Source organism: Equus quagga, chromosome 17 (genome assembly GCF_021613505.1).
Source record: "Equus quagga isolate Etosha38 chromosome 17, UCLA_HA_Equagga_1.0, whole genome shotgun sequence".
NCBI lineage: Eukaryota > Metazoa > Chordata > Mammalia > Perissodactyla > Equidae > Equus > Equus quagga.
The window spans coordinates 27475614-27606399 of NC_060283.1; the positions used below are offsets into that span (position 1 = coordinate 27475614).

Genomic DNA, 130786 nt, shown 5'->3' on the forward strand with positions numbered 1-130786 from the left:
CAATCCCCTCCAGGCTTAAAATCAAGAGGAACTTTGGCATGCGCTCCAAGAGACACGGACAAGAACGTTCAAAGCTGCACCGTTCTTCATAGCAAAGATCTAGAAGTAACCCAAATGCCCAGTGAGAAGAGAATGGGTAAATGAATTACAGTGGATGCGCTCACAACAGTGGCCCATCATTCAGCAGTGCACGCAGGTGAACCTGTTTCACACAATATCCTGAATGAACCTTAGTACCATATTGCTGAGTGAAAAATCCAGGCCCAGAAGATGAATACTTACCCTTCCTGTGAAGTTCAAAACGAAGTCAAACCAAATCTCTACAAATAACAATGTTGGGTCCTTCCTTCTAATACTTTTGTTATTAAGAGATGACATGATTTCCCACCCCAGAGACTTTAAAAGTATACTCAAGACTCAAGAGTAATACTGAGGGGGCTGGCCTCGTGGCCGAGGGGTTGAGTTAGCGCGCTCCGCTTCGGCAGACCAGGGTTTTGCCGTTCGGATCCTGGGCATGGACATGGCACCGTTCATCAGGCCATGCCGAGACGGTGTGCCACATAGCAGAGCCAGAAGAACCTACAACTAGAATATACAACTATGTACTGGGGGGCTTTGGGGAGAAGAAGAAGAAAAAAAAAGATTGGCAACAGATGTTAGCTCAGGTGCCAATCTTTAAAAACAAAAAGAGTAATCCTGAGAAATTATGAGAACCAGTGAAAAAAGGTAGTTGGATTACCAGGTATCAAAGGAATACATAAAAACTATTTGCTGGAGGCCAGCCCAGTGGCATAGTGGTTAAGTTTGCGTGCTCTACCTCAGTGACCCAGGGTTCACGGGTTCGGATCTTGGGTGGGGACATACACACCAGTCTCCAAGCCATGCTGTGGCAGAGTCCCACATACAAAGTGGAGAAGGATTGGCACAGATGTTAGCTCAGGGCCAGTCTTCCTCACAAAAATAAAATAAAATAAAAATTATTTGCCTTCCTGCACACTATCAATAGGTCATTCAAAATGTAATGGGAAATATCCTGTTCAAAATATTCACAAAAATATGAAATACCTAGAAGTAAACTTATTAACTGTTATGCAGGGCCTATATGAAAACAATTGTAAAAATCACTGAATAATGTAAAAAAACCTGTAAACAGCTTTTTTCCCCTTATTTAAAAAAAAAGCCAAATCAAACAGACTATTGTCCAGGCATACTTATATATATGAGAAAACTCTTTCTTTTTTGAGGAAAATTAGCCCTGAGCTAACATCTGCTGCCAATCCTCCTCTTTATGCTGAGGAAAACTGGCCCTGAGCTCACATCCATGCCCATCTTCCTCTACTTTATATGTGGGACGCCTACCACAGCATGGCTTGCCAAGCAGTGCCATGTCCGCACCCGGGATCCGAACCAGCGAACCCTGGGCCTCCAAAGTGGAACGTGTGAACTTAACCTCTGCACCACCGGGCCAGCCCCAGAAAACTCTTTATTTGAAAAAAAAAAAAAAATGAAAAGGACTGATCATCGCAAAATTCAGGTTTCCCCAAGAAGGAGGCAGGGAAATGGGATGGGGGAGGGGTGACAAGTAAGCACATATATCATTAAACACATAAATTAAATAAAAAAGGGTCCTGCAGAGGCTCAGATGACAGTGCCTAATACACAAGGATTTCACCCTAATTTGCGCTTCTGAGGTAGGAGGGGGGAAAGAGAGACACTAAACTCATTTGGACAAACTTTTCTTCAGGGTACAGGCAAGAGCTGGAAGCCCACATTGGGTGGAGAGAGGCCTGTGTACACGGCAGACAGAGCTAAGGGTCCCAAAGACACACAATACCGAGGGCCTTCAGGCTGGACAAACCCAGAAGGCTTCAGGGAAGAGGGGGCCTTGTAAACGGGCTGGATTTCAATTGACAGAGATGGTGGAAGGGGAAGGCCATGCCGGGCCTGCCAGGGCTGGGGTGAGGGTTACAAACAGGGTTGGAAAGGCAGAGAGGCCAGACAGAAAGTAGTGAGGCTTGGGAGAAAGCACCCCAGAATCTCTGGAGGGAGCTAAGGCTGCTCTGGGAGGAACAACTGGAGAGAGGGTTAGGGGCAGAGGTCCGGAGGGCAGGGCTGGTTTGGAGGGGACCCTGAGGCCTCTCTGCAGCTGTGACCTTGGGCAAGTTGCTCCCCGCCCTGGGCCTCAGATGCCTTTCTACGGTTGCTGCCTGCCTGCAGACCCCCACAGCAAGCCCCGAGAATAAGGAGGCCCACTCTCTCGAAGGCCACGCTCTGGAAGCAGAAGCAGCGCATATCCACCCCCAGCCCCCGTCTCTAGCCCTGCCCTGCCGGAGAAGGGGAACATCAGAGCACTGGCCACGCCAGGCTTGCCGCCACCGCCCAGTCAGCAGGCCCAGGGGCAGTCCCACCTTCTGGAAATAAAAGGCTGAGGCCTGGTTGCTGAGGCCCCCAGTAAAAGTACCAGAGCCGGGAACAAAGTGTCAAAGTCAGACCCTGGGTAACCCAGTGAAGTCAGAGAAATGGGTCTGCCCTCTGGTCCCAGACCCCTCCCAGCCACTCAGAGCCAAGCAGTGTCCAGGCCCAGCCTGCCCTGCTTAAGCCTGTCTGCCCAGCATGGATAGCCAGGAGGTCCCTGAGGCCTCCAAACCGACTGATAAATGTGATGGAAAACACTCCTCTGTGCTCAGCAAGGAGAGGAGAAAGGACGGCCCCCACCCTGTGTCTTGAATTTATCTAGTCTTTTCACGGTTGTAACATTTTCTTTCTTTATTTTTTTGAGGAAGATTAGCCCTGAGCTAACATCTGCTGCCAATCCTCCTCTTTTTGCTGAGGAAGACTGTCCCTGAGCTAACATCTGTGCCCATCTTCCTCTATTTTATATGTGGGACACCTACCACAGCATGGCTTGCCAAGTGATGCCGTGTCCACACCCGGGATCCGAACCAGCGAACCCCAGGCTGCCGAAGTGGAACTGCGAACTTAACCGCTGCGCCACTGGGCCGACCTGCGACATTTTCTTTATGCCCATGCATTCACATAATAAATAATAATAATATCTAACCCTTAAGCAGAACTTCCCATGTGCCAGGCATAGTTCTACGTGCTTTGTGTGTATTCGTTCCTTTAATCCTCAGAACAATCCAGTATAGTCATCCATTTTATAGGTGAGGAAACTGAGGCATAGAGAGTTAACTAATTTGCCCCAGGAAGTCTGGTACCAGAATCTGGCGGTCTTAACCATCAAGCTAGGAGGCCATCCTATATATATAAATTTTTACATAATTGCACAAATGTGATCATATATATGTTGAAACGTCTTTTTAAATTTTTCTTTTATATTTGTCCTCCCCCCACCATGGAGTCCACGTCCTCACCCTAATGTGTAATCTTCTGTATTTTTTATTTGCTCACAATTACACATGGACTTATATATATGGGCATCTATAATCACATGTACATATACAAGGTTCCTTTTTGTCAATATTTTAAAATAGTGAATCATCTTAAATATTATCCTATCTCTGTTTTCTCATTCGTCTATACCTGGAAGCCCCTGGCAGATCTAATTCACTGTTTTTAACAGCCGTATGTGGTACCTTGCGTGGAACACACCCACCGCGTCTTTCCACCTGGCCCTCCCTGCTGATGGTCATCTTCTCAAGTCCCATCACACCCGCAATGCGCTTGTTGCTTTAAACCCTTGGGGAGTCTGACCGTGAAAATTCTAGGCCACGTGAGAGGAAAGGGCAGTGAGAAGGCAGCGAGTGGCATTTTTGACTGAGTCTTGCCTACCCCCTTGCTGGTGGCCAGCAGCCCTCAGTCCCCAGAGGCAGGAATGCTGACTGTGTTATTGTGAAATCATTTGTATATTGTGAAGTGCTTTGCATATGATGAGTGATTTGCATATAGCAGGGGGAGGGGCATCTTAGAGATCCCAGAGCAGCATCCCTGAGTGCTGAGTGTCTTCCTCCCTTTGCAAAGAAACCAACCCCAGGTCTTCCACTTCAGAACTCAGGATGGGGCACTGGAAGGCGTCCTGGCAGACCTATGGCTCTGGTGGAGCGAGGCAGACAAGGGCCTTTCAGAGGAAAGCTGATCCCACCTGGAAGGAGCTGGGGCTCTAGCAAGGGCAGACACTGGAGCGTGAAGTGGAACAGGGCACCGGGTGCAGCATGAGAACCGAGCGTGCCCTCAGAGGCCCCAGTGCTGGAGGGCAAGACAGGACAGATGAAGGGAGCTACCAGGGAGGCAGGTGCGGGTCAGGGGCTTGGAGACCCCCACTCCTTCACAATCTCTGCCCATGTGAATACCCATGTGCCCCTTCCTGAATATCGTACTGTTCTGGCTGATTCCTAGAGAAGGATGCAAAGTGGACACGAGAGCCAGACTCCCACTGCCCTATTAGTGAGGGGCTATCACATGCTCTGGGTTCAGGGACATCCAGGTTTGAATCCCGGCTCTGCCATCGGTGCCACTGTGTGATTGCGGGCTAACAGTACCCACCTCAATGGGACAGACTGAGGACTCAGTGCGATAATGCCAGCAGAGTGAATGGCACGTGATAGGCGTTCAGTAAATTGCCGTGATAATAATAATGCTGTTGTTTGCTGCCCTGGTCTGAGGTGAGGGAAGCACAGAGCCCTTCCTCCTCCAGGTCTGGAGTTCTGAGCAGCACTGTCACCCATGCATTGGACCCCAAAGGGTTACAAGTCCTGGAGACAAAGGCCTGAGGTTCCCAGTGAAAAACCAAAGCATAAAAATAATTCGATGAGTAAGAATAAAATTCCCTCTTCTGAGGTTCCCGGGGCTAGGCCCCTCCCTGCGGCAGGCACTTCCCCTTTCCCTTGTTCATGGAGGAGCCAGGCACGGCTGACTCAGAGCAGGAGCGCCGCAGCCATGCTCCACCCGAACCCCGACCCGGCTCGGCCCAGGGCGGCGCTGTCCGGCAGCCGAGCGCGCCCCCGCGCGGCCGCGGGCGGCACTGCAGCCCGAGACGGGAAGCGGCGGCCGGACCCGCAGGCCCAGCCACCCGGCCGCTAGCGGTCCCTGCGCGGCCGCCGCCTCCGCCCTGCCCAGCCCGGCTGAGCGCGGTGCCCGCCGGGCTCCCACTTCCGCCCGGCCCTCCGCGCCGCCCCGAGGCCGGCCCGAGCGGAAGTGCGCCCGCCGCCCGGGTCCCCCATGGCCGGGAGGCGGAAGCGCGCCCCGACCGCCGCTCCGCCAGGCCCCGCGACGCGCGGCGTCGAGGGTTCCGGGCAGGTCCCCGTGTGACGTGGCCGCGCGCCGGGGGCGGCTCCGGGCCGGGGGCCGGCGGCCGAGCCGGGCGGGGCCGAGCCGGGGCGGGGCGGCGCAGCAGCTGGATGGCCGGGGCCGCCCGGAGCGTCGCCGCTGCCGCCGCACGGTGAGTGACCGCCGACCCTCGGGGCCGATCCCCCAGCCCCGGCCCGGCTTGTCCCAATAGGACCTGGGCCTCTCGCCCCAGCCCCGAGTTCAACTTCCCCGGGCGGTCCTTCCCTCCTGTCGCCCCCCGTCCGTCCCCATCTCCCCCTCGCGCTCACCCTCCGCGGCCGGCTCGCTCTAGCTTTCCTTCTTCCCTCTGACTCCCTCGGTCCCCTCTTCCCCTATCCCAGACCTGTGGTCCCCTCCCCTCTGCGTGACCCCCCTCGGCCCCCAAGTCCGGCCCGGCCCACTCCTGCTGTTGGTCCCCAGTAAGCCTAGCTGGTTCATCGGGGTCTCCCGTGAAGGCCTGGAGAGCCGAGACGTGAGCATCCTTTCCAGTCCCGCCCACCTCCATGCACAGATGAGGAAACTGAGGCAGGGACGTCCCTGCTCAAGGTCACAGCCAGCGTGAGGCAGGGCAGACCACATTTCAACCTCATGCCAGAGTTTCCAGATTGAACTTCTCTCTGGGTTGATTCACATCCTGGTCCTGTGCTCTGCCATCTGCGTTCATCCCTGCTGCCTGGAGCTCCAGGCCTCCCCCAGCAGAAGGAGGGTCCTCTGCGCCTCTTCCCTGCCAGGCTGGTTCACCAGCTCTAGCAAGCTCCTCATCTTCCTAGCCGTGTGAGGGAGGCAAGAGTTGTCTTCATCCTCCAGAGGAGGAAACCGAGGCTCAGAGAGGGGGCTTCAGGGACTGGCCCTCAGTCAAACAGCTGTCAGTGCAGGGCACCAAGTTAATGGCAGAGCTCCAAGCCTGTGCGCTGCGCATCTGTTATGAGGCAGCTCCTAAGGAGGGGTCCTTTCTCTTCAGTACCATGGCCTGTCCATGCCCCAGGGACATTGGGTTCATTTCCTAGGAAGAAGCCCTGATGACCCCATCCTAGCTCAGCGACTTGATTTCCACACCTGCACCTCCTAATGTCACCCCATCAAGCTAGACAGGGCCGGCCTGAGTCCCTGGGGTGTCCTCACAGGGGCACATCTTGGCAGCAAAGCCTCCCCTGGCAGCCAGAGACACCCGGCTGGGCTGGGCCTGCCGGTGGCTTAGGGGAACCCAGCCAGCGCCTCATCCTGTCATTAAGGAAAGTTTAGCCTCTGGCGGACATGCTGACACACAGTCTGGAGCCGTCTCAGAAGGAAAAAATGTGTGGTCCTTGGGAGTAGGATGTGGAGGAAGAGAGCCCCTTTGGTCTGTGTACCCGCCGTTCAGATTCTCAGAGGCCCTGGGCAAGGCAAGCAGGGGGGCAGATGCCGTGGCCAGTTGTCGGGGGAGAGCTAAATGCCACGTTTCCTAAGCAGGTGTGCGGCCAAGGGTGGCAGCTCACGTAAGTGGCCTTTGTTTTTCAGCACGTGGTATGTCTGGATGTCCCTGTCCTGGTTGTGGCATGGCGGGCCAAAGGCTCCTCTTCCTCACTGCCCTTGCCCTGGAGCTCCTGGGGGGTGCTGGGGGTTCCCAGCAGGCCCTCCGGAATCGGGGGGCTGCAGCAGCCTGTCGCCTGGATAACAAGGAAAGCGAGTCCTGGGGGGCCCTGCTGAGCGGGGAGAGGCTGGACACTTGGATCTGCTCCCTTCTGGGCTCACTCATGGTGGGGCTCAGTGGGGTCTTCCCACTGCTCGTCATTCCCCTGGAAATGGGGACCACGCTGCGCTCAGAAGGTGGGTGACCCTCCACTGGCGCCCAGGGGCAGCCAGCAGGGCTGGAGATGTGGTCCTGCTCTTCCCAGGAGAGCTGGCTCTCACGTCCCGGATTCCAGAGTGTCTGAGGTGGCAGGCGGGCATGAAATACAATTTCTCCCCTGGGGCCTGTGAGACCAGGATGCGCCACGATTATTTGTTTGTTCATTCATTCATGCGTTCGTTCATTTATCCTGAAAGAATAAAAGTCAGCCAGTGTTCCCCGAGAAGCAGTATAGATACTGCTTGGAAATAGGGATATTGGAAATAGGGAAATAGGAAATACTGGTTGGAAATAGGGAGGCTAGGCCACCTGGGTTCTGCCACTTACCAGCTAGTGGCATTGGGCAAGTTGCTTCCCGCTGCCTCAGGCTCCCCATCTTAAAAATGGGGTAATAATAGGATCTGCCTCACAGCTATAATTGTGAAGATTAAATGAACTGATATCAGTAGAGCATTTGGAAGACAGCCTGGTGCAGGAGAAAGGCAGCCTGCTCGCGGCCCGTGGGCTGGGTGCCGGGCTGCGTACCGGGATGCAGCAGCGAGCAAAGCAGTGCATCTCCCTTCAGTCTTTGCTCAGAGTGCAAAAGAGCTCTCAAACCAAGAGCTCTGGGTCAGCCTTATCTGGGATACACGAGAGGCTGGGGCAGGCCTGCCTCCGGGGAGGGGCTCAGGGAGGGGGCGCTGGCGTGGGCACAGCTTTTCCTTGGCTCCTCTTTGGATCAGGCGCATGTGCTGTCTATCCACAAATGACATGTTGTAATGAAAAATACAAGATCAGATGGGGAGCTGCTAAAAACGCAGGTGCCTGTCCCCCGCCCGCCCGAGAGGATGACATAGTGGGTCTGGACCGGGGCCCCAGGAATCTTTGCAATGAGTGCGGCAGGGGCTTGTCCTGCCCTCCAGGCTCAGGAACTGTTCATTCAGCAGATGGTTATGCACACAGCCGTGCCAGGCCCTGGGCTGAGGGCTGGCACCGCAGCTGTGAACACAGCCCTCGTGGGGCCCCGCTGTCATGCCTGTGCATCGGCTCAGCCCCTCGAATAGCGTCCCTTCAAGGTCAACATAGGGAGGACTTGGATTCCAGGCATCCCTCGCTTTATTGCGCTTCCCAGGTACTGCATTTTTCACAATACGCTCCACCAGCAGAAAGATGATGACTCGCTGAAGGCTTAGAGGATGGTTAGCATTTTTTAGCCATAGTGTATATTTTAATTAAAGTATGTACATTGCTTTTTAGATATAATGTTATTGCACACCTAATAGCATAGCGTAGATATCTTTTATATGCACTGGGAAACTAAGAAATTCATGTGAGTCACTTTATTGAGACGTTTGCTTTGTTGCGGTGGTCTGGAACCGAACCCGCAATATCTCCGAGGTATGCCTGTATTAGCCCCATTTTAAAAATGAGGAAGCACAAGCACAGAGAGGTTCTTTGACCAGCCCAAAGTCACATAGTCTGGAAACAGTAGCTTCTCCTGGAATCCCATCCCACCACTAGGCTGCCACTGTCCCCTGGGCCTCAGTTTCTCTATGAAACCAAGGGTCTGGGCATAGCCCCCTGAGGGCACTTCCAACTCTGGATGCTGCGAGTCTTCAAAAGTCCCCCGATCTCTGCCACTTTTGTGAGAGTAACAGTGGCTGAGAAGAGAAAAATTCCCATTTAATGAGCACTTGCTGTGCGTATTGTGGCTCAATCCCCTCAAGATCCCTGTCAGATAGATCCAGTTATCCCCGGTTCACAGCTGGGGAACAGTCCCAGAAGCCATATGCCCACGGTCTCCAGCTGGTGGGTTGGGAAGCTGGGGCCTGTCCGGCTCCCAAGCCCAGTCTCTTAACCATGAAGCCATCGTGGCCTCCCCAGTTGTCCAGCAGGTCATGGGGCGTCCCTGCCAAGCACCCGGCCCTTGCTGGGCCTGGGAGTGGGGGACCCAGGAAGGGCAGCAGCCGAGGTCCCGCCTTCTGGAGGCTGGGAGTCTGGTTGGGACAATACGAAGAGCCCAGTCAGCTGGGTGGGGCGGAGGTCAGGCCGGGGCCTTTGGTGGGTCCGCCCCCAGGCCCCGCTTCTCTGCCTTGCAGCGGGGGCCCGGCGCCTGAAGCAGCTGCTCAGCTTTGCCTTGGGAGGCCTCTTGGGCAATGTGTTTCTCCACCTGCTGCCTGAGGCGTGGGCCTACACGTGCAGCGCCAGCCCTGGTGAGTGAGGCCGCAGGCTGAGGGCAGGAGGGAGGGGGTGGGCTCCCATGCCCCGTGTTGGCCTAGGCCCTGCCACAGTGACTGGAGAGGGGTTCTGGGCATCTGGCCGGGAACTTGTCCTGGTCCCAGCACCGTAGCCCTTCTGGGAGTCTCTGGGGCCCAGCTGTTTCCCCAGCCAGTTCTGGACCCCTGCCGTGTCACTGGCCTGGATTAGGTTCCCCCTTCCATGGTCCTGGCTTGGCCTGGCCTGTCAGTGCTGCCCCCTGCAGGTGGTGAGGGGCAGAGCCTGCAGCAGCAACAGCAACTGGGGCTGTGGGTCATTGCTGGCTTCCTGACCTTCCTGGTATTGGAGAAGATGTTCTTGGACAGCAAGGAGAAGGAGGGGACCAGCCAGGTGAGCCCCAAACCCCAGGGCCTGGACCCATCAGCCTCTGTTTTGTGGTAACACCAGGGCTTGGAGACCCAGGTTCTGACTTGAGCTCTGAAAAGAGGGTCTCTTGGCCCTTTCCTGGGAGCTCTGGGAGGCTGGGCCAACTTATTTGGAAGGATCTGGAGAGTGACAGCATCAGCTCCTGCCGCGGCTTGTTCTCATAGACTGAGGGGGACAGCAGTGTCGGGGGAGGAGGAGGGCTTGTTGAGTCTGGGGGCACCTGGCTGATTGAGCGGCAGAGAAGTCAAGCCAGATGAAAGGGGTGTTCCCTGTCTCTTGTTTCTCCATCTCCCGGTCCCCTTCGGTGTCACCCTGGCTGAGTCGGGAGTGTCTAATGTCACCTCTCCCTCCTCCTGGCCCTAGGCCCCCAGCAAAGACCCCGCTGCTGCTGCTGCTGCTCTCAATGGAGGCCGCTACCTGGCCCAGCCGGCTGCAGAGCCTGGCCTGAGCGCCATGGTCCGAAGCATCAAAGTGAGTGGCCCGCTCAGCGTCCCCTCCTGTAGCCACCCTAGCCCGAGCGGCCAGCCTGGCTCAGCCCTGCAGCCTGGCTCAGCCCGCCTTTCTCGCCCCCCTCCCAGGTCAGTGGCTATCTCAATTTGCTGGCCAACACCATAGATAACTTCACTCACGGGCTGGCTGTGGCTGCCAGCTTCCTAGTGAGCAAGAAGGTGAGTAGGGGTGGGGCAGGTGGGCCCCAGGCACTGCTGATGGGAATGATGGTGCCTGTGTTGACCAGTTGGCTCTACCTCCAAAATAGGTCTCCAGTCTATCTCCTTCTCGCTCCCTCCACCACCAACACTCTCCTCCAAGCCCCCAGGACTCCCTGCTGCTCTCCTGGATGCAGCCTTCTTTTGTCCTGAGCCCGTGGTCTGATCTCCTTGCTGCAAACACTCCTTGTTGGGATCACATGCCTCTGCCAGGCTCCTAGGCTTAGCCGCTGTCTGCTTCTAGATGCTTCCCCCCTCCTCCCCTTTGCGCTCTGGCCTCAGTGGTCTGGCCCAGCTCTTTCCCCTCCCGGCCTCCACCGCACACCATTCCATCTGCCTGGAATTTCTTCCTCCCATTCTGAACCACTGGCTCCTCGTCCTGCAGGCCTCGGCTCCCTGCAATTCCTCAGAGAGGCCTTTGCTTGCTGACCCCTCCTCTAAATTAGGGCCCCATTACTCAGGTCCTGCGGCACCCAGTTCATCCTTTCGCCCAGCACCTGTCACTGTGTGCTCACACAGTTCTCTGTGTGTTTATTCCATCCTTGCCTCTCCCCTCCAGACTGTTAGCTTCATGAAGGCAGGTTCCTTGTCTGTTTTATTCGCTGCTGTATTTCTAGTCGCCAAACGGTGTCCAGCCAGAGCACTCAGAGCAGAGTAAATTTTTGTAGAATGAGCGGACAAGTGGGTGCCCTGGCCCTCGGCACAGACCCCACCGACTCCCCTCCCTGCAGATCGGGCTCCTGACCACCATGGCCATCCTCCTGCATGAGATCCCCCATGAGGTTAGTGCCAGAGGTTTCCATGATCGGTAAGGTGGGCACGGAGCCGGGGGGAGGGCTTTGGGGTGGGACTGCCCACCAGTGGCAGGCTCAGGGGCTGGACTTTGGGGGCCTGGAGCTGCTCAGCCCACCAGGCTGTAGCCAGCCTCTCAGCTGTGCTCCAGCTTCCTCGGGACTGGGGTCCCAGCCAAGGGGATGCGGGCTGGGGGTCCCAGCGGCAGGGCTGGTGCCGGGGCTTGGTGTCCATACCTGAGACACTCAGGGGTCTGGCCCCACTGGGACCCAGAGTGATTGTCTGGACCTCCCCTCAGGTGGGCGACTTTGCCATCCTGCTCCGGGCCGGCTTTGACCGATGGAGCGCAGCCAAGCTGCAGCTCTCGACGGCACTGGGGGGCCTGCTGGGTGCCTGCTTCGCCATCTGTACGCAGTCCCCCAAGGGAGTAGGTACGGGCGTGGTGGGTGGTGGAGGCAGGTGGCGGTCAGCAGAGGGGCCCAGCACCAGAGGGCACAGCCGCCCTGCCCTGGTATCCAGGCCGGGTTCCGCCCTGTCTACCCTGTGGGAGGGGGTGCAGTTCACATGGCTCCCCTGGGCTCCCAGCCAGTCGGACCTCCTCCCCCCACCGCAGAGGAGACCGTGGCCTGGATCCTGCCCTTCACCTCTGGTGGCTTTCTCTACATCGCCCTGGTGAACGTGCTACCTGACCTCTTGGAGGAAGACGACCCGTGGTGAGAGGCCCACTGGGACTGTCACTCGCAGAACCCTTAGGGGCTCATGGGGGAGGAGCTTTTGGCCTCTGCCCTCTCCCCCTCAGGCATTGCCACCCGCTGAGCCCCCACCCCTCCCACAGGCGCTCCCTGCAGCAGGTGCTTCTGCTCTGCACGGGCATCGTGGTGATGGTGCTGTTCTCCATCTTCATTGAGTAACCATTCCTGACGCCCCACCCCCCGCAGCAATAAGAGACTTGGATTCACTCTGTGATGGTGTGTGAGGCAGAGAGGGCGCGTGCCCGTGAGTGAGCCAGCCTCCGACCAGAGGATGATGTGCGTGTGTGTGTGTGTGTGTGTGTGTGTGTGTGTGTGTGTGTGTGTGGTGTGCCCATGTGACCAGAGGTGTGTGCGAGACCGACACTGTGATCCCTTGGGCGTTGGGCCCAGGACCCCAGGCCCGCGCCTACCCCCAGCCATGCGGTGGTCTTCTCTCCTCCCACCCTGTCATCTTGCACCTCCCCGAGTGAGCAGTGAGGAACAGCATTGGTCCCGAGCAGAGGTCTCTTCCCACCGGGACCCCAAGAGGAGTGAGAGCAGTCCAGGGAGCCCAGGGCTGCGGGGAGCCTGCTGGGGCCTCATGCTCCCTGGCCTGAGGGAGCAACCCCCTCTGCGCGTGCTCCCAGCCCTGGGCAGCCAGGGACCGAGGCTGGGGTGCCTTCTCTGCCCTTCCTTCACCAGCTCTAAGGCCAAAGAAAGGACAGGCAGGTGCTTGTGGAGCCCCCTGCCCCGCTCAGCACTGACAGCCCTACCCCTCCAGCCTGGAGCCGGGAGATGCTTCCAAAGACCTTTTCTTCAGGGCTGCCTGCCCGGGGCCAGCTCCTGTTCCCCCAGTGAATGCTCCCTGGCAGCGCCAGCAACTCTTGCCACCTCCAGCTGCCAAACAGCAGCCTGCAGGGCAGCAAGCAGCCCCGGAGCCAGAGAGGCCTCCCAGTCCAGCTCAGGGATGCGCGTACCAGCACAGGGCCCAGGCAGCTGCTCTGGGGGTAGGGAGAGCAAGCCCTGGCTGCCTCCCCCTGCTTGGGCCCCTTTTCCTGTCCCACTGTGGTGGGGGTAAGGTGGGGGTGGTGAGGGCTCCACGTTGTCAGCACTCAGGAATGTGCTCTGGGAGAATGCTGAAGCCATAATCCCCAGCTATTTCCCTTGGCTGACGCCCAGGTACTCAGCTGGCCCACTCCACGGCCAGACTCCAGCCCTGCTGCTTGGCCGTGGGCGTTGAGAAGTGGCCATCAACGGGGTCTGAATGGTTTTACAGCAGTTTTGCTGTGGTTCCATTTGTATCTGTAAATACCTGTTCTGTAGATGAGATGCAAATAAATATTATATGCAAACTGGCTGGCTCTGTACTGCACACCAGAGGCCACGGTCTAAGTGGGGCTTTCCTCGGCACCCCACGCCCCAGCCAGGCCGGCTGCTGTGTGGGCCAGCTCCTGCTGGCCACCCTGTGCATCTGCACGGGCATCCCCTCCTTCCAGCCCTTCTGCTTCACACTCCTCTCTGAAGTTACCTGGCGGTGCTTCTCGGAACTATGGCATTTTGTTTCTCCCGCCTGTTCTGTCGTTAGCTTTCTCTCCCCCTAAAACAAGCCTGGCACCATGCCATCACAGCCCACGTCACCCCAAGGGTGGGGTCCCGATTTTATAGACCTGTGAGCCAAGGGATTTTTCCTGGCCTGCCCCGCCCCCCGAGTAATTTAACCAAGGAAGGGAGCGCCATCCCTAAAGTCATCTCCAGGTTTGGCCTCAATGAAATTATTTTTCATTAAAAAGAAAAAAATACGAGATCCTTATTCTGCACCACACCCCCTCCCCTCCCCTCTGAAGGCGCTGTGTAAAGACAGCCTCAGGCACCAGGGGCGCTGCCATCCTGCAGTGCTATTAGGAAAAAGCGGAAGGGGCCGTGGAGTCGCACTGCTCTCCAAGCCAGCAAGGACAACTCTCAGTGGCCTGTTGGCAGAGAGCAGCACGCCTGCCCCCCTCACGGAGTCTGGTGCCCGGGCTGTGAGGCCCAAATCAGTGGCATCCTCAGCTGGGGCTGCCTGGCTCTCAGTATCTTACCAGCAAAAAGGGATCTGCTTCCCTCGTCGTGACATACGCAGGACCTGGGGGTCCAGGCCTCTAAGAACACGGAAGGGACCCTGGGCTGTCTCGCCAGCTCCTGGCTGAGCCCCTGCTGGGTAGCACACGTGGTCGTGGTACTCAGCCCTCTGAGGGAGGGGCTGGGGCCCACTTAGGAGGAAGCCAGGGTGGGAAGTGAAGGTGGTGCCTGCAGGTTCACTCAGGTGCCCTGACCAGGGGAATGCCCGAACTGGTTAGAAGAGGGAACCGGAATGCAGGAGGCAAGCTGGCTGAGCCCGGGGCAGGGGACAGAACCAGGGCCCTTCAGAGGCTGTGCTGGGGGTTCCTTCGGCAGAGACTGGGGAGTCAACGGGATCACCAAGGAGAGCACGATGGGGGCACACCTTGGACGGCCAGCCTGGAAGTGGTGGGACTAGCGGAGGGAATCAGAGGAGACGGAGCTGAGCCCTCCAGACAGGCCACCTTGGGGACAAAGAGGGTGTAGGGCCTTTTGCCAGAAGGCAAGTGAGAGCTGAAGGTGAGTCCCCGGGCTGGTTCCTGGAAAGGCCATTCAGGGGCAGCAGCACGCGGAGGGCAGACAGGCTTTCCTCTCAGCCTTGGGTTTGAATCCCAGCTACACACCAAAGGTGGTGCAATCATGGCCCAGGTGCTTAAACACATCTACAAAGTGAGGCTGCCCCACTGGCGGTTACTGAGCTAACCAGATAACATCGTGCACAAGACCCACAGAGCACATGGCCCAGAGAAGGCCCTCAATAAGTGGTGAACCACACTCAGTGGGCTGCAACTAGGAAGGCTAGACAGGAGGGCCAGTGAGATGAGATCCTGACAGAAACCGTGACAGGATTATCGGCCCGCCAGGGAGGGGGCTGATGGCAGAATACGGGAGTGGGAGAGAATACAGCACGGCCAAGGGTTAGGCCCAGAAGGGCTCTCAGAGGGGATCTTGCTCCAGGTTCATTTTTCAGCTAAAGGAAATGGGCCAAAAGAGCTAACAGGGACATGTGGAGAAGCAGGAGATTAGGGGGCGAGGAAACGGGGAGGAGTTTCAGGGAGCAAAGCCCCGGAGCCTGGCTTCACCAGGGAGCAGGCTGAGGACCAGAGCACCAAAATGCAGAGAAGGGAAAGGCTGGCTTCTGTTCAGGCCCTTCATTCTCGAGCCACAGCGCCACAACCTCTAATGCTCAGAGGTGGGGCAGGGGGATGGGGAGAGGGGTCTGGAGGGATGTGTCGGGGAGGCCAGAAGACCCAGGCAACAGCTGCAGCACGCGCCCATCGCTCCCAGAGGGCCTCACCCTGACAACTGGTTCCCGTTCTGGGTTTCCAGGCAGCAGCACCTGGGGAGGGGCCGCCCGCACACGCCCCAACTCATCCCCCCAGAGCCCAGGCAAGGCGAGACAGACAGATACCAGGGACCTGAAACCATCTTTATTACGAGTTTTCACCAGCCAGAGTCCGGGGGCAGGCTGGGCCGGTGAGCCCCTAGGCGTAGTACTGCAGGTTGGCCTTCTTCTTGGCCTGCACCTCCAGGATGCCCTCCATGTAGTCCTCGTGGGTGAGCTCCGTGGCGCCCCTGCGCAGCGCGATCATGCCCTGCACCCGGGACAGACAGGCTCGAGGGCGCCTCCCGCACCCCTGGCCCGGCTCCCACAGGCCTCGGCTTCTCCGCTGTTCCCCTGAGCACTCTCCACCAGACAGATACTCCTGTCCTGTCCGGGGAAGGGGGCAGGAAGGCACAAAGCAGCCCCCCACCTCACCCCACCACTCACCGCCTCCACACACACGGCCTTGCACTGGGCCCCGTTGAAGTCATCCGTGCAGCGGGCCAGCTCCTCATAGTTCACATCAGGACTGGGGGGGACACACACCACGGGGCTCAGCCACTCGTGGGGGTGGCGGGGGCTCGGGAGGCGCAGGTGTCCTCCCGCACTCCCCATCAAGCCCGAGCGCAACTCGCCCTGTGACCACAGGCAAGTCCCTTCCCCACGGTGCCTTGTTCTCTTCTTGTACCAGGTGGGGAGAGGAAAGGAGGGAGGTCAAAGCTGGCTAGGCCAGGTTAGTTCTAGGGTCTCTTGAGCTCCAGCCTTCGAGAAATCCGCACCTGGGACTCCAGGGACTGAGTCAGCCTGAAGCAGGGGAGCTGGAGGTTGTGGACACAAAAGATGGCTGTCTCGCCATCTCCTGAGTGGCACGGGCCACGTGTCAGCACAGCACAGCTACTGCCACACTGGTGTCACGTGCAAGCACTGTGCTGACACTGCCACAACCCCGTGAGGTTGGTGCCGTCATCCCCACATCCCAGACAAGAAAATTAGGCTTAGCGAGATTACGCCACCTGCTGAAGGTCACAGATCTGAACCCAGGTCCAGCTGGCCCCTGCTGGATCTCCCTGGGCCATGTTGGACTGCATTGATCTGCTGAGGTGGGGGAGGCCAGGAAACTGAGGGCCTCCAGCCTGTGTGCCTTCCAATCATGGGGAGGCGCGGGTGGGGGGTGGATTCCAAGGAGCAGAGCCCCAGAATCAGAGCCTGGGCCCCAGCAAGATTCTAGCTCAGGCCCCTGGAGAGAAACGGAGGCCGGCGCTTGGAACGGCATGTGTGAACGGCACGTGGAAGGGAGGCCTGGGGAAGCGCAGCACCAAGAGGAGAGCCAGAGACGGCTCTGCTGCTGCCCCTTTGGGGCTCAGCGCCTTGCTCGTGGCCTTGCTCACCTGACGTTCATCTTCCGCGAGTGGATCTGCATGATTCTGGCCCGGGCCTCCTCGTTGGGCATCGGGAACTCAATCTTGCGGTCCAGGCGGCCTGAGCGGAGCAGGGCGGGGTCCAGGATATCCACTCTGTTAGTGGCTGCAATTACCTAAGCAAGGGGAGAGGCAGCACCTTGAACTGCGGAGGATGCGGCTCACAGATGAGCCACAGTCACAGCCAAGACAGGCAGAGAGGCAGCCAGGGTCCAGGTGAAACGGCAGGGGATATTCTAGACAGACCCCGATTCTAAGTGTAACTGCACTAGCTAGGTGACAGAGAAGGTCCCCTGACCTCTAAGCCCAGGGGTTCCTCATCTGTGAAGCGACAATACTGACCTTTACTTGGGTGTTGGGCTGGAACCCATCCAGCTGGTTCAGAAGCTCCAGCATCGTCCTCTGCACCTCCCGGTCCCCAGCCTTCTCACTGTCAAAGCTGGCGCACACAGGAGGCCCAGGACACTGATAAGGCCACCACTCAGGCAGAGCCCTCCCCTCCTCCACCACCAGAAGCCCAACGCAACCCGAGCAGGGAGGGAAAAGTCTTGCTCAACTTGGGGCCCCCGGCCCAGATACCGGCACAGAGAAGGTGTCAGAGACTGGAGAGGCTCCTGGGATCAGGTGCCGGGCTGAGGCTAAAACAGCAAAACCAGCCACTGCCTGGGCTATGCCCCTGATGAAGGTGCCATTAAAAACTGAGCTAAAGCTTAAAACCACAGGGATCTGGCCTAGCCTCGGTGCATAAGGGGGAGCCCGGGCAGGCCTCCCTGAGGAAGTGTCCCTTAGGCTGAGATCTGCAGGCTGAAAACACACTGGCTGGACAACCAACCAATGGAGAAAAAGAGAGAAGAAAAACCACACTCCAGAGGGAAGAGCAGGTACAAAATCTCTCCCACCACAGAACCAGAGTGGGCCTGCAAGCCGAGGGGACACGGTGGAGGAGGGAGTCGAGAGTGGGGGGGAAGCAGGGGCAGGATGGGATGAGACTGCAGGGGAGCAGGGACAGGGACAGAGAGGGCCTTGCAGGCCATGGCATGCCTAGCATTTATCCCAAGGAGCAATGGGAAGGCCCAGGATTGTGTAAGGGACTGCGGGTGCATGTGAGCGAAGCGACCAGGTTTCTGTTTTCAAAGAAGCATGCTGGCAGGCGTGAGGAGAACGGATGGTCAGAGGAAAAGAGAAGCAGCAGGGAGGCTAGTTAGAAGAGAATTTACGAAGAACCACAAGACTAGAGCTGCCACCGTCCTGGGGAAGGAGGGCACAGGGTGGGCGAGCTGGAATTGAGAACAATCCCCTGGGCACCCAGCTCCCCTCACCGCTTGGTGCCAATGGCATCCAGCTCATCGATGAAGATGATGGACGGAGCTTTCTCCTTGGCCAGGGCAAAGGCATCCCGGACCAGCTTGGCACCATCGCCGATGAACATCTGCACCAGCTGGGGGCCAGCCAGCTTCAGGAAGGTGGCCTGGGGTCGGGAGGACGGGAAACAGTCAGGCCAAAGGCACCACCAGAAGCCTCCAGAGGCCCCTCTGAGCTCGTGAAGCTCGGCTCCCACGCATTTCTGCCTCATCCCTCCCAAAGCACTCACCTTGGTCTGTGCAGCACAGGCCCGAGCCAGCAGCGTCTTCCCTGTCCCCGGGGGCCCGTACATCAGCACCCCCTTTGGAGGCTGGATCCCCAAATTCTCAAACTTCTCCTTGTGGTTCATTGGCAAGACAATGGCCTCCACCAGCTGCCAGGAAGAAATCCTGGGTGAGGAGAGTGAAGCCCTGCAGGTTCCTACAGCCCAACCTTTAATGGCTCCAACCCCTACCTGCAACCTTCCTCCTCCAATTCAGGGACAGCAACCTCTCCCTTTCCCACGTCAAGAAGACAGAACACGCACTCCCACCAAGACTGGCTATATGGTCTCTCCAGAAACAGCAGGATATGGTGAAAAGACACTGGGCCCAGAACCAGGAGCCTGAGTTCCAGTCCTGGCTCTGACCCTAAACTTCTGTGACTCTGGGCAAGTCATTCAATCTTTTGGGATCTCAGTTCCCTAAACTGTTTCACGGCACCCCCACTGCCTCCCTAGAATGCTGTGAGGATGAGAGGTACACTGGGGAGAAGTGCGCTGGTCAATGAAGCAGAGGGGCACAAAGGGCTGGCAAGGCTGCTGGTGGCTCCCATGCCTCCCTCACCTCCTGAATCTGCTTGTCCAGGCCCCCGATGTCACTGTATTGCTCTGTGGGCCTCTCGTCCACCTCCATGGCCTTCACCCGCGAGTCGTATTCTGTGGGCAGGGTCTCCAGGATCAGATAAGAGTCTTTATTCACACCCTGGGGACAGAGCATGAAGCCTTCAGATCTGTCCCAGCTCAAGACCTACCTAACTGGCTGGGTGATGAGCGGCTGCAGAGTGAAAGGGCAAATACTGGGACTGGGCAACACAAGCTTCAAGAGCAGGTCGGCAGGATCAGACACGGCTGCTCTGCCGAGATTAAGGGACAAGAGGACCTGGGCCGGGGGCAGCGGCTGAGCAAGTCAGTGGGAGAAACCTCAGTGGCAAAGCCCGGCCTGGGCTCAGGGCCACCACTCACCACCAAGTCTCCCGGCTTCAGCTTTTCAGCATCCACCAACCCAATCACAGGCAGGAAGTAGGTCTGCAGGGAAGATTCCAGGGGCAGCATCAGTTACTGCCCTCAGCAAGGCTCCCGAGTCCTGTCGCACACCCATGCCTCACCCTCTTCAGCTCTTCCATGGTCTGAGCTGCCTCACCTGTCGTGTGGAGGTTTTGATCACTGCACACTTGCCCTTCCTTTGGGAGTCCAGGTCAATGTTGGCACCATCTTCCTCTTGGTCATTGGGATCAACATCCAGAAGCTGGGAAGGGAAAAAGCTCAGATTAAGAGGCCCTGCTTGGCCCACTGACCTCCCCAGAGCCCAGTGCTTCCTCGGCCAACAAGACCCCAACCCTTGCAGGGCTGGCCATTCCTACCTCACTCCTCAGCCCAGCCCTCTGCCCAGCAAAGCTGCGGGTGACAAGCCAGCGGACTGACAAAATCTCTGTTTAGGTGTTGCTTCTCCGCACAGAAATCACCCACCCCCGAGGAAGAATAACCAGCAGAAAAGGAGAAATGTGAGACCTCGGAGGCCCTTTCAGGCTCTCTAGAGTCCCCTGGAAATGCACACTTAGAGAGGAGGCCCTCGGAGGTGTAGCTCCAACATGCAACTTGGGCCTCCAAACCTCCACCCGCTCTCTCCCCAGTGGCCCCACCGCAGGCTGTCTCCGGGCCCTGCCGACCCCCTCTTCCCCTCCACATACACACACACCTCGATGACGTTGGAGACAAGGTACGGCAGGGTCTTGTTCACTTTGATTTTCTCACTGTTCTCTTTGATCTTGTCCTTCATGGCCTGGAGTTCGTGGGTGACTCGCAACACTTCACTCTTCATGATCTGGGGGGAGGGTGCGTGGCAGCAACTTCTCAGTCTGGGCTCAGCTCCTCCCAGGGCCTGTGACTGGTGCGGCCGGCTGCCCAGGGGACCCTCCCTCCTGCATCAGTGTACTCAGCTCTAAGGCTCTCTGAAGGCTGGGCCTGACTGTGTCCACATCGAGCAGAGGTCAAAACAGGAGGCCGGTCTGGGGACCTCCAGGTGAAGCAGTTGTAGTAAAGGGAAAAGAGCGGGACTTTGAGTCAAGCAAAGTAAGTTTTAGGTCCTTAATAGAGAACTGGGTCCTTGCCCACAGTAGAATCCTCTCTGGGCCTCAGTTTCCCCATCTATAAGATGAGGATTTCCTAAAAAAAGGATTCTCAGAAGGAACACTTAAAGGCTGCATTGGGAAAGGCCGTCTAATGAGTTTTCTTTCCTCTTTTCCAGGTCCCAGGAGGAAACTGCAGTCCCCATGCCTATCCTAGGGCCGCTGGGCTTGCCGGGCCTGCCCTTGGGGGCTTCACTGCCCGCCACAGGGGCTGCGCGCCCACCTTGATCTCACTGTCCAGCAGCCGCGTGCGCTGGATGATCTCTTCCGTGGACATCTTGAGCACCTCCTCCCCGATGCCATCTTGCTGTTAAAAATTAAAAAACATTAACTCAGGGCAGGCAGCCCGCGTTCTCCGAGCCCACTCACAGCCTCAGTCTCCCCGCCCATTAAGCCAGAATGAAGGAGTCGGGACCCCTGCCCACATCCCAAGCGGCCCCGACGCCAGAACCAGGCCAGACTTTGACCTCCAGCCATCTCCTCCCCTCCCGCCAAGGGCGTCTCCCCGCTGTCCCGGCTCCAGGACCCCCTACTCTCCCAGCGCGGACCTCAGCTTCATCCCACACGGTCGCCATCTTCTCCTGCCGAGTCACTGGACTCTACAGTGTCCGCAGCAGATTCATTTCCTGGAGGAAAAGGCGGAAGATCGGACTGAGCAGGAGCCGTGGCGGCAGATTAATGCTGTCCTTCTTAATAGCTGCTCTTAACTAATGGCAGACCTCTTTCTCCAAATCCTGACTCCTGACCGAATTAGCTGCTGCCGCCTTGCCACAGCGAATCTGCTTCTCCGAGTTAAAAGACGAAGCTCGGGCCACAGGCCCCGCCCCCACGGCTCCTGAAACGCTCCCGCCCTCGTCTTGAACACGCCGGGCGCCAGAGGTGGGTGCGCTATTGGAGGGCGCGCGCAGCGGGGCGGGGCCTGGGCGTATAACCGGAAGGGGAGGGAGAAACAACGGGAGCCGCCCGGGCGCTTGGGAATGTAGTCTTAGTCTGGCGGGAACCTGAAAGGGCCCTCTCGGAGTGATTCAACCTCAGAATCTGGCCCAGTTAGGAATCAGGGGATTTGCGCAACGGCTCTGCCTCCCGTAAACAGTAAACAAAATACACCAGTCGTGTGCAAAGGGCATGACACCTCAGGCTGTATTTTTATAGTTATTATTTATTAAAGTACAAACTGGGCCACCCAGGGTCACTGGAGAGAACCATTAACCAGTTTCAAAGAGAGAAATCGCTGCTGCTGCTAACTTCAGAGCAGGCGCCCCAGAACTGCGCACGTGGGAAGAACTCAATGGACAGTCAGCCTCTACAACTGAAAACATTGTGTCTCACGTCTGTAATCGTTTCTTTTCATCTCACCGAGCAGGGCAGATCTGTGGACCCTATGAGACTCATTGGTTGTACCTGTGTCCCCTGCTCTGGAGGGTCTCTGCTTATCACTGTTGAGGCGAGGCCTAGGGCCCTCCCGAAAATGAACTTCATGTAAGCCACATAGCTTATATTTTAAGTCAAACTATCCCACATACCCTGTAAACTTGGTGAAAATCTGTCCAGTTGAAATTGAGGATGGAGGAGTTAAAACTTGCCTGGATTAGGGTGAAACCCTGCCTTGTACCCACAAGGTTAATGTGGGAAACAAAGTAAGGACAGTTTCGGAGCTTGGTTTGCAGCACTACGGCTGATATGAGAGGAGCTTGCTGACAGCCCTCTGCCTAAGCATCGCAAAAGCATTGAGAAGCAAAAATGACCAACCGTAAACTTGAGACAGCACAGACTAAAAATCCCCCATAGGCAACACATAGAAGCCCCCCGAATTTGCACATGCCACCCATGAAAAACTATGAAAGACAGTTGTGCCTGTGCAGAGGACTCTTACAACTTCAGCCCCCAAGGCCACATGCTCCCCTTATCCTACCACATAAAATAAAACCTCTTGCTTGTAGTTTTGGAGGAGCTCGGAATTACAGTGTTAGCTGCCTGTTCTCCTTGCTCAGCACTTTGCAATTAAATTCCTGCTTTCTTCTGCTATACCCAGTGTCAGAGAAGGACCTGCTGCGCACTGGGTGAACGGGTGAGCGAACCTACCTCAGGTTCAGTAACACGGTGTTTTTCTTGGAATGCAGGTGAAGGCATTTCATCTGCAGCTGCTCCCTTAGGCTGACAAACCACCCCAGTGAGTAAAGCATTTATTCCATCCTCTCAACAGTCTGCCCTGTGGACAGACTCAATTATCATTCTCAATGTTGGATAAGGATGCGGAGGCTCAGAGAGGTTAAATGACTTGCCCAAGGTTATTCAGTGAGTCAGTGTCAGTACTTGGGCTGCTGACCCCAGATTCACTTCTCAGGGTTGCCGGACGGGAGTAAAGAAGCCCAGCTGAGGAAGGAGCTGTCCTATCTGTGCTGGTCCCACCACATCCGGGCCAAGGGGGTCCTGTTCTGGGACCTACATTTGGAGATCCCAACAAATAGTAGTATGTGTAGAAAACCTCCAGCCTGGGCCTGTAATGAGTGGTGGCGGTCTCTCCTTGACCAAACCTTAGACAGGCTCCTCTGAGCCCCCTTTTCCTCTAGTTCTTGTCCTTGGGCCCTGTCCTCTGCCTGCCTACTCCAGATTTAGCAAGAATCCTGTTAGCTCGGTTTATCACTTCGCTTGATATCTGATGACCCTTGATATCCGATGACGTTCTTCATCCCCAACCTTTGATATATATATCCTTGGCCTGTCTTTCACAAGAATCCTGTTAGGCTAGTTTAGCAAGAATCCCCCTCCCCTGATGTCTCCTCTTAGTAATTTTCCATCTACTGACCCCCTCACTCTGCTCGTTGGGTATAAACCTCCAGCTGTCTTTGCTCTATTCAGAATAGAATTCAGTTCTATCCTGGATTCTCGTTCCTCTGTTGCAATACTACTGAATAAAATCTGTTTTTACTGCCTTGAACTAGTGTAGGGCTCTATTTCTTTTTAATCGTGTTATCAAACCTGAAGTGCATTCGCTCAACAATCGCGCGGCAAGCCAATCTCTGACACTGGGTGCGGTGGAAGAAAGTAGGAATGTTATTGCAAGGCGCTGAGCAAGGAGAACCGGCAGCTAATGCTGTAATCCCGAACTCCGCGAAAATCTACAAGCAAGGGTTTTAATTTGGGGTTTTAGATAGGGGAGGGGGAGCATGTGGCCTTGGGCACCGAAATTCTGAGTCCTCTGCGCAGGCGCGACTGTCTGTTCTGTGTTGCATGCAGTGGATCTTTAGTCTGTGATGTCTGAAATTTACCATCAGTCCTTTCAGCTTCTCATGCTCCTGCGAGATGCTTAGTCAGGTGGGGGGCTGCCAGCCAGTTCCTCTCCTATCAGTGGTCCACCTGCTGTTCTGCAAGGCAAGCTCAGAAACTGGCTATTTTGTTTCCCACGTTAACCTTTTGGGTACAGGCACAGTTTCACCCTAATCCAGGGAAATTTTAACTCCTTCATCCTCAGTTGCAATAGCAGATTCTGACAAGAGTAGTCTGGTGCTCAGACTCAGCAGACCAGATGGAAGCTTCCTTCACGTCCAAAAGGGGTTAAGGAAGAGGGCCAGATTCAGCCTCAGTGCATCCAAAACATAGAAGAACTAGGACTCTAGCAGCAGAGATTTCAAGAAGACTGTTTCCGGCCAATTCTTGAGCCCAAATTCTCTGTGAAATGGAAGAGGCTGCCCCAGGAGGTAGCGAGCTCTCTATCATTGGAAAAGGGAAGGCAGCTGTGGGACCACCCCCTGGAGAAATGTTAGAGGAGACTCCTGAAAGGGATGGAGAAGAAAGATTAGCCCAGGAGGCATTTTGAGGGCTTTTCTAGGCTTAGAAAACGAATGACAGACCACAATGACACAGACTGATTATTCTGGGAGCCTACTCCTTTAAGGAATAGGGATGTCTTAGGGGAGATAGCAGAAAAAGGAGAACAGTTAATGAAAGTTCAGGCTGCTCAACAAATCAAGAAAGTACAGTCACAGAGGGGGAAAGGAGAGCCTGAGGCAGAGTGTGTCCTCAGGGAGAATCAGCTTGACCCAGCTCGGGGCCTCTGGTCCCTCTGGGCCCCTAGAGAGGAGGTGAGACATAGACCAGGCCTATAGCAGGGTGAGGCAGCGGGTTGTGGGAGCCAGGACGCTTCATGAGGAGAGGCTGGAGCTAGGAACGAGTCAGGAAGGACTGAGCAACCCCCTTAGAAGCCTGGGCTCCTGGGGGAGGGGCTGAGTGCAGAGATGGCAGAGCCCAGCTCTGCCACATGACCTTGGGCAGGTCTGGTCTCCTCCCTGAACCTCAGTTTCTCCATGTGGGAAATGCAGAGGCCCTCATGCCCACCACGTGGAGTTGTGGTGTGGATTAAGCAGGATGATGGATGTGAAAGCGCTTTGAGAATTGCAGAAGACTAGATGTTTCTCTGTCTTGGCACCTGTTCTCAACTGTGTAGCCAGAGAATTCTTTCCAGAACCAGATCTGGTCATGCTACCCCATTTCCTCGAAAAACAAACCAATAAGCAAAGCCCTCTTGAAGGTTTCCCAGTGCTCTTAGGATGGAGACGAAAGTCCTTGTGGCCTGGCCCCTGACAGTGGCTACAGCACACTCTGCACACAGGCTCCCTCACTGTGCTGGGTTGCTCTAACCCACCAATACCCCCCTGCCTCTGGGCCTTCGCTTCTGCTCTTCCCAGAACCCCGTGCCCTAACTGTAAATTAGCGAGCTCCTTCACAGCCTTCAAATCTCAGTTCTGAAGCCCCCCTGCCCGGAAAAGACCAGGTCAAGTCCTCTTGCTGCTTGTCCCATGGCTCCCAGTGCTTGTCCCCCAGGACACCAGCTGGACACATCTGCTGTGATGGTGTCTCTCTCACCCTTCCCTGGATGATAAACTCCACGAGCACACATATTTGATTTGTTTACCACGAGTCCCCAAGGGCCTAGGAAAGTGCCTGGCCCATAAAAAATATTTTCAAATGAAAAATTACTTAAATCCCAAGTCACAAGCTGGAGGATTTCCTCTCTGAAGCTCCACCCACTCGTCCCTGAGCAGTCCCTCCAGCCAGGCCCAGCAGGTCTCTGTCCTGGAGGGGAGAGAAACGAATCACCAAACGGCTTTACTCTGGGTTCTTCCGGTTGCTCCGATCAAAACCTTGGAGTTGATGAAAATATTAAGAATAATAAGTTTTCACATATTGAGGTATACAGGGAAGCCATTCTGGTTTAAATCTGATTCGGCCTAAAACTTGTTTTTCCCCGAGCAGCCAGACTTATGGTCCACCAAACACGCATCGTACATCTGCTTCAAACGTTTTCCCAAAGCAAAGAAGGCACTCTTTAAAGATGGGGTAGAGGCAGCCCTGATGGTTTAGTGGTTAAAATTTGGCGCTCTCACAGCTTGGTGCCCCAGGTTAGATTTCCGGTTGTGGAACCACACCACCCGTCCGTCAGTAGCCATGCTGTGGTGGTGGCTCACATAGAAGAACTAGAAGGACTTACAACTAGAATATACAACCACAGACTGGGCCTGGGGGGGTAGAAAAAGAGGAAGACTGGCCACAGATGTTAGCTCAGGGCAAGTCCTTCCCTGAAAAAAAAAAAAGATAGGGATGAATGGCTCCTTTCTCTGACACCAGTACCAGTACTTCTTTGGAGATAAGCTTAGGACCTGCTGTGTATGTGCTAAACTGCAGCAAAACGTCTTGTGACTTCAGGGAAAAAAATTGTCTTCCTGTCACTTGATGTATGTTCTTTGTTCTTTTTTTTGTTGTTGAGGAAGATTAGCCCTGAGCTAAAATCTGCTGCCAATCCTCCTCTTTTTGCTGAGGAAGACTGGCCCTGAGCTAGCATCCGTGCCCATCTTCCTTTACTTTATATGTGGGACGCCTGTCACAGCAGGGCTTGATAAGTGGTGCATAGGTTCATGCGTGGGATCTGAACCAGCAAACCCTGGGCTGCAGAAGTGGAACGTGTGAACTTAACCACTGCGCCACTGGGCCGGCCCTTGTTCTTTGTTCTGAAGTGGTATAAAACCATGCTGTAAACCACGCTTTCTTTCCTGATGGGGATTGTACTTCTGGGCTAGTCCTCAGCTGGGCTCAATAAATATCATGGTACCTTTCTTATCTATACATTGATTCTTGATTATTTGTGTCAACAAAGTCATCGTTTACTTCTCTCTCCATGCACCACATCCAATCCACCATAAAATCCCACTGATTCTACCTTGAACAAATATCCGGAATTCTGAATGATAAGATCTGAATCAAAATAACCCAGAGGAAGTGCGGAGCTGGGGGTCGGGAGGTATAAATGAAACAAAATTGTCCAGGTGCTTAATATGAATATTGTTAAGGCTGAGAAGGAGATTCATTGTACTAGTCTCTCTATTTTGCATATATTTGAAATTTTCCAAAATAATGTATTTTTGAAGATATAAAAGGTATACATTATATATATATATATTTACAGATACATAAAATATATATCCTCAGGGGCCAGCCCGGTGGTGCAGTGGTTAAGTTCGCATGTACTGCTTCAGCGGCCCGGGGTTTGCCAGTTGGGATTCTGGGTGTGGACATGGCACCGCTTGGCACGCCATGCTGTAGTAAGCGTCCCACATATAAAGTAGAGGAAGATGGACACAGATGTTAGCTCAGGGCCAGTCTTCCTCAGCAAAAAGAGGAGGACTGGCAGCAGATGTTAGCTCAGGGCTAATCTTCCTCAAAAAAAAAAAAAATATATATATATATATATATCTCCTCAGAATATGACACTTCTCACCATTCCCAGGGTCTATCACCCTGGTTCGAACTAGCATCACGTCTCACCTAGTTCACTGTAGGAGTGTCTTCTACCCTAAACCTCTTGTGATGGTTCATTTTTTGTGTCAATTTGACTGGGCCATGGGGTACCCAGATATTTCATCAAACATTATTCTGGGTGCCTTTCTGTGAGGGCATTTTTAGATGAGATTCACATTTAAGTCAGTAGACTGAGTAAAGCAGACCACCTCCCCAATATGGGTGGGCCTCATCCAATCAGTTGAAGGCCTGAATAGAACAAAAAGGCTCACCCTCCCCTGAGGCAGAGGGAACTCCTCATGCCTGACTGCCTTGAGCTGGGACATCGATCTTTTCCTGACTTTGGACTTGAACTGAAATATGGGCTCTTCTTGGGTCTCGAGCCTGCCAGCTTTTGGACTAGAAGTTACATCATTAGCTCTCCTGGTCCTCAGGCCTTCTGACTCGGACTAGAACTAAACCATCAGTATTCCTGGGTTTCTAGCCTGCTGACTCACCTTACAGATCTTGGGACTTGCCCATCTCCATAACTGCATGAGCCAATTCCTTATAAGAAATCTCTTTACATATATGCATATATATACATATATATGTGGTTCCTACTGGTTCTGTTCCTCTGCAGAACCCTGCCTAATATACTTCCTACAGTTGATAATTTGAAAAATATTAAATATATAAAAAAGTTGAAAGAATAGACAATGAATACCTGTATAGCTTTCACTTAGATTCATCAATTGATCACATTTTGCCACATTTCCTTTTGTTCTGTGCGCATGTGTTTTTCTGAACCATTTCAAAGTAAGTTACAGACATCACGACACTTCACCTGTCAAAGTTTCAGCGGTGTGTCCTAAGAACAAAGACATTCTCATATGTAACTACAGTACATTATGGTATGATATATTGTCATACTCAAGGAACTTAAGATTGATGTAGTAATATCTAATATGCAGTCCGTATGAAAATTTTTTCAGTATCCCCCAAACATCCCTTCTAGCCTTTAAAAAAAAAATCCAGTATCAAGTCAACGATCACACATCACGATCCATTGTCATGTCTCTTTAGCATCCCTTAATCTAGAATAATCTCCCAGTCTTTTTTTGGTCTTTCACGACACTGACATTTTTGAAGCATCCAGGCCAGTTGTCTCGTGTAGTCTCTTCTCAACACAGCAGCCAAAGGAATTCTTTTAAAACCTAGTCATGTCATGTCACTCCTCTGCTTGCAACCGTGCAGCAGCTGCCCAGCTCACTCACAGCACGAGTCCTCGCAACGGCCCGCGGGGCCCTGTGTGTTCTCCCTGCCCTGAGAATTCCTCCAGCACCTCGGCTCCCACCCCTTTCCTCCCTGCTCACAGTTACAGGCCCCCTTGCTGCTCCGTGACCAGGCCAGTCTAGGACTCCGTTCCTTTCTCCTACAATGCTCTTTCCAGGATACTTGCTTGGTTCACCCCCTCACCTCCTTCAAGTCTTTGCTCAAATGCCTCCTCTCATCCAGGCCTACCCTTATAGCCTTTTAAAGCTGCAGCCTAGGGGTGGCCAAGTGGTTAAGTTCACGGGCTCTGGTTCAGCAGCCCAGGGTTCCACCGGTTCGGATCCTGGGCACGGACATGGCACCGCTCATCAAGCCATGCTGAAGTGGCGTCCCACATAGCACAACCAGAAGGACCCACAACTAGATTAGACAACTATGTACTGGGGGTCTTTGGTGAGAAGAAGGAAAAGGAAAAAACAGATCTTTAAAGCTGCAGCCTGCCTCTCCCTGCCCCAGCCCTCGCTTCCTTACCCTACTCTACTCTTTTTTTAATTGTACATTTTTATTTTGAAAACAATCTTAAACCCGGAGAAAAGTTGCAAATACAACACAAATAACATTTTTCATTGCACCATTTGAGAGCAAACTGCTGACCAGATATCACATCATCTCAAATACTCAGGTGGGAATTTCCTACAACCAAGTCATTCTCCTACTTAACCACAACACGACCTTCATGGCAGGAAGTTAACGTCGACGTGTTTCGACCGTCTAATCCTCAGACCCCATTCAAGTGTCACCTATTGTCCCAATAATGTCCTTTACAGCAAAGGGATCCAGCCCAGACTCAAGACCGGAATCAAGCATTGTAGTTAGTTACAGTCTCTTCCAATCTGGAATCCTGTCTCAGTCTTTCCTTGCCTTCATGACCTTGACACTTTTGAAGATTAGTTACTTTGTACATTATTTGTCAATTTGTGTTTATCCGGTGTTTCCTCGTGATTTTACATTCCGGTGGTTCACATTTGGCAGGAATAGCACAGAAGAGATGGTGAGGGTCTCATTGTACTCGTTCAGGTAGCCACTGACTTCACTGGTCCCATTACTCTGACTTCTTCCACATGATCAATCTGATGTCTGGCTCATCCTCTCTACTGTGAAGGCACTCTCTCTTCCTCTTGAAACCAATAAGTATTTTGGGGGGAAGTACTTTGGAACTATGTACATATTCCATTCTTCATCAAATTTTTAATTAATTCATTTACATCAGTATGGATTCTTGGTTTTTTTTTTTTTTTGAGGAAGATCAGTCTTGATCTAACATCTGCCAATCCTCCTCTCTTTGCTGAGGAAGACTGGCCTTGAGCTAACATCAGTGCCCATCTTCCTCTGTGGATTCTTGTTTTATCCAACAAAATCTGTTAGTATCATTGCTGCGGACTGAGTTTGTGTCCCACCCCCGGCCCCAAATTCCTATGTCGAAGCCCTAATGAGATAGTCTTTGGAGATGGGACCTTTAGGAGGCAATTAGGGTTAGACGAGGTCATGAGGGTGGGGCCCTCATGATGCGATCAGTGGCCTTATAAGAAGAGGAAGAGATCTCTCTCTTTTTCTCTCTCTCCACATAAAAGAACAGAGGAAAGGCCACGTGAGGACACAGTGAGAAGGCAGCCGTCTGCAACCCAAGGAGAGAGGCCTCACCAGACACCAACCCTGCTGGTGTCTCGATCTTGCACTTTCAGTCTCCAAAGCTGTGAGAAAATAAATCTCAGCTGTTTAAGCCCTGCAGTCTGTCGTATGGTGTTATGGCAGCCTGAGCTGGTGAGGACAGTCATTCTTAATCATTATTAATGAGTGAATGGGAGTCCGTTCGAGCCGGCTCCTGTGTCCTTTTGTGTTATTCTCATCATTCTTTCAGTTTTCTTTGCTTTCTGACACAGGATATTCCAGGTTCATCTTGTACTTTCCTTGGTCCAGGGCTAGAATCAGCCATTTCTCTAAAGAACCTTGGTTCCTTTTAGTGGATCATGGTATTTAGAAGCCACAATCTGAGTGTTAGACGTACTCATTGCTACTGGCATGTCACTCCCAGGCCACTGCACACGCAGGCACACACACACACACATCTGTAACTATATTTATTTCTCTATTTAGTTTTTTACTTTGAAATCCATGAATCCACACTGATCCCTACAATTCCAATTCAACACCACAAAGTCCCTTCTTCTTTTGTTTTTTTTTTGAGGAAGATTAGCCCTGAGCTATCTACTGCCAATCCTCCTCTTTTTGCTGAGGAAGACTGGCCCTGAGCTAACATCCATGCCCATCATCCTCTACTTTATACGTGGGACACCTACCACAGCATGGCTTGTTGCCAAGTGGTGCCACGTCAGCACCCGGGATCCGAACTGGCAAACCCCGAGCCACCAAGAAGCAGAATATGCGAACTTAACTGCTGCACCACTGGGCCGGCCCCGGAGTCCCTTCTGATTTTCTCCCTGTCCTTATTTGTAACTCTCTTCTTCAATAGTGACCTGGCTCCCATTACCCTTCACATATTTACTCATTTGCTCAATCTTCTCTACAAAACCAATTTCTCATTGCCACTCCCTCTCACCCACAGATCCTTCTTTACTCCATCTTTGTTCCTCTATGTCCTGTTCACTCTACTCAAGCTCTGACACCACACACCTGACCTTCCCCAACTTGCATACCTCCTCATCCTGCTTAGGCCCAAAGACCCATGCCAGGCTGCCCTCCTTGCTCGATTTGGTCTCTGACACTCTGCACTGGGCTGAGCCACGCCCACCACCACGATGTGGATGCCTGCCTCACTTTGCTCAGGCCCCACCTCCGCATGCTAGGCCTTTCTCCTCCAGGGTGTCCTCAGCACCCTGCTCTGGCCCTGACACACGGCACCAGGCTGCCCTGTTCATGTTCCAGCTCCCAGACCGCTCATCTGCATGGATATCCTCTTCACCTTGCTTGGCTCCAACACGCAGCACCAAGCCTCACCCTCATATGAACTCCTTTCTCACCCTACTTGGTCCCTGACACTCCAGGATGAGACACCCATATGTGAGGACGCCTTTCTCTCTCCACGCAACCTCTACCTCCCCGCACTGGGGCTTCCCCTGTGTGGACAGATCCCACCTGCTTGGGCTCCAACACCCCACAGCAGGCCAACCCTCCCCATGGATGTCTGTCCTGCTTTGTCCCACCTGATGGTCTCAGGACTGAAGAGAAGGGAAGGGGATGAAGATGAGGAAGAGGGACGCTGCTCTATTCTTTATTGTTCCAAAGCACTTATTGCTTTTGTGTCAGTCTGCTGGTTTTTGCCATAAAAAATACCATAGTCTGGGGGCTTAAACAACAGAAATTTATTTCCTCTCAGTTCTGGTGGCTGGGAAGTCCAAGATCAAGGTGCCAGAAAATTTGGTTTCTGGTGAGGCCTCTCTTCCCGGCTTGCGGGTGGCTGCCCTCTTGCTGTGTCCTCACACAATCTGTTCTCTGTGCAGCGCGGAGAGAGAGAGAAAGCTCTCTGGTGTCTCTTCCTCTTCTTATAGGGACACCAGTCCTAACGGATGAGGGCCCCACCCTAATGACCTCCTTCAGTCTTAATTACCTCCCTAAGGGCCCCATCTCCTAACTTAGTTACATGGGGGGGCCAGGGCTCCAACATATGAATTTGGGGGACCAATTCAGTCCATCGCATCTTTCTAACTTCCCACGTTGCTTGTTTATCACGTTTACTGTTTATCGCATCCTTCTCCCCACTCCTGCACGTCAGCAGCTCCTCACAGGCGGGGATGTTTGTCTCTGGCTCACTGTGGCACCCCACGAACCTGGAAGGGCAGCTGGAGACACTCAGACATATGTGCAGAGGGACGTGTGTGTCTGAGGAAGCTCACGCGAGGAGCCTTGCTCCCACACTCCCCCCATCCTCAGACCTTGGGAGGGAAAGTCAGAATCATTGGGACCAGGTACAAACGGTTTATTTCCCTATAAAGAGCAAAGTACGAAGAGGCGAGAGAGGGCAACTGGGCCTCGAGGGGCGCCAGCGGGGAGTCCCTGGCAGCTGCCCCAGGAGTAAACGGTCGTCGAGGCAGGGAGGGCAGGGGTCTCCAGGGTGACGGTGGAGAAGGAGCAGGGAGGCGAGGCCGAAGCCCAAGACTGCTGAGGGCGTCACACAAAGCCAGGCTTCATGGACGAGCGGCGGCAGTTGGGGCAGCTCCGTGTCCCGTTGTTCTGCAGGCACCTTAGGAGGCAAAGGGCCCTGTCCACTCACAGAGCCCGTCCTGCCCCCCTGGGCCCTCTCTCCTCCCCTCCCCTCCCCTCTGTGGGGGCTGGGAAGGCGTCAAGGGAGGGGGTCAGGCCCCTGCTGGCCCCTCGCACTCTGCCCAGGGGGCTTCCAGGGCAGAGCCTGGGCGGGGAGTCAGGAGGTGGGGATGGAGGCAGGCCTGGCCCTGGGCGTCTGAACCCCAAGACCCTTGAGAGGCCTCTCTGAACTCTCTTTGGGGAGAAGAAGAAGACTGGCTTCCTCTACACGGGAAGCTCTTAGGATGCGCTTGGGACGCACAAAGCGCCAAGTGTCTGCTGTTAGCGTGACTAGTGTGATTGGGCCCTAGGGTGCCCCCAAGAGGCCCCGTGTGCTCCCTGCCCGCAGCGGGGAGCCCCCTCACCGGAGGTGGAAGATGTGGGAGCAGGGCAGGGCCTGCAGCCGGCTATTCCTCTCGCCTATGGACTCGCCGCACAGGCCGCAGTAGAGCTCGCTCTCCTCCACGCACTCGTGGAAGCGCACGACGTGCGCACGCAGCTCCCGCTGCAGCCCCTTGCTGCGGTAGATGCTCTCGCTCAGGCAGTGCAGCTTGAGCTGGCTCAGCTGGGCCCGTGGGGACAGACCAAGTCAGTGCTGTGAGCAGCTGTCCCACTTCCCTCCTGTCTCCGCAGGGCCACCGGGCAATCAGCACACATGGGGTCCAGGGCTGGCCGTGTTCCTGCCTTGCTGGTGGACCTAGGAAAAACATCCTGCCCTCTCTGGGCCTTGGTTTCCCTCCATGCAAAATGAGGGGGTGGGGGAGGCAAGTGGTCCTTACCCCTAGAACCAGCTGGGGACCCCACGATTTTGAGGAATTTTATTGACCAAACTTGCTGTGTTGACTCCCTAAGAATTAATTTGCTTTCCTGTTTTTGGTAATTAAATGCACACAACCGCTTAGCATTTCTGATCAGCCCAAGATACTTGGTGAACCCAAGCGGTCCCTGGAGAGCCCTGTGGTGCCCAGCTCTCAGGGAGTGGAGGCCACTGTTGGGAGCATTCATGAAGCCCCTGAGGAACTCTGATATCCTTTGAGCTATGGATCTCTTGCCCTGCCCTCCGAAGTGCTCTGTGGGTGGGAGAGAAACAGCTGTGTGCTGGGGATGGCTGGGGCGGCTCCTGGAGATCACGAGGGCTCAGGGCCTGAGCGGGCCCAGTGGGGCTGTCTCCCCAACCCGAGACCCCACCCTTGGATCTTGACTCCAGACTCACAAGACAGAATCAGGTCTGACCTTGTTCCCCACCTCCTCGGCCAGGTCCTGGGCTCTCTCGATGGCATCCAGAGCCTGGAAGGCGAGCACAGGGCAGAGCTGTCTGATAGAGGCCTTGGCTCATAGGAAAGGAAGGGGTGGGGAGTGGGGGCGGGTCTGGGGAGGGTGACGGGGCTGGGCAGCTGCCCTGTGAGTAAAGGTAGCAGGGAGACTGGGGCACAGTCCCAAGAGCTGTGAGGGCAAGTTACCTCCTGCCTCAGTTTACTCAGATACAGACTGGGAAGACTATTCTTGTGTCGCGGGGTGTTGTGAAATCCCAGGAAGCAGTTAGAGCATCCTGAGTTCAAACCCCAGCTCTGGTCCTTTACTAGCTGTGTGACTGGGCAAGTCCTGGGCCTTCTCTGAGCCTGGAAAATGACTTGGAATGTTCTGGTCTCACAGGATTGGGATGAGGCTGATGTTAGACAAAGGTCTGACAGAGTTCTCACCCACAGATTGTTGGCTGAACTCCAGGCCCCACATGGGAGCCCTGGGGAGAGCTGGGGCTGTAGGCAAGGGCCCCCCTCACCTTGTCCAGTGCCTTCCTGGCCACCCAGCATTTGGCCACACCCAGCAGCACCTGCACCTGCCCCAGGCGGTTTCCGATCTCGGTCATGATGCTCATGGCGGAGTCGTACCTGGGGAAGGCCGTCTGCACAGCCAGGTCGGGGGTGGAGTCAGGCTGGGCCCGGCCTGCACACACCCCCACCCCGCCTCTCAGTGACCTCACCTCCAGGTCCCCACGGCTCCGGTGGATGTCAGCAAAGCAGAGCAGGCAGAGGGCCTGTAGTGGCCGGTCCCCGTGCTGCAGTGCAATCTTCATAGACTCCTGCGAGGGAGGCCGGTCACGCAGGCCCGCTCATCTGCCCCCACCACTGAGGCGCCCTCCCCCAGTGGGCCCCTCTGACGGGCAGGCCTGGGATCACCAACAGCCTCAGAGCCCGATACGCTTCTCATGGTGCTTGGGCCCCAGGCACTGAAGCACTGAGGCCTCACAGTGCCCAATGAAGTGGAAACTGAAGCTCAGAGAGCAGAAGTGACTTGGTCAAGGTCGCCTGGCTCGTATGTGGCAAAGCTGGGATTTGAACCCTGGTCAGTGGAACTCCAGAGAGTTGCTCTCTTCCTATTAAAGTGCCCCACAGATGGTGCAAGGGGGTGCAGAGGGAAGCCCCCTCCCCTGAGAATGGACTGGAAGGGAGTGAGGTTTGGTGCAGTGGGGAGGGCAGAACAGATGCAGCCGTCAGAGGCTCAGCTATAGAGGGGCTGGGCCGGGGCAAGCCTTGGGGCCCTCAGTGGGCTGACTGGGAAGAGGAGCCCCTGCTGCCCCAGGTCCCAGAGCCTGGCCCACACCGCCACCTTCCACCTGCCCCCTTCCCTGCTGCCCCACCTCGCAACACTCCATGGCACTGCCCAGGTGGCCCAGCAGGCGATAGGCCACGGCCATGTGGTACTGGCTCATGGCCCGGTACTTGAGGCTCCAGCCTTTGCCGTAGTCATTGACGAGCTCCGCGGCCTTGCAGGGGAAGAAGAGAGCTTTCTCGTAGTCCTGCAGGGGACACAGGGAGGGGGCGGGATGGGAGGGCACTGTGAGTGGCAGAAGCTGCCCCTAAGTCGAGGGCTCCAGGGCCTGCCTTCTCCGGCAGCCAGGGGCCCACAGTCCCCCTCTGGGTATCCAGGGAGAGAGTGATCCAGGCAGCGGGAACAGCCAGTGCAACAGTGTGGGCTCCGTGGACACGGGGATTTTCATCTGGTTTGCCGAGTATCCCAAGAGCCTAGTACAGTGCTGGCACTTAGTAGATACACAGTAAATATCTGTTGAATGAATGAATGAGAAAGCAAGACAGCTGGCGTCTCTTCTCAGTCAGTCCCAGTGGGGCCCCTCAGCTTCAGAGACACACAGAGAGGCGGGATGTCAGTGCACCCCGCAAACTAGAGTTTGCCCCCTGGCCCCCAGCAGCAGCTGCTTAGTGAAGGCTCAGGAACTGATTGCCGGTACAGTCAGCTCAGAACATCAGGGCAGACTCTGAGGCAATTAAATCATTCTCTCAGCCTTTCTATCTCCTCAAACCTCCAAATGCCTTCTCTACCTGCCCATGATGAGCCGACGACCTCGTCTTCCACGCCATTGCGGAGACAGAAGAAGATCAGAGAGGAGCTTCTTTATCCATCTCACCCATCGGTCCCGCAGATCTGTCCCCACCCCACCTCCCGCTGATACTCTGGCGGAGGGCTCCCTGCTCCTCTCAAATGTGAGCCCTCCACGGGGGCTCTGAACAAATCTCCCCACTCCCAATTCCCCGTCTCTGTCTCCTGAATCAGTCCCCTCCACATTTCTCACCTCGTTTAAAAAATAAAAACAAAAATCAAAAACCTTTAGATCACATACGCCCTTCAGCTACAGTCCCATTTCTCTGTTCTTTCTCATAGAAAACCTATCTGATCTTCCACTTCATATCTAACAAGCATCCCTGAGCTAATATGACCAAAAGAGAACTCTCAGTAACCCCAGAAAACACGGTTTGTAACATACTTTGTTATGTAATTTTTTTTTTTTTTTTTTGGTGAGGAAGATTGGCTCTGAGCTAACACCTCTATTTTTGAATGTGGGACGCTGCCACAGCATGGCTTGATGAGCAGTGTGTAGATTCACACCCAGGATCTGAACTCTCGAACCCTAGGCTGCCAAAGCAGAGTGTGCAAACTTAACCACTGTGCCACCAGGCTGGCCCATTTGTTATGTATTTTTTAATTTGAAGCCATGTAAACATTTTACAGGTTTAAAAATTTAAATTAAAATTTAAAAACTTTAAAAATAGAAAATGGTGGGGCCGGCCCCATGGCCAAGTGGTTAAGTTCACACACTCCACTTCTGTGGCCCAGGGTTTCGCCGGTTCAAATCCTGGGCACGGACATGGCACTGCTCATCAAGCCATGCTGAGGTGGTGTCCCACATGCCACAACTAGAAGGACCCACAACCAAAAATATACAACTGTGTACCAGCGGGCTTTGGGGAGAAAAAGGAAAAATAAAATCTTAAAAAAAAAAAAAAGGAAATAAGTGACCCTAACTGCATATCATTATATTAATATTATATTGTAATTAATTATAACAATTATTTATTATATATTTATTATATATTATAATAAACTATGTTATATTATAATATATTGTTATATGTAATATTATAATATAATGTAAATTAATATAATATATTGTGTTCATATAATCACACAGAAAAAAATAATTATTTCAAATGACCCTAGAGCATATACTTGGACAGTTTATCCATAGTGGAATACATTATAAAGACAAAGAATGGCAAAAATATCTTAAACTTCCTTCAGAAGTCTCTTTGAGAAATATTGGTGTTGTCTTTTGAAAGTATTTTATTTTGTAGGATAAAGTAAATATTTAATTATGTTGTTAGAAACCAAGATTTTCAGTCTAAGAGAAAAGAGAATCAGGTTTAAAATAAATTAAGGAAAATCCTGACACATTCTATTTGAATTGGAAATAGCAATAGAAACTTCAGTTGTCCTGGTAACTGAAAAGATTTGGAAGCAATGACAGGGGCTGGCCCCATGGCCGAGTGGTCAAGCCATGCTGAGGCGGCATCCCACATGCCACAAGTAGAAGGACCCACAACTAAAAATATACAGCTATGTACCAGGGGGCTTTGAGGAGAAGAAGAAGAAGAAGAAAAAAAAAGATTGGCAACAGATGTTAGCACAGGTGCCAATCTTAAAAATAAAAAAATAAAAAAAAAAGAAGCAATGACAACCCAGTGGCCATGAGCACCCTGAGAGCTGGCATTTGGTCTTTATTTTTTTATTTTTTATTTTTTTTTAAAGATTGGCACCTGAGCTAACAACTGTTGCCAATCTTCTTTTTTTCCTGCTTTTTTTTTTTTTTCTCCTCAAAGCCCCCCAGTACATAGTTGTATATTTTAATTGTGGGTCCTTCTAGCTGTGGGATGTGGGACGCTGCCTCAACATGGCCTAACCAGCGGTGCCATGTCAGCGCCCAGGATCCGAACCCTGGACCGCCGGAAGTGGAGCGTGAGAACTTAACCACTCGGCCACCAGGGGCCGGCCCACAGCATTTGGTCTTTAAATACCATTTCCCACTATAAAGAACCCGGAGAAATGGCTGATTCTAGGTCTGGGGCAGGGAATATACAAAGTGACCCTGGGAGAGTTTATTGTGCCAGAAAACAAGAAAGTTTTCAAGGACTAAATGAAGTCTTGTCAAAAGGACACAGGAAGCCCGCCCGGTGGCTCATCAGTTAAGTGCGCACATTCCGCTTTGGCGGCCTGGGGTTCGCAGGTTCAGATCCTGGGTGCGGACATGGCACTGCTTGGCATGCCATGCTGTGGTAGGCGTCCCACATATAAAGCAGAGGAAGATGGGCACGGATGTTAGCTCAGGGCCAGTCTTCCTCAGCAAAAAGAGGAGGATTGGTAGCAGATGTTAGCTCAGGGCTGATCTTCCTAAAGAAATAAATAAAAATAAATTAAAAATTAAAAAGAAACGGTGCTGGCCCCGTGGCCTAGTGGTTAAGTTCGCGCGCTCCGCTGCAGGCGGCCCAGTGTTTCGTTGGTTCGAATCCTGGGCGCGGACATGGCACTGCTCATCAAACCACGCTGAGGCAGCGTCCCACATGCCACAACTAGAAGGACCCACAACGAAGAATATACAACTATGTACCGGGGGGCTTTGGGGAGAAAAAGGAAAAATAAAATCTTTAAAAAAAAAAAAATCAAAAAGAAAAGGACACAGGAACCATATCAAAGGGAATTTCACGGGCTAAAGTGAAGATAATATAAGCATCAAAACGAAGAATGATTGCGATTAACTGAAAAACACTAAATATAAAAAAATCCACAATTTCATAATGATACTCCAAAAAGAGAAGGCAAAACAAACCAGTGTGGCCACTGAAGGCAGTTATTACATCAACGCCTTCTTCTGAAAAGGGGTAATTAAGGGAAGGAGAAAATATTTATTCTGCCTTTCTTTTAGGACCTGTGTTTCAGAATAAGCAACCGGCCCCAGCTGATGAGGGAAAGTTCTTCCTTATAGAAAAATCCAAGTTGATAATTGTAGAAGGAATGCTAGAAAGTGGAAATCGCCATTTCATTAGAATTGAAACAAAAGAATTGATTTAGGCCACAAACACCACGGATGCTGAAACCCTAAGAGAAAACGTTGCAGAACTGCAGATTCACAGGGTGCCAAAGTGTCCCCCCACAAATTAACCTGCTGGTAGTGAAAGGAAAAATGCAAACCCTAAGACGGAGGCACCAGGTTGCCCCTCCCTCAACTATCCGATATGACGTCATATGAAGAATACAGCATCACTTATACAGTATTCTTCCCAAAAATGTGTGACCTCAGTCTTACCAAGTCATTATTTAAGTTCCAGCTCATAGGAAGTAAAAGAGATAAAGGAACAAGTTACGTGATTGCTCGAGGAAGCAGTGAGACAATGCGACGGAACATTCTAGAAGGCAATTACTCTGGCTTCTTCAATAAATCATGGAAAATAAAGAGCAGGGTAGGGATTTTCTATTGAGAGGGACTTAAGAGACATAATAACCACTGCAATGTGTGACTCTTGTTTGTGTTCCAATTCAAACAAGCAGAGGGTAAAGGCATATTTTCAGGATAAGCAGAGAAATTTAAGAGATAATTGCTCATGTTGCGATTATGTAAGAAAGTGTCCTTATATAAGAAAATGTCCCCTTTTTTTGTTCTCCCAGAGTTGCATACTAATTTACTTTGGGGTAAAATATCCTGATGTCTATAATTTTACATCACAACACTCCAGTTAAAAATATTTAAGTCAAATATAGCAAAATATTAAGAATGGTTAAATCTAAGTGGGGGGGATATGGGGATTCATTAGATTATTCTCTCTACTTTCCTGATGGTTATTAATTTTCTTTATAAAAATAAAAAAGGTTTTAAAACGCCCCTACCCCTCTCCAATCCTATCGCATCTCACTAACGTCTTCTCCATACATCTAGTTGCTGAAAAATAATCCTCAGTGTCATCCCGGACGACTCACTTCCTCACACCCCAGCCCTGATCCATCAGCATCAACACACTCATTGGCCCCAGGATTTATTAAGCATCTACTATGTGCCAGGCATTAACATCCCCCATGGGCCAAGCGCAGCCTGGATGCCTAGGGGGAAAGAGAACGGGTGCTCAGGACCAGAGGCCTGCGGTCACTGGCCCCATCCGTTCGTTCACAGTCTGCCTTCCCCCCTCCCCCTACCTCTCTGATCCCCCCCACCTCTTCTCACGCACCTGCTGCAGCCATGCTGGCCTCCATCCTTCTTGGAACGTGCCAGCTGTGCTCCCCCCAGGGCAGAGCTTTGTTTTAGCTGTTCCCTCTTTTTTGCTCTGTTGTTAGATTTCTGCATGGCTCACCTTCCCATCTCCTTCAAGTCCTCAGACATCACCTGTAGGAGGCCTTCCGACCACCCTGTTTGAAATTGCAACACCCTATCCTCAGCACCTCCCACCCTCTTTAATTGCTTCCCTTTCTCCTAAGCACTTTCTAGCACGCTCTATAATTGACTTACTGATTGTGTTTATTTGTCATTCTCCCCCAAGTAGAATGCAAGCCTTCTGAGGCCAGGGACTTTGCTATTGTTTTCACTGATTGCACCCCAGGCCAACAGTGCCTGGGATCTAGTAGATGCTCAATAAATAGAGGATGACTGAATCCTTTCAACCATGCTGTAAGGTGGGTCCTATTCTCCCTCATTTTATAGATATACCTAGCAAGGTTCAGAGAGGACAGGTGACGTGTCCAAGATCACACAGCAAACCCACGGCAGTGCAGGTTCACTGCCTGTCCTCACACAGGAGCCTCCTATTCCCCTAGGAAATCAGACAGATCAAGGTTTGAATTCTGGCTCTGCCCTTCCTGGCTAATTCGTCTTTTCCCTCTCAGACTCTTGTCCGCCTCGTCCCTGCCTGAATGGAGGACTGAACGAAGTAACACAACAGGGAGGGTGGCTCGAGAGAGGCTCTCGGGGAGCTGAGCCCTCCACCCCCGCCCCTGGGGCCCGGGCTCACCTTGACCTGGGCATAGAAGCTGCCCAGGCTGCAGCAGACGCGGCACTCGAGCATGGTGTCGTCGTTGTTGTGGGCATAGCGCAGGGCTTTCTCGAAGCTCTCCAGGGCCTTCTGGAAGAGGCTGAGGCCCAGGAAGGCATTGCCCATGCTCAGGCTGACCTGGCCTCCGAGCTGGGCGCCCGCCCTGGTGCCAGGCAGGCCGAGGCAGGTCTTGCAGTAGGAGATGGTCTTGTGGAACTCGCACAGCTTCTCGTTGCTGCGTGCCAGGTTCAGATAGCTCTCCAGGAGGAAGTTGGCGTCCTCCAGCTCCCGGGCCGTGTCGATCTGCACTACAGCAAACTGCCCACCGGGGTGGGGAGCGGGTGGCTGTCAGCCTGCACTCTGAGCCTCGGATCCGAGCCTCCAACCCTCCATCTGGGCCTCAGACCCTGAGCTTCCACCTCCAGCCTCAAATGCATCCTCTCCTCCCCATCCATAGACTAGAAGCTTCAGCTGGGAGCTTCCATCCATCTCCCAGGCTCGGACCCATCGCTCACCTGTCCACCCCGAGCCTAGATCTGCTGTCTCCATCATCCACCTACCCCCAGCCTTAAACCTGGAGCTGGCGCACCCCAGGCTCAGACTCGGAACCCCCAAAAGGAAGGCTGGAACCTAGACTCCGAGAGCCGGCCTTGAGCCCCTCCGAACTCTGTGGCTGAGGACCTCAGTCTCAGAGCCTCAGGCACTGAAGCTCAAGGCTACAGGCCCAAATCCGAAGCCAAGACCCAGCATCTAGGACCCAAGGCCTCAGAAGTGGACTCAGAGTCCCTGGCCACCAGCTTGGGAGACACAGTGGAGCCTCAGGAGGCGGGAGGGGGGCCGGGAAGCCTGGGAGAAATCCAGCCTGGCCCCACGCTCCCGTGTCTGCCGCCGGGTGTCCCCACCTTCAGCATCTCCTTGTAGCGGCCCATCTCCGAGTGGGCCGTGACCAGGCAGCCCAGCACGCGAAAGCGCCCCACGAGGTCCGAGCTCTTCTCCAGCACCTTTATCCACACCTGCAGCGCCTTCTCTGTCTGGTTAGACTGGTACAGCTGGAGCCCCTTCTCGATCTGCTGCTTTGTCTGGTCCTGCCCCATCCTTCGAGCCCTGCACCTCACACAGAGAGACCCTGGTGGCTCCGTGTCTCTAGGTACTCATAGCGGGGGGACCCACGGTGCCAGCGGCCCACTGAGCCCCGCCAAGGATAGCAGCTCTGGGCAGGAGCCGAGCAGGGCCTGGATGGAGAGCGGGCGCCACCCTGGGAACAAAGCTGGTTCGGCCCCTGTCCGCAGCTGTCCCTGCCAGTTGGGGCCACGTGGCCGCTGAGGAATGTCAGCCACAAGGTCACGCAGGCCTCTGCCATACAAATCCCCAGGCTGGGAGGTGGCTTCCCAGGGGTGCAGGCACCCTGCCCCCTGGGCACCCCCTCGGTGTCTCTTTGGCACCTCTGACACCGATCCTGACCCCCTGGCAGGGCAGGCCCTCTCTGCAGCCTTGCCAAGGAGCCGCCTCCCGGGATGGGCTGAGAGCTGGAAGGAGCAGGGACGAGGCTGGGTACACAGGCATCAGGGAGGCTGGGGCAGGAGCCCAGCCTGAGCCGTGCCTCTCCCGTCACAACCTTCCCCCCCCAGACCCACTCTTCCCCCAGGTCTTGTTCCTGTGATTCACCCGGCGCAGAGCTCACTTACCAGTGCACGTGCCCACGCCATTCCCAACATCTCATCCAAACTCACAGCATGACCCAAGCTAAGTCACTCACCTCCCTGGGCCTCAGTTTACTCATCTGTAAAAATTAGGATAACAACAGGCTAATAAACTCTAACTCACAGGGTTGTTATGAGGCAACAGAGTGCAGGGGGTAACGGCGTGGACATTGGAGCCAGGCTGCGGGTTCAGATTCTGACTCCACCGCTTGGCTGTATGGGCAGTGTGACCCTGGGCAAGACAGTAATGGTACCCACCTCACTGGATTGGTAGGAGAACTAAATGACTTACGAGTGGACAAGGATTTAGGACAGCGCCTGGCACACAGGAAACATTGTGGTGATGAGCCAGAGGTTATCCCGCGCTGAGTCCGTCTGCTCCTCGGCGAACTGCCCACCAGGGACAGAAGTTGGCCCTTGAAGGTTTAAAAAGTGTCCCAATTCCAATCCTAAATCCCAGTTTGGAAGTGTCCCGAATAATGTCAAGGCCTGACGTGTGGAGAGGGGCAAAGTCTTATGCAGGAAGCAGACATTTGAAGTTCTGGGATCCTGGGGTTGAGAGAGAGGCCCTCGTAACAGGGCCCCTGCCAACCCCACCAGCTGGTCTCACCCCATACTTCTCCCTCTCTGCAAACCAGGCTCCTCCTTGTCCTGGGGCAAAGATCATCCTTTCAGAGTGGACAGCGATTTCTAGTGCCTTCACATATTTGAGCATTGATGACCACTAATTCCAGAACATTTTCATCACCTCAAAAGAAGCCCTGTACTGATTAGCAGTCACTCCCCATTCCTCCTGGGTTACGGGCTGAATTGAGGGCCCCCCCGATTCATCTCTTGAAGTCTTAGCCCCCAGAACCTCAGAATGTGACTCATTTGGAGATATCATCTTTAAAGAAGAAAAATGAGGTCCCTGGAGTGGGCCTGAATCCAGTTTTAGGAGATTAGGACAGACACACAGAGGGAAGACCATGTGAAGACGCAGGAAGGAGACGCCGTCTACAAGCCAAGGGGAGAGGCCTCACAAGAAACCACGCCTTCCAACACCTTGATCTCTGACTTCTGGCCTCCAGAACTGTGAAAAAATAAATTTCTATTGCTTAAGCCACCCAGTCTGTGGTACTCTGTTATGGCAGCCCGAGCTGACGCATACAGCCAGCAACCACAATCGACTTTCTGTGGATTTGTCTATTCTGGACATTTCATATAAATGAAATCATAAAATATGTGGCATTTTGTCCCTGGCTTCTTCCACTTACCATAACGTTTTCATGATTCACCCACATTATAGCATGATTCCATACTCCATTCCTTTTTATGGCTATTTTCATTGCACGGAAATACCGTTTCGCTTATTCATTCACTAGTTGGTGGACATTTGGGTTGTTTCACTTTGTGGCTATTATGAATGATGATACTATAAATATTAATGTACAAGTTTTCATGTGGACATGTTTTTATTTTTCTTGGGAATATACCTAGGAGTGGAATTGCTGGGTCGTATGGTAACTCCACATTTGGCTTTTGAGGAACTGCCCACCTGTTTGCCCCAGGGCCTTTGCACCATCCCTTTCCTCCTCCCTCCCTTGACATTCTTAGTTGAGTCCTAGATGGGGTGAATCAGCTTATTATACTCTCATCGAGAATTATATTCCATTCTGATACAAGATTTATCTCTATAATTTTATATTCATTAGAGAGATTATTTGCTTCATATCTGCTTCTTCCACTCAAATGTGTGGGCCGAGACTTTGTCCCATTCATCACTGAGGCATCCCCGGAGCAAGGCCTGGCACAGCGGCCACTCAATAAATATGTTGAATGAATGGGAAAAAAGGGGAGCAATGAAAGTCTTATTGTGAAATTTAAAGCCACTGCTGGAGGCAGCCCATCTGCCATGTCCTGCCCCTTCCTGGGGAAACTGAGCCCAGGCAGAGATGACTCCTGTTCAGTGTGAGTTAAACAGGTCCAGAGAGGGGCCATCTGGGGGGTGCATAGCCAGCGAGGGGGTCCAGGCCCCAGCGTCACGGCTCAGCAGAGGCGGAAGGGGTGTAGAAGCAGGCTCGTGGGACGAGACAAGGCCACTGGACGCGCCAGGGGAAGTGTTCTTGAACCAGGACCACAGGAAGCTGGGAGAGTGGGGAGGTGGGGGAGTCACTGGCCCAGGAGAGTCGGCTGGATCTTCCTCTCCCCTGGGAAGGTGGGTCCTGGGCTGAAGTGAACGTCCAGACGGTGAGGAAGCTGGGCCCGCAGGGAAGTGCTGAAGAGCCGGCACGCTCTCTCCCGCTCAGGGGTCCAGACACCAGTCTGCCTGAGTCTTCAGCAGGAGGGAAAGGAGACGGGCAGCCCGCGTCTGCGTCCCAAGTGAGTCGGGACCACAGCCTTCTGGGTCCCGGGAACTCACAAGATCTCAAAACTTGAAGACATTGACAGGAGAAAGCCTTCCTCTGCCCCAGAGCCAGCTCTTTGCCGGTGACGGCACACAGTCAGGGCAAGCTCATGTCACTTTAGGGCCGGGGCTACGGTCTCTTTGTACCACGAGCACCTGCACAGCTGCTGGCAAGTAAGAGGCGCCCGACCGAAGGAGGTCACCTAACAGCATTTCCCCTAGTTTACAGGGAAGGACACGGAGGCACCGAGAGGTAAAGGGACCTGCCCAAGACCACACTGCCACCCAGAGACAGAGCAGAAGGGGACCCCAGGCAGTGTGACCAGGGGTCCCACTCCTAGAGGAGCAGAGGCGAGATAGCGGAGCAGAACCGGACACAGTTTTCAGGAATCACAGTGACCTTTACCTAACACCCAACAAGCTCACCGGGCACGTTACCCAAGGCTCTGGCCTGGGTGGGCAGGAAACACGTGGACAAGGCAGGCTAAGGAGAGGGTAGACAGGGTCAAGCGTGCTCACCCGAGCCCAGCAATGACGGCGGACAAACGGCCCCTGAAGTGGGGAGGACAAGCCACAAAGTGAAATGGTCTTTTATGGGCCACTTAACCTCACAGGGTGGTAGGACAGTGGGGGCCCGGGGGCCTTCACCAAGGGCCTGCCATGTCAGGCACCAGCTACGAGCCTTACATCTTAGATCCTTGTTTTATAATCACAAGCGGAAAACGAAGTTTGGGTCTGAAGCAGGGGTCACAATCTGGCAGGCGACGGCGGCAGATTTCTGAGTTGGCTGGCTCTATTTGTTATCTGGGAGATTTATACAAAAATCTGCATTTCCTGCTTCTCTTGGTGAATGGGAGCTCAGGCAACCCAGGGCTGGAGATTCTGCATGTCAACCATTCAAGTGGTTGGTGTCTGGCCCTGAGAGACCGAGAATGTCTCCTTTGCAAACAGCCCCTACTGCTCCCTATTCTCGCCTTGACACTGAAGCCAAGTGTCTCTTGTCATTTAGATTGATCTCCTCACATGCCTGGCCCCTGCAGGCCCCTGAATTGGCAGCCCCTGCTCCAGAAGCATGAAAAATATAACCAAGGGGATAGTCCCAGGCCCCCTCTGCCACCATTAGCAGGATAATTAGGAAGTCTGTCCCTCTCGACAAATTCATTTTCCTCATTTGCAAAGGGGGTAACACCTCTCGGGTAAGGTTTCTTGTGAAAACCAAATGAGACGATAAAATAACTTGCTTTGAAAACAAGACATTGACCTAACGCCCCTCTACAGGACCTCCTGAATCTGCCTTGAATTGGCACTTACTGTTTATAACAGTGAAAAAACTAGAAATAAGCTGTGTCCAATAGGAGAGTGGTTGAGAAACCATGAAATGCTACACAGCCTCTAAAACCGAAAGTTGTAGATACCGGTGTAGATACGCAGATGGAAGGGTGCCCGCGACACAGTAATTGAAAAACTGCAAGCTACAGAACGTTCTGTGCATTATGGCATGCTCTCATTTTTATTAACAAAAATTACATATGTACATATTTTTGTATATAGAGAGGAAAATTCTGGAAGCATCCTCACCCCATCTGTTTAACAGTTATCAATGGGCCGTGGGATGAGGAAACGCTCCCTTTTAACTTTGAGGTACTTAGGGTTGTTAGCAACGTGAAGGAGCACTTGCCAGGGGCGGCACCGGGCCAAGCGTTGGAGGCAAGATCTCCCAGCTCTGCGGGGCGGGGGGAGCTTTCATTTCCCTTCGGCAGATGAGGAATCTGAGGCTGAGAGAACCAAGTCACCTGCCCAAGATTACATGGTTGGTATTATAACCATTAGGAGACTCTTAAACACAGGTTTTTCCTACCACACTCTAAGCCTCTTCTCTAACTATGAATGTTTTGCGTTAAAAAAAAAACCCCAAAGAACTCAAACCCTTGAAAAAGGTCATTGTGTCATACAGGCGTCAGGCTCTGGGCACACTCCACTCTAGGGATGATGGGGTCAGTGGCATTCTCAGGGCTGGAAGGCCACAGGTAGGTTCCCCTCCCTCAGGGGCCTTCCTGACAGCCAAAGGGACTCTCCCGCAGCACAGGGCCCTGCCAAGCAGGTGCTGGCACCAGCTTCCTCGAGGGGCAGGACCCCTAGTGAGCTGCCTAGGAAATCAATTGTGTTAGCAGATTTCTGTGAAGTGGCTCTAAGGGACTTGCCTTTCATTTCTATTTCAAGGCCACCGAGAGACGGCTGAGAATTTGGGTACTGGCCGGTAGCTTTGTCGTCACTGCCGCTGAGTGGATTCCAACTCCTAGTGACGCCAGGTACAGCAGCGTGGAACCCTGCCGCTCTTTTTGTGCCATCCTCTCACCTTCCAGCGCTGTATGAGACAAGGCCTCGAGGCTGTTCACAGGGTTTTTGTGGCCAATTTTTTCAGATGTGGGTGGCCAGGTCCTTTTTCCTAGTCTGTCTTAGTCTAGAAGCTCCACTGAAGTCTGTCCACCACGGGTGACCCTGCTGGTATTTGAAATCCTGGTGGCAGAGCCTTCAGCATCACAGCAACACGCAGCCTGACAGTCTGACAACTGACGGACAGGTGTATGGTTCCCTAACGGGGAAGCAAACCTGGGCTGCAGTGCTGAGAGCGCTGGATCTTTACCACTAGATCACCAGGGCTGGCTGTGGCTGGTAGCTAGCAATCTAGAAACTAGGTGCGAAGATGTTATTCCCTTTCTTCTGGAGTACATGGAAATATCTAAATAAAACTCTAATGTAGCTGGCGCGGGGCAGGGGGAGGTACACCAGGAAGCTCTTGGACAAAAGCAATTGTCAATTTATTTGTTCATTTACTCACTCACTAAACGTTTCCTGAATACTCATCATCTGATGGCCCCTGGGGCTCCAGTGAGGAACAAGTCACACATGGCCCCTGCCTTCACGAAGCTCCATTCTAGCAGCGGAATTTCCACCAGGGCATCAAGGGTCCACCACAGACGCTCCCAAAGGAACATGCTCTGGAGACTTTGGAGTCAGGGTGACCTGGGTTAAAACCCAGCTCTCCTGCTTACAGCCACGCGACAGAGAGGAATTACACCTGCTCTGTGCCTCAGTTTCTAACTCCCTCAGCTGCCGGTTGCAGGCTGGACTAGTACAGTAGCTACAATTCATAAACGGTAATTATTTTGTTTTCTTAAAAGTAAAGTAACTGTCTAGAACAGTCCTGACCCCCATGATTGACCACGATGACGGAAATGTTCTATGTCCTGCACTGTCCAATAGCGTCGCCACTAGCAATACGTGGCTTCATGGTGAAACTGCTGAATGACACTTTGTAATTAAATAGCCACAGTGCTTAGAGGGCAAGCATACTGGGCAATGCAGGCAGGGCTACATTGCCAGATTCAGGTGAGGCTGATGACGCAGCAGGTAGACAGGAGGAGCTGGGGCAAGTGAGGGAGCCAGGGCGCTGCAGAAGCAAGGCTGGACTGCGAGGAGACAAACTCAGCAGGACCGGGAGTGGCAGGAGCAGGTGGTACAAGGCTAGAGCTGTGTGTGGTTTTCAAACAGGGGGAGGAAAGGAGAGCGAACATACCCAGAGGGAGGCTAAATGAAAGGCAGACACAAAAGGCATATATATTGCATGATTGCATTTATACGACACGTCTGCAACAGGCAAATCTAGACAGCAGAAACAGTAGCGGTTGCCAGAGGCTGGGAATGGGGGAGACTGGGGAAGGAGAGTGACTGCTAAGGGTTACAGGCTTTCTTTCGGGGTGATGAAAATGTTCTAAAATCAGGTTGGGGTGATGGTTGCACAATGCTAAAACCCAATGACTTACCTGCTTTAAGTGGGTGAATTGTATAGTATGGGAACTATATCTCAATCAAGTAGTTTAAAAACACCAAAACCTCAGGAGGCCTCAGGTCAGTGGGACCCCCGCAGGGAGGGTAGGGATGGAGGCAGGGATGATGTCTTATAGACTTGGCTACCGGGGTGTCTGAATGGCCCTTCCCAGTTGAAATGTGTTCAATTTCCCACTCCAAGACTCTCAGATTTAAAAAAACAGAAGCCCTCCCTACAGCTGGAGCCTTTACCAGTAAAGAGAAAGTCAATGTATGCAAAAGAAATTAAATGCCAGATGGTGAGGGCTGGACAGGACTCCTGAGAGAGAAGGAAAATGCTGGAGAAAGGCAGAAGGTGGAGGCCAAAGCCATCAAGGATCCCTCCTGGAAGGGCAATGTCATCAGACGTTAGTCTGACATTCTCAGAGGTGAAGGGACAAACCTCGTCTTTCATTTCCTTCCCAACAGCTTTTCTTCATCAGAAACTGTGATGCTCAGGTGAGCACAGGATGTAAGGTCCCAGGGAGTCAGGGAAGCTGTGTGCTGACCCAGAAAGTCGGTGCAGAGGCTGCCTCTGCGGTAAGCCAGAAACCAGGAGTGTGGCAAAAATGAGGTGCTGAGGAATCTATTCAAAAACAAAAGGTGATTGCATGTGGGTTTTTACAAAGAATACTGTTGAATTAAGACAGCTATATGATTATAAAGATGCACAAACATACATCTTTTAAAAAATAGTACTTTTGGGATATTCCTGCTTTTATAAATTTTAAAGAGAAACAATAGCCTTTAAGTATGATATTAAATTGGAAGATGCCCGAGTTGTACTTAACATTCTATTTTTACATCAAGTTCTATCTGGAACATGGAGGAGGAAGCTGGATCTCCATCCTGGCCCCATTTCCCAGTGTGAAGCGCACACCTCTCTGAGAAGGCACCCAGCGGACAGTTTACATGTATATTGATGGGTACGTAGCGTAATGTGTATTTTAAAACACATCATTAGGATATCACATTTGTGATTTCACAAATATTAATGGTGAGAAGGAGATGAAGTTGAAGAAGGTGCATTTCAAGTTGATTTACAACATTCGGGGTTGATGACTGTGCAACACCGTGAACGTAATACTGCCACTGAACTGTCCATCTGAAAACGATTAAAACAGAAAATTTTATGTTAAATGTGTTTTACCACAATGACAAGAACTGAAACCAACATCAGGGAAAGGCTAGTCGAGGTGGCCCCAGATGCAGGAACAACTGTGTGGCAGGAGTGACGCTTAGGAGGCCCTCCAGTCCTCCCTGGAAGTGGCCCCTCAGAGGGCAAGCTGACCAGCTCTTCGGAGCCCTGAGTTACGAGTGCAGCCCTCCGACAGACAGGCGCTCTCAGCGGGGCAAAGCTGCAATGGCTGACCACCCGCAGGTGCCACGAGAGCTGTAGGGGCCCCAGCTTCCCTGCCCCAGAGCCTAGAGGACAGCGTGCAGTCGTGTCCCATGAGGCTGCATAGGGCAGCCGAGGCAAGCCGATCTGCTTTCACCGAGGTGTTTCTCCTCAGGTGGTTGAGAGCAAGGGCTCAGGAGTCAGGCAGAGCTGGGCTGATTCTCAGTGTGCACCTCTCTCTAGCAGGCAATTCAGTCTGCTCATTTGCAAAATGGGGACGGGGACAGTAGCTCCCTCCCAGGGATGGTATAAAGACTGGAACACAGAACGTGTATCAGATGTTTCCCACAGCACTCGGATTTTGATAAACAGTCAATGAACATTAGCTAGGATAATTACTACATATTAATACAAATTTCTGATTTTTAATTAAACATTTTTAATGCATACAAATGAGGAAGGAACATCCCCAAATTTATTTGTGCTGCGAACCCTTACTTCACAGAACGTTTCCTGGGCTGGTACTCAGTGCACCCCCCACTGAGAAATGCTACTCCAGACACATCCCACATAGAGGGGCTGTGATGAGAAGGCTGAGGCCAGGCCCACCCACAGGCCTGTGCTGGCTGCACCCTCCACACAGGCACCTGCTTCCCAAGGGCTGGCCTCCCGGAGCAGAGGGGACGGCAGCAGCAGCCAAGGAGCAGGTAAGGAGCAGACAAGCTCACGCTTCGGCCAGGGGGCCTAAGCCTCCCGGCCCAGCGGCCGAGCCTGCAGCTTGCAGAGGTCTGAGGAGGCCCAGGTGTACGGCCCCACTCACCTGGGGAGTGATCTGGAATTACCGACTAGCAAACCCAGGGCATCTTAGAAACGCCCTGCTGTGACCCAGTTCTGAGGCCAGAATGAGGAGGAAAGGAGCTGAATCACTTTACGCCGGCGCGTTGCACGCCTGGAGAGGAAGAGGCCCACGCTCTGGGGCTCCGGGCCGGTCGGCTGCCTCCCCGGGCACAGGACCTCTGCAGCCCAGGGCAGGGACTTGCACTCACAGGTCTGAGCCCATGCTGCCGTGTGGCAGCCACCACTGGGAACAGAAGCAGCACAATTACAGCTGCCCAGGGGCCGGCGTGTGGCCGAGCGGGCAAGTTCGCTCACTCTGCTTCGGCGGCCCAGGGTTTCGCTGGGTCAGATCCTGGGCGCGGACATGGCACCACTCATCAAGCCATGCTGAGACAGCGTCCCACATGCCACAGCTAGAAGGACCCACAACTAAGAATATACAACTATGTACCGGGGGGCATTGGGGAGAAAAAGGAAATAAATACAATAAAAATCTTTAAAGCTGCCCAGAAAGTCTTAAGGTGCTTCCATACGGGCAGAGATGCTGCAGAGGGTCAGAGGACGATGGGGAGGGCAGTTTCCCGGGGGAAACCGTGTTCTGAAGGAGCCTCTGCTGGGTCCAGGTGCACACCAACAGGCACATCAAATGACACCTGACCAGGGCACCCACCCCTTCTTCAGAAATGCCGCCAACCCCACCAGCCCCAAGGTCCCACTGCCCACCCCAACAATCAATAACTCTGAAGACAACATCAGTTCTTCTCAAACAGTTTAATAGCAAATAAACAAAGGAAGGTACCACACTTGGCAGATACAAAATGACTTTTTGTCCGTGTGTCTGTGCAATTAAAACAGATTTAGGTTCCCCATTGGGACAAAAGGAAAAACACACAAAAAAAGGAAGGAGATTCCTTTTAAACACATACTCCCTTGCTCCAAACTTGTAACAATTGTTTTCTTTTTTAATCCACTACACAAACTCTGTGATCAGGTCAGAAAAGCAACAAAGGCTCTTCTTGCCTTTTTTTTTTTTTAAACCATTAAAGTAAAATCCATAATTTTCTACATAGTACAACACAAGTTCACACAAAAAAGACATTTTCTTTTGCAAATCAAAACAGGAAAGAAAGAAAAGCTCAAACAAGGTAAAGGAAAAGCATTTCTACGGCTGAATCACGACTTTTGAGTTGATTGAATCCCGTTGTTGCTGCAGAACAGACTGTGCGTTTGGTCATAGTGGCAATTTTTTTTCTCTTCACATTGTGAAATCACTTTACATTGTTTTCTAGTAGAAAAGGCAAAAAACTGTACAAAACCCCTAGTGTTAAATACAACGTTTGTACCAATAAAAAACTCACACAGGTTTGTCTCCAAAATGTAAAGTTTCTTTTTTTTTTCTTTTTAAATTATTCACAAAAAGCAGCTGGAAATCAGAAAGGCAGCTGCCGCTCCAGGGTCTCAAATCCATTAAAACCACCACAGAACAATTAAAACAATCAGAGAGAGAAAAGGAAACAACGTCCAACGTTTGGCATTTGGTTTTATCCACAGGTTTTCCCAGAGCTCCTCTTGGAATTGAAAGCAAAATGTATTGGCAAACACGGATTCTGAATACACAGGAAGGGGAGCCTCAGCGCCTTCTGCCCACAGAGGCGGCTCTGTGCAGTCAGACTGTGGGGTGCACGGCAGTCCGCTCAGGCTGGGGTTCCTGGCCTCTTCCCATCCCATCACCCCTTCCAGGAAACTAAGCAGCCTCCCACACACTGGGCCTCCACGTGGCCGCCCTTTCCTCCTAGGAAGAGTGGCCTTGGGTATAATACTAGGCAAGCTGCCGGGTCTCAGAGCAGAAACTCTGCCAGGAGCCCTTCCTTCATCACCCCAGCATGGATGATGCTAACAGTGCTTCTACCTTCCCCGCCCCCCTCCCCCAAGTCCCGCAGCTACCCCTCTCCACCCTTCCCTGGACAATCCTACTTCCCAGCTCTCCCACCCACCGGCAGCTCAGGTCTGGGTGGGGACTATCACAAAGTCCTCCTCTGCAACCTCTTACCTCCACAGATCCATCCCGTGACCTCTCACCTCCTCTGGCCTCTCCCTCCACCATTCACATTCTTACTCAAGTCCCTAAGACCCTGAGGCTGATGGTGCCACAAGAGAGGAGAGCAAGTTCCCCTCAGGGAACCAAGGAACTGGCTTGCCTGGCACCCAGGGACAGTAGCTATTCGGCTCTTCACCCAATTTAAAAAAACAAATCCCGCCCTCACCTCCACCCCACTAGCTAAGCAAGAGCAGAGCTGCGGTGAAGAGCCAGTGTGGGGTGGGTGGTGCCCAGGGCTGTAAACAGTGTGCAGACTGTAGTATTGTGCTTGTCACCTAGGAAAAGCGCTGGCAGGTCTGTTGCCACTTAGTGCACAGATGGCCTCCTCCGAGGGTTCCGAGCACCCCCTTCTGGCCGAGGGATGCTCCCTAGCCCTACCGCGCTAAGCCTCCTGCCTACCCGCAGCCACCTTCTGGGGTCTATCTCTGCTCCTCGTGCCTCTCCGGGCCTGCTTCCCACCCATCTCTGAGCAGAGCAGCCAGCCTCCTGGAGGCCCCACTGAGGCCTGGAGGCCACATGAGGTGACAGTCTAAGTGCACAGGCAAACGCTCTAAGGGCAATAGAGGAGAAAGTTGCCACTTCAAAATAAAACAATACAATCTTGAAAAAAATAATCAACCCCACAACAATTTAAAACAGCTTCTTTGAAACCCTTTTAAATCGGTCAGTTTTTGCACAAACTATAGAAAACAGAGAGGTGAAGGTGATATATACGGAGGTGTGAAGAAACAGCAGGAAACATGCAAAACTTGTTTTTTCTGGGCATAATCTTAGTAAGAAAGGAAAAAATTCAAAACAAAAACACAAAAACAATACAAAAACAAAAACAAAAAAATCAAAGCATCACATTTTGCTGTGGAGACTGTAGGAACAAGCATGGAGATGGGCGAGGGGAAGCGGCCAGAGGGAGGTGAAGTCTCCCCGCAGGGTCGCTACAGGGAGGAACCACAAAAGACAAAGGAAAAGGGCTGGCTGGGGCCCAAGCTGCAGCCTGCGGTCAAAAAAGAAAAGGGGTTCAGGTGTTTTCTGCAGTCGAGAACTCAGAAAAACAAAAACAAGAACACATGCGGCTTCCTCAAGCCCCACAAACTGTATCAGCAAAATGTGCTCAGGAGCCTCAAAGGTTTTAGTGACATCTTTTATTTCATTGTTTACTTCAAAGTTGTCTTTAAAACTAAGCACACAGAGAAACAAAGCCTAGAAACGGACTGGCTGTGTGTTCACAGAAATACAAACACCACGCGGTATGTGCTAGTAGGGCTGCTCTGAAGACAATTACAAAGAATTGGAATCACAAAATCAAGTGGTTATCTTATGAAGTTCTAGAAAAATAGATTTTTTTATATTCAAATGCAAGTTTAAATATTTCCCCTTCAGCAGTCGTTCTAGCAAAACCAATTTGGCAGCACAAAAGAAAAAAAAAGGAAAGAAAAAAGAAAAAACAAAGAAAGAAACAAACATAATAAAAATACACGTCAGCATCAAAGGTCAACACAAGGTCAAAGGTGAGAGTTCAAGCATCAGAGAAGCTGAAGAGACAGGGATTTGGACGATGTACTTGACGCCACATCGACATGCTTTAGGCACAACGATGAACAAACGGCAGGAATCTAGAAAAAAAAACAAACCAGAAAGAGGGAGACCCACTGAGTTACACAGAGCAATACATCCAAACGAAGAGAGAGAACAGGAACACTCACTGTGTGCAGCCCTGAGACGAGGAGGCGGCAGGGCAGGGGCTGGGGAATGACAGGGAACTTTTGCACATGCTAACAATGGACACAGGGAAAAGTCAAAAAGGACATGGAGGACACCAAGAAAACATCCAACTGCCAGAGACAGAGGGAACCTAAGGCTTGGATTTCCCCTGAAGCGCCAGACACCTCTGAGAAGGTCTCTGGTGGAGCAGAGCCTCAGCCTCTCCCCCACTCCCTGGTCAAGACCCAGGCAGAACAGAAAGGATGCTGGGGGCGGGGGCTGTTACTTTAGGGGAGAGGGCCAGGATTTCTCCTCCATCCTACGGGGACAGTCCTTTGTTCCCAGAAATCCAAGCTCTTAGCTTCCACGCAGGCCCTGGCCACTCATGTGGGACCCAGGAGACAGTGTCTGGCTGCATTCAAGGCAAATCGATTTCATGATGAAACCCAAGTAAGAAACAAAACTACAGCAGAAAACACATTTACGTAAGTGAAACCCCCACACAACAGAAAAGGATTGCTTAAGACTTGACTGCGAGTCTCCACGCTCCAAGCTGAACCCTTTCACACCGTGAGACTCGTGGGGGAGCAGCTTCTTCACAACACCATCTTTGGCCTGGGGAGAGAACTGTGCTCAAGGGCAGTGCTGCTGTGCTCACTCACCGGGCAGGGGAGAAGAGAACAGAGAGAAATGCCTGGTGTCACCAGCTGGCCGCTGTGGCAGCCCAGGGCCCTGCTGCGGCATATGCTCTTTTTAGAAAAGAGAACGCACAAGCAGGTACGAAACCTCGGGGTCTGGTATCAAAGGCGGGTTGACTGCACCTCTGCCTTTCATGTCATTCGGAAAGGGGTTTCATAAGGTCCCAGAGCCCAGGACAAATCTGTGGACAAATAATAGTGAAATGGGGGAGGAGGGAGAGAAAGGGGAGAAAGGAGTTCTGGGCTTTGGAAAACCCCATGATGGCCAAGGAGGAAGACAGAACAGAAGGCTAGCGATCCCAGCACCGGCAGCACCTGGGGAGCACAGCTCTCTCCTCTGCCAATTCACAGCATTAACTCCTTCCCCTCCGGCAGATTAGCTGGGCTGCAAACGGGCCACAGAAAGTCAGTAGTTTCAATCATACACAGCACCCTGTGTGTACAACAATCACATTCTGGATTCTACAAAATCCTGGCCTTTTCCAGAGATATAATTTAGGTAATAAATATTCTCCACCCCGGAGCTGTATAAAACTTCTATAAAAATAGAAACGACATTCTTGGTTCCAGCCGGTTGGGATTCAGAACAGCGCCTCCCCAACCTAGCATTTTTTTCTTTTTTTGTTTTCTTTTTTCTTTTTTATTTTTATTTTTTGCGTTTATTTAAAAAATCCCATCATGACCCTGGAAGCCTTTGGAACAGTTTTATCCTTGAAACACAGGACACATTTCTCCCAGTGCGCGGAATTCAAGTTTACGTGGTTCAGCTTAAGAAGTATGTTTCACGTTTCTTAGAGGACAACAGACCCAAATTATCCCTATGAGAAGGGAACAGCTGTCCCAGCTTCAATGGGATAATCCAACACCACCAACTACCTGTACAACAGCAAGACGGTCAATCCCTGTCTGTCACCCAAATGGACAGCATGACAAGGAGAGAGCCCCCATCCGACTTAATAGCAAACCAACCCCTTAAATCTCCTCTCTGCTGCGAGGGGTCAGGACTGATGTTTGTGAGGTTTAAGATCCCAAGGACCCAGTCCCTGGCCTTGGCTGAGAGTCACATCCTAACAGGGCTTCCTCTGCCCAGGTGCACATTCTCAACAGCATGTCCCTTCTGGCTCTCCACCCCCACAGTGTTTCTTGGAGCAGAGGCAGAGCCCAGACTGTGTGGGTCACAGGCAAGAGCTGGAGTGGGACCTGTGCAAGGCAGCAGGCAGCTCACTGTAAGCACGAGGACAAAAATGAACACGGTAATACTGAGGTAAATGAACACTAAATCCATGTGGAGGCTGTAAACGTCCTGCTGTCTCCTCTGTTCCCAAGAGCAGATGGGCTGGAGTGGCTAGAAGAGGGGCCTGCCTCGGTGGGAATACCATGTCTGGGACCCCTCAACCAAGGAGGCAAGCATGGATTTCTCAATCCTTCTAAGTACCAAGTGCCAGGCACTGGCAAATGCAGCACTCTGGCTTGAAGGGAACTTCTGGTTCAGGTACACCACGAAGCAGGCTCCTGCTCCTCCAACTCGATGGCTTTTGATCACTTTGCTCAGGAGGTGCCCCCTTCAGCTACACACTATAAGCCCTTCTTAGATCTACCCTCATGAGAAAACTGTGGCCTGGGATGGAAGGGACATTCCCTGCTGTGGTCAACTACAAGGAAGGAAACCAAGCAGTGCCTTCCCTAGAGGCCTTCTTTAAAGGGACCTGTTAGAAAGGGGCCATGGTCTAATCATTCGGTGTTGAAATAAAATAAAAATGACCTCTTTGACCAGCTGCTGCTTCCTAAAAGCCACCAGCCAGGCAGTGCCAATCCAACACCAATGGCTGGCTGGGAAAGCTGGGAAAGGGTGATGTCTCCCCCTTGCTTTTTGCAAATATCAGGCTTATTTAACAGGTGCTTTATTTCCAGAGAATTATTAGCCCCTTCTTGGGAAAGAGGGGCAGAAATCTTGGACAAGAATCTGGAAAATAGGTGGCAAGAACTCAGTATTTCCAGAGACTGGAGCCGCAGAGGAGCTTCAGCCTTCAGGTCCCAGGGCTGCTGGGGTCAAGCCACTCTCACTCTTCTCCAAAGCCACCTCCACCCGTGCCGCCCCCACAGCTCCTGGACGTCAGTTCTCATCTCACCCACTCTAACATGCGAGAGATTCTGGGGGTCCGTTTTTGGTTTCACTCAGTCCTCTCTGTTGGGGTAGTTCGGGGCAAGTTCTGATTTTTTTAAATGTTTCTGCATTCCCCTCCTCCCCCAGGGTGGTTTGATGTTGGTCCTTCTCAACACACACTGGTTACAAACACAGCAAACTTTAAATAAAGAAAAAAACTCAGGATATGGCACCTAAACTCCAAAGTAAAACACTGGAAACCAAAGCACAAACTCGTCCTCTGTACGAAGCGCAACTCCCACAGAAGGCAGTAGCCGGGTCTTCAGGGCAAGCTGTGCCTGCGAGAGTGGCAGGGATCAGGGTCCAGGGCTGTCAACACACAGCCTTAGGGCTTCGAAACATTAAGGGTGCTCCTCCCTCACTTACCAGAAGACCCTCTCACTCCAGTCTCAGAGGGGAGCACGCTCAGTAGGGCTTGCTGTCATTCTTCGAACGTTTGAGCTGCACTTTAAGCCGCTTCATGCCAATCTGAAAGCCGTTCATGGACTGGATGGCAGCTTGAGCCGAAACAGGATTGTCGTAACTTACAAAACCTGTGTGTCCAAGCAGACACCTAGGTGAGCCACGTAACAAGGCAAAGAGATTCTCAGTCCTCCTTATGCAAGAGCTACCTTATGGGCTTAGCCTCAAATCCCAGTTTTTCTCAGCAGGACAAGAATTCTGGAAATTCTATCACATGAAATAAATTAAGTTCCTAACAGTATCACTTGACATCTGCATGGTACTTTAAAGTTTTCTGGCCAAGCCATTTTCCATACGTTATTTTTACCTCTGGAACGACACCGTGGGTAGACATTGTCATTCCTACCACAGAAATGAAAACGCTGAGGCTCCCGAAGAGGTCACGTAATCTGCCCAAGGCTGACTTAAAAAATTACCCAAACTCAAACACAGTTCTTTCTATCGGCCCCTTCTCCTCCTTTCTTAGTGGTAAAAATACTTCAATCCCCGACACCAGAAGAGAAGCCAACATACCAAAACACTTGCTCAGGTTTGTCTGCTTGTCTATAAAAACCTTGGCAGACACGACATTCCCAAAGGGCATAAACATCTGCAGCAGGTCCTGATCTCCAAACTCCTGGGGCAGGTGGTAGATGAACAGGTTGGCTCCCTCTGGACCTTCAAAATATCCATCGATTGAAATAGTATCAGTGTCAAGCACACTAACCTGCCCCACGCCCCACCCCACCAATGGTCTCTCATTTCCACCTGTGTTAAAACTGTCAGCATCCCAACAAAGAGATTCGCCAAACACAAATATAAAGCAGGGATGTGAAGGGCAATCACTGAAAGAGATTCCTTCCCTCCTATTTAGCCACGCTCCATCTCACGGAGGGATGTTAGAATTTGACCTTGTGGGAGAAGGGTGTGATGGGACAATAAATTCTGGGGAAGACCTGGGGGCTGGCCTGGTGGCACTGTGGGAAGTTCACGTGCTCCACTTTGGCAGCCCAGCTTCAGTTCCCAGGCACAGACCTATATCACCCGTCTCTCAGTGGCTACGCTGTGGCGGCAGCTCACATAAAAAACAGGAAGACTGGCAGTGGATGTTAGTTCAGGGCGAACCTTCCTCAGAAAAAAAGTAAAATAAAATGAAAATTGTGCCTGGAAAACTATAGGGACAGCAAAGAGATTGGCAGTTGCCAGAGGCAGGAAGTGGGGGCAGGGAATGACTAGAAAGGGACATGAGGGAATTTCTGAAAGTGATGGAAATGCTCCACATCTCTGACGGTGGTTACATGACTGTACATGTTCACCAAAGCTCGAAGAGCTATATTCCAAAAGGGTGAATTTCACCATATGTAAACTGTGCCTCAGTAAAAAGAAATTATATTAAAAAGTGTGCTTACGATTAACACTGAGCTCAAAAAAGGAACATGCTTTCCTCTTCCAACCACTTACACTCAATTTTCTAACCAAAGAATAGTTTTATTACAATTGCAGTCTAGCCATTCTCCAGCCACCCTGGCCTCCCTGCTGTTGTCAAACACCTTACAGAACACTGCTGCCTCAGGGTCTTTGCACTTGCTGGTCCTCTGCCCCATTACTCTTCTTCCTCTAGATAAATGCATGGATTGCTTCCTTACTTCCTTCAGGTCTCTGCTGAAACGTCAACTTAGACCTTCTCTGACCATTCCATATAAAACGCTGTCCCTCTGGCATTCCCTGTCCCTCTTTCTGGGATCATTCTTCAGAGCATTATTTAGAACACCTCATGCTTTGACTGGTTTCTTGTCTGTCTCCATAGTTCCATCAGTTCCCCCACTACTACATCCTGGGGGACATAAGCGTCTGATTCAGACCAGGTGAGGATGCAACAGACGGGGGGACTCCTTGCTGCCACGGCAAGAGGAGACATTCATCTCTTCCCTACACTAGTGCTTAAAGCTTGCCAGCTCCTGGTTACAAAAACCCAGTCAAACATGAGCACAGAGGTGTCAGCCGGACTTTCTATTCGTACAAACCACCTTCAGGCCTCCTTCTGCCCAGAAAGCCTCTCCTGAATTGAATACCATTTATGTCAAAGCACATACTTCCCACTCCATCAACCCAGGGGCCATAACTCTTTCTATCCCATCAGCCTTCAGTTTGTCCTTGATTAGGAAAAGCAGATCGGAAAGTGAGAAAAATGCCACATGATGTGGCTAAAAGGGACACCGAGACGGAAGATATCCTCTGACAGATGCATAACCCATGGAGAAGACCGCCTCACAAAAGCAGAGGCCAAATGGTGTCAGACACAATAAGGTCAGTGTGCTTCGTCTAAAAACTGCAGCCCCATCCCAGGAGGGTGTACAGAGGTTCTGATCGGGGCCACATCCAGAAAACATGGCAAAAGCAGATCACTTTACAGGGTTTCTCAGTCTACCCTTGACAGCGCCAAAGAAAAGTGTTGGTCTGACCCACCTAAATGGTTCTCCTGGCCCTTGCCCTGCCTTTCAGCTATGGGGCAAAGAGAGTAGCACCCCATCCTCACTCCGCTCTCCCTTTGCACTCACCTTCCTTCTGGCTTCCAGCAGCACCAATACTCTGCTGTGTCAACAGATTCTGGTTGTACAGAGTGGGGAGTGCCGCCGCAGCATATTGCTGGATCCCAGAGTAGGCCTGCGTGAGGGCCTCCATGGTGCTCCCAGTGCCGTTGGAAAGGCCACTGCTGCCCAGGCCACCATTTAAAGCAGCCATCCCTTGGTTGGGGCAAAGAGCAGGATTAACAGATTGGAAAGAGTCAATCGATTCCAAAGACAAACTCCGAAGTTCTCCCTTTCATCTCCCTCTCAGCTTCTCCCTGAGCCCAGGAAAATCACCAGGCCTTGCTGCTAACAGGAACATTAAAAAACCGCCACCCCCAGGTGTGGCTCTCCCCATCACCTTCTTCCAACTTGCGCAAGCACTGATACCACTTACACATGGCTTGCCTCATTTCCTCTTTGGCTTTTCTGCCACTTTCTCACACAAAGCTAGAATGTGGTAAAAGAAGAGTCCTGGGATTGGGGACTAAAAGAGGTGCACGTGGTCTATGACAAGACGTGGGTAAATTCTATCATCAAAATAGCAGCTAACTTTTTATACTGTACTAAGCAAGGTGCTCAGCACTTTACCTATGTTCTCATGTAACTCCTTAAGAACCCTCAAAGTACTCTATTCCCACTTCACAGATGAGGAAATGACCTTAGAAAGGTGGGTCAAAGTTACAGCTAGTTAATGGGCAGAGGTGGCATTTAACTCAGGTCTGACTCAAAATCCCACGGTTATTTCTCACTTCACTGGGCTACCCCAATCACTCTAACAGTGCCCCTACCAGGGTTGCTTAAAATGTGCTTCCTGCACAAAGAATGGGCTGATGACATCCAGGGCTGCCCCTCACCTGCCAAAGAGCTGACATTGAGACCTGCTGTTGCTCCAGCTAATGTCTGCAGGGCTCCAAGAGAGGCGATGGGGTTCACAGAGCTGCTGCTGCTGGAGCTTGGTGAGGACCCTGCTATCAGAAATCCACGAGTTAAACTCAAGCCAACACTTGCCTTCTCACGTCAACAGGAACCAAAGCACAAGAGTGACACTACTCAAGTACTCTCCTTGTAAAGATTTTCAGTTAGTGATTCTGATAACTGTCCCTCCAGGACATGGAGTCAAATGATGGTTGCAACAAACTAAAAACTATGAGATTTCTCTTAAATCAGAAGATGGCATTTGAAGAGGTATTGTTCATAATCTGATCCCTTTGGAAATAGATGTTAACTACTCTCCAGAATGACATACCCCTCTCTTGGGATTCTGACCAAGGCACAAGGGCACAGTGGCCCTGTTACAGGCTTACCTGAACTGGTGAGTACGCTGAGGGGACTGCTGGATGTAGTGAGAGCATTGGTACCACTTGGTGTGTTCTGAGCTGCGCTAGCTGCAGCAGCTAGTGCAGCCAAATTCTGTAACTGCATTGCATTTAACCCTGTAACATCCAAAGCGAGAGATCAGCCAGGAGATAAGGGTGCCTCCAGCAATCCACTCCAGCAATGACAGCACACACGGCAGAAGGCAGGTACTAAAGAGGAACTGTTCTAGATAAGCCTTACAAGTATCACTACAGGGCTCCAAAGAGATTCAGATATCACTCAGCTCATCAAGAAACTTGATACCACTTCCTCAGAGAAGAGATATCTAATCCAACAGCACGCCACCCCAAGTGAGCATTAATAAAGGGATGGGCAATTAGGAAACGAGGAAAAAGGGGTAGGTCTGTGGTCTACCATGGGGCCAGGTGTCCAAAAGAATGACAAGGCCAAAACCTGTGGCACAGAATGGGGACTGCAACCAAGCCCCCACTCATACTTTCCAGGGGATTTTCTCCTTGCAATGACATGAACAAGAAGAAAATGTAGCAGAGGTCCAGAAGGCCAAGGGAGGAACAACAGGGGAGAACACACGTGAGAACAGCAATACAAGAAAGAATAAAGAAAAAACCACCACTCGAATAGCAAGCAAATAATCATCACAAGAGAAAAAACAGGAAAAGACTTCTAAGCAGAACAGAACCTAGGCAACACAGCTAAAAGGAGAGCAAGAAATTTAGACAGCACTGACGTGTTGCAAACCATTCACCAGATGATGGAAAGGCAGACTGGGGGGGGGGGGGGGGGGGGGGGGTGTTAACGAGAATAAAAAACTACAACACAGACAGACAAACAATCTAGCAACTTTCCAAAACCATAGCAAACTCTAAGTCCCTGGGACAAATGGAACCACTATCAAACGTTTTCAAACAGCAAAACGTAGTTCCCCTATGACTACCCGTCTCTCAAATGCACTTGCCTAGCCTCACTGCGCTGCGGAAGGGCAGGGGCAGACAGCCCTGCGAGTGCCCACCTCCCTACCTCATAACTTTTCTCATGGTCACTGCTTCACGTTTGCCTGCGGAGCCCCATTTTGTTATAATCTCAGGTATCTGTCAATTAAGTTTCCCAGGTATATTAACAATAATAAAAGGTAATTCACCCAAGAAATAACACATATAATAGACAGAGGTAAACTAACTGCCTGGGTTCTAGTGGCTTCAGGGTAAGTCATTTGCACAGAAGCCATCTTAGGATTTTCTTCACAGAGTCACTGGAAAAGTCACCTTATTGTGGAAGTAAAGAGTTCATGCAATTGTCTCCTTATCAAAATGGCCTAAGAAAGTCCGCAGATGCTAAAAGCTCTTTTCCATCCTCTTCCTCAACAGAGACACACAGGGGTGGGAAGCAGCAGACAACCCCAGAGCAATCTGGCATCAACAACTAATAGGGCTACTTTCTAGAGGCAAGGCAGTTGAGCCTGGGATGTTCACCTTATGTCACGCTTATGTAATGAATGGAAAAAAAATTTTTTCTGCACAAATGGTGCAAAACTCTCAGCCTGTTATCAGCTGGGTCTGTTGGCTCAGTTGCTGCTGCTCCTCCGCAGCAGTGAGACACTTACCTCCCATTGGGTGGAGGCTGCTCAGGGTGTTGAGGTTCCCAGAGGAGGCAGTCTGCTGAAGGAGCTGCAAATAAAGCTAGACATTACACCAAAAAACAGAACAAGAGTGAGAGTGAGGGCTGGTTCTGCATCTGGGATAACTCTACAGCACAGCAAAGCGAGAGTGCAGAGGCCCCCAGAGAGAAGAAAGTTGAAGACAAGAACCCAAGCCAACACAAGAGAAACAGGAAGCTTATGACAGCACAGGACAATACAACACAGCTAAGGCCCTAGCCCAGAAGACAGCTATGTTTGTTCAGTACTGAGCCAAGCTCAAGTCTGGGCAACAGAATACAGCACAGCACAAGACAAAAGGAGAGCAGGGAACTAAGCTCAACCCAAGCAGCTATGCAGGCCACTGTGATGAGTGTCTGCATGTGCATGACTGCCTTTCTGGTTCCTCTCTCTCAAGTTCTCCTTAGGCAGGTCCACACATCTTATTCTGCAGATTGTTTCCACCTGGATACCCAATTTCTACTCCACACAACTATTTTAACTATCAAATCTGACCATTTCAGGGTATTTCTTGGAGTCATCCTTTATTGGCCACAACGGACCGATGACTAGATCAGTGTCTGATGCTACACATCCAGCCAGCCCCATTTATCTCATCCCCTCCACAGTGGTCTTCACTGTAGCAGATGACCAAATGATTGATGGATCAGTCCATATCAGTTTAGTGTACATTCTTCTTCAACAGCTGTCCCACAGAATAAAACAAGACGACCTGTCCACAAGCTTATGGATCTCCATGACCTTACTCTGTATCTTAGCAAACCGCAGCCTTCATCTAAACCAACCTGCTGAAAACCCTTGCTCCATTCAAACCCAAGCACTGTTCTTTAGGGCTAAGTAGTTTTCTTGTTTCTGGATCCTCTATTCAGCCTGCTGCCCATTCCCATAAACATCCGGCCTGGTTCCTCTGTCCTGATGAATCCCTTTAGTCCATATGGATTTCAGGAGGTCCGCAAACCTCCAGAAGTAGAATGAAAAACGCACATACCCACAATTTTTACCAGCTTCTCAAAGGGGTCCACAACCCCACAAAGATTAAGAACCACTACTCTAGCACAAGAGATCAGGTTCAAGTCCACACATTTCAGAAAGAACTTCATAATTAACGATGATATACTATCACTTACACAGGCCATTAGCACCCACATGTCTTCATTTTTGTCCTCTTAAATCTCTGGGCAATGTGTTCAGTCCCAACTGGTAGGCTGTGCACACTGTACCTGGCACTTTCATTTCCTCCCTAAATGAGAACAGCTCTTAGGGCGGGAATGACGTCTAACTGAAACAGAGAGACCCTAACTCCCCACATACACCATCATGTGCTTGCTGGATGTGACAGTGACAACAAAACGGGGAGCCTTCTCTACAAAGGGCTTCAAAACCCTCTAAGAGAGGCAAATGAATATCATGGAGATTATTTTCAAAGTATTATCATTTTGGTAGCAGACTAAAATCGTTCTGAATTTTCTGTACTTATAAGCAATGTTCTAGCACTAAGAAACAATTTAATCTGTTGAAATACACCAACCACCTAGATTTTCTGACTTTAGAGAAATACTTGCTAGGAAACTGGGATTTTTCTAAGATTTTAGAAATATGGATACCAGCAGGCATCAAAGTAGCCAAACCTCAGTACTGAGGGACAGAAATCATTGCCTTTCTTCTGTTTCTATATGGAGTAACATTTTAAAGGATGACGAGTGAAAGATTATAATTATTCCTATGTGTATAATTTTGGACTATCCATTCAAATCTAGTGGTTTCACCATTTCTTTTCCTTCACTGGTAGCTTCAAAGATGACCTGTTCCTTCCGATTCACAGATGAGTCAGTTCGAAGTGTCGTGTGCTGTCTGCAATTCTTTTAAGGGGTAAAGCAGTGATAATCCCCTGTAACATATATTACAGACCTAGTAAATCTAAATAACAAACTGGAACCTGCCCCTCTTTTGGACTATATGACTTAAACTCCACAAGAGAGATCAAATTAAAGGAAATCTATTCACGATGTGAGCTCAAATAGACACCTGTAATACTCATTTAATAATGTCCATGTTAATCTCTTGATCTCTCAGTCAGTGACAAGAAATGTTTATTGTACTCTTCGGGGAAGACTCAATGAGGATTTTAACGATACCCTCTACATCTATTAGAAAGATATAGAGAAAGATATTTGGTAGTTCAGATTCCCTCAAGAATATTCTTGGAGTCAGGGACACGTGAGATGTTTCTAAATTTCTAAATCAGGATTTCACTTTAATTGTAGCAGAAACCTCAAGATATAACCAAAGATGTGTGACCAGGGAAACAGAGAAAGAGACAGAGAGAGACTAACATGATTTGAAGAATATCGCATTGCTTGAATTTTTATGTAAAATTTTGATATGCTAAAATGTAAATGTCATTGTGTCTGCTAGCTAGGGACAGCGAAGAAGAAACAGCTGGGAGCTTGCACAGTCTGCAGAAAGCCAACCACAAAGACTCACTGCTAAATACTGGGGTCCAAGAGTATTTAGACCAGCAAGGTTTCCCCACACAGATGCTGCGCTGATTTGCTGCATCTGCTGCTGGAGCTGCTGGGCCATTCTCTTCTGTTCTTTGTCCTTCTGTGTATCAGCAAATTTCACCACCATAGGGGATGAGCAACCCTAGGAAAACACCAAAACCAAAGGATCAAATTCCTCCTTTTGGGTGAAGGAAAAATCCTTCAGAGTTAACAGGCAGAACTCATTCTAACTTCATTCACTGCCAAATGATTCTCTTCCTGACAGACAAGCGGCAAAAGACAATTTAAAAGGGTAACTACTGGGGCCAGCCTGGTGGCGCAGCGGTTAAGTGGGCATGTTCCGCTTCGGTGGCCCGGGGTTCGCCAGTCCGGATCCCAGGTGCAGACATGGCACCAATTGGCAAAAAGCCATGCTGTGGTAGGCATCCCACATATAAAGTAGAGGAAGATGGGCACGGATATTAGCTCAGGGCCAGTCTTCCTCAATAAAAAGAGGAGGATTGGCAGCAGTTAGCTCAGGGCTAATCTTCCTCAAAAAAAAAAAAAAAAAAAAAAAGGGTAACTACTTCCCAATATGTTAATTTTAAAGAAAGCATCCATTTTCAACTTTAAGATCTTGGGCCTGCTTAACTTTCAGGGCAATCAGATGCTGTATATGTTGTTGGCTTTTGATGGCCAACTGTCTTTGCCCTCTGAGGTTAAGGAAGTCCCCTTCTCACTCATCTGCTCCATACCTCCATGGTCTGTGCTTGGTGCATTGCCTTGATAGCTGTCTGTGCCATGGCTCTTGTAGTAAAAGTCACAAATGCACAACCTGGTGGGAGAAGGGCCAATAACTCATTCACTCATTTGCTTACTTATTTATCTGACAGACATTTGCTGAGCACCCACTATGTGCCAAAGACCATGCTAGTGATAGAGACATTCTTCCTGCTTTAGGGGTTCACGATCTAGTAGAGGAGACAGGTATGTTACAACAGGGTGATCCGGGCATTAATGGAAAACCAGGGAAGCACCGACAGGAAAGAAGGTGCTTGAGGGAGAAAGGGGAATCATATCTCTAGTTCCTCTTGAGAAGGAAGTGTTTCCATTTTGGTAGCAAGAACCTCTCCAAGCACAAAAGGAGAGAATTTTAATACATGACACAGAAGTGTAGAATGTAGACCCCTTGGGGGGTTGGGAGAATATTAAAGGGATCAACTGGTAAGAACTGAAACGGGACCTAGATATACAACACCAAGGCCACCCTCTCCATCATGACAGGACCACGTTAGGGTAGGGATCACTGGTTTCCACTGGTCCAATTAAAAGAGTCTCCCAAATTAAGACAAGTATCTTTAAAGGCTAAAGATGTACCCACCTCGGCTCAGGCCATCAGGTCCCCGTAATATCCGGCATTCTTCAATCTGTCCAAATGAAGAGAACATGACTCGGATGTCATTTTCAGTGCACTTCTTGGAAATCATACCAATAAACAGCTTCCTGTCTTCCACTGCTAAGAGAGTAAAACACAGAAGGTTTGAACATGATTACTATGAGAGGTAGTGTAGCACAGACTCTGGGTTTGAATACTGGCTCTATGCCTTTATATCATATTTCAGGGATTCTAAGATATTCATTTTTTTCATAATTCACCACCTCCTCATAATCAGTGGTATCTTAAAATTATAATTGGAAGTATTTAGATGAAATATAGTGGCTTTGTGATCTTGTGAAAGTTACTTAACCATTCTATGCCTATCTACTCATCTGATTAATAGGGATAATCAGGTTTATCTCAAAGGCAGCTGTAGGTATTAAATGCAAAGTACTGAGCAACTTGCCTAGCACTCAGTAATGTGTGTTTTCACTACCAATACTAAGGAGAACGAGTTTTCACACTCAATATGACAAGACAAACAGAAGACACCTTTCAGTGAGCATAACTGTTCACTTTCCTTTTCTGATTATTCTCTTAGGACTAAGTTCACCTTTCTAATTTGTTCATTTTCTCCCCTTACTCCTGTCCCTAAGAAATATATACTGATAGAGCCAGCCCCGGTGGCCTGGTGGTTAAGTTCAGTGTACTCTGCTTCAGCGGCCTGGGTTTGGATCCTGGGGGCAGACCTACACCACTTGTCTATCAGTGGCCATGCTGTGATGCTGGCTCACATACAAAACAGAGGAAGACTGGTAACAGATGTTAGCTCGGGGTAAATCTTCCTCGGCAAAAAAAACAAAAAACAAAAAACAAAAAACAAAGAAGAAAGAAAGAAAGAAATTATACTGATAAAAGACATTTCAGTTCACTCTAAAATGTCCTTATAATGTTTCCCTAGAAACTCTATTTAACTCATTTACCATACTTATCTTAAAGAAAAAAACAAACAATTTAGATGACAGATTACTTAGAGCACTGGACCACTATCTTATACAATACACAAAAATTAACTCAAAATGGATTAAAGATTTGAACGTAAAACCTGAAACCATAAAACTAGAAGAAAACATAGGCAGTAAGCTCCTTGTTGTGGGTCTTGGCAATCATTTTTTTGGATTTGACACTGAAAGCAAAGGCAACAAAAGCAAAAATAAACAAGTGGGACTACATCCAACTAAAAAGCTTCTGCACAGCAAAGAAAACCACCAACAACATGAGAAGGCAACTTACTGAATGGAAGAAAATATGTGTAAATCATATACTTGATAAGGAGTTAATATCCAAAATATATAAAGAACTCATACAACTCAATAGGAAAAAAAAGCAATTCGATTAAAAAATGGGCAGAGACTATGTTCATCGCAGCATTATTTACAATAGCCAAGACGTGGAACCAACCTACATGCCCAGAAACTGATAACTGGATAAAGAAGATATGGTATACATACACAATGGAATACTACTCAGGCATAAAAAAGGACAAAATTGGTCCATTCGCAGCAACATGGATGGACCTCGAGGGTATTAGGTTAAGCTAAATGAGCCAGACAGAGAAAGATGAACTCTATATGACTCCATTCATAGGTGGAAGATAACATACAGACAAGGAGAACTGATCGGTGGTTACCAGGGAAAAGGGGGGGTGGGGGGAGGGCACAAAGGGGGAAGTGGTGTACCCACAACAAGACTAACAATAATGTACAACTGAAATCTCACAAGGCTGTAATCTATCATAATCTTAATAAAAAAAAAAATGGGCAGAGGGATCTGAATAGACACTTTTCCAAAGAACACATACAGATGGGCAACAGGTACATGAAAAGATGCTCAACATCACCAATCATCAGGGAAATGCAAATCAAAACCACAGTAAGCTATCACCTCACACCTGTTAGCATGGCTATTACCAAAAAGACAAGAAATAACATATGTTGGTGAGGATGAGGAGAAGGAAGAACCCTTGTGTACTGCTGGTGGAAATATATGATGCAGCCACTGTCTTCAAAAAATTAAAAACTGAACTACCGTATGATCTAGCAATTCCACTCCTGGGTATCTATCTGAAGAAGATGAAAACACTAACTTGAAAAGATATATGTACCCCTATGTTCACTGCAGCACTATTTACAACAGCCAAGACACAGAAACAACCTAAGTGTCCACTGATGGGTGAATGGATACAGAAAATGTGATTTGGGGGTTAACCCCGTGGCCGAGCAGTTAAGTTTGCGCGCTCCACTTCGGCGGCCCAGGGTTTCATGGGTTTGGATCCTGGGCACGGACATAGCACCGCTCATCAGGCCATGCTGAGGTGGCATCCCACATGCCACAACCAGAAGGACCTACAACTAAAAATATACAACTGTGTACTGGGGGACTTTGGGGACAAAAAGGAAAAATATAAAATCTTAAAAAAAAAAAAAAAAAAGAAAAAATGTGGTTTACATAAAATAGAGTATATTATTCAGCCATAAAAAGAATGAAATCTTGCCAGCTGTGACAACATGGATGGACCTTGAGGGCATTATGCTAAGTGAAATAAGTCAGCCAGAGAAAGACAAATACTATATGATCTCACCTATATGTAGAATCTTAAAAAAAAAAAAAAATACGAGCTCATCCATAAAGAAAACAGACTGGTGGTAGCCAGAGGCAGGAGTAGGGAGTAGGCAAAACAGGTGAAGGGGGTCAAAAGGTACAAACGTCCAGTTACAAAATAAATAAGTCACGGGAATTTAAGGTACAGCGTGGTGTTATTAACTACAGTTAAGAACACTGTTTTGCATCTTTGAAAGTGGCTAAGAAAGTAGATCTTAAAAGTTCTCATCTCAAGAAAAAAAAATTCTTTTTAACTACGTATGGTGATGGGTGTTTAGACTTACCGTGGTGAGCATTTTGCAATATATATAAACACTGAATCATTATGTTGTACATCTGGAACTAATATGTCAATTACATCTTAATAAAAGAAAAAAGATTACTTAGAGCACAACACAATCCAGATGCCACGAGAACAGCAAACTAGAAAGAAACTTTATGAGGGGAGAGTTTCACATGCTTGCTTACCATTGTTCTTCTCACTGTCAGCAGGTTTCATTTGTATAGGATGATGCATCTAAAAAGGAAAACACACGAATATTATCATCATACACATTGAAAGCATTCAGAAATATAAATGAGGGCTATAAAGGAAATACCAAAACTAGCGCCTCAAGAGCTCTCTCTGAATTCGCGTCTGCCTCATCATCCTTCCCCGCCAAAATGTCAAAATAGACAGAATGTGAGTCAAGAAGGCAAAATCCTCTTGGCTGAGAGACAGCTATTTTCAGCCTATCTTCTTTGAAATGTTTCCTTTACGTCTTCCTTTACGTCAATTCCCGTGGCAGTCATCTGTCCCCAAAATGGTTTTCAGTGTGTGCCTGAAATGCCTAAGTATGTCCCAGGTGTCAAAACCACCACAGTTCCACTTACTAGTAGGAGCTTTCTTACCCCTGGGAGGACCTTCATGTTGTGAAGAGCATTCTGGGCTTCTAATGCAGCTTTGCGGGTGTAAAATGTAACAAAACAGCACCCTGCAATAAACAAGATTTCATGACATCAAACCAGTCTTTTGAAAGCAGATAATTCCTACGGTGCACTCCCTCCTCCACATATATACTTAAAAGAGAGGGCTGGGCTTATTAAAGTTAGTCCCACCCCCCCAAAAAAAGAGAGAGAGAATCTAGCAGAAAATCCCACATTATTTTCTATGCATTTTCTTTGTTATAGTCTCCCAGTTCTATTAAAATTCTTTTCGTAGCTGGTCCTATAACTTCTCTGGGAAAGATGATTTCCCTTGCAAAGGTCACAGTACCATGCCACTCAACCCACCCTACTTGGAGCACCAGGTAGCGTGCTGGGGAAGAAGTCTCAGCTACAGACAAGACAGACAGGGGCTTGCACTCTTGCAGCTTCCAGTCTACCAGAACTTTCTTCCTCAGGATAAACCACACCTTACACTGTAGCCAATTTATGCCATATGCCTCAAACATAATTATCATTTATTAAATTACAGAATGACTTACAAGCAAAACCTCTTAATATCTTTTTTTGGACTCCAGGTTCTCATCAAATATAATTAAGCTGCTGCTGCTTCTTTTTTTTTTTAAAGATTTTTTCCTTTTCCAGGGCTGGCCCTGTGGCCGAGTGGTTAAGTTCATGCGCTCAGCTACAGGCGGCCCAGTGTTTCGTTGGTTCGAATCCTGGGCGCAGACATGGCACTGCTCATCTAGCCACGCTGAGGCAGTGTCTCACATGCCACAACTAGGAGGACCCACAACGAAGAATATACAACTATGTACTAGGGGGCTTTGGGGAGAAAAAAAAGATAAAATCTTAAAAAAAAACAAAAAAGATTTTTTCCTTTTTCTCCCAAATCCCCCCAGTACATAGCTGTGTATTTTTAGTGGTGGGTCCTTCTAGTTGTGGCATGTGGGATGCCGCCTCAGCATGGACTGATCAGTGGCGCCATATCCACGCCCAGGATCCGAACCGGTGAAAGCCTGGGCCGCCGAAGCAGAGCACGAGAACTTAACCACTCGGCCATGGCGCCAGCCCCCTAATTAAGCTTCTAACAGCCCACGACAGTGACTGAGGAGATCTGCAGATTCTGTGCTTGTATCTTTACTGGGCACAGGAGGTGGGACGTGAGTCTTGTAAATCTTGCGCCCATAGTCCCGGGAGATGCAATACAGATCTCTTTCAAAATCACTCTGCAATTAAGATCTTAAATTACTGCATGTTACATCGCCAGTCATCTTCAGAAACTACAATACTTCATATTTTTGGCTAACTATGCCACAAAGAGAAAAATAATTCCTCTGCTTCTAGATTAAGGTGGTTTCAAACATGACCATAAGGCTTGCTCACATTTGCAGTGTAGAACAGCTTTCACAGAAAATTACTCTGAAATTCGGCATTTGGAAAAATAAGAGTATGTCTATGTCTGTGTGTGTAGGGGCAAAGTGAATGCCTTATCCACCATCAGTCCAATAAAACTTGCACTCTGCTGGGTATTTCTGGAAGCAGCTCAGCCTTTCTGCTCCCATTCATTTTGTAGATACAACAAACAGGTCACCTAGAAACAAGTCCCCCCTTGTTGCTAAGCCATCCTGCAAGGCCTCTGTAACGCTGACAGAAATCCATGGGTACGCAGACAGTCGTTCTCCTTCAGCTCACCTTAGCCAAAACACTAAAGAAAACCCTATGTGGTTGGTTTACTTCGACTTTATTTTTGTCATTCTATTACAAAGATCAAATGAGACACTCACGTGAGTCTCTCTCTTGAATTTAGAGTTCTCATAAAGGAATGCCCAAGATCCAATTTACAAATTATCCTCATGATGTCACCTTAACTTTTTATTTTTAAGCCATTAAATCTGTTTGGGCTGGAAGACACGGCTACTGAAAAAGAAAAGATTTTTTTCCCCCCGCTGTATGACCATAGGAGAATTCTGGCAATGACAGACAGCATGCACGTGACAGAAATTACATATAAAACTCAAAGCCCTTACCTTTGCTCTGAGGAGGGTTTTGGCTCCTATCCCTTAGGACATTGATTTCATAGACAGCACCATACTGTTCAAAGAGTTCCCTCAAGTCCTTCTCAGACCAGGTCCTCGGAACCTGGCCCACAAACATCTTGATAGCATCAAGATCTGGTTGGTCTGGGTGGTCCAGGGTGCCGTTCATTTTCTTTGAGCTACACAAAATAAAGTAAAACTTATATTATGTATTCATATTGCTTTCCAGAGTGAGTTTTTTCCATTAAAGATCTCAACTACTTTCTGAAAAAGTCAGAAAAAAATTCTACTTCCTTTCACTACTTCCATTCAATTTACCAGAGTTGCCTGGTCCTCGCTCACCATAGCCACCCCTCCCATTATATCCCAAACTAAAAACACCATTCAGGATATCCTGGGTTTTAACTAAGGAACAGAGTGTCACTCATTCCTTGTCTAGTACAAGAATCATCAGAAGAACTTTAGAGGTAAAGTTCCTAAAGTTAAGTTTCAATAATTTTTAAGCACAGTCACTGTTTTAATGTCCATAAAATCACAAAGGACTACTGATTACGGATTAAGATTCAGGACTCTCAATGTACAGAATGATGAGTGGAAAGTTTTCTTTCAGCAGATGTTAGAACAGAAGCACCTGATTTCCAAGGCCTAAGCTAAGAACTCACTAGAATGTTGGCCTTTGAATGTTGCTTTCTCATGTGTAATACTGTTGCTCTTGAGTAAGGTCCCCAGACCAAAATAAAGCTTTGTCTCTCAAACTTCCACAAACGACTGTTATATAAACGTAGAGAATAATGCCATCATTCTAGGGGTTTTTGGTTCTAAGTCATCCAGTTTACTGCTATTTCTCCAAGACTCTTATCAGCTGATTCCCTTACCAACTGCAATCATACCGCCCATGAATTCCTCCAATGCCATCACACCAAACGTGTAACCATCTTACTTTAACACCTTCCTCCATACCCCTGCCATTGCCAAGAACCTAGGGGAAGTCCTGCACTACAGGCACAAATGCTTCTACCCAGAATGAATCAAAGTCCTTCGTCTCTATCACTGTTCCAAGTTCTTCCTCTTAGCATTTATCTAAACCAGGAACAACTTAAATTCCAAATAGCTAGCCTGATTATTTTCACTCAGCGTTTGCTTAATCCAGAAATCACATCATCATATTCAAATTTGCCAAGTTCTAATATTCAATCCTAAATAGAATGCTAGTTTTGTTTAAAGGAAAAACAAGGTTTTCCACCATTCTATCTTCTGAATAGTACTTGAAAATCTTTAAGAATGCTGAATCTATGAAAGTAGTTCAACTTTTGTTTTTTAATTCCTAAATCTCTTGCAACGAAACACCCACAGGGGCTATTCTCACATCACCTCTGCTGAATGTAGCACTAACTAAATATCAAAAGCTATAAAAAAATGGCATACAGACCAACTCTTGTTGCTATGTCTGTGATGGTTCTCCACGCTCCTCCAGGTTAACTAGTCAGTTTCATCAGGACTCTATGCTAAATTTCCCCCTTCATTATAGTATTTACCACCTTTCAGCACAATATGGTTGTATCTACCTCTTGACTAGACTGAGAGTTCTTTAAAGGCAGAAACTGTTTTCTTTCCTATTCATTCTTATAGCCACACCTGGTTTAGTGCCTGGTTCAAAGTAAGTACTCAGATGTGGGATGGGAGGAATTTCTTATTCTCAGCAATTCCCCCTATTTAAGCAACTAACCCTGATAACAAACGAATGCTGTGCACAAAGAGGGCTCACAGGGCCGGCTTGGTGGCATAGTGGTTAAGCTGGTGTGCTCTGTTTCAGCAGCCAGGGGTTCATGGGTCCGGACCCTGGGCACGGACCTACACAATGCTCATCAAGCCATGCCATGGGTGGCGTCCCACATACAAAATAAGAGGAAGACTGGTACAGATGTTGGCTCAAGGCCAATCTTCCCCATCCCCCCAAATATATATATAAATGAGGGCTCACAAATTAAAGAGCAGCTATTATCTCCAATGAATGACTGTCACAGGATCAACCTGCCTTTTTTTCTTCCTTTTAAGTGTTTTGGAATGCATTATTTTATTGGTCTTCCTTTAGTAATTTAAAACCATGTGTGACAGGGCCAGCCTGGTAGCGCAGCGGTTAAGTGCACACGTTCTGCTTCGGCAGCCCAAGGTTCACCGGTTCGGATCCCGGGTGCAGACATGGCACCGCTTGGCATGCCATGCTGTGATAGGCGTCCTACATATAAAGCAGAGGAAGATGGGCATGGATGTTAGCTCAGGGCCAGTCTTCCTCAGAAAAAAGAGGAGGACTGGCAGGGCTAATCTTCCAAAAAAAAAAAAAAAAAAACAAACCAACCAACAAAGGAAAAGCCATGTGTGACAAATGGTTGCAAAAATATAATGCAGTTGCTTTTAGAAGCCTAATCCCAATGTTCCAACAGAAATCATGCTATCATGATATTAAAAAAAGCCCTGTGACTAGTGAAACAATGGGTATCACTCCCAACAACTTTAACTACTAGTTTTAATATCATCTTACTGAAACGTTGTTAATCTTTAATCATATTTCTATTCTAAGGAGGGTTAACGTAGAACTCAAATGGTGCTCAGAGTATGTTTTAATGATAAGGAAGCTGACAGCTACTTCTGAAAAGAGGCAGGGGTTTATTGATTTGTATTACACTAGAGGCAACCATTCTCCATTTGTCGCTTCCTTCTGTATCTGTGTACAGTTTCTAAGTTTTCTACATCACTGCTGAGTGCAAAACCATAAACACAGTCAATATACGTGGATTATGGTTTATCCAAAAGTTCAGCGGAGACTCAGCATTCCAGACAAATGCCCTTCCTTCCTCTATTTACTCTCCAAACCCTCCATTTCTTCATGTCCACCTACTTCATGAACCACCCTTTATCCCTGTGTATACCAATTCAGTAGCCAGAAGAATCACCCAGAGCAGTGCTATTCAAAGCGCCCAATGACCAGGGGCAATCTTCAAACTTAACCCTTCAGGAACTTTTACAGCAACTGGACCGACTAATTTTATATATGCTCAATCTAATAATAATAAAAATATACACAAAATGCAAGCTTACATCTTATTATTTTTTTTTCTACCAAATTGTTTTTATCATACTTTACAAGTTGGGTGGTGGGGGGTGGGACGTGGTCCTTCACCAGTTTGAGAAGCACTTCCAGAGCATAAGAACTTATCAGGCCAGGCTCAAGATGCTGTGGACATCATGCAATTGAAGTTATGCACTGACTTATTCTTTCCTCCAATAAATATTGGGCACTGACTTATACAGGCTAGGTACTGTGTCAGGTGTGGTATACACCGGTGAAGAAGGAAAACATGGGGTATTTCTTCGGAGCACATGAAGACACAGAAATAAAAATGGCACTATCAGCTAGAGACAAAGAAGAGAGAAGCAATCATATATACACCCACATATACGTAATATGCAATTACAAACTTTCTCATCAACTGTTACTGTGTCTGAAGAGATGAGCAACAATGCTCTTCCATCCTCAGCCTTCCACACATACTTCCAGTATGCATACTGTCATTAGTTACAAGTAACCACTGCATAGAAATCACCTGGGGACAAGACTCCCACTGTAAAATGGCAAGGAGTCCACATCATCCAAGTATGGCATTTACTGTAAAGATCACTAAATACATTCTCAAATGTGTGCCTGACCTTCCCATTGACAGAGAGCTGCTCAGAGTCAATGATATGACAGAGGAGTTATGTATATTTATTACATCCACTCAAGAACCAAGGAAGTCAGCAGTCCCCTAGAGAAGTTACCCTGTCCCTCTCAAGCCTAAGAGGCAAGTCTGTGGAAATCCTCATCTTCTGCAGAAGTACTGACCTGGGAGTAGGATGGAGAGAGGAAAGCAGGGCCTACAGTGGTGAGGGAAGGGACATGAGAAGGCCCCAAGTGTTTTAGAAGACAGGCATGGCACCGACCCACCTCTTTTTTATATTTCTGCTTCTGGCAGCAACTGGCAAATCATTAAGAATGAGAAACTATGGAAAATCAAGATGAGAGGCTGCCTTGTCTATCTTGATTCTCGATGGGACGCACCATAAAGAAAACAAAACAGAGAACCGATTTGGAAGAGAGACGGGGAAGGAAATCAAAGAGCTTACTTTCAAAGCATACATTTGTTCAAAAGTCTTAAACCCTCTCTTCTCTTCCCCCTAGCTTTCTCTCCCTCAAAACTTTACAGCCCCAGGCCCAGCTGAAAAGACAGAGTAGATGTTCTGTCTCCCTTCTTTCCCATCCCCAAGGCCCAGCTGACTAGACCAGGGGGTGGATCTGTGGATCTTAACCCTACAAGCTGATCCACTGGCTGACCTCTTAGAAACCTAAGACCATGACCTATGCTCAAAACAGAAAAACAGGCCTGGCCAAACAAATTCCCCTAGAGCTGCACTGAGCAAAACCAATAGCCACTAACCATATGTGGCTATTTAAATTTAATTTTAAAAATCGAGCTCTCCGGTTGTACTAGCCATATGTGACTAGTGGCTACCGCATGCAACAGAAGAGATGTAGAATATTTTATCATCACAGAAAGTTCTGTTGCATAGCACTGCTCTACAGAATCTGGAACTACTTAACAGAAACAGGCAGTTAGGGGTGAAGTCAGAAGTGGAAAGGTGAAAGTAGAGTTAGTATAAGCTGACAAGATGAAAGGGCAGTGGCAAGAGATAACAGCAGTCATGCTACAACATAGGTGAAACTTGAAAATATTATGCTAAGTGAAAGGAGCCAATCACAAAAGGCTACATATTGTGTGATTCCATTTATATGAATGTATGGAATAAGCAAATATGTAGAGACAGGAAGTAGCTTAGTGGTTGCCTAGAAATAGGGATTGGGGGAGGGGAGGGAATGATTGCTAATGGGTACAGGGTTTTTTTTTGGGGTGATGAAACATTCTGGAATTAGACAGTGTTGATAGTTGCACAACTTTGTGGATATAGTAAAAATCACTGAATTATGTACTTTAAAAGGGTAAACTTTGTGTTAAGTGAATTACAGTTCAATTGGAGAAAGAAGAGTGAGAAGACAGGCTGGAAGGGCAGTGGCAAGGCAAAGCCACGCTGCAACCAAAGTTGTAAGGCAGATGAAGAGCAGAAGCGACAGCAGCACATGCAGGGCGAGTAGAACATGTGTCCTACATCAGAGAGATGGACTTTCCAGCTCTCCCAGCTTGGAGTCCCTCACTACATGACAGTCCAGGCCGCATGTGATCTTACAGGAAAACTCTTTCATATATGTTAGCTTGAGCAGGTATCTGTTCCTTGCAGCCAAACAGGCTGGCAAATACTACCTTCACATCTGTTTAAAGATCATTTCCAGGGCCAGTCCAGTGGTGCAGTGGTGAAGTGCGCACGTTCTGCTTCGGCGGCCCGGGGTTTGCCGGTTTGGATCCCAGGTGCGGACATGGCACCGCTTGGCAAGCCATGCTGTTGTAGGTGTCCCACATATAAAGCAGAGGAAGATGGGCACAGATGTTAGCTCAGGGCTAGTCTTCCTCGGCAAGAAGAGGAGGATTGGCAGCAGCAGTTAGGTCAGGGCTAATCTTCCTCAAAAAAAAGAGATCATTTCCAGGGGCCAGCCCCATTGCTGAATAGTCAAGCTTGCACTCTCTGCTTTGGCGACCCAGGGTGTGCCGGTTAGGATTCTGGGCGCAGGCCTATGCACCACTCATCAAGCCATGCGGTGGAGGCATCCCATTTGGAGGAACTAGAAGGATCTGCAACTAGGATATACAACTGTGTACTGGGGCTTTCGGGAGGGAAAAAAAAAACGAGGAAGATTGGCAAGAGATGTTAGCTCAGGGCTAGTCTTCCTCACCAAAAAAACGTCATTTCTGAAACCTTTCCTTACTCATTTTTTTTCCCTCTCCCCTTCTCATTATCTATTGACCTCCATTTGTTCATTATACAAACAGGAAAATCTCAGATACTTACCCATCCCTCCACCCCCGCAGCAGGCATAAATATTTGTTGCATCCCAATCTCCAGCTACCACCCACCCCGACCAGCTTCCTCTGGCTCACATACTGTGCTGTGGAAAAACGGGCACAGAAGGACATCAAAATAAAAAGGACCAAGAAACACTGGCCTGAGTTATTTAACAGCTGTTCTTTAGTGAGAACAAGACAGGGTGAGTCTATGCTAGAAGGAAGTAATTTTCATTTGGATTAAGGGAAATCTTCCTTTAGGTGGGGTGTTAGGTACTCAGAAAAAGCTATCAATAAAGGTTTTTGTTTTTGTTTTTTTGAGGAAGATTAGCCCTGAGCTAACATCCGCTGCCAATCCTGCTCTTTTTGCTGAGGAAGACTGGCCCTGAGCTAACATCCCTGCCCATCTTCCTGTACTTTGTATGTGGGACACCTACCACAGCATGGCTTGCCAAGCGGTTCCATGTCTGCACCCAGGATCCGAACCAGCGAACCCCGGGCCACTGAAGCAGAACGTGCGAACTTAACCGCTGCGCCACCAGGCTGGCCCCACAATAAAGGTTTTTAAGTCACCATTCAACAAGAAAACAGCTAGCAACCTGCATGTGAAGGTTTTCAGCCGTCTTCCCTGAGGAACGAAGATAGTGTATGGAGAGATCTTAAATCTCAGTAATTGAATCTAATTATATATATAAAAAAAAACCTCACAGGACTTGTCACTCACTCAACCGTATTGCCCAAGCACCTACTATGTGACAGATACTACACACTATAGGGGCTATACAAGTGGACTCAGCAACACCTGCCCTGGAGGCACCAGCACTGAACAAGTGGAAGGACACACTATAATCCCCTACACATGCTTTCACAGAGGTATGCAGGTTCTGTGACAAAGTGGGAGGAGGGGAGAGAGGGCAGAAATTTACGCCAAGTGGACTAAGCAGCTGGGAGAAGTGCTACACAGCATGGAGAAAGGAAAGCCTAAGGGCCAAGAAGGAAATGCAAGGACTCAGAAGGGAGAGAAGAGTGAGGTAACATGAGAGACGCAGAAAAAAGACTTGAGAGGGTTAGGGGAGAGTATAAAAACATTTTAAAAGATTAGGGAAAAAAGGGATAATAGTAGGAAATCAATGGGAACAGAGAGAGAAGCTAGAGGGACCCAGAGAAGGGTTTCGATGTTATACTGGCAGGCTTGGACTGTATTCCAAGATTTTTAAACAAGGGAGTGATCAGATTGGTCTTTAGAAGACATCTGGCAATAAACTCGGAGATGAGATACAGTGAGGAAACGTAGAGACCAGGAGGCTCTTGCACAACTAGCTCCTCAGGTCAGGGCCCAGTCTCAGGCAATGCTGAGAAACTGGGGGGAGCAGGGTCACTAGGCCTTGGGGATCACGTGATAAAGGAGACAAGGAAAAGGAAGAAGTTCCTGATCACTCCCGGGTTCTAGAACAGACAATCTCGGGAACTGTTTTTACGCGAGGAAGGCTCCAGATGGAGGTATCCAACGGGAAGTACTTAGAACAAAGTTATAGAGCTCGGAGGACAATAGGGGATAGATATAGAGATCTGAGAATCAGAGAAGCACATCACAGCCTCCTTAAGCAATGGGAAAGCTGAGAGAAAAACGCCTGAGATATGACTTTTGGAGAACACTCATGTACTAGGCTGCAAACACACTAAGAGGAACCAGTGGAAGCTGAAGGGTGTCAGACTGGAATCAGGGACAACGGTCACAAGTAAGAAGAGGAACCAGGGCTCAGGCCCCCTGGCCCTTCCACAGCTCCTCCACCAATTCTCTCCAGTAAAGAAATCTGGACATAAGGTACATTGCTAGACCACATTCCCAGGCAGTATCACTTCAGAGAGGAAACCACTGATGTGAAGCCTCCTGCTAAAATCCTATCAGTGAAAAAGGCTGAGAATCCAAGAAAGAGATCACAAGCACACACCATTCTCAAGAACTTTCTTCTTCCCAACTCTGTGGTGTTTTGCAGTATGGTGCCCTTGGGGAGTGGGTCCAAGGACTTGCAATAATGAGAGAGTTGATGGGTAACTGCTCAATGACACCTGAGCCAGCCTGGTCTAGTGGGCAAAAACAAGAAGAGAATGCCATTAAACTTACATTTTAGGCCCAAAGTTGACACCAAGTGTCCTCAGACAAGTCAGTTATAGCTTCTCTAAACTGAATTTCTCATCTGTAAAATAGGGCCAATAGCCCATGCTCAATTAACTTCGCAAAGCTTTTGTCAAGATGGATGACTAAAACAAACTCAATGTACTTGGGAAAATATTATGTAATAGTCTACTCTCTGATTAGCTCTACTCAGAATGACCTGTATTCAGTCCATTCGTTCTCAACTTTAGTGTGCATGAAAAAACCCACATGGAATGTTGTTAAAATACAGATTCTTAGGCCCTATTCTAGCATAAGAATATCTGGGCATGGGCCCAGGGAATCTGCATTTATATGTTCCAGGTGACTTTCTTGCAGTGGTCCATGGTCCAGACTCCATGGGAATCTGAATTAGTCCAAACTCTTAAAAGACGAGAAAACAGGCTGAGGAAAACTTCTGTGTCCAAGGGCTGAATACTAGGCAGTGGCACAGCAGAGAGAGAAAGTGCTACAATGAAAGATAATCCGAGCCACAAAATCCTATTTCTAGGAGTTACATATCTGGTACTTGGGAAGATTTTCATTATGTACTAAGTCTTCAAGATGGCATTCATTGTGATTTCATCTGTCATCTACTCTCATAAAAAGACACATCTAAACTACCATCATTTTGGAGACTACAGAGAAGGCATGGGATTCATTTGAAATGAGCAAGCCAGCTAACTTTGAGGCCCCCCCCACACTATTCCACAAAGAACTGCTCAGAATCTGCTATTATCCACACCTATTACACCTAATCCCAGGGTAGACTGATTTGCACACGGAGGCCTAAACTCAAAGATCTGCACTACCACATGCTATCTAGGGGAGTATTCTATCATCTAATATTCTTGGCTTTGAATAACCTAAGGCTCATTTACTTGACGTTCCAAGATACTTTGAAGCCTGGTTAAAGAAACTGAAATCAGGAGTTAAGACACGTGTTCTCTGGCTACAGCTCGGAACCAGGTTAGCATTTTAGCTGTGTACAATGGTGTTGTCACTTATTGAACAGTGGTACAAACTGATGGAGTTTCTCATTCTCACGTTCAAAATTTATCTGGGCAAACTACCAAGCAAGACTGATCCAGTTTTGCATTTTTGGGGGGAGGCAGGTATCTGATGTCCCTGAAATCACATACTGTTGCATTTTCAATTAGACTGGGGAAGAAAATCAAGGTCCAGAATTATAGTTTACATGTCAATACAGCATTCTGCACACACTACTGAATACACCCTAGCTACCAGGCGCCTCTGTGACAGGATCTAAAAATTCGATCACTGAATGTAAATAAATAAATAACTTACCCAAAGATGACCTGAAATTGCATACCCAACCCAAAGCAATAAAGCTACGGTTAAAACAAAATACTCTGGACTCTATCATATGGGAAAACACTACAGCTTGAAGGGACTGGAGCCAGCACTCTTGAGCTGATGTTGCTGATCACATATCAAATGCACCCTTATGTACAGAACTTAGTGATAGCTCTGAGGAAATCAGCAGTAATGGGATAAAATCAGACTACAATAGAATATAACAGCAGTGTGGACTCGGACTTCCTCACCCAATTTTTTCTTCCCTCTTTTAAGGAAAGGGATCAGTTTCATCAAATAGCAAAGAAAACAACCCAATTCTTCTGCTTATGATAAAAATTAGATGAAAATACTTACACGGGACTGGAATTCAAAGAGCAATGATCCACCATCATTTCTGGAAGGAAATCCAACTTAAACGCAGCCATCACCTCACTCTCCCCTTCAGAAGCCAATGATATTAACTTGCTGCACTTGTCTGATCCACAAATACACACAGCTTTAGCTTCCTGGGCTCCACAAAAAACACAAAGTGGAAACAGGAGCTCAGGGAAACCAGCAATAAGTGCCACAGAAACAGGCAGGACTGGGGAAGGGAAAGGGAGGACTGGATTAAAAGGGGGATGTAACCATGTGAAGGGAGGCTCAGCCCGGCACACAATGAAAGTGCTGATGCGCCAGGCTTGTTTTGTGTGATTTTCCCTGGCGAAGCAGTACTAAGTGCACTGTCAGATAAATAGTGTCAGATCCATGAAGATAGCAGTGGCTAACAGAGCAGAAGAGACACAAACTTGTTTCACATCTTCCAAACTCCTCCCTGCAAATCAGTTTGTGAGGGCCCCCAAAGCCTGAAACCACCTGAAGCAAAAAAGCTCACTTCACAGGGTCTGACAATGTTTTTGGAAAGAACTGGGTTGCTGGCCTTGGTCTGAACTTAGTTTCCATGTGCCAAAGGCAGCAGTGAGCACAGTGCTTGGGTCCAAACTAACCTCAGAATAGATGCCTAAGGAGGAGCAGTTCAGGCATCAGAAGCAGGCCAGGGGCCAGGAGCGGAAGAACTGGCCACCAGAAACATCCTGCTCACATACTACCACTAGCACTGGACCCACCTTGCTCACTTGATGAGTGTTGAGAGCAACGTGTGAGATCTAATGAAGGACTTTAAAAAGTGCTGCTTTGGTGACACATTCATTAGGTGACACAAGGCAAAAACTTCTTTACTAACAATCTTTTTTTGCCAGAAAAAAAAAGATGGAATAGTAATATTCTGCCTCTTTATAGGGTAGCAAGAAATAGTCTTTTCAGCATTTGATCTTTCTAAAGAAATGAAAGACAAAGAAAAAAACAAAAGCCACCAAAGTGGTAATAATGAGACAGGACCAGGGCCCACCAGGGACAAACACTCCAACGTGTCAGGAAGGACACAGGAACGCAGACGAAGTCTCTGCATCCTCTGCCCTCCTTTAAACTGTTGCTAAAATCGAGACTGAGCGCACACACGAAAAGTCTACTGTGGGTGAGCAGTAGAGATGGATATACTTAGCAGTCAAGGCAGATGTGCGCTCCTGTGCTCCATTTAGCTCCACATCCCTCCAAACAACAAATGGTGGCATTTCAATATTTAGGCAGTGACGCTAAAACTGTATCTCTGCAGGCGCCCAAATTTCACAGGCCCTCTTTCCATTTTTACCATGAGGGTTGCCTTACCTCAAAGATTTTGCTGCACTCAAGCTCAGTTCACAACACAGGGAACTTTGAAAAAAACAAGTTATGTCCAGCCTGTAAAGAGGTAAACGAATGAACTCCTAAATGCATATAGTTACTTTTAAGAAAATAATGAAAGGCACCATGTCACAGAATAGGCCTAGATGTTGTAGTCTGTGTAACGATGGCTGGCACCTGTCTGCATTTGACTGAGAAAGGTAGAAACCATGTCTTCTGTCCAAAATCCAGACACAACCATCCAAAATTTAGAAGTATAATAGCAGCTAACTGTTCTTCTATTTTGTCAGAGACTCTGGCTCATTTCATCTACTACTTGAGAGACAGAAGTGGCAGGAGTTCTCTTCCACACTACGAAAGGAGGAAGCAAAAGCAGGCTGCAAGCGAGAGGAGGCTGTGCAACTGGCACACAGGGCACAGCTCACCGAGCCCTGACTACTAGACAGGCAGAAGACGGTAACCTAAGCTGGGGTTGGTTAAGTTACTGGGTAGGTTTGTCCTAGTTTCTCCTATGTCCACTCGAGTTGATCACATGCCTCTTCCTACAGAAAGTTACCTGGACCAGGGAGTAAATTTGTGAGGTCAATTAACAACCAAATTAGATTTTTAGTTCAAAGATTCCTTTATAAAAGAATCAACAAGTTCAAAGGAACTCCACTGGTTATTATGTTTCTACTAAGTCACTAAAAATACACTACACCTCTAATCAGAACCACATCTGTTAACGAGAGTTTAAATGTGGGAGTCTTTACTAAGCAGCCAGGCACTGCTCAGCGTATGAAAAGATGTGTACTCCTCACAGTAAAGTTTATCAAGCTAAAGGTTGGGAAGCACTGATTTAGAGTAACATTTTAAAATCCATTTTACGGGGCTGGCCTGGTTGTGCAGCGGTTAAGTTCAGACATTCCGCTTCAGCAGCCCAGGGTTCTCTGGTTCGGGTCCCGGGTGTGGACCTATACACTGCTTGGCAAGCCATGCTGTGGCAGGCATCCCACATATAAAGGAGAGGAAGATGGGCACAGATGTTACCTCAGGGCCAGCATAAAGAGGAGGATTGGCAGCAGATGGTAGCTCAGAACTAATCTTCCTCAAAAAAAGAAAAAAATAAGTAAAATTCATTTTACAACTTGTAAGGCAACATGGCTTTAAAAATCGATAAGATGGAAAGGTTATGACATGAAGGAGGGCACTTCTCTTTAGGCAGGTCACAAGAGTTATCTCAGTATAATTAAATTCAACATGCTTGTGGGAAAAGAAAACACAGAAATTAATCACAAGTCACTCAATTTTAGAAAAAGGTTACCAAGCTAAGTGACGATAAAAACAATTATGGGAATACAAAAATGCAGATATTAAGGAGAAACGAAAAAGTAGAATTAAAAGTTATTCACAGAAAACTGCCCATGACTTGTTTTTAAATTTCTTAATCAGAAAAACATTCAAGGCTTTTCCCACCAAGGATGCATTAGCAATAAAGAAACGGCAGACAGGGTTCTAACTATGGGACCGCTGCAAAAGAAGGCCTTAACTTTCCCTCAGTCCCTTTTCACGACCTGTCCTCTAACTATGAATTTATATTCATGGTTTCCTGTCTTTTCCTGGTTGTCTGTCTGTCTCAGTTTTCTTTGCCTTGAATATTCTTTACTTCTTTTCTAAGGGCAACAATTCAAAGAGTGATTATGTGAGGGTAGGGGCAATCAGCCTGTTGTAACATGAAGAACCCAAATCACTAAAAATGATCAGTAAATAAGGGAAACCCTCAAAATAGCACACCCCGCATTTAGAGTGTCAGAATGGAATAAACTGTTTAAAAACTGGATTAGAAGAGAGAAATGCTAGAAATCACAGCATTTGTTTTGTCTAAAGAGTGGAAGAGCCAAGAAAAGCATAGTGGAGCAGGAAAGCCCAGGGGGCTAGTGCAAACTTCAGGCTGCCTTACCCTGACTGCTGTAATGAGGGAGCTCAATGACAGGTGAAGGGACCTTACCCTTCCACCTCAATAATCTAAATGTGCTGCAGAGGGCAAAAGTGTGAAGTCTGGCTATATGAGCATAGAGGAAGTTAGAGCCTGCTACTAATTTATATAAGAGAACTTATGTCATTAAAAATCACCATGAGGGGCTGGCCCCATGGCCGAGTGGTTAAGTTCATGCACTCCGCTTCAGTGGCCTGGGGTTTTACCAGTTCGGATCCTGGGCATAGACATGGCACCGCTCATCAAGCCATGCTGAGGCGGCATCCCACATGCCACAACTAGAAGGACCCACAACTAAAAAATACAACTATGTACCAAGGGGCTTTTGGGAGAAGAAGGAAGAAAAAAAAGATTGGCAACAGATGTTAGCTCAGGCGCCAATCTTTAAAAGAAAAACAAAACAAAAAATACCATACGTCTATATAAGGAAAAGCGCAAAAATCTAGCGAAAGGTCATAACCTCAGACAGTTAAGCGAACTGGGTATTTTTTCCCCCAGAGCTTCTAGCAGTTAGATGATATAAGGGATGTAGAAAAGAATATCACTTGATACCACTTGAAAACAACCAATCAGAGAATAACACAAAATTTTAGCTTAAAACGTTATGGACTTGAATTTTACTTCAAAAATTGAGTACTTCTGGGGCTGGCCCAGTGGCATAGCAGTTAAGTTCGCGAACTCGGCTTCAGTGGCCCGGGGTTCACAGGTTCGGATCCTGGGCGCGGACCTAGCACCACTCATCAAGCTATGCTCTCATGACATCCCACATAAAAGAGAGGAAGATGGGCACAGATGTTAGCTCAGTGACAATTTTCCTCAAGCAATAGGAGGAAGATTGGCAACAGATGTTAGCTCAAGGCCAATCTTCCTCACACACACAAAAAATCACTATACGATAAAAAGCACTAAGTTTAGTGATTGTTGTATGCAAACTGGTCTGCCTGTAAGATTATCATATAAGGTTACTGAGAGGATGTGACACAGGTGAAAGGAAGCAAACTACCACCTTTCCTGAAATCTAGAAAGTTTCCCATTCCCTCCTCCTATCCTTAATCACTACTATCTCCTCTCCCAATCAGTGTCAAAGATCAGACCAGCAGAAAGACTCTCTTCTGTGCTTACTGCTGTCAGCAAAAGTGTAAGCTCAGAGCCTCCCCTGGAGTTTCTGGGATGAAACCTGACCTAACAGACTGTCCTGTCAAACCGTGACCACCCTTCAAATCAAGTCTTTTTTTCAGATCTCAAACTAGTTGTGGAAGTTAAGTGTAATTCTTTATTTACACTCCAGTGCTGATTAAAAAAATCAGTATGTCGAAAAAATTCTGGTTCCAGGAGAGTAATATTATCTGTGTGGAATCCACTAAGTTCTGTCCTCATCCTTGTGCTAGTTTACTTGGGATCTTCCAGCTACGAAGTGGAATGGGGAAAGAAACTGAGCTGGGTAGCTGCTGTGTGTAGACTAGTGCTCCCAACTTTCTCTCACTTTCTCTCCTCCCCCATCCCCACCCCCACCCATTAGAACCGGGCAGCAGCTAGCTCAAGTGGGAGATAAGCCTGCCTTGGGAAATAGCTAAGGAGAGTTGGTTAACAGCAAGAAAGTATTTCCAGCTTCCTAGGAATGGGAAATTATATCCCACAATGTAGGAAAAAACCCATCACCTTTCTGAAGGCAATTTTTTCCTATCTGCACGTCAGGCCTCATGCAAGAAGGTTAAGATGGCCAGGGAGCACACCCATCCAGCAGTGAGCCCATACCTGTAGCTTTACACCTCCCTCTCTGGACTACGTCTTCACTCTAAAAAACCAAGGAAAGAAAAATAAGTGGGCCATGCCTACACTTCTCATAATTCCAGATATGCAGCTCTTTCCAAAGAAAAGCCCCCTTTGTCACCATGGCTGAAGATATCAAAAACAAAACCAAACCAAACCTCCCTCTCCCATTGTTTTTTCTTCTTCTTCTTCTCCCCAAAGCCTCCCAGTTCACAGTGGTATATTCTAGCTGTAGGTCCCTCCGATTGTGTTATGTGGGACGCCGCCTCAGCATGGCTTGATGAGCGGTGCTAGGACTGCACCCAGGATCCGAAGCAGTGAAACCCTGGGCCACCAAAGTGGAGTGCGTGAACTTAACCACTTGGCAATGGGGCTGGCCTCGTCTCCCATTTTTAAACTACACAATATCTTTTTTTGTTGTTGTTTTTTGTTTAAGGATTGGTACCTGGGCTAACAACTGATGCCAATCTTTTTTTTTTTCTGCTTTATCTCCCTAAACCCCACCTGTACACACTTGTGTATCCTAGTTGCAGGTCCTTCCAGTTGTGGGATGTGGGACGCTGCCTCAACGTAGCCCCATGAGCGGTGCCATGTCCGCGCCCAGGATCCGAACCCTCGGCCGCTGCAGCGGAGCGCGCAAACTTAACCACTCGGCCACGGAGCCGGCCCCACTACACAGTATATTAAAGATAAATTACATTTAATATTTCAAAGCTAATTTTAAAACACCATCAACTTAAAAGATGGGGAACTAAAGTACTAAAGGCTTAGAAGAGGTTTGCCCCAAAATGTACAACAAATAGCAAAACAATGATAGGATTTATGAGGTTGAATTTAGTTCATCTAGGTCACCAAAACAATCATTCTTACCATCTGCTTTTGGATGGGAAACTACAATAAAGTTAAAGGCTATGAAATTCTTTCAGCAATTAAGGACGGTGTTATTAATATGGAAAGGCCACACTTTCCTCAAAGCAACCTTCCTGAATAGGTAGGTGCCAGGCATAAACCTCTTCAAATGCAACCCAGTTCCTGCCTGTGTAAATGCATCTCAGCAGCCCTAGGGTAGTGGTGAACCACTGAAACCAAAAAAAATCAAAAGACGGGGGAGTTAATTGAAGGTAAAAGCAGACAGAGGAACCACAAAACCAATTTGTTTTATTTTTAAACATTATCGAACAATCCTGCAAGTAACGATGGATTCTACAAAGCTGCCCAAATTCCTCCAAACTTCATGTACAACTCCTGCCAGCTGTACTTCCGTCTGGTCCTGATCACAGACAGAGAACTGCTGAAAGTCACCAAGGACGACGTCTACGTTGGAAAGTATAAGAAGAATTCTGAAAGACAAAGCCAGACCCAGAACTAACTATGAGACTCTACACTCTACCTACCCAACCTGAAGACAAAGATGTTTGTTGACTGGCATAAAATAGGTGCTTAAGTAGTTAATTTGACTTTTCATATGGACCTAACTGGTTTCCAATTTTGCTAATGAAGCAGTGATGCTTCCAAAGGCAAAGTCTATTCTAACAACAAAAAACTTCTAAAAGCATCTACCTGGACCTGCCTACAACATCAAAAATTATTAAGAGGAGCAGGCTGGCCTGTGGCCTAGAGATTGAGCTTGGTGCACTCCACTTTGGTGACCCAGTCTCAGCACAAACCTACATCACTCGGCGGTGACCATGCTGTGGCAGTAGCTCACATACAAAATGGAGGAAGATTGGCACAGACATTAGCTCAGGGCGAATCTTCCTCAAGCAAAAAGAGGAAAATTGGGGGGCTGTCCTGGTGGCATAGTGGTTATGTTCATGTGTTCCACTTCAGCAGCCTGGGGTTCACCGGTTCGGATCCCAGGTGTGGACGTGTGCACCACTTATCAAGCTATGCTGTGGCAGGCATCCCACATATAAAATAGAGGAAGATGGGCATAGATGTCAGCTCAGAGAGAATCTTCCCCAGCAAAAAAAGAAAAAAAAGTTATTAAGAGGAAAGGTAGTTACATTTACTTCGTTCACACTATCTCATTCAATCTTGTATTATCATCACCACTTAAGGTGGGGACTACTCTAAGGATTTATGTGCTAAAATAATCTGCGGGAGGGATTCTAACCCCAGAACCCATGGTGTGTGCCTCTCGAGAAACGTGACCATCATCTAGGAGATACAAACTTTTATTAAGACAGTGTGTCTTCAGAGGGCTCTGGAGTAGTTACTACCTTGGAAGATAGAGACAAGTTAAATCTCTACTTGTTAGTTTTATTCTGGAAGACGTAAAGGGCAAAGAAAAGACCAGGGAGTCATGTCTCCTTCCCACAATGTTGCATGGAACAGTTGAGAAACACTGCTGTCGTGTGACCCTGTGAGACCAGACTCAGACTGCACGCTAGTTGAGGAATCTCCAGGATACAGAGAGCAAAGGAAGGCCTGGGGTTGTTAAGAAGGGCCAGTGTACGAAGGGGTGAGGGACACATATCTAGGTCCCAGAGAACACCGCAGCCCTACGGGAGCTGAGGAACACCCTAACTGCCCAGCCAAGAGAAAGAGAAAAATGAAGTCTTAAAACAAACCAACAAACAAAACCCACATAATCAGGATATTAATCACCCTACTCCTAAGTCACTCAAAGACTTTTTAAAGGAAAACTCAAACACAGAAAAAAAGGATCAACACTGTCTTCCTCCACATAGGCCCTTGTCACTTGAAGGAGGACAGTGGGAAGCCTAATACAAGAAGGTATTTTCTGGGGCCTGCCCGGTGGCGCAGCGGTTAAGTGCCCACGTTCCGCTTCTTGGTGGCCCAGGGTTTGCCGGTTCAGATCCTGGGTGCGGACATGGCACCGCATGGCAAAGCCATGCTGTGGTAGGCGACCCACGTATAAAGTAGAGGAAGATGGGCACGGATGTTAGCTCAGGGCCAGTCTTCCTCAGCAAAAGAGGAGGATTGGCAGTAGTTAGCTCAGGGCTAATCTTCCTCAAAAAAAAAAAATGTATTTTCTTTAAAAGCTTTATCTTCCCAGTTTTGCTTTTTCGACATTCTATTGCCTAGTCTGTAAGAAAACAGAAATGCTCTGGGGAGAGAGGAAAGGTGAATGGAAACTAAAAGCTTCAGGTCTGAGTATTTTACACCTTTCATTTCTGCGGGGAACCAAACAAAACGCGTAAGCTGTGGGGAAGCCTGAGCTACGTCTGCCCTGTACTTCCCTGAAGTTCCAGAGAAGGCTGCTTCTATTAACATTATCTTCATCTTTCTCAACCACCGTGTGTGTGTGTGGGGGGGGGGGGGGGTGCAAAAAGGTAGTGTCAAAGAGGGGGGAGAAGAGTCAAGGGGGAAAAGGAGCACCAAAAAGGTGAGTAGGGTGGGGTGGAGGGCAAGAAGAGAAAAGGATGAAGGGTAAGCTGCCTTTGAAGAAACAAGCAGTATTATCTGTTTGTGATATGTTAAAATGTGCAAAATATGACCTCTTGTAAAATTTTAAAGTTGTACTTAACAAGTCAATGGTACAGGGGACTCTAAAAGGCAAACTGCCTATCCCACAATTTCTCTGAGGGAAGATAATCAGGGATGATTTTTATATTAGGTTCTGGAGGATATCTTGGAACTTATATATGATCTTGACATGTTTCAAGAATACAAGAGCAAATGAACAGCATCACCTCTCAGGACTGACATAAAAGCTCTCAGATCTTGGAGCTGGCCCCGTGGCCAAGGGTTAAGTTTGCGCTCTGCTTCGGCGGCCCAGGGTTTCACTGGTTCTGACCCTGGGTGCAGACGTGGCACCGCTCATCAAACCATGCTGAGGCGGCATCCCACATGCCACAACTAGAAGGACCCACAACTAAAAATATACAACTATGTACCGGGGGGCTTTGGGGAGAAAAAGGAAAAATAAAACTTAAAAAACAAAAACTCTCAGATCTCCTACTCGCCCTCCTTAGTGCAAGGCAAGGTAATGAACCTTTTTTATTTCTCAGGGTCTTCTGCTGGCCATTGGAGCCTGTATGTTGAATAAATGACAAAATATCCTCCTTCCCAGAAAGATGGCCCCTGACTCACTCACCATCAGCAGCTCTAACATAGTATGCATTGAATCACAAACTCCAGATAGAGGAGCTCCTAGCAGGCACGGTAATGCTCAACGACTTATATAAGGCCTGAACCCATGACCTTGGCCTCACTGGCAAGACTCGCTCTTAGTAACAATTGTTACTTAAGCGCCCCCAATACCCTGAAAATTTTTTTAGATATAAAGCAGAGAGCTAATGAAGAACTGCACAACTATCCATATTAGAGGTTTTCAAATGTTCTTAAAAGCAGAAGGTGTTTTCTCCCTCAACATAAAGGTGAAGCTGTTCAGGTTGAAGACAGAGGAGGGCAGGGCAGGCCCCACCTGTTCGTCTCTTGCGGCCCGCAGGGTAACCCCAGGTGTCTCCTGGGAAATAGGAAAACAGGCCTGGATAATTCAAAACAATAGATAAATCACTGATTTTACATCCAGCCTTGAGATGAATAGTTTTTAAATAATTTTTCTATCTTTAAAATCTAATAGGTTACCACAAATAAAGGAATTATAAAAGATTGTATCAATGGTAACGAATGTGTGCATCCTTGAATTGATGGAATACAGGATTTAAAATTCGTAAACCTTATCATCTGAAGGTAGGGGGAAATGTCCAGACATTTACAGAGCAGCAATAATTATAAATATTATAACAGAAATGACCTGGGAAGGTTGTGCTCTTTTTAAAAATGTCTGTTACCTTTTAGACTGCTCGCAATGCCCTCACTTTAATTTTTCTACCTCAATTAAAAATTTTATCTATTTATTCATTTTTAGATAAAACCAATTTTGGTTTATTTCCTACAAGGCCCTTTTCTATGCATGCATTAAGATGCACATACACTCAAATACACACATTTATCATCAATTAAATATTGTACTGTATATACTATCACATAACCTACTTTTTTCACTTAACAATTATAAACATTTTCTTGTGAGCACCCCATATTTAAGAACCAGAGTCAGAATTGGCCTAAAGCCTGATTTTGCCAATAGCATCCTTACCTATATGTCACAACCAATAAATATAACACCTACTTCACAAGGTCAATGTAATTACTAGATCCTCTGAAACTGCTACAAAGAAGTGGTAAAGTGACTGGGAGTGAGTGAGCTGGGCTCTTTGTTCTCCTGTTTAGTTATATGATCTTTCTATATGACTACACATGCACCTAAATAAGAGGTCATCGCACATATGAGAGGCATCCCATTTTGGAGGTACTCAGGTAAGGCAGGCAGGGAATGCAAAATACCTTTTTAAAAATCTCTTTTCCTACTTCCTCCCAAAATGCCGACATTCTCAAAGTAATTCTCAAATCCCCATTAAGTCTTCCCTCTCTCCTCCCCATACAGCTCTGTATTTTTGGGGGGTAGGAATCTCACTCTGTCTTTAGCTCCTCCTGTTTCCTTGGCAGCACTGTCAGTACCGGGCAACAAATTGCTGGATACAGCAGTAGCAATTTACATATGGTAGCTAAGCTAATATGCAGCTTTCTCTGGGCAGAATTGCTAACTCTTCTATGTATCTTTCTAGTTTGAACCCAATGTTCCAGGCATATCAATGTTAAATATCTGCCTAGTGGCTTCCACCTTCAGAGACACAGGGAACTACGCACAGAAGTCAGAGGCAGCAAAGGTTCGTCACTGTGTGAAAGAAGTGGGGTCTCTAAAGACACAGAAGGGGCTTAGTTACAGGGACTGAGACACCGGACAAAACACCTAAATCCAAACTCGAGGGCTCAGTCGTTCTACTTTCCCATAATATGCACATATCACTTGCTCAAAGTTGGCAAGTTCTAAGACCACCAGTTCCGCCGTAGTCTCACTGCCCTGCCATAAGGCCAAATCTGGCGCGTGCAGTGAGTCACTCCTGCTCCTCTCTCCAACTGCATTTTGATTTCAGCCCACTTGTGCAGCTCATCAGGGCTGCACCATATGTTAGGACCATGTAGGCAGAATGTGACTAATTTTTTTCTAAAACACTGTCAGAGTTACTTTTAAAATTACCTTATAATCTTGATGTCTCTGAAGAGTCGTCATTTCTATAATACATAACTACCTGGAAATGACTTTATAATTATTTTTCTGAGTGCTCAAAGGAGATTCTTCAGCATTTTCACTCCCATTTTTCAGATGAGGGAACTAAAGTGAAGAGAATGAATTAAGTGGCCCAGGTTCCACAACCAGCCAGGGAGTCTTGTACTTTCTGGAGTCACAGCACTCTATTGGTAAAATAAGTCAGTTGTAAAACGCTTTTTTTTGGGGGGGGGGGGACTCAAAATATTACTTTGCTGTTATTTTCTGAGGTGATTATTAAACTTTAGATGTAACAATTACTTGGAATTTACAGGCTAATGCTGACGACTAAATGGTCTCACGATATCCATGTGAGTAGTTTTAAGAGACAAGGACTGAATGAGGCATGGACCACAGATGTTTTTCTAATTGGTAAAGATCATAAATGGCTGAAACTAAATTTTGAGAGTAAAAGAGATAAATCTGACCTGCAGATTAAGCTACCATCACTAAAATCCCTAAAAATAAAAAAAAGGAGGGGCTGCTCCTGCCTACTCCAGGCAACCCACCTCTTCTCCAGCAATAATGGTTGCTAGGTTTGATAATTAAGCTTATCTCAAGAAAGTTTCTTAAAGCTTCCATTTCAGGTCAAATGTTCATTCCAGTAACTGTTTGGGGTGGTAGTCTGACTGCCACTTCATTAAGATCTTTCTGTCCACTAATAGTATTCTTCAATGGATAATATGACTTGCAAAATATAAAAAAAATCTTAAGTATCTCATCAATATGAAAAACTGCACAAACCCTTTGAATCTAGCAATTCCAGTTCTAGAAATACAGCCTTCAGACAAAGTATGCAAAGGGGCATTCAAAGAACACTGTTTACAATAGCAAAAACTGGAAACATATATGCCAATCAGTTGGGTGCTGGTGAAATAAAGTATAGCAATACAACAGAACACTCAGCAGCTACTAAAGAGAAGAAGGCAGTTCCAATGCACTATTAAGGACTTGATCAGGAGGATAACTTTATATAATAAGGAATTATGCATGGCTTGTATATAAACAGAATATCTCTGGCAGGATAAAGAAAAAACTGCTAACAAGCTTTCAGAGGTAGAATGCTGGCTAAATTGTTTACATATGGATATGTTACCTATTTTACAGGATTTTATTTTATTACTGTTTTTTTGGTGAGGAAGATTGGCCTTTAGCTAACATCTGTTGCCAATTTTCCTCTATTTTGTATGTGAGATGCCACTACAGCATGATTGATGAGTGGTGCATAGGTGTGTGCCCAGGATCCAAACCTGTGAACCCCAGGATGCTGAAGCAGAGCACACAAACTTAACCACTATGCCACTGGGCACACCCCAAATACAGAAATTTTTCTTTCTTTTTTTTTGAGGAAGATTAGCCCTTAGCTAAGATCTGCTGCCAATCTTCCTCTTTTTTGCTGAGGAAGACTGGCCCTGGGCTAACATCCATGCCTATCTTCCTCTACTTTTTTATATGTGGGATGCTGCCACAGCATGGCATGAGGAGCAGTGCACCTAGGAGGTCTACACCCAGGATCCAAACCGGTGAACCCTGAGCTGCCAAAGCAGAACATGCGAACTTAACCACTGCGCCACTGGGCCAGCCCCTACAGAAATATTTTTAAAGAAAATTCTTGAAACTATGAGGAACAAAGTAAAGAAAAATCCCAACTCATGCTCTATTCCAAAACAAGTACTTTGTTTTTGTATTTTTTTTCCTGCTTTGCCAGAAAGTTTTCTATGGAAACAGCCATTGTCCAGGTGAACCACATGTGAGCTGGGTAATTATATTACACCACTGGAAATTATCTGAGCAACTCAACTGATGTTCATGCAGCTTGGCCTGCAAACCTTATGGCTGGCCTATTTACAAAGTCTGGAGCTATTTTCAATCACTCAGCTGTATGTCTATGTGTACATTTTCTTCAATCAACCTTTCTTGCCAGGCAGAGTGCAACATTAGCTGGATCCCAGTAAGGAAGGCAAGGGACAGGGTGAGATAATATGTCAAAACAAGTTCTATAAATACAGCTTTTGGCCTAGTATCTCAAAAAGGAATCAAAACAGCTTCAAGCTTAAATAGAAAAATTCTACCGTCCTGCAACATCTTACTTGAAGGCTCTAGGGAACAGAAGAGGCCAGGGGTCTGGACTCTCGATTCTCACACCCTATCCTGTCTCCCTCTCCCTAATCTCAGAGGGAGGTTAAGATTGAATTGCAGGTATCATTCCAAGTCAGCATCTCCCCACCTCTTCCCTTATCTTACCCCCACGCTAGTGAACATATCAATATCCTTTCACTGAGCTCACTCCACCTCTTAGGCAGGCATGCCCAGCACACACAACATACAGCAGCCCTTACACAGCACCTAGCATCTAACTTCTATCTCCAAAACCCTTGACCAAGCAGCCAAGAACCCTGCCTGTACCATCTGCCCCAACCTCACCCCAAACACATGGGCACTCAAGCAGGATGCTTCCATATGGTCTTGTCTCAGGAGGTTTATCCTGTTCTGTTGAAAAGCAGGAAACTTTATTCAATCTCTCTCTGTTCTTAATGTCATCATCCTACAAAACCAGAAAAATCTTCTTTCTGTGGAGATGCTTCCTGAGATAGGTTATATGCCAGAAAGGACAAATATTACACCTTTGCTCAGTCAATCAGGGAGTACGTTTGGCATAGCCTGATTCATCCCAAAGGATGCACATTCTAAATATCACTTTAATATTGTCACTTTTTTAAAAAAGTGACTTCAATTATCATGCCTTCATCACTCTCGAATTGTGCTCCTAAAAGCGCTTCTCACATTTAAATACCCATTTATATGATCTCTGTCACCTCCTTCAAATCACTCCTTAAAAAAAAAATCCCACTGTTCCACAAAATTAAACTTGTCAGTGCTTTGATTTCATTTTTACAAAAACAAGCTTTTTATAAAATGGGAGCTCTATCAATCAAAAATGCATGTCGAGAACACCCACTATACACCCAGAACTAGAGAGGGCACAAAGAAGGCTCGATGCCTGTCCTCAATGAGTTTACAGTCTCATTCAGAAGACACTAGAATGAAAATACACAGGACAGCATACATCCAAAGGAAAACATACGCCAGGGAAAACGTGCCATCAATTTGAGAGAGACTAAAACATCTCAGGAGAGCTGATTCTTATTTTCCTGTCTAAATCAAACTTTTGCACTATTCAATTACATTGTCTAAGACAGAATAACATTTTTGCTACCTTCCACTGAAATCACTCAGCCTACCAACAATTCTCCCATCATCATTTCTTTTGAGCAGATCTCCCTGTTATCCTGTTACACTCACAAAGATCAGAGTTAACGGAATAGGCAAAACTTGCTGATCCTTCCTTCCCCTGCTCTCCCTGTGAAGGCATCTCCTGACGTGTAGTGCAGGGAACAAGGGTTAAAGAAACTAAAACTAACTCTGCTTTCAGTATCTTCAGTAAACAGTCTGACACCAGCAGAGATAAACTGGTAATGTGGGGGATGCTCCATGGACTTGCTATTTGCTCTGCAGCTCTTGATCATCAATAAATGAATTAGTTGACAGTGACCTGCAAAGCCAGTCACAGTCATTTTTATAAGAAAATTCTATAATGAAACTCAGATGATTCATGATTCAATAATCCCAAATAATATTCTGCATGAGTTAATAAAATTAAGAGACAAATACTTACTGTAAGCCTACAATATACCCTGCACTCCGACTATGGAGTCACACCCCTTCCTAATCCCAGTTTTGCTGCTTACTAGCCAGGTAACTTTGGCCAAATTGTTTAACTTCTTTATACCTGTTCCCTCATCTGGAAAATGGTTACAGTAATCTACCTTTCATGATGTTTCTGAGAACTAAAGGATTTATATACCTAAAGCCTTTAGAACAGTGCCTGGCACACAGAAAGTGCTCAATAAACATTCGCTATCATTATTATTCCAGGCACTATGGTTGGTGCCTATGGTGGGAGAGGATGAGTCCCAAAAAGTTTTATTCTTTGACAAGATGATTATATCTCTTCCAAATGGAGTTCCTAAGATTATTCAGAAATACCTCCTATTAGAAGGAGGGGAAGAGGAGTAGATAAGAAAGCACTAACTGGCTGACAGATCTTCAACCTCCAACTGGGCCCGTCAGTGTTAAGTGTAACCTTCACTATGACATACTGAACCACTCGTTCTAAGAGCACTTACTTACTTACAAACATTGATTTATTACCCTCACCATACCAAAAAGGATTTGTGGAAGCTTTCACAATGCATACAAGGAAAAAATATAAACTAATAAAGTGAGACCAAGGAAATTATAATTTTTTTAAAAAGATCAAGAACAAAAGGGAAGCTGGAACAGAGATGTGCTAGCCAGTGTCCTTTACTAAGGCTGAGCTATAAAATCAAAGAGCTGCCACCGATTTTAGTCTCCCATGACAGCCCCTACAGAGGGCGTATAGTGATTTGCAGTAAAAATGGGAAAACATTAGAAGGATGGTGAAACGAGATGGGCACTAAGAGTTGCCAAGAAGGAGAAGGTGAAGCCAATTTAATGCCACACTCACAGAATTTTACAAAGTCATTAAGTATGCAGGACCCATCCTAGGACTCAGCACCAGGTCCTAGGCCCTAAACAAACACATACACCAAAGCCAACAATGGACAAGTCACAGAACAGATTTCTAAGTGACTCAGAGCCAGAATACATCAGCAAATGGTCGCATAGGAGTCTCCAACCATACAACACAGCCATAGTAAGAAGCCGCCTCAGTGAAGGTGTTTCTCCAGCACTTCAAGCCCTTTTCTCTCCTCACCAGCCAGTTACAAATATGTGCAGAGAACTGTCTCATCCCTACTCAGCTGACAAGTTCCATTCCCAACTCTGCATGCTTGTGACTCAGGAGGATGGGGGAGGGGAGTATAGGGGAGTGTAATACAAAGAAACAAACTTGAACTTAGACTTACGTTCATCAAGAGTGAGGAATTCATTTCTAATTAGAATATCTCCTAACAAACCAACAAAGTGTCCTTTAAAAATACAGTAACAAACCCAATACTCTTTGGAAATAGCCTGAAATCAGTCTACATGTCATGTCCCCTACTATTCCTTAAATAGACATGACACCAAGAAGCATTACAAGCCTTCTGTAAGGCCAAACTCTACAAAGCACTCTGAATCAGCGCAAACAGCATGGGTTGCAAAGCCCAAAGCAACAGGGCATTTCCCACAGTTCTGTTCCCAGCCAACGCCAAGTCAAGTGGCTAACCCCTACTGCACCCTCTCCCAAAAAGAAGTGTATGAAATCATTAAAGGGGTAGAAGTGTCTCAGTCTTCTTAATAAAATCTTACATCGGGAAACGTGTGCCAGGAAAACAACTCATTTCCAACCCTAGGACTGATCTTCGTGACCAGAAAAAACAAAGGAGAAAAAAGACTACTACTTTAATAAGATACATTTCTAAAAGAACCTAAAAACCATTTGTGACACATTTGCCAGTCTGGGATCCTATTCTTAAAACATATTTTGTTAAAATAATATAAATCTTGCCTCCTCACCCCATCCCTGAGATTCTGAAACTTTCTCTACAATTTATAATTGACAAAACAAAACAAAAAAGACAAACAGGTGACCTCTTTAACTTGAAAACCTCAGACCTCCACAGAAATGCACACAGACAGACAGATGGACCCACGTAAGAACACAGAGTGGGCCCTGGCTGCACCCCGAGCAGGCCTGAGCCAGTCTGGGGGCACAGGGCAGCCACACGGCCTTGCTAGTGGGCTGCTCCTGCTGCTGCTGTACAAATAGAGAAAGTGGAAACGTGGAACAGCAGCTTCTGCAGAACAGATCCTGCTCCGTGCTCAGAGAGGGAGGAGCAGGCGCCTAAATAGCTTTACCCATACATGGCTGCTGAAACGGGACCATTAGTGAAAGCCCAATTATCTCACACACATGCATTCTGCAGCAAAAAAACAGAAACACAAAGGTTGGTACTTGAAGAAAACTTTCAGAGATTCTATTTCAGTCAAGGAACTTCCCAATAATTTCAGTCACTCACACCAAGAATCCCTCATCTACGGGGAACAGAAAAGACAGGGTGAGAACTTCACTAGGTCAGATAATACCAGATCACCAGTAGCCATGAGGCTAACATCATTTAAATTATGGAATTTAACACTCAAAAAACATTATTCCCCATTTGTGTGAACAATCCTAACCTTCACTGGCCCTTTGCTGTTTTCAGAATGAAGGTCTCATTCCAACTCTCAGACTATGTTTTGAGATCTCTCTCTTTTTTCTAGTTGGCACAAGTTAAAATAAATTGGTATAATTTTTAAAATGTATTTCCCAGGATGCTGGCTTACATAATCAGAGGCCAAGTATTTAAGTTCCAAAAATTACTTTGTTTAGAACAATTCATTCAAATTCACCTCAATGTGAAGAACATGAAAAGTTTAATTTCTGGCTAGAGTGAACTCTCCAAAGATAAGGAATGCAAGGTTGATTGGCTCAAATGATTCTGTACTTCAGCTCTTAATGAATCCAATGAGTACTCACTGCGCACTGTCTACGTACTTACTCAGAATTGTAGGGACTGCAGCATAAACATAAGCCATACTATCACTGACCTCCAATACTTACAATCTAGTTCTTGGAAAAGATTAACACATGAGATAATAAAGGCTGATAGTATATGACTACTGCTAAAGGATGAGGTACAAACTACAAATGCCATGCAAATTACGAGAGGCTGAGGACAGACAGAATTAGGTCTTCCATGGGTCCCACCTACCAGCACTCTCACTAAGGGCTCCTGCAATTATCTTAAATGTGAGGACACAAGATTTCTGAGGTCACTCTCCACTTCTGAAATTCTTTGAGTCTACAATTTAAAAATATAAAGTAATTTAAACCTAAAATGTTTCACACTAGTATGAGATTAATACCACACTGCTTACGGAAGCAAAATTATAGTTTTTGCCCACTTTAGAGAAAATATATTCTAAAGAAAGATAAAAATGAATTCAGCATAACTCAGCATCCACTCTAACAGCTCTCACATAACACTTTTGGGAAAACGTTCTTCCATCTCAGAAATCTCTGCCTAGCCTTTTGAGGAAATTTTACACCACCATGAAAAGAAAGGAAAAAAACACCTGCTGTAGGGAAACAAAATGGTAGGACTAGAAATGCTGATGCTGATATACTCTGAGATCCTTGATTACAAACACTGCTAAGTCATCTGCTCATGAAGGAGAGCTCCAGAGAAAAGAGCACTGCCCAGCTCCATTCCATCAGGGAACTGCCTGGTGTATATCTTTACACAACTCTAAACTTATACAGCATAAATACACCGATATACTAGGTAACCTCCTAGCAACACACTTTCCCTAAAACTTAGAAGAAAATCCTTCTAATTCCTAAGATATAACCAGTCCAGCATACTTACTTACTTTAATATATTTTATCGGCAAATTAACTACCTGACATTTTGAAATTTTCTCTTTGCCCCGTATAGGTAATGCAATAATGATGAGCAAAGGATACTAAATGATGGCAAAAAAGCTCTCAATCCCACTACCTAAATCTCCCAGTGCAAGGCAGAGCCTTGTCCACACCGTAGGATATACAGTCATGTGTCGCTTCACAACGGGGACGTGTCGTCAGGCGATTTTCTCTGTAGGAACATCAGAGTGTACCTACACAAACCTAGGTGGTATAGCCTACACCTAGGCTATATGGTACTAATCTTACTGGACCACTCAGGTATATGGGATCTGTCATTGAGTGAAACACATCATGATGTGGCACACGACTGTGCCAGACACAACAGGATTCCAGCAGAAGAGGCATTTTCATGTTCCACAAAAGACAGACATGCAACTGTTCGACATTTTATTAAAAACCTCTTACCTTTGTATAGTGGCTTATATATTTTTCTGAGCAGCCTTGTTATAGCAATTTTGATTTCCCAAACAGCAGTTTATCATGTATTAATATGTACTTTTTGGGTGAGATCACAGCTTTAATTACCTAATACGTACTTTAGTAAGATTACTTATGTGAGGGCAACTAAGCAAAAATAAAGAACACAACACAAAAGACCACAATTGTATACATGAAGGATTAAAGTATAACCTCAAAAGCAAAATGGTTATAAATACCTAAAGTATGGCCTTTGGCAACTCATGTCTTTCCCATTTCCCATTTCCTCAAGGGAAAAATGGTACTGGACCAGATCAGGAATCCATATCTAGGGTCCACAGACCTAGAGAATTCATGGATATTTCATGGATTCTGGCAAACTCCCTTAGGTTGTGTGCAAAATTTTACATATACATGTAAAATGTATTTATGTACTTATTTATTTATATTTATAGGGAAATGGGTCCACAGGTTTTTAGCAGATTTTCAAAGGGGAGTCCATGATCCAAAATAGGTTTAAGAAGCCAAGACTAAACAATAAATAGTTTGTTCCATCTCTAACATCCTGTCATCTCCTCTTGTACTTCCTGGTTCAAAAAGGGAATCTTCATAACTAAACGCAGTCAAGAACAAACAAGTCACCCTGGTCAGGAAAATATTCAAAATAATGGATTCCAATTCAAACTGAACCGGAATTGTTTTTAGATGACAGACTAACATCAAGAAGCTTTTCTAAACAAGGTTTTCAAGCAAATTTTACCACTACAGCTCATCTCAGAGGGCTACCATGAGACCAGAATTCCTTAGGTGTGCTTGGGGATACCCCACTAGATAGTTCCTCTCTTACCAAGTGCACTTTTTAAACAAGGTAAAGCTTCCAGTTTCCTACTTCTAATTCTATCCTGTGGCAAAGAAAGTAACAGGAGACAGGTACAGAGGGAAAAAACTAGAGCATGGAAGACTGGAATGAAGGGGACTGATAAGAGGCAAACAAAGAAGTTAGCCATCCTGTTAGCAAGAGGTGACACATGAGAATGGCCACTCCCTATTATCTCAATTTATAAAAAGTATATTAAATAAAACAAAAAACTCACCTTCCTCTAAGACAATAAAAGAAAAAAATGTGTCTGTTACCGAACCACTTAAGCTTAAAATTTTTAGGTTCTCATGGCAACCTAAGTCATCACACGGCACATACTGGATATAAAGCGCATATTTAGAGGCTTAACTAGTAAACTGAAAATGTGACATATGTGCAATGTGGGCGACAACATTATTCTGGGAGCTTTAACTTTAAAATCTTCCAACTTTTTTTTTGCAGCCCCAAAGATGATATAATAGAGTCAACTTTGCAGAAGGTGCAAGCTCAAGGAAGAGGTACAAAGAACATAAATAGAAGCAAAGAGATGAAAGACAAGAAAATTCAGGCTATCAGAAGAAGTTTCTGAACATGGCTCTCCCCTACTGTGAATCAACCTGTAAATGGAGGCTTAAAAAACAAGATTGCTAGTGAGGACATATATCAAGATAGCATTTGGGACACACTTTAATGCAGGCCCAGTCGAAAGAGGGCATGGTCACAGAGCAGACCATTTGGTAAATGTGACACTGACTGCAAGGCAGCCTGGAGAGGTTGGCGTTCTTTCTCTCTTTTCTAGGAGTTCATAGAACATGGCTGTTTAGAATTAAGAAGCAGTATCAAAGCCGAAAGGATGGCTGTGGGGCATGGGAGTTGAGAGAGGGGGACCAGACTTTAAGAAGGGGGGCAGGGGGACATGGAGACGGAGACAGCAGTCTTTTATGTCATGTCTCACCAGGGAACCAAACAAAGATGTAACATTCAGTTTTATCATCTACTAAATGACCCATGGGAAGGATACCTCCACCTGTCCGCCCACAGGAACTCCATTATAATTCATGCATTTCTTCTGAAAGCCTTGAAGATGCTATGAATGCTACGTACCTTAAAACCACATTTCCATGCCACGTCTTTTAGGGTTAAATTACTCCTACTTTTCAATAAAAAAACACGTAAACAGTTTAGGTAAGGTGCACAAACAATATCTTAATCAGGGCAGTTAAACAGATATGCCTATTTTCCTAATTCTCTCAAAGATAAGAACTTCTAGAATGAATCACTGAATTTACATTACTGATTAATAGCTAAAAATTGTACTACCATATGAAAGGGAACAGTCACAAAAATAAATTATTTCATTATTGTTACAAGACTGGGCCTCAGTAAGCAAGAAAAGTACAGGAAAACAGCACAGCATTTGGACCATGGACTGGTAGCTCAGCCCTGTCCTACCACTTGAAAGCTGGATGCCACAAATAAGTTACTATCCTCACTGAGGTTCCTGACCTCAAGGTTCCTTGTCTACAAAATGGTAAGGAAGCAACCGTCTCTCTCTCCCTCCTTCCCCACCTCTGTCTGTCTGTCTCTCTCTTCCCCCACTGTCAATGCGAAGTCTAATTTCTAGTTTCTTTCATTACGATGTAATCTGGCAGACTTTCTTATCAAGGAAAACTCTGTACAATGAACTTTTATGCAAAAGTTCACTAGTCAAATTAAGAGGCAGAATAACAACTAAAAAATAAACGTTTTATAAATAAATATAAAAAATAAATAGCACTGTGGATGAAGCTAGGATTAGAGATTTCTTTCAGAGCCAGGCCACACCTGCTAATGACTACAATATTTGATTACCTTAATTACCTTGGCTGCACAACAAGAAGTGCTGGTGGTCATGAAATTCCAGAATATTAAAAACTCAGCCACATTTTCATTATAGCATTCTCTACTGTGTTGAAGTCAAGACAGCAAAAGCCTGCCAACAGCATTTTCACTTTAATTTTCTGGTAAGACAAAAAGAAAAATTAATATTGGAGCCAAATTCTCCATTTTTAGGTATGGTAAGTTCTTCGAGGAAAAAAAATCTCTATTATAAGAAGCTGAAAACATTTCTGTATATCTTATTAGAAAATATGCATTTGTGCTTTGCTCAAGAGGCATAAAAAAATCTCAAGCTAATAATCTTACATGTCTACTATTACTACCTTTCAAGCAGTGTGGAAAGGGGAGAAGGGCAAGGAGAGTGAAGCACTTACTGACAAGGGCATGAAAGGACTGGCATACTGAGCGACAGGGCCATCCCAACAATGGATCTAAAAATCCCTTTTTTGGTATATGTAATTAATACTCACCAAAATAATCTTGGCTTTGAACTGAAAGTGCACTTTTGTGTAAATGAACCTACTCTAAACAACGACAAAAGCATTCGCACGCACACTACAAAAAATACAAAACCACTTGCCTGTTTGGCTTTTAAACTATTTTGAGGCCTCTTTTGATACTCTTTACCTCACAGTCATCTCATCCATTAAACACTCTTTAAAGTACTTTAAGCTGAATACAGCATTTATCATCTCTTCCCTCCCACCTCTTAGAGGACTAGCTTGTTCTAAATAGGGCATTATCTTTTCAAAGCTCTAGGGTTTAGGTATGACATAATTCTTTTAACAAATTACTGTCTTGTCATGACTGACAAGGATGACTTAAATGGAGATAAACAGGCTAATGAAAAACATTGGGGTCTGATTTTCAATTGCTATTTTGTAAGGGGAGAAAAACAAAGCATATAGCTTTAAAATGGGAAATCCATGTAAAACTCTCTTCTCTCTGAACTCAGGCAGTGGGGCTTTTGCTAACTAGATAAGTAATCCCCACCTGAAGGCAGAGGGAAGCGGCTTCGCCGCCTGCCCAGGCTGCTGTAGAAGGACTCCTTCACTGGGTACAAAGTTCCCCTGCGTGACCTCTAAGGTCCTTTCCTGACCTCAGAAACTGAGACTTCATTTATGAAAAGTAGAGGCGTGGTAAATCCAACATGTGGGTGGAGACAGCAGAAAAGTGTGCTAGAAAATGACAAGCCTGGGCTAGAATCCTGCTTCTGCTTCTATGTGAACTTAAGTAAGGCATTTCACTTTCCTCATCTGCAAAATGAAAGGATTACAGAAGAAAAATCTCAGATTCTAACACTCTGAGCCTATGGCTTCCTCCTATGCCTGCCACTGCCACCCACCACCTTCCCACTGCTGCACCTTACCATAATTAGGCAGCTGTTTTAAGTATCTAATTAATGAAACAAAAATTAAAACCTTTAACTTTCTATTTCTGGCTTGTTGCAAATGTGCAACAGCATTTTATCAAGGAGTAGTTAATGCCACACAGTTCTTGATATACTGGCTTTTCTTTGAACCCCAGTGACAGTTACACAGTGACAAGTTGTAAGCAAGGAGGTTGTTACCATGGGGACCCACTGGGATTCCTGGGGGTGGATCTAGCAGGCTTGCTTTTTTTTTTTTGGTCACAGCATTTTTTTGATGGGCTGGATCTGGCAACTCAGAAAGCCTAATCGAATTCTTCTTCGGCAAACTGCCTTCAAGAAATATTACCACGTCATATAGAATTCTGAAGAAATATTAACAACTGTTTTAGTGACTCTCTCCTGCAAAAGAAGAGTTAAACATATTCAAGTCTTAATCTTTCCCCTCCCTATTCATGAAAACAAATAAATACAAAGTCTATGAAGTTTCAGTGACCTATGTATGCTGCCATTTCTTTCCAAATCATCACATTTCATAAATTATATTATTTAGTATTTTTCCTATCAAGACTTCAAAGTTCTCCAAAGCAAGTTTCTACTCAAGAAACTTCAGCTTCCCTATAAGATTGTTAGAAATATATCAGACACACAAAATATAATAAATAGAACTGACTATAAAATAAATCAAAGTGGACCAGAACAGAGGACTGTACGTGTAAATTCCAAGTCTGCCTCCAAAATTGCTGCGTGTGGACAAAGGGGATATATTCAGGGAGATGACTACAACTCCCAGCTAAATGTGTGCTGCCACTCAGCTCCCCCGAGACCCATTCTGTTAGAAGATATCTTAAGAAAACAGATCATTTCTAAGTCCCATCCATGGATCTGGTTTGTTCAGAGAAGTGGAGCAGTCAGAATTCAAAAGAAAACATTTTTCTAAGTTGTAGGCTTCCCGGAACAGAGTGGAGTCTTTCTCTAGGTCTCACTTAGCCCAGAGCAAAGTTACACCAGTCAAATGAACATGAATAAATAAAAATAGCACTTGATTTCATAATAATAATCTAGAAGTTCAGCTATCCTAGGCCTGATCCACAATAACTTGATAGCTAGAAGGTACCTGGAACAAAGCTCAAGAGTGTCCCTGTGCTCATAAGTCTTTGACTGACTTCAAACTAATACTTAATTATTGAAAAGATAAATGCCACTAAGATAAAATGTGTTGAAACCAAATTCACAAGCATATTATAAAAGTAAAACAGAGGGGGCCGGCTGGTGGTGTAGTGATTAAGTTTACGAGCTCCATTTCGTTGGCCCAGGGTTCACAGGTTCAGATCTACACACTGCTCATCAAGCCATGCTATGGTGGCATACCACAGACAAAATAGAGGAAGACTGGCACAGATGTTAGCTCAGGGCCAATCTTCCTCACCAAAAAAAGAAAGAAAGAAAGAAAGAAAGAAAAAGAGTAAAACAGCAATCTCAAATTCCATAAGCCTAAAGAAAAAAACAAAATGGATCGAAGGAGACACGATATAGTCAGCTAAAAGTAAACAACAGGCATCAAGGTATTCCATAGAAATATCCTATTTGATTCTGATATATTTACTCACCTAAGCTTTCCTGGAGCAGGTCCAAAGGGTTATTTTTAAATAACTTCCCAATCGCATCACCACAATCTATAACCCAAATTAGTTTAGTAAAGAAGTCTGCGAGTATATTTTTTGCACTTGTAAATGTATCCAGAGGTTATTAGACAGAAACAGCATACAAAAACAACAAATACATAACAAACATGGTGTCTTTCTATGATTAGTTCCCATAAACCTGAGGAGGAAATGTGAAGGAGAAGCCCAGAGCACAGTTTTGCCACATTAGCTTAATATCAGACAGTCTAAAGACAGAAAGGAGAGACTAAGGCCACAGGGCGTGAGAGGAGGCAAACTCCTGGGTGTTTTATGCATTTTTACTGCTGGTTTACAGTTTCCTTGATTTCATTTTTAAATGCATGTCTTGGCCCAGAAAAGCAGGAGAACATAGACTGCCAGCAGTATCAAATTTTCCTTTTCTTATTCTCTGGAGCTACAGAGAACAGAGCTAGAATCAGGGTTGTCCAGGAGCCTTCTCATTTTGTCCAGGCAATATACAATATGAGGTTTCAAGATCAGAGCTACACAAAAGCTTTTATAGTACAAATCTTAGCCAACTTAACGTCTTTCTATGGAAAGCTGCTTACGTTTTTTTTCCCGAAAACCCTTTGGAGTTTTCAAGTACTGATTATCTTCAAAAAACAATGATTTGAACAAACAAGAAATTCACGGAACTTCCATTTTAAAAGTTTTTTTCCTATTACTAGTCCTTAGTATTGAACTGTCTCAAAACATAAAGTGCCATTCGATCAAACAAAGATTTATGGAGCATCACTTTGTGGAAGGGCCCCACACAAGGAAGTGCTGCGGACTGCAAGATGTCCTCTCTGCACGGCACTCGCTTCAGTGCTCCGCACACACCACAGGAAGGCATGACACGGCTTAGGTACATACTTGCAAGAATTTGGCCTCCAACATCAAATAACGGCTTCCAGCTTTTCCCATCCTGCAAATCTATTCCTTTCTAGTTGCATACAAATCCACATTTCAAAGCTGGCTCTCGTCTCTTTTTAATTCTTGCTCATTAATATTATAGGAAATTTCTCTTTATTTCTCTGGAATAAAGTCTTTCAACTTAACAGAAACCAAATGATCACAGGAAGAAAAAAACCAAATTAGAAGCATTAAACTGTCTTTCTCAAAGCTTCCCTCACTCCCTCATTAACATTTCTCAGAGAGAAAAACACCACTGTGATGCTCCTATTACAGATCATTCATGAAGTTACTAACTGAGCCGGGACCAGACAGACTTCATCAACTGGGCACAGAGCCACTCACCATTACCCTTTGTTTAAAGTCTCAACTGCTGTTCAACCCACATTATTGTGTTCCACTCAAGTCCATTAACTTTTTTTTTTTTAAACAATCAGTGTGTTACTTAACAAACGTGTTACTTAACTAGAAATGAAGAAAGGACTTAATCCAAATGCCTCACAAAAAATGCTTTAAAAATGACAGCTCACTTTAAGTTTCCTATCTGAAACAGCACTATTATTTTATTATCTGTCTTACATCTCTAAAAGAACTAGTTATAAGCAAATAATCATTAAAAACTTGTAAAAAAACAAAATAAAACCTCAATCTTGATCTGGCAAAGCACCAGAGAAAAGCACTCTACACACCAAAAGCAACAATATAGGTGAATGTCTACACTATGGACAAAGGAGCCAAGACCCCCACAGCCTAAGGCTGGGGGTGGGGAGGTTGTTAAGGGAAAAAGGGCAATCTTCCAAAGAGCCAGGATCCTCAGTCGACTACTGTAAAATTCAAATGAATTTAGGAAATACTAGGCAGAGCTCTGTACTCTGTGTCTTTTTCAAAGCCCTCCTGGTTGTAATTAAGAGAAATCTCCTTCAAACTAGCTTAAGCAAAAAATGGAATTAATTGAAAGGATACTGGAGTATCTCAGGAAACCCAAAGGCAGAAAGTACAACAGGGGGATCGGCCCGGTGGCCGAGTGGTCAGGTTTGCACGCTCTGCTTCAGTGGCCCAGAGTTTCACCAGTTCGAATGCTGGGCGCAGACATGGCACCGCTCATCAAACCACGCTGAGGTGGCATCCCACATGCCACAGCTGGAAGGACCCACAACTAAAAAATGCACAACTATGTACTGGGGGCTTTGGGAGAAAATAAAAAAAATAAAGTCTTTAAAAAAAAAAAAGTACAACAGGGCCACACCTGGAAAGCCTTTATGCACCCAGGCTGCTCTTCTGCAGGTGGATGTCCACCTCTCTCTCCAGAGCTGCACTTTTCATCTATGCTTCCTTCTGGATGAATCTACTCAATTCTCCCTCCCTGCAGACTAGGCCTTTGCTGCTTCCACATGTATGAGCCTGAACTTGGCTGCGCCGCAGCATCTGAGTTTATGTTTTAAGTTCTCTGAATTCAGATACACTGTTTGTTCCCTAAAGACGCGATTCTCAGTTCCAATCTCCAATTCCGAGAAGAAACTGATGTGCCCAGCTTGGGTTAGTGTCCAATCCCGGATCAATCAACTGTTACAAGAAGGATAAGTCACAGAGTATAATTAGGGTAGGGACTGTGTCTGACTCCTCAAAAGATATGTACTACATTAAGCAAAAGGCAGTCTCCATCCTCAAAAAGCTTAAAATCTTGGGGCAGGCCGTTGGCACAGCAGTTAAGTGCCCACATTCCACTTCGGTGGCCTGGGATTCGCCAGTTCAGATCCCGGGTGCGGACATGGCACCACTTGGCAAATCATGCTGTGGTAGGCATCCCACATATAAAGTAGAGGAAGATGGGCACAGATGTGAGCTCAGGGCCAGTCTTCCTCAGCAAAAAGAGGAGGATTGGCAGCAGTTAGCTCAGGGCTAATCTTCCTCAAAAAAAAAAAAAAACTTGCTGAAATGAAAAATATGTATCATCAATAAAATACTAAATAATATCCTATGATAAAGTACTGGAATGAACAAGAAAAGCTTCATGATGAAGGTCAGCTGTGCACTATATGACAAACAGAAACTGAACCACGAGCTGGGAAGGGCTGAAGAACACAAAAGTGAAGCCTGCTCCTCCTGCTCTAGCCATCTAAGAAATATGGACTGAAGGAATAAATAATCATTTACCACCTAAACAGCTTCCAGCGAGATATCCTTGTTGAAAGCCTGCTGTAAGGTTTAAAATGACTATGACCCCAAAGCAGTACTGCTTCAACGTACAGTAATAACGAGCTAGCTGATGAATCTCAGTTATACATGTGCAAGTTGCTTGTCACCACCACCCTGACTTCCTTTCACTCCCTGGACCCCCTAAGACTCTCACTCAGACAGCAGGCAGCCAACAGGATGGCACCAGTGTTGCTCACTGGTAGTATCCCACCCAACCTGGCAAGGTAAGTTAGCAGCATCATGCAGACAGAATACATGCAGGAGAGAAAGAAACACTAGCCAAGCTATGTGACGGTAGTGTGAGGGGAGGGGATCAGAGCAGAAGAGACGACTGTTTCCCACACACAAAAGCTACAAGCACAAAGAAACTGAGAAGAGCCTACAGTAAATTATCTGTACAGAACAGAAAGCAGCAAAAACTTAACAGATGTCCAAATAATTGCGTTAAAAAAGATAGTCTACTCACAATAGACTATTAGTTACCCAACATTATCACCAAAATATCACACATTCCCACAGACTCTGCAAGAGTTTGCTTCAATCTCACAGGAAACAAAAAGGTAAAAGAACAATGAGAAAGTGGTGACAGACTCTAATTTAACGCTTCTTTTGCTGAAGAGCAGCAATGTTATGTAAATGAAAACTACTGACCTTTCAAAATTAAAAGTATAACACTATAAAATTAAACAGCATTGGAACCAAAAGACTTCATTTTGCATAATCCCCAAACTAAAGACATCTCCTAACTCGAAAATAAAGTTTTAAGGGAGTTTCAACATGGCGAAAAAGTGATATTCAGCTTCATCTTGTCAAAGCTGAACACTGCTGTAAAAAGAAGAGTTGGCCGTCCATGCAGGTCAGAAAGTTAGCGGACAGTTCTTTCTAAAGCCACACTCTGCACCTACGAACAGATCCCAAAAGGCATATTAAAATCAACTAAGTGAGACCCATCAGATGGCACCGCAGCTCTAAACTCAGAACCACCATTCCTCTCTATGTTTGCTGCCATACTTTCTAAGTGAGGAAGAGAAACATCACAGTATTACAATCCAAAAGCTGTTCTGAAAGTGAGTCCGTTTCTTGTAAAGTGGGGGAAAGGTGAGCTGATTGAGGGTCACATCAGAACTGCACAAAGCTCTAAGAGTTAAAAAGCTTTAAATCATTCAAGATGATGAAATACATTATACTCAGTCTCCTCTAACTAACCTTTCTTATCCCTTGAGGAAAAAAGCCTAACTTTAATGTAACTTTTCATATTCACGAAATTCATGTTCTCTGTATAAAAATTTAAAAACAATGGTAAGTATGAAGAACAAAAAACCACTCATGTCCCAATGCCCAGAGAAAATGTTGGTATTTATCCTTCTAGCCTATGAGATAAAGTTTTTAGGAGAATTAAAGATTTCCTTAGCAGAAAGAATATGGTAAGTCAATATGGAGGTTTATGATGGATACAAAATATTCCTTAAAAATTTTCCAGGTCTAGAACTCAAAGAAGTTTAAAATAAACATCTATATGCCCATGGACTCCATAGTATAGCGGAGGTTAAAAAATAACTATAGAACAGTTCTCATTAATTCTGTAAGGAAACCCCTACTTTAAGGAGATTCTAACAGTCAATTTCATGACAAAGGCAAAGTTACAATTACAAAGATCTCATCAAGAAAACCGTCTTTAACAAATTACAAAGCTCAGATAAGGATTCTTGATACAAAACAGTTTATAAAGCAAATAGTTAAATCTAACTCATTCAGCTACATTATAACTCTAAATATTAGAGCCCTCCCTCCCCTTCCTCCACTCCTATTACAAATCCAATAACATACTAATCTGCATTTTTCAGTTTTCTACGAATGTAAAAGACTCCAAACAACAGACTCTCACGTGAAGCAAAGACAGTGAGGATGAGTCTAGGAAACCATATTACCCAAGCATTCCAGAGGAAACAACGAACTCAAAAGTTCTATGGGGAAGAATGCCCTGCGTAGCAAAACATTACAGATGCCCAAATTGGACTTTAGGACACCATCTCATACCTTAAGCATGAGCATACAACAGAAAAAGGAAAATGCAAAACAAAATACACCCCAAAGGGGAAATGAAAGGAACACTGACTTAGTAGTCACTGCCTGTCTAGGTACCGCACTGCTAGGCATTTTAACTGTGTCATTTTATTTGGCTTAACTGCATTACTGATCCATGAGTTAAGTAATACTGCTTGCCCATTTTTACAGATGAAAAAAGGAAATAGCATTATCAACACTGTACCAGGCACTGTTCAGTGCCTAGCATAAGTTATCTCAATTAATTCTCAAATTACCATTCCATGTTGGTATCTCCATTTTAAAGATCAGAAAACAGACCCAGAAATGTTTAGGTCACTTAGTGATGGTCCCAAATTTTAAGCTCATTAGCCAGAGCTGTCACACCTATTCCTTCCAGGCTATGCTTATAAACGCCATTCAAGTCAGATCCTTCTTTCAAATCACAAGTTTCCATTTTAAGGACTCAAAAACCAAGGAATTAACTGTCAACTGTAGGAAGACTAATTCTCCAGGTTTTGCTAAAAATTTCTCGTTTGTATTTTACTTGCCCTTTGACCATTTCATCATGCCACAGTACCTCTAAGGAAGGAGTGCGCAGGTAAATACACAATTATATTAATAGCAATCAACTCTGACATTTGTTAGAAATTCCACTCAAAAAGGCTACATAGAAAGTCAATTTCTGGTTCAAACTATATTTCTGAAATACTTCAACTTCCATGATACATTCTATTTCTATTACCAAAAATAATCAAAAATCAAGGAATAGTTCTGAACAAAAGAATGGTTCATGTTTTTTGGAAAAAAAGGTATATATCTCTCCTCCCTGACACTAACATAAAGTCCCATGTGTTAAGGACTGTGAGGGCTGTAATACCTCTTTGGGACAACAGGGTTGGCTGAATAAAACTTCCAGTTCATCCCATGCCCCAAGGATTAATACCAAATGCCCTTTATTACTAGAGAGAAGGAAAATGGAGTGGGAGACTATGTCCAAAAAGGAAGAAGAGGAAAACGAGACAATCAAGCAGATCAAAACCAGTTATGAACCTCCAAAAAAGGGAGCAGCAGCTCCTCTTAAGAAGAAAGCCTTTCATGCATGAGAATAATCTGAATAGCTTTGTTCATACTGAAACAAACTGGGAGGCCTATGATTACCTTCGAAATGCTCTTACCCTGAAAGTATCATTTATTCTAACCAGGCCATGAAATATCAGGTTTATAAACTTCTCTCTACACAATATGGAATACCTGGAGATCAGTCTACCTTCTCTAACAAAAACCACTCATATATTATAGTTAGTTATAAAGCAAAGCGGAAATTTGCCTATTCTCATTCTCCTCATGTGACACTTTTTCCATATACAAACCATGTTTTGAAAATGCTGTACCTTCAAAGATTGGAAAATATAATCAGATTAGAAATTAGAAACGATGCTATTAACTGTTATTTGGATTACTGCTATACACTTTTATGCACACTGATATGTTGGAATTTTCAAGAGATTTGAGCATATCAGCGGACATACCTCTGTGATTGGCAATCCACATGAAAAGCATGAATTCTAATCAATTCAACATTCTTTGTGGAGTTCCAAGAAAGGGCAAGATATCAAGATGAAAAAGACATCCCTGGCCTCAAAAAAACAGAGGAATTCCGCCTCAAAAAGGAATGAAATCCTGATATATGCAACAACATGGAGGAATCTTGAAAACATCATGCTAAGTGAAAGAAGACAGACACAAAAGGGCAAATATTGCATGGTTCCAGTTATATCAACTATCTAGAATAAGCAAATTCACAGAGACAGAAAGTAGACTAGAGGTCATTAGTGGCTGAGAGGAGGGAGAATGGGGAGCTATTGCTTAATGGTTCGAGTTTCTGTTTCAGGTGAAGAAAACATTATGGAAATAAATAGTGGTGATGATTGCACAACACTGTGAATGTACTTAATAGTCAATGAATTATACTCTTAAAAATGGTTAAAATGACCTAAACCTAAAACTATAAAACGCCTAGAAGAAAACACAGGGCATAAGCTTCATGGCACTGGACTTGGCAGTGATTTCTTGGATAAGACACCAAAAGCACAAACAATGAAAGCAAAAACAGACAAACAGGACTACATCAAACTTGAAAACTTCTGTGTTATCAAAGGACACAATCAACAGAGTGAAAAGGCAAGGGAGAAAGTATCTGCAAATCATATATCTGATAAAGGCTTAACATTGAGAATATATAAAGAACTATATAACTCAACAAAAAAGTCTAATAAACTGATTTAAAAAATGGGCAAAGGACTCGAATAGACATTTCTGCAAATATAATATACAAATGGCCAAGCATATGAAAAGAGGTTCAACATCATTAATCAGAGAAATGCACATCAAAATCACAATGAGATATCACCTCACACCCATTAGGATAGCTACTATTTAAATTGGAGGAAAAAAAATGAAAATAACGAATGTTGGTGAGGATGTGGAGACTGGAACTCTTGAGCACTATTGGTGGGTGTGTAAACTGGTATAACCACTACGGAAAACAGTATGGAGGTTTCTCAAAAAATTAAAACGAGAACTACCATATAATCCAGCAATCCCATTTCTGTGTATTACGGAAAAGAACTGAAAGAAGGTTCTCAAAGAGATATCTGCACACCCATGTTCATAGCAGCACTAATCACAACGGCCAAAAGGTAGAAACAACTCATGTCCGTCAACAGATGAACGGATAAACAAAACGTGGTAGACACACACAACAGAACATAACTCAGCCTTTAAAAACAGGAAATCCAGTCACATGCTACAACATGGATGAACCTTAAAGATATTATGGTAAGTGAAATAAGCCAGTCACAAAAAGCCAAATACTGTCTAACTCCACTTATATGAGGTATCTGAAAGTAGCCAAATTCACAGAAACAGAAGGCAGAATGGTGGTTACCAGAAGCTAGGATGGGGAGAAAAGGGGAGTTGTTTAATGTATAAAGTTTCAGATTTGCAAGATGAAAAAGTTCTGGAGATCTATTTCCCAATAATGGGAATGCACTTAATGCTACAGAACTGCATACCCCAAAAATAGTTAAGATGGTAAACTTTATGTTGTGTTTTCACCACGTTAAAAAAATGCAAATATAAAAAATTGGTTAAAATGGCAAATTTTGTAACATATATTTTACAATTTTTTAAATTAATAACGTAATACACCAAAAACCAATGAATAGTATAGCATGTGAATTAATCTCAATGAAGCTGTTAAAGAAAAAAAAAAGGCAGAGGAAACAGCTTAACAAAGCCTATCATTCACAGGTTTAAAGAAAACAGAGCAATTTGCTGGAAGTACCCAAAGCCTTGAGCAGAGAGGAGTCTAGGCTCCTACTTCCTCCAACTTCTTCACCCTGGCCTTCAGGTGACAGCTCTTCTCTTTCCCTTTCCAAGGCCCCACCACCTTCTAACCTCCCACTTCCTTATTACGTCCAGCCTCACAGGAAAATTAAGTTAAAGAAGCTGCAGTGGTAGTCACAGGAAGGAACATGGAATTCAGGACTCACGCTCTACATTTAGTAGCAGAGCCCAAACCTCTTTTAAAGAAAATACCACAGTAGACACACAATAAACATTAGATCTCTGCCCTTCCTTTCCTCCTCTTCTTGCAGCCCAGCATAAATTTAAAAGGGCAACTTCTCTGCTCCCGTGCTTGGATATCCACTAGCCTACTTCATATGTGCTGGAGCTATTAAAAATATGGCACCAGGGCCGGCCGGTAGCGCAGCACGTGTTCTGCTTCTCGGTGGCCCGGGGTTTGCCGGTTCGGACCCCAGGTGTGGACATGCCACTGCTTGGCAAAAGCCATGCTGTGGTAGGTGTCCTATATATAAAGTAGAGGAAGATGGGGATGGATGTCAGCTCAGGGCCAGTCTTCCTCAGCAAAAGAGGAAGATTGGCAATAGTTAACTCAGGGCTAATCTTCCTCAAAAAAAAATAAAAGATACGGCACCATTTAAAACGTGGTCTTTAAACTGTGCCTACTATATATCATTAAATCTTAAAAACATAACAAAATAATAAACATTTCTGTAGCATATAAAAAGGATGATAAAGATCAAAGATTAACAATCACCTCTGAGTGGTGGGACTGAGGGTGAGTTTCCTCCTTTCTGGTTTATCTGTATTTTTTATAATGAATCTGTAACTTCTGTAACAAGAAAAATAAGTGGAAATCTTTAGGAAAATAAACATCCTTCTGGCTCCAGATTTCACTGTCTGCCTCCTCTACCACCAGCATTGTCACAAGTTACTACACTGAAGCTGAATTAGCACCATGTAAGACAGACACTACTCCCTCCATTTCGCAGGTGAGAACGAACTGAGGCTCAGAACGGTTGAGTGACTCAGCCACGGTAGTATACCTAGTAACCGTAACCGACAGAGCAAGGATTACAATCCAGGCCTTTGAACTTCAAGCCTAGGGCTCTTTCCATTTCCTCACCCCTTAAAGGGCACTTTGCAATAGAATTCATAGAATTGTTAAAAAAAAAAAAAAAAAAAGCCTGTTTTGAGACTGCTTTAGGAGCACTTGGTATGTACCCTTGGGCAAGTAAGTCACTTAACCTCTGGGGGCCCTCAGTTTTCCTCACCAGAAAAGGGGCTGGAAAAGATAAGTCTATCTCCAACAGCGCCACCTGCTAATGGGTTTTAAGTCTAGATACTGTCGTAGGAGCAGAAAGCCCCATGGGCAAGAATGAATGGTTGGAGAGAAGTTGAGACCGATGCTCTGGGCCGAGCGCCATTCTTAATGGAAACAGGTGGTGGACAGTGGAGAGGAAAGAACCACTGGGGGAACCATAAACCCTGGTTAAAGCAACAGCTGAAAGCTCCAGCTTTGCTTTACCAACAGCAATGCTTCAGTCCTGGCTAACTCAGGAGCAGAAACCACACACCGTAAGTAAAGCCAGGAGAACATAAAACCCGGCATGGGCGGGGGGGGGGGGAGCTCTAGCAAGACTTGATGCACGCCGTGGTAACGCCACGATCTTCCAAGGGGGACACATTAATGTTAAAACAGAAAGAACCCTGGGTGATTCTAAGTGGAGACGCCTTCTCCCTCACAAAAGATTTAAGGAGAAACAAACTTGCATAGCACTCGGAGGGATGCCACACTGGTGGAAAAAGAGCCCACCCGACACTTGAGGAAAAGGGGAAAGAATGCAATGAAAGCCGCTCCCATCCAGAGAATCAAAGGCGGCGAAAAGACCTATAAAAGGTGAAGCTCCTATAAAGGATTCATCGGGTATCTGTAACCTCTTTACGCTGCAGACACTACGAAGCAGTCTCGCTACTTAAAACTGTTGGACAGCCTTTCTACTCCAGGGTAATAACAGCACAGGATTAACTCCGCTGATGAGAAAAAAGATTCCATTTTGCTTAAACAGGCTCCGACCTAAATCTCACCACCTTCCCCTCAACTATGGGGATGAGCCTAAACCAACGAGAAGCTCCTTGGAGCCTGTGCAATCATCTCAAAGAATTAAAACAACATCCTGTCCCAAGGACCACAACCGAGAAACCACCGGCTTTCAAGGCAAAGCCAGGTCCCCTGCGAAGAGAGCTCGTCAATGTGCTCTCGGGGCGAGTTTCCAGCCCAGCTACTAGGCCACGACTGGGTGAGCACCTGATGCGGGGGGAGGGCGAGCCAAGGCCAGAGCGGATCTGGGGCGAGGGACGGGGGGCTCTCGAGGCTCCCGCGGGGAAGCGCTGCCCTCCAGAAGCGGGGGTCCTGGGCGCCCCCCAGGGTGGGCGCTGGAAACACGTGGGGCGACAGGAGCAGGGAAGGGGTGTCCGGGGAGGGCAGGCTGGGTCTGGCACGGAGCTACCCCGGGGCAGGAAACGAAGCCCTCTGGGCCCGGAGACAGAAGGCAAAGGGCGCGGGCAGAGGAGGCAAGGCCACGAGGAGGGCGGGTCTCCCGGGGCGCGGGGGCACGCGCCGGGCGAGCGCGGCGGGACCCGGAGAGCGGGGGACCCCGACACGAGGGAGGAGGTCGCGGAGCTGCCCCGGGGGCGCGGGGAATGGGGAGCGGCCGCGCCCGGAGGGCCCTGTGACCCGCGGCCGCCCGGACCGGACCCGCCCCGCGGCGCCTCCCTCCTGCCTCCCTTCCCTCCCTCGCTCCCGCCCGCCCGTCCGCCCGCGGCCCGTTATCCCGCGGCCGCCGCACTCACCAGCGGCTGCACCTGAGCCCGCCGCTGCCTCAGCTGCTGCCTGCGCCTCCGCAGCCGCCGCCGCCGCCGCCTCGCTGCTGAGGCCGAGTCCCGGGGGAGCCTCCGCGTCCCACCGCCGCCGCCGCCGCTGCCGCCAGAGCAGAACACCCCAAAATGGCGGCACTTCCGGCACCTACCACCGGCGGGGAGGGCCGAGGAGGAGGGGGAGGCGGCGAGGGGGAACGTACCACCGCGGGGCCGCCCGCAGCGCCGAGTGGAGCGGAGCGCCGCGCAGGGGCGGGCGGAGCGCGCGGCGCTGCAGCGCCCCCTCGGGCTGGGGAGTGGAGAAGCAGCCGCGCCGAAGCCCCCGGGGCGGCGGGCGGAACCCTCAGCCCAGGGAGCGGCAGGGGCGCCTCTCTTTGTCTCGGCGCTCCACTGGAGGGAAGGGTGGGAAGAGCTCAGTCTGCAAATCTGAAGTTCTGGGCCCTGCGGAGCGCAGCCACGGGAGTTCTGAATGACCTCGTGCTCAAGGACCTCTGCTTGGCACGGAATATGCGCATAATAAAATATTTGAGGAATGAATGAAGGAGTGAATGCGATGGTGCTTGGCTAGCGCTGGGCACATGACACACCCTCCTTTCTGCCCCAGCAGACAAGCAACAGGATCTAGGCCTTCTTCCTTCTTTGCTGAAACGCCGAATGTGGGTGCATTGCCCGCTTTCAGAGTTAAGGGAGTGCTTTCTGGTAGGACGATGCGCTGTGTGAACGCACAACCTTGCAAAAATCCCTGCAATGCTTAGGGAGCTCATAAGGGTTAAGAACTGCTTGCCCAGCCCTGCTTCTCCCAGAAAAAAAAATTTTAAACAACCCAGGTTAGGTCCCTAAAGACCTCCTTCAGAGCGACTCAGGAATCTCAGCATCCAGGTGGAATGCAAACAGTATAGTAGTTTGTTTGTTTTTTAAATAGGCCAACGTCGTTTATTGGGCAGGTTCTACACTTTGTGGGACAGTGAAATGCAGACAGAGGAAAAAAACTTAGTTCTGGGAACTTTTGGCCCCAGCAACATGCAAATAACTCATGGGTTTGCAAATGATTTCTCTGTAACATCATCTGGCTTCCCAGAGCAAATAATTCTTATACCCACAAATACTGATTATACCCTCCCTTACCGCAGAAAAATAAGTGGACTCCCAAGCAGAAGCCTCAAGGGTTTTCCCATGTGTTGGAAGCACTTCTTTCCCCCTTGGGGGGAAAAAAAAACTAACCACAGTTTTTCTGGTCACATATAGATCAGAACAATTAACCCCTAAATTGTACACTATCATCTTCCCTAATTGTACTGCATAGTTTATCATTTTATATACATTTATAATGTTGATATATGATCCTGTTCTTGTTAATAGTTTCATGTGTAATTTACTGAAAACATCCTATTTTTATAGATCATTATAGCTTATAGAATGTTGTCACCTACATTACCACAATTAATTTTATATTTGTCTCTCAGCTGCCATAGGTTGTGGAAACTTTTTAAACAGAGAATCTGCTTCATTCTTTTGTATGCCATAGAAGCTTCCAGATACGTATGTGGCTGGCTTCCTCATCTCCTTCTGGTCTTTACTCAAATGTCACCTTCTCAGTTGGGCCTTTCCTGACCACTCTATTTAAAATTACACATACATACACTCATGCTTCCAATTCCCCTTTCCCGCTTTGTTTTTATCCAAAACACTTATCACCACCTAGCATAATGTATTTTGTACTTCATACTTTACTTATTTTATTTGTAGTCTTTCCCACCAGAAGGTAAACTCTATGAGGATAGAGATTTTGTCTGTTTTATATCCTCAGGGCCTAGAATAATGCCTAACCCATAGTAGGTCCTCAATAAATATTGTTTTTTTAATTTGACTTCCGTATATTGTGAAATGATTACCACAATAAGTTTAATTAACATCGTCTCATATAAATACAAAAAAAGAAAAAGAAAAAAGTGGTTTTTCTCCTTGTGATGAGAACTCTCAGGATCTTCTCTCTTAACAACTTGTAAATACACCACACAGCAGTCATCGTGCTGTACATTACATCCCTAGTACTTGTTTATCTTAGAACTGAAAGTCTGTGCCTTGTGACCCCCTTGATCCCATCCCCCCATCAATAAATATTGTTGAATTAATGAATAGGCATGTTAGGTGCCGAGAATGAGAAAAGAGAATGAATTGCTTAGCCTTCAGAAGCTTCCTTGAGCTAAATGCAAGCAGGGAACACCCCTGTCTGGTTATTCTCTTGTCTGTCCAGTGCTTTGCACAGTGTCTGGCTCAACAGATATTTCTTGAAGGACAACCAGAAACTTTTCCCTATTTTCTCTGCCCCTTGAATTAGGGCTCCCATGGGCAGAGAGGGGCTGCCACTCCTCGCAGGGTACTAGTATCCCTTGCTTCTAGTGACCAAGGAAGGCCGCAAGCCATTAGCCCCAACTGGAAGGAAGAGCAATTATATGAAGAACACGAATGGGCTCTTATGACTTCGAAGGGCCTCAAAGCATAGATAAAATACTAAACAGTAAAAGCCTGATGTAAGATGTAAACAAGTATGAGAAGCTTCCTGTTTCATTTTTTGCTTTCCAAATTATGAAGACTTATTTTTAAACAGAGCCAATGTTAACAAGAATGCAGGGAAACACAGCCTCTCCAAGTGCTGGTGGGAGTAAAATTCAGATAGTCTGTCTGGAGAATTTGAAATTTTACATACCTTTCTAGGAACTTATCTTAAGGAAATAATCATGGATAAGTGCAGAGATGTACTGATGTATATGGATCATACCAGTGTTGAAACAGCATAAAATTAGATACAAAAAGAGGTTGATGAAAAAAAGTATGGTAGAGCCGGCCCTGATGGCGTAGTGGTCAATGTCTGGCCATTTCACCAATTCCGTGGCCTGGGTTCGCTTCCTGGTTACAGAACCGGACCACGCATCTGTCTGTTGCCATGCTGTGGTGGTGGCTCACAGAGAATAACTAGAAGGACTTATAACCAGGATATACAACCACGCACTGGGGTTTTGGAGAGGAAAAAAAAGAGGAAGATTGGCAACGGATGTTAGCTCTTTCCCTAAAAAAAAAGTATGGTATAATGCCACAACTAGAAGGACCTGCAACTAGGATATGCAACTATGTACCAAGGGAATTTGGGGAGAGAAACCAGAAAGAAAAAAAAAAGATTGGCGACAGTTGTTAGCTCAGGTGCCAATCTTTAAAAAAAAAAAGTATGGTATACCTAGAACCTAGAATATTATATATAATTTTCAAATAATGATACAGAAAAATATTTAATTGTGGGAAAATGTTCATAATACATGCTTAGTGAATAAAGCAGGTAACAATTTAACAGGTACAATACGATCCCACCTTTGTTAGAGAGTGTGTTTCTTGAGAGAAAGAGAAACAAAACCAGAGAGAATATTTATTAAAATATTAATAGTGCTCTGCATCCTCACCACCACTTGGTATTATCAGTCCTTTTAATTTGAGTCATTCCGGTAGGAGTGTAGTGGTACTTTATTTTGGTTTAAATTTTTGTTTCCTTCATGGCTAATGATGTTGAGAAACTTTACATATTTAAGGCTTATTGACCCTTTGGATATTTTATGAATTACCTGCTCAAGCCTTTCTCTTTCTCTCTCTCTCTCTCTTTTTTTTTGCTTTGCAGGAGTTCTTTATATATTTTTGAATACAGGTTCCTTGTCAGATTATGTATATATCTTCTCCCAGTCTTTGGCTTGCCTTTACCCTCTTAGTAGTTTGATGAACAAACATTTTTAATTTTAATAAGGTCCTATTTATTGGTCCTTATTTTATGGTTGGTCATTTCTGAGTTCTATTTAGGAAATCTTTGTTTACCCAGGTCTTGAAAATTTTCTCCTTTATTGTTTTAATCTTTCACATTTAGATCTATGATCCATCTCTAATTTTTGTGTCTGGTATGAGAGGGGGTCAAATTTCTTTTCTTTTTCTTTCATGTGGATATCCACGCGATCCATCACATTTTAAAAGACCATCTTTTCTATACCAAGATTTGAAGTTGAGCCTTTTTTTTGAACTTGTTGGTAGGAATGAAAATTGATACACCCACTTAGGAAGACTTCATATGCACTAACGACAAACAACTAAATGGACTGATACCCTATGATGTGGCAATTCTGTTCCCAATAGAAATGAGTACTTATTTCCACCGAAAGAATGGTTTGTAGCACTTTTATTAATAGTAGCCTATGGGGCCGGCCCCATGGTGCAGCAGTTAAGTGCACACGTTCCGTTTCTCAGCGGCCTGGGGTTCACTGGTTCAGATCCCCGGTGCGGACATGGCACCGCTTGGCACACCATGCTGTGGTAGGCATCCCACATATAAAGTAGAGCAAGATGGGCATGGATGTTAGCTCAGGGCCAGTCTTCCTCAGCAAAAAGAGGAGGATTGGCAGCAGATGTTAGCTCAGGGCTAATCTTCCTCAAAAAAAAACAAAAATAATAATAGCCTAAACTGGAAATGGTAGATAAATTATGGAACATACTTATAATGGACTACTTGGATAGCAATGAAAAGGAACAAATTGCTACTACATGTAACAACATGGAAGAATAGCACAGACACAATATTGAGCAAAACAAGCTAGAAGAAAAACAGCATATATTGCATAAGCCTATTTAATTAAGTCTGAGAACAGGCAAAAATTGTAAGAAAAGTCAGAATCAAGGTTACTTTTGTGAGGGAGAAGGGATTGACTTTTGACCAGGGGGAGCACGAGGGAGCTTTTGGGAGTATTGGAATGTTTTCTGTCTTAGTCTGGGTGCTAGTCGCAGGAGTGTCTAGATATGTAAACTTTATCAAGCTGGACACTCAGAGTTTGTGCACTGTCTGTAGCCAGGAAGAATAACAGCAAACAACCCGTTAGACAAATGGGCAAAGGAAATGAACATGAAATTCATAGGAAGAATATGAATGCCCAATTAACTTAAGATGGTCAATCTCAGCTCACAAATACTTAAAGATATTCAAATTAAAACAAGGTGGTTTTATTTTTTGTTTTTTTTTTTTTACCGTCAGATTGGGAAATTAAATATTGAAGGTTGATAAAGTTGTGAGAAACAGGTACTCTCAATGAATACAGATATAGCCATATTGGAGGGAAATTTAATAATAGTCATTAAAGTGAAAAATATTCACATCTTGTGTATAAAATTCTAGGGGCTGGCCTGGTAGTGCAGTGGTTAAGTCTGCGTGCTCTGCTTTGGCGGCCTGGGGTTTGCCAGTTCAGATCCTGGACACAGACCTACACATTGCTCATCAAGCCATGCTGTGGCAGGCATCCCACACATAAAGTAAAGGAAGATGAGCACAGATGTTAGCTCAGGGCCAATCTTCCTAAGCGAAAAAAAAAAAAAAAGGAGAGGATTGGCAGCAGATGTTAGCTCAGGGCTAATCTTCCTCAAAAATAACTAACTAAATAAATAAATAACTTTTTAGGGGCTGCTCCCATGGTCGAGTGGTTAAGTTCACGTACTCTGCTTCGGCGGCACAGGGTTTTGCCAGTTCTAATCCTGGGCACGGACATGGCACCGCTCATCAAGCCATGCTGAGGTGGCATCCCACATGCCACAATTAGAAGGACCCACGACTACAAATACGCAACTATGTACCAGGGGGCTTTGGGAGAAAAAAATCTTAAAAAATAAATAAATAAAATTTTAGAAAATGCTAATTAATCTATAGTGAATTGGCGGTTGCTAGGGGTGGTGGGGTGTGGGAGGAAAGAGGTGGGGCAGGAAGGGGTTACAAAGGGGCATGAGAAAACTTTTGGGGGTGATGGATATGTTCCATTATCTTCATTGTGGTGATCTTTTCACAAGTATACACATATGTCAAAATGTATTAAAGTGTATACTTTAAATATGGATAGTTTAGTGTATGTCAATTATACTCAACAAAGCTATTAAAAATTTTCCATGACCCTCTTAAAAAGATGCTCATATCCTTTAATATAGCAATTGTATTTCTAGAAATGTTTCCTTCAGAAGCACAAGTGGGCGAAGCATGTACAAGGGCATTTTCCACACCATTCTTTGATTCAGCAACTAGTATTTACTGAATGCCAACTATGTCAGGCACTGGGCTAGACAATGCGGTTATAGGCATGAATAAGACAGACAAGGTCTCTGCCCTTATGGAACTGACTATATTTGTTATTGGTAAAAAAAAAACAAGCAAAAAATAGAAGCTACCTAGTTGGGTTCTCTATCCATCAATAGGGAAATAGTTGAAGAAATGATGGTACAATTACTTGTTAGCATATCGAAAGCTATTAGGAAAATATATATATAATTTAAAAAAAAAATATATATATATGGAAAGATGCTCAAAATACATGGTTAAGTGTCAAAAAGCAAGTTAAAAAATTCTCACTGTTGCTTTTAAGAAAAAGACAGATACATATATATGTGTATACATGTCAATTCTTCCTTGTTAACAACTAAGAGAAGAGATGTAGTCCCTTGTAGGAGGGAAATGTGGCGAGACTTGGGCGTAGGAAGGAATGGTGAGAGACAAAAACGTTCTGGCAGCATTTGAATCCCCGGCTCCCCTGGCGTCTGTCGTCATCTGCCCGCTTGCCCTTCCCGAGGCATGTTATATAAGTCAGTAGATCATCCTTTTGCCTAGGCTAACAAAGAGTTGAGTTTCACAGCTCAAGTGTTCATCAGTCGATGAATGGGTAAACACAACGTGGTATATACATACGATGGAATATTATTCAGCATTAAAAAGGAAGGAAGTTCTGACCCCTGCTGCAACATGAATGAAACTTGAGAACTTAATGCTAAATAAAGTAAGTCACAAAAGGACAAATACTGTATGATTCCACTTATACGAGGTACCTAGAGTGGTCAAGGTCATCGAGGTGGAAAGGAGAACGGCTTCAGGGAGGGGAGGCTGGGAAGTTGTTTGTTTAATGGGTACAGAATTTCAGTTTACAAAGGTGAAAAAAGTTCTGGAGATGCTTGACGGTGATGGTTTAACAACTATGTGAATGTACTTCATGCCAATGAACTAACGGTACACTTAAAACGGCTAGGATGGCATATTTTATAGTATGTATGTTTTACACACACAAAAAAGTTGGGCCTCACATCGCAACTGACTAATGCACATATATGAGTTAGGATAGGTTAAAACTAATATAACAATCAGACCTAAAATAATTAGCTGAGGGGCTGGCTTGTGGCTGAGTGGTTAAGTTCGCGCGCTCCACTTCGGCGGCCCAGGGTTTTGTGGGTTCGGATCCTGGGTGCGGCCCAGCACCACTCATCAAGCCATGCTGAGGCGGCATCCCACATGCCACAACTAGAAGGACCCACAACTAAAATATGCAACTATGTACTGGGGGGCTTTGGGGGAAAGAAGGAGAAAAAATTAAAAAAAAAATAATTAGCTGAAATAAAATGGAAGTTTAGTTCTCTCTCCCTTAACAGAATAGGGTAGATGTTCCTAGTTAGTGGGAGGACGAAGAGAGGTAGCCTGTACTCTAAGTGATTATTTAGTGACCCTGATTAATGGGGACTCTGCCATCTGTAACTCGTTTCTGCTCGGATGAATCCAGCTATCCTCATCACCATTCCAGCCCACAGAAGAGAAAAAGAGTATGGAGGAGATTCATGGAGGATTATGAACCAGGTCCTCTGGTCCTCTGATGTCTTCACACATCACTTCCACTTACATTCCATTGGAGATAACTGAGTCCTATGTCACCTCTAACTATAAGGAACATTGAGCATATGGCTGCTCAGATACTATAGAAGAAGTAGATAAAGAATTTTGATGGATAATTAACAGTCTCTAAAAGAAAAAAACCCCTAGGGGAATATGCCCCTAATTCTGATAGCGATTATCTCTGGAGGTAAGATTATAAGAGACCTTCACTTTTTACACTATATAATTTTGAAGTACTTGCATTTTTTACAACAAGCTTCTGTAACTTTTTTTGGGGGGGGGGGAGATTAGCCCTGAACTAACTGCTACCAATCCTCCTCTTTTTGCTGAGGAAGACTGGCCCTGAGCTAACATCCGTGCCCATCTTCCTCTATTTTATATGTGGGACACCTACCATAGCATGGCTTTTGCCAAGCAGTGCCATGTCCACACCCGGCATCCGAATTGGCGAACCCTGGGCCACTGAAGCAGAACGTGTGCACTTAACCGCTGAGCCACCAGGCAGGCCCCGCATCTGTTACTATTATAATCAGAAACTACAAAGTAAAACCAGAGGTGGGGGGAATAACAATAAAAGATTTGACTGCATAAAATCTTAATTGATAAAAACAGGAACGAATCTAAATTTCCACCACAGAAGACTGGGTAAATAAATGATGATATAACATGTAATAGATTATTAGAGAGCAGCAAAAATTACTGAACAATATCTACACAAAACAATGTAGTTGAATCTTTAATGAAAAAGTCATAAAAGACTGCTGTATTTACCATTTTTATTAATCATATATTCATGTGGGAGAAACCATATTATTTTTAATTTTTATTACGAAAATATCTTTTAAAAAGAAGGCAGATGGGCATAATGAATCCCCGTAGAACATTAGTCAGATTCAACAATGATTAATATTTTGCTGTATTTGTCTAATCTGTCTTTTTTTCTTGGTACAGTATTTTGAGGCAAATTCCACATGTCATTTATGTCTGCATACTTTATAGTAAGCACAAGTAAATTTATATTACATTTCCTTACATAGCAACAATGCCATGACCACACTAACAAAATTAACAATAATTCTTTAGAATTATTTCAATCCATAATCAAATGTCTCCAATTGTTTCAAAAAATGACTTTGAATAGCTGATTCATTTGAATCAGGATCCAAATGGTTTGCTTGTTACTTCGGATTGTCACGCCTCTAGGACTCCTGGTCTGAGGCAGCTGCTCTCCCATTCTTTTTTTTTTCCCTGCTTTTGACTTGTTGCATAAACTGAGTCAGTTGTTTCTGTAGAATGTCCCACAGTCTGGATTTGTCTGTTGCTCCCCCATGATGACATGTAACTTATCCCTCTATCTCCTATATTTCCTGTGAATGAACGTGAGCTCTTGAGGCCTGGTTAAATTCAGATTTGACTTTTCTGAGTTTGGTGCATCACACTGCATCACATCTGGAGGCCTATCATGTCAGGTTGTCCTGTTTTTAGCAATTTGGAAATTAATCATTGTTTCCGGTGGCCTCAGCCTGATCTTTCTATGGTAAGGTTTCCTATCAGTGTTTCATCGAATGCTTTTATCCATTAATGACCGACCATTGACTGGATCAATTATTTCACTAAGGATTGCAAAATGCAGAGTTTCTAATTCTATCATTCCTTCCACATTTATTAGCTGGAATGCAAAATACTGAGTTTCTAATTTTATTATTCCTTCCAGATTTATTAATAGGAAATCTGCTGTAAAGAAGAACTTTTCCTCACCAACCTCGGATATTGGTTATCCTGAAATACAGTTCATACAGAAAAGGCAAGAGAGGGCAGAGGTCTTCGTCGATACTGTTCACTGACATGTTCCAAGTGCTGGAATATCGTCTGGACTACACAGGCCACTCAATAAATATTTTTGAATTGAATTGAAATCCATACATTGGAATACTATGTAACTCTTAAAAAAATAAATGTACACCTGTCTATACTGACATGGCATAATACTTATATTGTTGAGAGAAAAAAGCAGATTACAGAACAGTGAATACAGGATGAGTGCATTTTTATAAAATATGTATATTTTAAATGTATCAAAAATAGGATGGATTAATGGGTGAATGTGATAAAACATACAATAAAATGTTAATTGTAGAATTTAGATGGTGGCTATATGGGTTTTTCCTGTTCAATTTATTCAGTTTTCATTTATTTTATTATGAAAATGTTCATCACAAAATGTTGGAACAATATGTGTGTAAAAATCTGTATTTCTGAAGAGTGGGTTTGGGGGTAAGGATGGAAATTTTCAGGTTATATACTTTCTATAAAGCAAAAATTGTAAATGAGCCTTTGACACAGTAATTTCACTTTTAGGAACCCATCCTAATGTAGTAATTCTAAACACTGAAAATAAGTAAATATACCAAAAAATTTTCATGCTGGAAATATTTTATAATAACGAAAATTTGGAAATATCCTGAATGTCTAATAACAGGAAAATGGTCACATCATGGTGTAGTAATTAGGTTCATTATAAATGATAAAGGCAATATAAAAATATCAAAAGTGCTTATAGCACAACATTTTTTGTATCACAAATTGCGATACAAAATTTGATTGACATGATTACAATGATTTTTTAAAATGGTACACACAGACCACATAGTGTCACCCTATGACCCCATAATTCCACTCTTTGGCAGATATCCAAGAGGAATGAAAAGATATGTCCACACAAAAACGTGTATATGAATGTCCACATCAGCATTATTCAAAAGAGCCAAAAAGTGGAAACAACCCAAATTTCCATCAATTGATAAGTGGAGAAATAAAACGTGGTATATCCGCACAGTGGAATATTATTTGGCAAAAAAAGAAATACAATACTGATACATGCTACATGGATGAACCTTGAAAACATGCTAAGTAAAAGAAGTCAGACACAAAGACAATATTGTATGATTACATTTGTTTGAAATATCCAGAACAGGCAAATCCACAGAAACAGAAAGTAAATTAGTGGTTGTCTAGGGCTGGGGGGCTGGGAGGAAATAGGGAGTGACTACTAATGAGTATGGGGTTTTTTTGGAGGGGTGGATGATGAAAATGTTCTAAAATCAATCGTGGTGATGGTTGCACAACTCTGTGAATACTAAAAACCATTGAACTGTATGCTGGAAATGGGTGAATTCTATGGTATGTGAATTATATCAATAAAGCTGTTATAAACATTTTTTAAAATGGTACACATAGAAAATTGGAGGATCCCACAACTAGAAGGACCTGCAACTAAGATATACAACTATGTGGGGGGCGGGGGGCAGGGTTTGGGGAGATAAAGCAGAAACGAAAAAAATTGGAGGAAATAAATCAATGTATTTG

At 46.7% G+C, this 130786-nt stretch overlaps 4 protein-coding genes across 20 annotated transcripts; 1 reads left to right on the forward strand and 3 right to left on the reverse strand.

The window, feature by feature from the left end:
* The first annotated feature begins 5240 nt into the window (after positions 1-5240).
* SLC39A13 (solute carrier family 39 member 13) lies at positions 5241-13318 on the forward strand. Of its 2 annotated transcripts, none has more exons than XM_046644998.1 (10): positions 5241-5398; positions 6784-7092; positions 9193-9306; positions 9576-9700; positions 10100-10207; positions 10315-10404; positions 11175-11225; positions 11534-11662; positions 11849-11948; positions 12071-13318. In XM_046644998.1, the coding sequence occupies exons 2-9, from the start codon at positions 6792-6794 to the stop codon at positions 11909-11911; spliced, it is 981 nt and encodes a 326-aa protein (XP_046500954.1). In that variant the 5' UTR covers positions 5241-5398; positions 6784-6791; the 3' UTR covers positions 11912-11948; positions 12071-13318. The 2 variants fall into 2 exon arrangements, with proteins under 2 accessions (XP_046500954.1, XP_046500953.1); XM_046644997.1 differs by having other exon boundaries at positions 5244-5398; positions 11534-11666.
* A 2153-nt stretch (positions 13319-15471) lies between these two features.
* PSMC3 (proteasome 26S subunit, ATPase 3) lies at positions 15472-21365 on the reverse strand. The gene is made up of 13 exons (XM_046644404.1): positions 21272-21365; positions 21101-21178; positions 20776-20859; positions 20123-20248; positions 19568-19672; positions 19390-19452; positions 18992-19129; positions 18397-18540; positions 18125-18273; positions 17148-17244; positions 16776-16921; positions 15835-15916; positions 15472-15658 (listed from the first exon to the last, which is right to left on the reverse strand). The coding sequence occupies exons 2-13, from the start codon at positions 21125-21127 to the stop codon at positions 15548-15550; spliced, it is 1272 nt and encodes a 423-aa protein (XP_046500360.1). The 5' UTR covers positions 21128-21178; positions 21272-21365; the 3' UTR covers positions 15472-15547.
* Positions 21366-32118: 10753 nt separating this feature from the next.
* Positions 32119-42974, reverse strand: RAPSN (receptor associated protein of the synapse). The gene is made up of 8 exons (XM_046644405.1): positions 42184-42974; positions 41261-41599; positions 35554-35712; positions 34897-34995; positions 34696-34818; positions 34149-34202; positions 33281-33480; positions 32119-32856 (listed from the first exon to the last, which is right to left on the reverse strand). Exons 1-8 carry the CDS (start codon positions 42373-42375, stop codon positions 32784-32786), a joined length of 1239 nt encoding a protein of 412 aa, XP_046500361.1. The 5' UTR covers positions 42376-42974; the 3' UTR covers positions 32119-32783.
* A 9192-nt stretch (positions 42975-52166) lies between these two features.
* CELF1 (CUGBP Elav-like family member 1) lies at positions 52167-119832 on the reverse strand. 16 transcript variants are annotated; one of them, XM_046642892.1, is made up of 18 exons: positions 119683-119796; positions 88468-88507; positions 85767-85820; positions 84723-84794; positions 83373-83524; positions 73548-73735; positions 71485-71567; positions 71062-71110; positions 67936-68070; positions 67310-67389; positions 66556-66717; positions 64018-64093; positions 62384-62512; positions 61934-62047; positions 61068-61253; positions 59044-59187; positions 58435-58601; positions 52167-55118 (listed from the first exon to the last, which is right to left on the reverse strand). In XM_046642892.1, the coding sequence occupies exons 5-17, from the start codon at positions 83441-83443 to the stop codon at positions 58474-58476; spliced, it is 1545 nt and encodes a 514-aa protein (XP_046498848.1). In that variant the 5' UTR covers positions 83444-83524; positions 84723-84794; positions 85767-85820; positions 88468-88507; positions 119683-119796; the 3' UTR covers positions 52167-55118; positions 58435-58473. The 16 variants fall into 16 exon arrangements, with proteins under 16 accessions (XP_046498848.1, XP_046498849.1, XP_046498858.1 ...); XM_046642893.1 differs by having other exon boundaries at positions 85767-85824; XM_046642902.1 differs by lacking the exon at positions 85767-85820 and having other exon boundaries at positions 61934-62044; positions 64018-64081; positions 67936-68067; positions 119683-119804.
* Between the last annotated feature and the right edge of the window lie 10954 nt (positions 119833-130786).

Excerpts from the sequence above, each read along its gene's own strand:
- SLC39A13 (XM_046644997.1), top strand. The coding sequence starts at position 6,792 with ATGTCTGGATGTCCCTGTCCTGGTTGTGGCATGGCGGGCCAAAGGCTC. Across the intron at positions 11,226-11,533 it reads TGCATGAGATCCCCCATGAG|GTGGGCGACTTTGCCATCCT; the intron begins GTTAGTGCCAGA and ends ACCTCCCCTCAG. Across the intron at positions 11,949-12,070 it reads TTGGAGGAAGACGACCCGTG|GCGCTCCCTGCAGCAGGTGC; the intron begins GTGAGAGGCCCA and ends CCCCTCCCACAG.
- PSMC3 (XM_046644404.1), bottom strand. The coding sequence starts at position 21,127 with ATGGCGACCGTGTGGGATGAAGCTGAG. Across the intron at positions 16,922-17,147 it reads AGCCCAACACCCAAGTAAAG|GTAATTGCAGCCACTAACAG; the intron begins GTCAGTATTGTC and ends CCCCTTGCTTAG. Across the intron at positions 15,917-16,775 it reads TCGCGGAAGATGAACGTCAG|TCCTGATGTGAACTATGAGG; the intron begins GTGAGCAAGGCC and ends TGTCCCCCCCAG.
- RAPSN (XM_046644405.1), bottom strand. The coding sequence starts at position 42,375 with ATGGGGCAGGACCAGACAAAGCAGCAGATCGAGAAGGGGCTCCAGCTG. Across the intron at positions 41,600-42,183 it reads GCTACAAGGAGATGCTGAAG|TTTGCTGTAGTGCAGATCGA; the intron begins GTGGGGACACCC and ends CCCGGTGGGCAG. Across the intron at positions 33,481-34,148 it reads CCGAGGAGGTGGGGAACAAG|CTGAGCCAGCTCAAGCTGCA; the intron begins GTCAGACCTGAT and ends CCACGGGCCCAG.
- CELF1 (XM_046642906.1), bottom strand. The coding sequence starts at position 83,443 with ATGGCTGCGTTTAAGTTGGATTTCCTTCCAGAAATGATGGTGGATCAT. Across the intron at positions 64,094-66,555 it reads TTGGACCCCAGTATTTAGCA|CTTTATTTGCAGCTCCTTCA; the intron begins GTGAGTCTTTGT and ends TGTAATGTCTAG. Across the intron at positions 58,602-59,043 it reads AAACCTGAGCAAGTGTTTTG|GTTTTGTAAGTTACGACAAT; the intron begins GTATGTTGGCTT and ends TTGGACACACAG.